General features: G+C 51.5%; 2 protein-coding genes across 2 annotated transcripts in view; one reads left to right on the top strand and one right to left on the bottom strand.

The window, feature by feature from the left end:
- PEX14 (peroxisomal biogenesis factor 14) overlaps positions 1-13,169 on the top strand; it is a 20,441-nt gene extending 7,272 nt beyond the window's left edge. The window contains exons 2-6 of the mRNA XM_084274525.1: positions 1,982-2,067; positions 5,809-5,911; positions 7,152-7,249; positions 10,441-10,532; positions 12,661-13,169. Coding sequence (XP_084130651.1) covers positions 2,029-2,067; positions 5,809-5,911; positions 7,152-7,249; positions 10,441-10,532; positions 12,661-13,126 — 798 coding nt within the window. The 5' untranslated portion in view covers positions 1,982-2,028 and the 3' untranslated portion in view covers positions 13,127-13,169. The remainder of the gene's footprint in view (positions 1-1,981; positions 2,068-5,808; positions 5,912-7,151; positions 7,250-10,440; positions 10,533-12,660) is intronic.
- Positions 13,170-31,471: 18,302 nt separating this feature from the next.
- On the bottom strand, positions 31,472-124,568 carry CASZ1 (castor zinc finger 1; the record flags this gene model as incomplete). The annotated part of the gene is made up of 19 exons (XM_084274800.1): positions 31,472-32,848; positions 36,201-36,494; positions 37,952-38,186; positions 39,996-40,144; positions 42,959-43,130; positions 43,619-43,817; positions 45,505-45,840; positions 47,139-47,261; positions 50,556-50,716; positions 53,439-53,502; positions 54,666-54,807; positions 56,775-57,643; positions 58,379-58,551; positions 61,956-62,120; positions 64,191-64,281; positions 69,504-69,572; positions 72,242-73,082; positions 80,873-81,442; positions 124,520-124,568. The coding sequence occupies 19 exons, from the start codon at positions 124,566-124,568 to the stop codon at positions 31,599-31,601; spliced, it is 5,952 nt and encodes a 1,983-aa protein (XP_084130926.1). The 3' UTR covers positions 31,472-31,598.
- Positions 124,569-142,429: the final 17,861 nt, after the last annotated feature.

Genomic DNA, 142,429 nt, shown 5'->3' with positions numbered 1-142,429 from the left:
ACAGTGTTCCTGTGTGTCAGCCACTGAGCTTAAGACTGAGGAACTTCAAACCCGCTCTCCACCCCATGTTTTAGCTTAGAGTGTTGCAGAGAAAAAGGCAGGTTGAGTGTGGATTTTAGGCAGAGCTGTGACATTCTTCCTAACACTGTAAAGTTGATGTGGTCACTGCAGAACCTTTCCTGCAGCCCTCACTCCCTCTCTCCTCCCCTCCACCCCCCTCAGCTTTTTTTTTGCCACAAGACAGAATTATTTCACACATCTCTAAAACGAGTAAAATGGCATTTCAGCTTCTTGTCTTTATAGACTCTCTGAACTTTAGGAAAGATCATTCTGGTCCCTTTTCATTAATAATGAAAACCAGGGGGCAATAAAATGTTCTTAGCTCAAGCATTCCAGGGATGGAGGGAGAGATGAGTGAGGTGAAAGGGCAAAGCAGAGAGGGTTCTACAGGTGTCTGCTCGGAGGTGACCGCAGCTCGGGGACAGTGAGGGACAGCCAGTCAAGGACTGCCATGGACAGGGCACAGCTGGACCCACAGACCCCCTGAGAGGAATTAACCCTCTACACCAGGCAGCTCAGCCTGCCACTTTCATTCTCATGGAAGGATATTTGTAGTCAGAAGTTCAGCACAGAGAACCGGACAACCAAAAGACTTCTAGATACCAGAACTGACAGCGGGAGCAGAGTAAGGAGGAGGGGAAGGTGGGACGGATGGGGTTTGCAGCAAGATTAGCCAGAGATCATTTTAAATCCTGACATGTACACAGCCAGTTACTGCAGCTTAGCTGACGTGTGTTAACTCATTAAGTTAAAAAGTTATGATAATTTGATCATGTGCCTACGCAACCAAAAATACTGCTGGTGACACCAGCTCCAACAGAGTCGCTTCAATTCGTTCAGATTTCTGGCTGGTGGATAATTTGAGGAGCTGTGTCCTTTATAGAGCAGATAAACAAACTTTATACAACAAAACACATTTTGGAGACATTGTAGGTCACATGTAGATTTGGATCTGTCTGTCTGGAGACTACATCGGCCTCCACCCCATCACTTCTGCCCACATCCTGCTGCTGAACTTTAGGAAATACCACTCTGCATCCTCTTTATTATTAAAGAAAACTGGGGGCAGTACAAGATTTGTTAAGGGAACTGTGAGGGATGTGAAAGGATAAAGCTGGTGGAAAACTCCAGGTGTCTTCAGATTCCGATCGAAGGAGCAAGCATACTGTGGTTTTGCTTTGCTCAGTGGAGTCTCTAAGCTTCTGTGCAGAATTGTGTGTTAAATATCTCAAGCTTTTATCTACTTCTTCACCTCTCTCTGTAGATATTTAACTGCCTATTTTCTCTTTGCTGTTTATTCTTGCTTTCATCCCTTTTTGTAATTCTGGATTGAAAGACACTGGATCCTTCTTGAAATGGTCCATAATTGCTGACACAGTGTTTATAAACCCATTTAGTGTCCTGATTTCTCTTCTTCCCAAAACACATCCTTCCTTTTTTTTTTTTTTCCTTCTCTGTGCTTTTCTGGGTCTACAGCTCTGTCCCAATCTTCAAAAATTACAACAGTGAATAACAATTGGTGTTCAAGTCCTGAGTCAACCTTACAAGCACTAACACTGCAGGCAGCTACCTGGGGAGAGTGGAGTAGGGTTCAGAGAGCCTTCTCCAAGGAAAGAGCAGGGCAAAACAGCTTGATGGAACTATGTTTAATTGCTGCTGTGATTTGTCTTGGTTTGACACCTTGTGCAAGGCCAGTGTCAATGCTGGAGGTCTGGATAGAAGTTTCTGTGTCCTAGGGCCAGAAGCCTGCACAGTGTACCTGAGGCACTACCAGCATCTTCATGCCCCCTGCTCAGTAAATCTGGGCCTGCTAAGAAGCAGCAGAACCAGCATGTTCATTGCTCCTTCCTCTGATAAAATGGGTGTATGGAAATGTCACCTGCAGTTCTGACTCTGATTGTTTCTCCATTCTGGCCTTTAGGTCCACCTGGCTCCAGATGGAGAGATTATGGAGCTTTGGCTATCATAATGGCAGGAATTGCCTTTGGATTCCACCAGCTCTACAAGGTAACATCTCCCTCACTGCTCTTAACACTGTACTGTGAGATAACACTGTTGTGCTGCTTGTGTCCAAATGATCCTGTTGGTTCCAAGTTTGGTGAAGCATCTCTGTTCTCACTGGCACTGACACTGGTGTAGCTGAGAAATGTAGACACTTAATGAGAAAACTGCATGCAAACAAAGCCAGTTTTTAGCAGTGAATCTCAAGCTGCTGGAAACAAGTTCATTTTCATCATGTGTATATAGTTTGGAATTTTTAAGTTGGAGAAACTGAGCACAGTTCAGTAAAGGGATCTTCCCAGCACTGGCCAGCAGACATCACTGCCATGGACCCAGTCTAAGCATTTGCCCACTGGTGATCACAGAATCACAGAACAGCAGGAGTTGGAAGGGACCTAAAAAGCCCATCTAGTCCAACCCCCTGCCAGAGCAGGATCACCCAGACTAAATCCCACAGGAACACAGCCAGGCAGGGTTGAATGTCACCAGAGAAGGAGACTCCCCAACCTCTCTGGGCAGCCTGGCTCCATCACCCTCACAATGAAAAAAGTTTCTCCTGACATTCCCATGGAACCTCCTCTGCTCCAGCTTAGTGACCCTGCACCATGGGTAGGAAAGAATCTTCTCTGACTGATCAGAATGTTGTAAAGGAGGAGCTAATGTCCAGGTCTGCCACACATCCTATAGCTCTACTCCAGTGTGCTTAGACCAACGTAGAGCAAGCGTGTTTCTGCTCTCCAACTTAACGTGTTCTTTCACTCTGGATTTGCTTTCCAGCAATGTGGTAAGTGATATGTGTTTAAAAAAAGGGTAAAATGAGGTACTTAGGGATATGGTTTAGCTTAGGATGGGATTGGTTGGACTTGATGATCTTCAAAAGGTTTTTTCCAACCTTGTGATTCTGGGATTAGATAATGTCTCTGGTAAACAATCGTGTTCTGTGGCTACACAGAAAATCCCAAGTGGTTCAGGTCAACACAGAGTGTAAGGAGTCCAACAGAAGTTGTGTTTTATCTTTTAAAAAAGGGATAGAGATGAAAACTTAACAAAAGGTTGATGGTTTTCATGTTTGTTGCTTCTTTAATTAACTATTAATGCCCTAAGTAAAATCTGGTTATGAATTAACACATTGGCCTACTAGTTTTAAACTACTTTTCTTATCCCATCCTATCATTAATTTTCTGGGTCTCAGGCTAAGAGGGAGGCAAGATTAAGCAACATCTATGCAAACAGAGTGACATGATTTAAGAGAATGGATTTTCATTGAGATCTGTTACTCCTGTGTGTTTCTGTTGAAGTAATGATGCCAGCCTTACTGATCTGCTCATTCAGGGGGACCTCACTGCAGCCTTCCAGCACCTGAAGGGAGCAGAGAAACAGGAGGGGAATCAGCTTGTTAAAAGGGTAGATGATGGCAGGACAAGGGGGATGGAGTGAAGCTGAAGGAAGGAAGGTTTAGATTAGATATTAGGGGGAAGTTCTTTCCAGAGAGAGTGGTGAGGGGCTGGAACAGGCTGCCCAGAGAGGGGGTGGATGCCCCATCCCTGGGGGTGTTCAGGGCCAGGTTGGATGGGGCCCTGGGCAACCTTGTGTAGCTCCAGGCCTGGAGGTTGGTGTCCCTGCCTGTGGCAGGGGGTTGGAGCACTCTGATCCTTGGGGTCCCTTCCAACCCAGCCCAGTCTGGGATTCTGTGATTCTTGCAAAGAACAGTGGGGCTGATAAGGACCCATAGAGGTGGTAAGACAAGAGCTGCTGGGCCCTGCAGATCCAAACACATTGCTTTTACTACATGACACATCTAACACATATTGATGATTTACATAAAATGTGGGGCATAATGTAACTCCTCCTTGTAATAGATCCTACTGGTGTATTCTTTGTTTACAGATCTTGCTCTGCTCTCTCTCCTAACCTCATAGGAGACACCGTGTGCCTAGCAGAGACCCATGTGTTCTTTTATAGGAGTAGGCAATCTTTGGAGATTGATAAATTCCCTCTGCCCTTCATGGAATTTTGAGGGAGTTTGCAATTAGGGATTTTTATGTGAAAAGTAGGATGTGAGGATAAAACATAGGATAAAACTTAGGTGTCCTGTGTGTTCTGTGAAGTTTAAGAAAGAATTCTTTATGAAAGTCACCAGAGGGTATTTGCTTTTCTGAATGTAAACATGTACCCACCTGTGCTTTGTGAGAGTGAGAGCTGTGCAACACTGACATCTCAAACCAGTGCTGCTCAGGGTGAAAGAAGGCTGTCCCACACTTGCCAGTGCAGATCGTTCTGCCTCAGAAACCATCCTGCATGTATGACCTGAAAGTGGGTGTACAGGCATCAAAAGCCAGGATGGAAAAGAACTGACAGGAACTATCAGGGCTGTTTCCACATCCTAGACCATCCTGGTCTTGCATTTTTTCCAGCTGTCATGTTGTACTTGGATGTGCCCCTGTTAAAGTGCATATCCAGATCATAGAATCATGGACTTGCTTAGCTTGGAAGAGAACTTTAAGATCAAACTGTTACCCTGTCACTGTCTAGGCCACCACTAAACCGTGTCCCCAAGCACCACATCTACATGTCTTTTAAATCCCTCAAAGGATGGTGACTCCACCACTCCCTGGGCAGCCTGATCCACTGACTGACAGCCCTTTTGGTGAAGAAATGTTTCCTATTACCAATCTAAACCTCCCCTGGTGCAACTTGAGGCCATTTCCTCCTGTCCTATCACTTGTTACTTGGGAGATGGACACCTGCCTTGCCTGTTTTCAGGTAGTTGTAGAGAGTGATAAGGTCTCCCTGAGACTCCTCCAGCTCCCTTAGTGCTTCTCACAGGACTTGTGCTCTAGACCTTTCAGTAGATTTGTTGCTCTTCTTTGGACATGCTCCAGCACCACGATGTCTTTCTTCTTGTGAGTGGCCCAGTACTCAAGGTGTAGCCTCACCAGTGCCCAGTACAGGGGGTGGTCACTGCCCTGGTCCTGCTGGCCACACCATTGCTGATACCAGCCAGGATGCTGTTGGTCTTTTTGGGCACACTGATGACTCACGTTCACCCAGCTGTGTTGGTAGCAGTGCTGCAGAGGGATCCATGGTAGTTGATGAGAGTTGTGATCTATTAGATCCAGTCCATCCTCTGCAAGGGCAGAGTGAGGTTGATTTCATGGCTGTGGATAGTGTCACTAAACTGCCTCCTGTCCTGTACTAGCTTGATCCTCACTTCTTATATCCCTGGTCCCTTAGTTCTCTTGATGTGCTCCAGATCTCTGCTTTTCCTTTTGTGGCTTGTAACCCTTCCCCCTGCCAAGGTTCAAAAGATTTTTTAACACCTCATTCCCTGGCTTGTGGTTCCTCTGGCCTTCCCTGGGCCTTTCTCCCCTGCTTCCCACTTCTGCATTCCCTGCCTCATGGATGTAGCTCAAATGTTGAGACACAGCGGTGTGTTCACATCTGAAACTGTGCTCAGTATGTGATGGATGTTCCTCTGCACTGAGAGCTGTCCAGTAAACCTTCAGTGGAGTTAGGAACTGCTTTTTAGCACCCCCAAAAAAGTAACCACAGAATTCACACCTTCTTCATTTTAATGCCTCCAGCAGAGGGAATTCCTTTTCTCAGCCAGGTTGTGTGGATAAAGGATCACTGGCTCTGTGATAAAGGCTGAGGGTTGGGTGGAGGGCTTTGAGGATGTTTCAAGTGGATTAGAAAGGCCACTTTGCATATCCCTATTCCCTAAAAAAGTTTCTGTGCTCCATGCAGAAATACCTGCTTCCTCTCATCATGGGAGGCAAAGAAGACAGGAAACAACTTCAGAGGATCGAGTCAAACATTTCTGAGATGAGTGGCAGCGTGACACAGACAGGTAAAGATTAATGACTCCATCAATTCACCCCTCAAAGCCTTTCCCCCTGTATCCTCCATTCTACCAAGACCCCCACCCTTTTCTTTCCCTCCATCTCCACTTTATGTGGTGACTTCATTTATCTGCTCTGAGAATCTGTTCACATTTGCAAATGAAGCCGCCGTCATTTCGGTTTAATTTGAAATTGCTTGTTTACTGTCGGCGCGGCCTCAATTAATTATGTTTTTACGGAAAGGCTCCCAACCTCAGAATATTAATAAGGGGAATAAAATGACAGCCTTTCGGAGGGCTGTAAAGTTCATTTTTAATTTCTGCTTCTCTGATGTTTTCAGGGGCTTTTTTTTTGGTGTTTTCCCTCCACCTTCCATCTGAAAATCCGAGGAGGGGTCAGGAGAGTCTGTAATTACTGTGCCTCCCTGACCTTAGCCACCTTCTCTGTTATTGACTCTATAGGGTGTCTGTTCATTACCCGATGCCCTAATGATGGTCTGGATTAGCTGTTACCTGTCACACCAATAGAGTTTTTAATTTTATTTTATTTTATCGGCTTGTTTACTGCCTGGAAGCTTTGGATAAAGTACCAAAGTAGAACAAGTTATCCTACAGCTGGAGATAGAGCCCAGCAGAAGTTCTTCAGTGTTTGCTGGGGTGTAGGAGAGGAATACAGGCTGTTATCCTGATATAAAAGGGGGAAAGATGAAAAAAAAGTACGATTTTCAGTAATAATCCTGTTGGGGTTGAAGGAGCTGGTGGGCTGAGAGTGGGAGGATGCTAATTACACTTTTTAGTGGGGAGGGGAGAAGAAAAGCATCTTTCATTTCTCATGATACCCTAAGGTCAATCCTGAGACCAGCTTCTTCCCAGATGGGAGCAGCCCCAGTGTTTGGCTGTGTGAGGCCCGAGGTAGATAAATGATACAAACATTGTGTAAGTTCAGGGAGATGTACAAATCATAAACCAATATAATTAGAAGGGAGAGGTTTTGGACGGATATACTGTGGGCTATAGACATCTATACAATGGAAAGATAAACTAGAAATACTGGAGGTTAGATGCAGTGCAGGTAGATTACCCATAGTGCAGATAAATCATATGGATTAAAGTGAGCAGGCGGGCATAGATAAATTAAATATAGGAGGAATAGAGGCATCTTTGTAGCTAGACAGCAGGGAGGACGTGTGTGAGCGCGTACACACGCGTGTGTCCTGGTTTAATACTCTCCCTGCTTCTTTCTTCCCAGTGACTCAGTTACAAACAACTTTAGCAGCTGTCCAGGATCTGCTAATCCAGCAACAACAGAAAATCCAGGAGCTCACCCAAGAACTGGCTGCTTCTAAGGTATCCACTTCCAGCTCTTCAACCTTTAGAACATCCTCATCTTCTTTGAAACACGTGTGGCTTCTTTTCTGGGCACAGGGAAAACACCTTGTTGGAGTCACAGTCCAGCCTTCAGCTTGGTCATATCCCCAGCCAGGTTCTCTGCAGCTGATGTCTCTGTAGGCTGGGTCTTTAAAGCACTGGCTGTTAACTGGGTACTCAGTGAAATACATGGAACTTGTGGGAGGGCTTTGCTCTGGAGCTCTGTGTGCAGGCTGTGTGTCTCAGGTCTCAGGCCTGTTCTCAGCTCTGTGTCTTCTGCATTGTACTCAAGGTTAAATAATTTAATTGTGCTGTTAGACCACTGCTCAGGAGGTGATGGCTAGTTGTGCAGAGGTTTTATTTGTGGGTCACACGTAATTTACATGTTTGTACTTCTCCTGTACCCTTCTACCTTGTCAAAACAATGACTTAATCCTGTTCAGCCAAGTGCACACTTGCAGTACTGTATTTAAGTCACTTGTTTGAATCCAGAGCAGCTAATGGCTGAGCCTGCTTACTATTTGGGTTCTTCTTTCAGTGATTTTGGTCACCTCAGTGTAACAGGGGGCCCTATCACAACCACATTAGTGACACAAGGTGGCCCATTCCCCTTGACTCCTGACCTGGCCTGGCAATAAACCATCAGTTCTGACCAGTTTGTGTTGTGGAACCACAAGTAACCAGTTTTGACCAGAATTGATTTTCTTTCTGGCCATGAGAATGAGTGCTTTTCATCCCCAAAGTACTTCACAGCCTGAGCATTCTGTCAGCCAGCACAGTGTTGGCTGCATGTGAGGTGGGATGGTTTTGAACCAGGCACCTAGAGAGGTGGTCTTCCTTTCGCTCACACACTTGAGGTTACTCAGGGCCTTATGCAGTCACCTCGTGGGATTCTCTGTCCAGGGAGAGATTTTCCTTTTTCCTGGAAAATCCCTTACACAATACTTACAGTTTTCTACCTAGAGCCTGAAGAGTTGTCCTCTTCCCTTGCCCTTTTATCTCACACAAACTCTTTGATGGTGTGTAACTGGTGGGCCAGAGCTGACTCTGTGGTGTGCACACTGTACGGTAGGAATCCCTCAGTAGCACAGCTGTAAACCCAACCATGAAAGCCAGTTTATGGTCACAACACTCCACTTCAATTTTCCTTGGGAACTGTGGCCTGTCAGTGGCCTGGAGCCAGTCCGGAAATTGGAAAACTGTTTTCAGGTCTTAAGTGTTAAGATTAAGACCACATGTTGAGCTTTAAGAAGGAAAAAGGGCATAAGAGTCTTGGTGGTTTAGAGAGCCTTGAAGAAGTTTTTTTCCTCCCCCCTCTCTACCCCCTGTGCTGAAATGGTAGCACACATTGTTATGATATCTAAACCTCATGTGTACAAAGAAAAACTTGGGCAACCCCACAAACCAAAGAATAAAAGCTGTGTTTTCTCAGCTGTAATGTAAGTTTTTATATCTGCTTTTCAAACTCCTACTGGCATGCTGTAAAAAATTAAAAAGAGGGACTTTAAGTAATTAAAAAACCTACATAAAAATTCAGGGCTTGAATTTTCTACAACTGGTTTTTAAAGAGACTGGCTAAAAAGCCCCAGATGTCAGATTTTATTTCTAAATCCCAGGCATCTGGCACCATATGTGTTTTGGAAATTTGAGTCCTTTGCAGGCCAGTGAGTGGAAATCACTCCCTTGTTAATGTGCTGCTGTAGCTTTCAAGGTCTTGGAAAGCCAGAACAGTGGCTCCTGGATTCTTGCTGTCTGAGGGCTGGGAGTGTGAATCCCAAGGGAAAGCATCTGTGTATCTCACAGCGACTACTGACCAAGCCTCTCCCAGCTCCCTGGGTTCACAGGCCAGCACTCTGCCTGAGGAGTGCTGGCTGTGAAGGTGCTCAGGGCTGCTTGGCACTAGCTGAAGCCTGTTTAAAGAATAAGCAGGGACAACCAGGTCTGGCTACATCTAATAGGAACTGCTGAGGAGGAGGTTTGTGTTACTCCAGTCCTGGCTTCCTTTGTCAGGGGATTTATTAGGAGCAGCTCTGGAGTGATGCTCACAAATAGGGTTCATTCCTAATGGCTTTGAGCAGAAATTATTATGGGAGGTGCTAGCCAGGAGTGTTCTTTGCTCCCATACTCAGCCCGTTGCTGCAGGAGTTGCTAGAGTGGTAAGATGGGGTAACCACAATCCATGATCTGCCTTTCAGAATGTCATCCCCCCCCATTTCTCAAGTTCCCAAAAGGATTAAAAGAAAGCTTGCCAAAGTATTATCTGCAGCATGTCCTCCTCAGTTCTTACCCTGCTCTGATTTCTGCCTGATATCCCATAGCAATTCTGATGCAGTGCTGACAGCAGCTGTACCAGGCTTCCATGAGTTACTTATCATCTTTCCCCACCAAATCACATTCATTGCCTTGAAATATCCAAGAGACAGTGCCCAGTCCAGCTGCTCCCTGGAGATCCTGTCTGGTACCTCCAGCAGAGCTGTAATTTGTCAGATCTGGTAGGGAAAATTGTTTGCAACTTTGAAGCATTGATTTATCAGCCCACCTTTAACCAACCACCACAGGGTGCAGATCACTGATTCTTTATTTCATGATTTAGGATGAATGAACAAATGATCTTAAAATAGTTGTTAATATGTAATATTTGAGTCTGTTGCTTCTGCTAATCGCAGTCACAGGAGAGAGTAAAGGATGCAGTGCAATTCCCACTGCCTTTCAGCATCCTCCATCCAGTCTTTTGCTCTAGAAGTCATTTGTTAGGTCAGTGTCAGATGGTTTATACCACTTTGTGTATCGTTCTCTGTCTGATGGTGACCTGGCTTTGTCTAAGCTCTCAGGAGTGCTGGCCCCCTAGTCACAAAGGAAAGGTCCCCTTGAGAGGCTCCAGCAGTGTGTTGGAGACAACATACAAGTCCCAAAATATTTGAATAGTCTTAGCACCTTGAGACAATTATTATTTCTGATCATGGTGAGGACTCACTCAGGTTCTTTATTGTGGACGTTGTTTTGCTGAGATCTGAGGGATTTTAGAGGATGGAGTGTGTGTCCGTTATCCCCAGGGCCCCAGATGCCCAGATGGGAGGAAAGGGAGATGACATGAAAAAAAACAAAGTGCCATTAGTGAACTACCTCCCAGTTCATCCTTTGATCTTTATGTTTTCTTTCTCATGTCCTAGGCCACAACTTCCACCAACTGGATTCTGGAGTCACAGAATATCAATGAATTGAAATCTGAGATCTACTCATTAAAAGGACTTCTCCTGAACAGGTATGGATGGAATATGGGAACAGGTTTCTGTGTCAGGAAGGGGTTGGGTTCAGGGATTCTCTCAGTCATGCAGAGGAGAGTCATTTCCAACAGGAACTAGCTCTGTATCCTGTTATTGCTACTTCAATAATACCACTTTGTGCTCCACTATCACTATGTGTTTGCAGGTCTCAGAATGCTTTTCCAGCTTGCCCTGAATCACAGGGTGCTCTGGGTAAGGAGTAAGATCCTGCTCTGTTCACACCAGAGGAACGTCCTGCCGCTCAGCACGGCCAGGCTGCCTCTGGGCTGGATGGAGCCCTCACTGCACCTGCATTCTGCTGCTGCTGAAGTCACAGTTCAGCTGCCCTCTCCATGGTTAGGGCACACCCAGAGTGCAAAGAATGGCACTTCAGCCCAGCCTGTTGCTCTCCATTAGCTACCTCAGGTATAGACATCATATAATGCAGGAGATGTCTGAAATGAGGTGATATAAACCCCAGCCTGTGGGCCAGTCATAAGAACAGGGATCAGATCTCAGCACTTGATGAAATTCTTTTTTGCCAAGTGCATTACTTAGGAGTTTATCTGGCTTTTCAGCTATTGATCCTTTCCCTCTGATATGACTCCCATGTCTCCTTCTAACGTAACTAAATCTTCTCGAGTCATCTGTTTCCTAAGAGATGGACTTCAAAGATGAGTCTAAGATTGGACTAGACATGTTCTGGATCTCAGCAGCTGGGCTTTTCAGAAGTCTGTAAAGGCTATTGTCCTTAATAGCCTTTTAAATTCTCACTACACTTCCCATCCTTCTCAGGAGTGACAGTAGAAAGCCTTGGAGGATTGAGGACACATATTAAGTTATTGTCTGTTAAGTTGGGCCATACTAGCATCACTGCTGGGGAGGGAGCATTTACTTAATGACACCTCTGTAGCAGTAGGAAAGTTGTAGCTGGGGGCAAAGTGCTTTTTGGGAAAAAAGAAAACTTTGGGGGTTCTTTTTTAACAAAAGGAAAACATTTCTGCAGTGAGGTGGCAGCTGTAACACCAGAGCCAAGAAAGTCTCCAGGTTGAATCTGTTGATTGCATTTATGATACTGGTTGAATAATGCAGACATGAGCATATTGCACCCGTGGGAGGTGGGGGTTAGATCAGCAGAGTTCTTTGATGGCTGGTGGTGACAGCAGGAAAAGGGAGGGGAGAGCAACTACTGTTCATAGTTCAGCCTAAGAAAATGTAATACGCTGTGTTTGAGTGCTCACTGTAGGAGTGTCTTGTCCGTGGCACTACCCAGCTCACCTGAGGGGCATGAGAACCTCCTGCCACACAGCATCCTTCTCAGAGCTTGGGCTCACGCCTCTTCATCCCCCAGCTTTCCACATACCCAAGCACAGCTGCCTGGCAGGACTAGATCAGACACACTCTTGTGCTTTGCTCTTTATGCTGGATGACTTTCTGAAGGCACCAGTGCTCCTCACTGTGAGGATATTTGTCCTGTTTGATACCTGTTAGGGCTGGGTGGTAGCTGACACTGTGAAACCCCTAAAGCCCACCTGGAAAGGGCTCAGGAACAGAGCAGCCAGCGTTCTCAGCTGGGGCAGGCTAGTATGACTCCGAGTCAGAGAAGCTGAACCAGTTTGCAGGAGCCAGGACCTGGCCCAAACTTGTACAGTGCATGCTGGGACTAGGAGATAGGCCCTGGATTGTGTATCACACCGGAGGCAAGAGCCAGGTGGTGAAACTCCTCTGGCTCAGGCACGAGGTCCTGGCGTGTTGGACTTCTTGCTGCAATGGGAATTGCCTTTGGTTTATAAAGGGATGCTGGTGTTTTTCCACAGGCAGCACTCCTGAGTGCTTGCACACTCTGTAACTGGCCAAGCCAGATGGGTTTAGCCCATCAAATGGCCCAGCTGTGATGCTTTCCTTGTGCCCAGGCTCCATGACTGGGTGTTTGTAAAGCACTTTGGGGTTCTGGCTGAAGAGGCGAAGGGACCTTGGTTTTCTTCATTTATGACAAAGGAGACTTGCACTTTCAGTCCTGCTGTATATGGCTTCCCCAGTGCAAATACACCTCTCTAATGATGACCCCTCAATGTTTTAATAAAAGCCCCTTTCTCTCCTTTTCTTCCCCTCCTCCCCTCCCCCAAGGAGGCAGTTCCCTCCCTCCCCTTCAGCTCCTAAGATCCCATCATGGCAGATCCCAGTGAAGCCAAGCTCACCCTCCAACCCTGTGGTTGCCAACCATAATAGCAGCAGTGACATCTCACCTGTCAGCAACGAGTCCACCACCTCATCACCAGTCAAGGAGAACCACAGCCCTGAGGGTTCCAAGGTCAGCTGCCACCTGCTGAGCACGGAGGAGGGCAGCAAGGCGGTGATTGATGTCAAGAGCCAAGTGCGGATGGAGGTGCAGGGTGAGGAGGAGAAAAGGGAAACCAAAAGCAATGAAGAGGAGGAAGAGGACGATGAGGATGATGACGTTAGCCATGTGGATGAGGAGGAATGTCTGGGTGTCCAGACTGAGGACCGGCGAGGAGGGGATGGTCAGATTAATGAGCAAGTGGAAAAGCTACGAAGACCTGAGGGGGCCAGCAATGAGAATGAGATTGACTAAGGCACCCTGGCTTCTGCTGCTGCTGCTGTACATCTTCCCTAGCCTCCTGCACTGTCCCTGGTGCCTCTCCCATTTTGTGGAGAGAAGTGCCACCGTCCCCTCCAGTGATTCTCCCATGATTGACCTTGAGTAGGGTCATGATCGCCCAGTGAACAAGGTGGGCCCTGTTTCACCACAGGGCGTTGCAGTGGCTTCTTTTCCCTCCCAGACCCACCTTCTGCCCATCAGCTGGGGTCACTGCCTGGGCTGGAAGACCAATCGCCTTACCATGCACCACAGCTACAGAATAAGTCCTCTTATAAAAGCACCATTTCTCCTCAGTCAGCCTCTTTGCTGCATCCTAGAGTCCTTCTGCCCAATTTCAGAAACCAGTCTGTCCTGAGCTCTTTGATTTCACAAGCCTTTAATCCCCACGTAAGGCCCAGACCAGTTCTGCTTCCCAAAATAACCCTCTGTTTTCTTTCTCAAACTACTTGATATTCTGTTGCCAAAAAAAGACCGTTTTAACCCCGAATTCCTCACCAGATCTCAGTCTCAGCTCTCCCAAGCCTTACGTCAAGCCTCAAATTCCTTGAAACTACCTAGCATCTGCAAACACTACATTTCTGTGGGGTCCAAAGAACGCCATTACCACCCCACATTGCTTATACTCAGAGAAGTGTCCTCTTGCTAGGGACCAAGCCACATGGCCACAGTAAAATCCCTGAGAACAGGTGGCTTTGTTCCTGATCACTCCCCTGGTAAAACATGGCTTGACCCCACGCATCCCAATTATTACCCTTCCTCCTCCAAAGACAAGGAGCTCCCGTTGGGTTTTGACATCCTCCATATTATTTATAGCTGCCCTGAATGAATGAACGAATGAGGTGATACCAGGTGCAGAAATAGCTGGTTAATTCCAAATCTTTCCAATGGTTCTTAGCCTGGTTTTCTCCCTGAATGAGGAGAAAACCCAATCCTAAATGATCCTCTGAGACCTGCGCCTACCCAGTGAAGAAGAGAGAACAGTCCCAGCTCTGAGGTACACCACTGGCCCTTCTTGCCCAGTCCAGCCTTTCTTTGCCCCGCTGGGGCTGTGCACAAATGAAACCAGTGAATTTTGGAGATTCTCCTTTGCAGCATGGTGTTCTCAGCTGGTACAGTGCTGGTGTCCCATTATCTTACTCGCTGCGTCAGAGCCTCTTAGCAGAGCAATTCTTGTAACAACCGAGTCTCACCGTCCTCACCAAGCAAGTGTGCTCGTCTGTGTGATCATGTATAGATTTCCAATATAAAATACGATTGTATATAATTGTAATAAATATGAGTTACCACTATTTAACACCAGGCTGATACTGGATTGCTGTGGCTCTTATTTTTGGGAGAAATGTGCATGCAGGGTGGGAAGGGGAGGAAAAAGGGGCCACTCCAGGAATTCAGTCTTTCTAAAATGCTTTCTGAAGGACATTTGGGGCCTGCAATACAAGAAAGAGGTGGGACTGGTGGAGAGGGGTCAGAGGAGCCACAAAGATGCTCAGAGGGCTGGAGCAGCTCCCCTATGGAGAGAGGCTGAGGGAGCTGGGCTGGTTCAGCCTGGAGAAGTGAAGGCTGTGGGGGGACCTCATTGCAGCCTCCCAGTCCCTGAAGGGAGCAGAGAAACAGGAGGGGAATCAGCTTGTTAAAGGGCAGAGACTGGCAGGACAAGGGGGATGGAGTGAAGCTGAAGAAAGGAAGGTTTAAATTGGATATTAGGGGAAAGTTTTTTACAGAGAGAGTAGTGAGGGGCTGGAACAGGCTGCCCAGAGAGGGGGTGGATGCCCCATCCCTGGGGTGTTCAAGGCCAGGTTGGATGGGGCCCTGGGCAACCTTGTGTAGCTCCAGGCCTGGAGGTTGGTGTCCCTGCCTGTGGCAGGGGGTTGGAGCTCTGTGATCCTTGGGGTCCCTTCCAACCCAGACCAGTCTTGGATTCTATGATTTATGGTTGGTTTTCTGCCCCAGTACTAGCTTATATCAGCAGGAGGCAGCATAGAGAATGGTGTAAGGTACAAAACCAGTAGCTCCAGCAGCACTGCAATGCCAGGGTGCTTCCGGCGTCGCAGGGGGTGGGATGGATGTCTGTCCAGTGAGTGGAATGCTGCTATTCTGGGTATTTCCTCGCAGCAGGAGGCTCTGCAGGGTGCAGCATGCAGCATCCTGCTCCTTCTCACCCTGGCAGCAGGAGGTGCTGAAGGGAGCCTGTGAGATCCACGGCCCCTGAGGCTTATCTCCCAGCAGGGAATGCCGTGCTGTATCCCATGACTGGTCTAACCCAGCCGTGCCAGTGCAGAGACCAGTTGAAGGAATGGCGTTCAGCAAGTAATCTGTAGCTCCTGCAGTCCCATCTTTGTTCCACAGAAGTATTTGGCTCCCTTCTGAAAAATGAGGGATTTACTTGATTCCTGAGTATTTGGGTGTCTGGTACACAGTGACATTTTCCTGCTCAGGGGGAGCGAAAGGGACCTTCATATTACTGTATTTAGACCTGCTGCTGAATGTGATGATTTCTCATTCCTTAAATGGACGAATATCTTCCCCAGGAGTGAGTGAGTGTGTGTGTGCCTCTCTCCCTCTCAGCCTCTCTCTCCACTGTTTAACGTTCACAAAGAACGTCACGTTTAGCTAAAACAGGGCAAATTTGAAAGGGTTTAAAAGGCAAGGCTTTCCTTCAGAGATGGCACTTCTCATTTCTCCAAGCCAAGAATCCTTGTGAAAAGAAAACACGACTGAATGCGGGGATGTGATGAAAAAGTATTGTCCTGCCTGTGTACATTTTATATACATAGAAGGTTTTGAAAATAGAAAGTGCCTGGACAACAGCAGTTGGTGAAATGTGGAAAATATGTTGCTGAGGTATGTGCCTTGCAGAGTGACTTACGAGGTTTACAGTACAAGCATCCCTGCGGGTTCCTTCTTCCCCCCTTTTCCTCCATGTTGCCAGTGTTCAATGCATTTACCTCCAGATTTCTGGTGCAGAGTAACAGGCAGTTTCCTTCAACTGCCCTTTTCCCTCCTGTAGTTTTTGCTTCTTTACCAATTCAATAGGTCACATTTTCTCCTTTCACCAACCTGATGAATCCCAGAAAACTTCATCAGAGCTGTTGTTGCTCAGAAAAAAATCTAACTCTGGGCCTCTGGCTGCTGATGGGGTGTTTGTGTACTCTGCTGAAGAGATCCAACCGCCCAGCAGAGAATTTGGAAGAAGCCAGCCCTTACCAGCAGGTACTGTCGTCAATCACGAGTTCTACTCCTCTGTCTCGTGCTCCTTGTCGTTCCCAGCGTGGCAGCAGCTGTCGGGCGAGTATTTTGGTCCTTAGGAACTGTGTAGCCTGACTCCTCACTTGGAATATTTTTTTATTATTATTTTTTTGGCTAGAAACAAGCTGCTTAGATGAGCTGCCCTGTGGAAGGTTTCTCCTGCTGGCCAGTTGGCACTGGGAATCGGCTGAAAGATGAGGAGGTAGAGAAGCTTTTTTGTGCAGAACAAGCCAGGCAGCGACAGCAGTTACCCACCGCCCGGCTCGCTCCAGTGCTTGGCTACAGGGTGTCATCAGCCTCTGTTTTGGCACAGGCAGAAGGATGCCAACAGCTCAGGGCGTGAGTTCAGAGGGTTTGCAGTATGGTTTCCATGTGGAAAGCAGGTGAAGGGAGCTTCCCCTGAACCCTGTGTGCCTTTGCTCACGCTCTAGAGGAGACACCACCATGCTGGTGCTTTCCAGGCATCTGAGGATAGAAAAACTCCCTCTTCAGTAGCTGCAAGAGAAATGTGAGGACCTTAAAAATGTGACAAAGCAGGAAAGGGTCAAGAGAGATGTCCCCTGATCATGCTTGTCCAACCTCCTCACTCCCAGATGTGACAAGTAAGTCCTGTGTGCATCTTCATCAGAAGCAGGGAGAATTTTCTTGATTTGCCTTTTGTGTGTCGTGTGCTGTCAGGAGGAAGAGGATGGAATGTAGGATTCCCTGTGATCTTGCCACTCTGCTGCATGATGCTTTGCAGAGTATTGTGAGGACTGGCTGAGGGAACTGTGACTGTTCAGCCTGGAGAAGAGGAGGCTCAGGCCTCATCACTCTCTCCAGCTCCTTGGAAGGAGGTTGTGGTGAGCTGGGCTCAGCCTCTTCTTGCAGATACCCAGCGACAGGATGAGAGGGAACGGCTGTGAGTTGTGCCAGGGGAGGTTCAGGTGAGGAATGAGGAGACATTTATTCTGAGAGAGAGCAGGTGGGCACTGGAACAGGCTGTCCAGGGAGGTGGTGGAGTCACCATCCCTCTGGATGATCAAGGAAAGGTTGGATGAGGGATATGGTTTAGGAAGTGATGTAGGTGGTAGGGGGATGGTTGGGCTGGATGATCCTGGAGGTCTTTTCCAACCTTAAGGATTCTGTGATTGTACTTACGAGTGTGCCTTGGTTTCCCCTCGTGGCAATAAAAAATATTGACAGGTACATACAGAGCCAAGTTGTAGAGACAGACAGCTTTGGGAACCAGGTTCCATGGGAGATCCTGCAGCTCACAGAAAAGCCCCAGCCCCTGTGAAGTGCCGAGCCCCAGAGCCCCACTGCTGCTGCGCTGCGAGAGCAGCGGCGCCTGCGCACAGCACCCAGCAGTGGCCATGGTCCTTGACAGCCTGGTCTGCAGAGCTGCCTGGGGAGCACAGCACCCTGCTGCACCATCCTGCTGGCACCTCAGCCAGCCAGCCCTACCTCATGGGCAGACAGCTGAGATTGAGGGTAGACAATGGCAGGATAAGGGGGATGGAGTGAAGCTAAAGAAGGGAAGGTTTAAATTGGATGTTAGGGGGAAGTTCTTTGCAGAGAGAGTGGTGAGGGGCTGGAACAGGCTGCCCAGAGAGGGGGTGGATGCCCCATTCCTGGGGGTGTTCAAGGCCAGGTTGGATGGGGCCCTGGGCAACCTTGTGTAGCTCCAGGCCTGGAGATTGGTGTCCCTGCCTGTGGCAGGGGGTTGGAGCTCTGTGATCCTTGGGGTCCCTTCCAACCCAGCCCAGTCTGGGATTCTATGATCTGGCCTCTGCGTATTGCAAGGTGGCCTCTTCTAGTGAGTAAGTGCTTTTTAATACCTGTAGTTTCTCTGTATTTAACTTCAGTAGAGTGGGGGATCTGGCTGTGTTTCCAGTGCCTACCTCACCCTGGTCTGAGGTTTGTTAGAAGGGGTTGCCAGAAGATGTGTCCTGGTGGGAGGAAGCTGGGCTGCTGCCTGGGGCAGGGAGTGGACTGTGGGAAAACCCAGGCTGTGCCTACTCCTCTGCTTTCATTTGCAATGCCTGCTGCAGAAAGGGAGGCTGCCTTTGCTTTCCCTTTGGCAAGGCAGTGCTATGCTTGAGAGGCAGCAGGTCTTCTCACTGAAAGGGTTGTTGGGCTGTGGCACAGGCTGCCAGGGAGGTACTGAGTCACCCCCCTGGGTGTGTTTAACAGATGGGGAGATGAGGTGCTCAGGGATCTGGTTTAGCTTAGGATGGGAATGGTTGAACTTGGTGATCTTAAAGGTCTTTTCCAACCCTGTGATCCAGAGTAGCTTTCTCTTGCAAACCTGTTGTGCCAAAGTCAAGGTCTCGGTGCCTGACTGAACCCTCCACGCTCAGCAGGTTGTTGTTCCCCAGAGGCTTTGGCAACGGGAAGCTTCAGAAGGTCCATTCCATGTGGTGGTTTCATGTGGTGGGGACCCTGCACACCAAAACCTGACTTTAAGCTTGAGCTGAGATTCTGCCAGCCTGGGCCTGACCTCTCATACTACATGTGAGTGCAAAGCAAGAGAGAGGCCTGGCCTCCAGGGACTGAAATCATAAACAGAGGTATGCTGGGAGGTGAAACATTGGAAATCATTTACCTAAGGGCACAGGAGAGAGCTTCCAGCTTCCTTCATTTCCCCTTTTATTATCTTCTCCCTGTTGCTTCCTGAGGAGCCAGCCTCTCTAAGCACCTTTGGGGCTGTGTCCACTTCCTATGCTGACAAAAGGCTGGCTTTTCCCACTCTGTGTGCTCTCAAAAAATGAAATAAACCCAATGGAAATGTCCCTAAGGGGAATTTCGGGGTATCAGGGGAAGAGGGAAGATGGAGGGCAGGGCCCAGCTCCTCCACTTGCTGTTCTGCAGAAGCTCTGAGCTGCACACTTGTAGATTTGAGGGGCTGGCATGGTCTCTCCCAGCTCAGGGAAAAAAACAATCCCATCCCCTAAAGGGAGCAAGTACTAACCTAATAAAGGCACCAGCTGGACGAAGGGAAAACCAGCTCTTTGGGAAAAAAAAAACAAAACACAACCTCCTTTCATTAGAAAAATAATATATTTCATCCAAATAAGGTAAAAATATTTGAAATGGGGCAGAAGTGAGCACTAGGCAGCATCTGTCAGGCCCTTTCTGAAAAGGGGAAGATTATTAAACTCAATTACAATTTATTTTTGTAAAGTGTCTTTTCAGTCGAAAAATCTCCCCCGATGCTTTGCAAGGGCTGCTCAGGGGTTACTTACAATATGGAGCATCTTAGAAGAACACCCTGTTTGCCCACCAAGCTCTTCTCCATCTGCAGAAGGATTTAACCCTCCAGGATTTTTCCTTTTTTCTTCTGTATTTGCACAACTCACAGTGTTTCATGACGCTGGCAGCAGGAACATGCCTGGGGAGGAGTATGTACAGGGGGGTACATTGGGTTTTTTGTTTTGGGTAAAATACCTGCTTTTCTTTAGGACTGTGTCTCCTGAGAGAGAAGGTGGTTGGTCAGATGGGGCTGATTCAGAGGACCTAGAAGTACAACTGGTTTATTTGCTGCCTGTTTTGCTTTCTGTGTCTGGCACTCTGCCAGCCAGCTCGTCTGTCTGTCGGTCACTCTGTCTGCTTGGCACGGCTGCTTCGGACACCACCTGTGGGGTTGGCTTTTCAGTCCTCTGCCATGTCTCCTAGTGCTTCCCTTTTTCCTGCAGACACCTGAGGAGCAGACAGTTTCCAGCTCTATCCCTCTGCTCTGTGAGCCAGCCCCAAGGTGTTACCTGTGTCCAGCTGGACTGACACCTCTTTAAAATTAATTTCTTAACTGGTTTCATTAAACCTGAGCAAATTGGTGGGTGGATGTTGGGCCATCTCTTAGAACAGGTTTGCTTTACTCAGGCAGTTTCAGCTGATACCTGTGTGTGCTCAAGGCTGCTGCAGCTCCCCTGCTTCCCACCATCTTACACCACCAGCAGCAGGTTCCATCTCTGCCATTGGCCTGCTTGCTTGGGTGTCTTTGTGTCAGTGTGTTGCTGTACTCTTGTACAACCTTTAAGATCATCTAGTGCCAACCCCCTCCCACGGACAGGGACACCCTCCACTAGTCTAGGTTGCCCAAAGCCCCATCCAACCTGGCCTTGAACCCTGCCAGGGATGCAACTCTGGGCAGCCTTGTACCAGTGTCTCACCTCTCTCATAGTGAAGAAGGTTCCTAATATCTCATCTAAATCTCCCCTCCTGCAGCTGAAGGCCGTTTCCCTGGGCCCGGTCCTCCCTGCCCTGGGCACCAGCCCCTCTCCAGCTCTCCTGGAGCCCCTCAAGGGACAGGAAGGGGCTCGGAGCTCTCCCCAGAAGCAGCCTTCTCTTCTCCAAAATGAACCAGCCCAACTCTCCCAGCCTGGCTACAGAGCAGAGGGGCTCCAGCCCTTGCATCATCTCCATGGCTCCTCTGGACCAGCTCCAACAGCTCCGTGTCTTTGTGTTGGGGGCAACATAATACCAGCACTTTCACTGTAGCAGCCAGCAAGTGTGAGATGGAGCTTGGGGCTCCCTCATGCTTCACAGTCTCTTCTGTTCCCCAGAACCAGCTAGGGGCAGCCAGATGTTTCTACTCAAACTGGACCATCGCTCTGTTGCATCTGTTGCTTGCCCTTCTTCCCTGGCTCTGAAGCAGGCACCCCACTCATCTGTGTGAGACGTGGTGACTGCCCTGGCCGTGGGTGTCCCCTCCATGGCACTGCCAGGGGAATGTGGAGGGGCTGCAGCCAGTTTGGCTGTGAGGAGCCACCTCTGCATGGGGGCTGCGCTGCCAGCCGGTCTGCGGGCCGGGCAGGAAGATGTGGTGCCGCTTCCAGCCACGGGCCAGAGCTGGTTCCCTTCCATCTCGTGGGCACAGCTTGCAGGGTTAGTGCCCAGCAGCTGAGCAGCCCAGCTTGCTTCCCTGGAAAGACTCTTGGCCACAGAACTTTGTCTTATCCTCTCAGTTGCTCTGGGCTGTGGAGCTCTGGCGTTAGCTGGCCTGGCATGGCAGGAGGGTCCTGGGGGCTGCTGGTGCCAGCAAGGGCTCTGAGCAAATGCTGCTGGTAGCTGGCGTGCCATCTGGAGCACACGGCAGCACCCTGCCCTGTGGGAAGGGGAGGGGGCAGGGAAAGGCTCCGTCTGCCTGTCAGATAAATCTTCACATGTTTACTTAAATCCTCAGTGTTTCTTCATTTGTTTGTTTAAGAGTTTCCCTGCCAAAAAAGAGCAAAAGGAAGGAGGGAAGCTGCCTTTGTTGGCCACCCCTCCTCAACCAGGATGGGTCAGGGGCACTTGAGGGGCCAGAGCAGGACGAGGGGTCAGAGCACCCTGCCTGCCCGGGGTAAGGTGAAGGGACCTGGCTCTGGTGGCTGTGCTTTTCTCCTCGGCAAACGCCTGGCCCGGGCAGGGGGAGATGGGTGTTAGGGACTGCTGTGAGCCCCATTCCTGCCCAAGGGCTGGCACAAAGAACCCTTGTCCCTTCTGACACCTGCTGTACCTATACAAGTGCTGTTCAGTGCCTTTCTCCTGCCTTTGCCTTCACTCCTTTGCTAGAGATGGTTGCCTCCAGAGTGAGGTGGTGTCAGCAGACAGGCACTGGTGAAGTTTGTTCAGGACCACAGAGACCCAAAAAGCAGGAGCTGCCTGCCCCAGTGTTGGATTTCCACCTAAGAGTGTCTGCAACAGAGACTGAAAAGCATCTTGCCTTAGATATTAGTAAGGTTGGCTGTTAGGAAGAGGTTCTGAGAGGGGGGCCAGGCACTGGCACAGGCTCCCCAGGGAAGTGGTCACAGCCCCAAGCTGGGCTGAGGGCAAGTGGTGTCTGGACGATGCTCTCAGCCCCATGGTCTGACTGGGCTGGGCCTGTGTGGAACCAGGACTCGATGGTCCTTATGGGTCCCTTCCAGCTCAGGAGACTCTCTGATGGTGTGATTCTGTGACCCTTCCCTTCTTCCAGCTACCCACAAAACACACCAGGAGCAGTAAGCGTCCCACACGCAGCCCCTCCAGTGCTTCTGCCTTAGGAGGCTCCAAGCTATGACCTTCACTTGACCTCTAGAATTCCCTTCACAGTTCTGCACAAGCCCTTTCCAACAGGCGAGGTCCTGCTACGGGCTGTCACCTGCGTGTGTCACAGCTGCAGGCTGCGGTGGCACAGAACTGCTCATGGACCTCCAGTGCCTTTCTGAAGGCGACAGGGAGCCCTTTAAAGGAAGCAGCTCTTGGGGAAGGGAAGGGAAGGGAAGGAAAGGAGTGATAACTAAACATGATATATCCCCCCACCTCCAATCTGCATGCAATCTGCATAGAAGACTCAAGCTTTCAAACATGACAATAAAATCTCCCATCGTCTTCAAGGGGAACATGAACTTCAAAGGCTTCTGACAGCCAACGAGCAGCTCGTACCTATTCCAAACAAAGCTCGTAGGCTGTTGGGAAGGTGTTCACAGAATCCCAGGGGTTGGAAGGGACCCCCAGAGCTCCTGGGGTCCAACCCCCTGCCAAAGCAGCTCCCCAGCTCATATTGCACAGGGCGGCGTCCAGACAGGGCTGGAATCTCTCCAGAGATGGAGACTCCACACCCCCTGGGCAGCCTGTCCCAGGGCTCCCTCACCCTCACTGGGGAAAAGTTCTTCCCCATGTTGGTGCAGAACTTCCTGTGCTCCAACTTGCAGCCATTGCCCCTTGTCCTGTCCCCACAGACACTGAAAAGGGGCTGCCCATTTCCCCCTGCATCCCATCCTTCAGATATTGATAAACATTAATCAGGTCCCCCCTTAGTCTTCTTCTCTCCAGGCTGAACAGCCCCAGCTCACTCAGCCTTTCCTCACAGGGGAGATGCTCCAGACCCTTCATCATCCCCGTAGCCCCTCTGGACTTCTCCAGGAGATCCCTGTCTTTTTTATCCCAGGGAGCCCAGAACTGGACACAACACTCCAGGTGGGGCCTGACCAGGGCAGAGCAGAGGGGGAGGATCCCCTCCTGTGACCTGCTGCCCACACTCCTCTTGATGCCCCCAGGATCCCATTGTCTCTCTCAGCCCCCAGGGCACACTGCTGGCTCATGGCCACCCTGTCATCTACCAGCACCCCCAGGTCCTTCTCCACAGAGCTCCTCTCCAGCAGGTCACCCCCAGCCTGTACTGACTCCAGCAGTTATTCCTTCCCAGGTGCCAGACTCTCCACTTGGTTTTACTGAACCTCATCTGGTTTCTTACTCGAGGAGGTGTCCTCCCAGAGCCAGCCATGCTTTACCACTGCGTGTACTGAGCTGAGCAAGCTGTGAGTAGTACTGTGCTGGGTACCTGCTCCAGCTCTGCCCATGGGATGGTGTGGTTTGGAGATGACCACTGGCTGCCCTACACCCACCACTCTGCATTCTTCTCTTCACAGCTCCCTGGGAGACAGCAGCCAGACTGGAGGGCGTTAAGCTGTTAAGAGCTTGTAAGAAAGATCCCTGCAAATTAAATGAATGCACAGTACAGAAACTGTTCCTTCTGGGTCTGGGACATAAGGAGAGGTGTAACCCAAAGAATTATTTTCCTAGTAATCCCTGAAAATACCCTTGGTAGACTGTCTGTGGGAAGCACGTGGATGAATAGCAAGTCTATCTGAGGCACTGGATGGGTATTACCTTTGTTTTTTAGGCCAACACTGATAATCTTCTGTCTTTATTTCTGTCCTTCTTGACCCTTATGGCTCCAGCAAGGACAGGTCTCCATGAGCTAAGGCTGAACTTAGGCATGTTTGGTTAATGATGCCTAAAACCCAGGATGATTTGGAGCAGCATCAGGACTCCCAGCCTGTGTCCTAGCATACCTTGAAAGCTGCTTGTTTCTCTTTGAGGCAGTTGGACTTTTGCTGCCTCTGTTGCTTTCCAGTCTTGTTTGGGAAGGGGAAAGCAATGCTCCTGCTGTGGGTGCTGCAGAAGCCACCACAGTGCACTGAACAGTGGGTATCTCTTGTCTAGCACAGGCAGCGTGGTTTCACGGCTGTGTAACTCAGAAACCTGCTGCTATAGGGATGTGCCTGGTGGAACCAGTTTAGCAGCAGCAGCAACTGCCTGGTTTGGCCTTGACAGTAGAAGCAGCAGCCTCATGAGGTGTCTGCTGCTCTGCGAGGCCCGTCAGCTGCTGGGGGTGGACACAGAGCTGCAGTGTCACCAGTTGGAGGGCTTGGAATGAATGCAACAGCGAGGCGTTGGTTGGTTCAACCAGCAGCTTCTCCCATGACTTCAGTCATTCTTTTATAAAGTGCAGAGTTCCACAGGGACCAGGCAAGTTCCAGCAAGAGCTTTCAAGCAGCGAGTCGTGTCGCTGGCGTCCCCTGTCCCCCCCCAGAAACGTGGCCATGTAAATATCCCATGTGCTGTGGGCAGAGCTCCAGTGAGAACAAACCTCTGCGCTCCAAGGTCGGATTAGGAGCATGTTCAGATAATGACATCTGAAAACAGGATGGCTGGGAGCTGCAGCAGAGCAACGAGGGGGCTTTGAAAGAGAGAGGAGTCTAATCCTCTCTGCTAATAAGGAGGCAGCTGCTGCCAATGCATCGGGCTTGGCAAGTGCTGCTGTGCTGCTCCTGGCTTCTCTGACGGGTGGCAGAGAGATGCAGAGACCCAGCTGCTTCCAGTCAGCAGGGGAAGAGCCACGCAGGAGGGGTTTTATTTGCATTCTTTGGGTAAAACAAGCTCTTTGGCATTGTTCTGCCCCCAATTCACAAGAGCACTTTGTCAGGACAGGCATCAGAGCAGTGTGTCATGCCAGGCCAGTGCCAAGGAGCAGTTCATCTGGCACTGCAGAGGTGGAGACCGAGGCTGAGAGGACACCCGAGGTGTTGGGTGTACAACCCGTTGCATTTCCAGGGCACTCCCACCTGGCCTTGTATCCAGAAGGCAGCTGGATGCTGGGGGGGGTCTGTGTGCAGTGAGAGCACGCTGGCTGGCGTGGGGGGGCAGGGGGTGTCAACACTGCAGGAGCTCTTACACAGAGTGATGTCTTGGTACATGTACAAAGCTCTGCAAGGATGGGAGGATGTGTGCTTGCAGCGACCTTCCACTGCAGGGTGAGTACCTGGGGCCATGGTGTTACCTGGTGGGGACCACGGGCAGTTTCTTTACAGCAGGTGAAATGCTGAGAACATGCACTTCCCCTCCTCCCTGCCCCCCCCAAGTAACGTGCTTACTCCCCTGTAAAACGGCATCTACTGCTGCCCACCCTCCCCCACCCCCCCCCCCACCCCAAAACCCCCACCTCCTTCAAAGCAGGGATGCTGCTGAAAGCCTGTTCTAGCCATGGGGAAGTACCCAGGCCTGGCATGAGTCTGGGATGGCAGAACTGTGGGGACAAAGGTTTTATCTCATCTGTTGTTCCCTTACAGTCAGCACTCCTGTACCAAGGCAGCCTCGTGTCGTGCTTGGCTGTCAGGACACCCTCTGGCCTGAAAGACCTTCTCATCCCGGTGGCAGTCGCCATCCTTTGCAAGGCCATGGTGTGCGCACAGTTCTGCAGTGAGGAAAAGCTATGGAGAGCTATTCCAGGTAAGGAATGCTTCCTTTCCCATCTCTGGTGTGTAGCAGGGAGCTTTATGTGTACTTGCCCAGTTCTGGCAAAGTGTATGGCTTCAACACAGCACGCCAGTGAAGCTCAGCAGATGTACTAGCCCCATGCAGATGGGATGTTTCATTCACACTCCTTGTCTCTCTCATTTCAGGGCGATGCCCAAACCTCTATGGATTTAGTGAGCTTCCACAGTCATTGGGAAGTTTCAAGTGGGTTATGACAAGTGGACTACAGCAAGCAGAGTTCCACCATGGAGCCCAATCCCCACCCTGAGTTCACAGGCAAAGGTAGGAAGGGAAAGGCAAAATGTGAGCAGCCACATCTGTAATTCCAGGTCCTGGTCCAGCATCCATCACTTCCCCGATGGGCACTGTGACCAACACTGCAGGGTTGCTGAAAAACCTTGAGGCAAGAGTCCCTGTAACGGGAGCTCTGTTCCTATGGCACCAATCACCTTCCTACCAGGGCTGCACCAGTGGCTGTCCAAAGGGGTGCAGGGCCTGAAGGGCTTTGAAAGACCCAAACTGCTCCAAGACTTGTCAGCTCTTAATAAACCAAAACACCTCCTCAATCAAGAAGACAACGTGATCACTTCAAACTTTGGGGTTTTTTTTCCAGTTTTTATTGAGTGAAAATGTCAAACCTTGCATCAGTCATGCAAAAAAAAAATCAAATAAATAAAACACATATATTAAATTTCTAATAGCACTAAATTCAAGTGGAAAAATATTCAGTTCTTAATAACGCAGGTGCTGAAGAGACCAGATTCAAGTAAATCAGAGCACACCGTCCTGTTTAGGGTGTTTTTTTTTCACTTTCTGCATTTTTGTCTCAAAACCTATATATATATCTATATATCTATATATATGTATATACATATAGATATATACACACACACATATATATGTGCATACATATTATTTTTATATTTATATATATACACATACATATTTATAAAACATTAAAAAGAGCATTGGTGGTTCAAGCATTTATTTCCCCCCTCCCCCACGGAAAGAAAAAAAAAAAAAAACCAACAACAAAACAAAAAAAAAATTACACATTTAAAATTCAAAATGAGCTAGCAATGGCTTATAGTCCTAGTGTGCAATATGGATATTACAAAAGGCTAGAATCCTCCCTCTTTGTCTTTTTTTTTTTTCCATTTTTCTTTTTTAAAGTTTTTTTTTTTTGCTACATTGGAAAATTTTTTTTAAATTTTTTTTTTTTCGTTTTTTTTCTTTACAAAATTCCTTCCACGCAGACTTTTAACTTTAATCCAGTTGAGTTTGTGGCTAGAATGAACAATCTAGTCAATAGGGATTTTTTTTTTTAACTTTCTTTTTTTTTTTTTTTCCTTTTTTTTTATTCCTTTTCTTTTTTGCTCTTCAGCAGTGAATGGTAGCAGAATTCAGGAGGGTCCATCTCAAGGTTTATTTTGTTTGGTTTTTATCTTGTTTCGGACAGGACAGTTCCATTTCCTCTCCCCTTTCTCCCTCCCCCTCCCCCCCAGTACAGTCAGTTCAATCTCCCTCTCTGGTCATTCTTTTAAGCACGTATTTTCAACGGGGTTTTATTAACAGTCCTATTGATATGATTGTTTGAAGTGGAAAAACCACCTCGCTGTAATCGGGATCTTTGTGCTGTCGAGGCCTTTGTTCAGAAAAGCACTTAAGCCCGGGCTTAAGCCTTGGGCCCGGTGGAAAGCATCTGCTTAAGAGTTTTGCTGAACTAAAGCCTGAACAGGGCAGAATGAAAAGGTGGGTTTAACTGCCTTGACTTTTTGTTGTTGTTGTTGCGAATAGAGACATAGTTAGAGATTTACAAGACTTGGAGTAAGACGAGCTCGGGGGGGGCAGGGCCTGCTGGGTGGGCCTTGTCTGGAAGGGCAGAGAGGCCGCTGTCCGGCTCAGGTGCCTGACCTTGGGCGGGTCAGGCCCTGCTCCGGTGTGGCGCTCAGCAGCAGCCTGTTGGGAAAGAAATCTCATTCCCCGTGCCGGCTCCCGGAGAAGAGGCGATAGAAATTGGGGAGAAAGGCTGAGATGTTAGGGAGAAGTAGTGCGCCTTGGGGGAGAAAACGGTGTGCATAGATAAACACAGGCCCCGGTGGCACGCCAGGCCCCGCAGGAGGAACAGCCCTGCTCCTGGTGCAGCTGCACAGGCCGCTCCTGCCTCAAGCTGCCTCCTGGGGTGCCGGATTCCATCCACTGCCAGCCAGAGCAGGACGGCGTTAGCAGAGCGACTTGCAGACCTTGTTGCCCCTTTTCTCCACACACTTCTGCTTGCTCCCACTTTTGTGCAGTGATTCCGTCAGCGGAGGCTGCTGAGGTGCGCAGGGGGGGAGGTAAAACGCTACGTGCCAGTGCAGGTTCCCAGCTCCAGGGAGCAGGGAAACAGCCTGTCTGTCCTGCCTGGGGACAAGCGGCCCGCGGCAGCCCCGGTGACTTGTCCCTGACGCCAGGCTCCCTCCTGGCCCTTAGCGCTACCAGTGCGCACAGGCAGGTTTCACCAGACCTTGCAGGATGCTGTATGGAAGGCAGTGAGCTCTGTCCTGCTCCCACACAGTCACCGATACACCATCCTGTTGATTTCAGCGGTACAAAGTCAGCACATCTGTTCTGTGAGCCGTGGCTTGCATTAGATCCAAGGATCCCTCTTGGAGCCCATCACCATACTATATCTAAGTAGTTGAATATGGGAAAAATGTCCAAGTGTAGAACCTGCAGCAATGCCATTAAAGTAAAAAACCTTTTTGATTCTTTTTTTTTTTTGCCCCATCCCATTTCTAGAAATTCCAGGGCCTCTTCCCCTCGCTCTGCCCCAGGAACGTGAGCTTCATTATATTCAAGAATTGGGTTGTGCTAGAAAAACACACAGCTGAGGGCAGGGGATATACCAAACAAAACAAAAACAAACAAACAAAAAAAAACCCCTCTAAAAATAAAAGCCACACAAATAGCTGATAGAGGAAAAAGAACTCCAAAGAATTAAATAAACTACAAACTAGTAATAACAATATTTCATTTGTTTTGTTTTTCATTTGTTTCATCTCTACAAAATTCAAGTTAGAATTCGGAATCGTGCAGCTCCGGTCAGTGCTAGGAGTGTGAAGTCAGCCTCAAACCGTAGCATCAAGGCCCCCCCCTGACCCCCCAGTCCCGTCCCCTGCCACCCCTACAAACAAACACTACATCGAAGGGGAAAAAAAAAAAAAGAGGGGAAAAAAAAAAAGAGGAGAAAAAAAAAAAGGAGAGAAAAAAAAAACAAGAGAAAAAAAAAATTGCACACAATTAACCATATCTAAGGGCTACCCAGAAGGCAGATGACCCCCCTCGTCCCCCTGGCATTGGTGGCTTCTCTTTTGTTCTATATATAGTAATAACCTTTACAGGAAAAATACTGTACAACTTTTTTTTTTTGTTTTTTTTTGCCTTTTTTTTTCCTTTGTCTTTCCCTTTGAAACATTATCTGAACATTCTGTCCCCACATTTACACAGCTGAGCTGCTTGTTTATAAATCAGACCTGATCTGCACCAGTTCCTTAGGGAAATAATTAAAAAAAAAAAAAAAAAAAAAGCAACCTAAACTTCTTGAGGCCTTTATCTGCTGAGGGTGAAAACAAATTACGGGGATCCCTCGGAGCTGAAGTGCTCATGGAGTCGTGGGGGAGGGGGGGGGGGCCTGCATGATGTTAGGAGAAAAATAATTAGCTTTTTATTTGTTTATTTTTAAAGAAGGGACAAACTTCAGACACACGGAACCTTTCGCTAGGCTGGTGTACTTAAACACTGGCATGGAAATAACCAGTGCCAGAATGAATTCATACAGCTAGGCCTTCTGGAGCCCAGGTGTGGATAGACAAGCCCTCTCTCTCTCCGACTCGGGAGTGGATGTGGGGGTCAAACGCCTGTCAAGAGTCCGGGACAGGATCCTGTAGTGTGTGTACCCAGACTGGGCTGGGAAAAGAGAGCAGGGACGAGCCCGAGCGGCTGGAGGTGGCAGGTCCCAGCACGGCGTAGCTGCGGTTCCTGATGCAGCGCCCAAGCCATTTAGCCCTCCTTGTCAGAATTTACCAGCGTGGGCTCAGAAATGTGTTAGTTGTTAGCTGGACTCCATCCTGGCCTCAGCTGGCATCTCCCCCCCCCACCCCGGAGGTCTCTGTGCTGCGTAGGCTGCGGCAGTCTCATGTTCTGTAGCTGCAGGAACCATGACTGGGCCAACAGGTACGTGGGAGCTGCAGAACAGCGTTGTATCCCCTCCCTGCCCCAGTGCTGGAAAAGAGACCTCCCAGCCTGGGCAGGACATCCTCCGGCAGGATCCCCAACGTTTTCCTGCCTTCTCATCCCTCTTCAGGGGTGCCAGAAGGCACCAGAGATCCATATCCGTCCATGCAGAAAGACAGACTTGCCCATCCCCAGTAAAAGGCTGGGGACAAGGGCTTGGGGACTGGGGACATACCTGTCACGGTACGACTGCTCGGGTCAGAGAGCAAGTAGTATTTTCAAGGCTGCTTTAATGGCTGGGACGCTCTTCTGTGAGCACGGCGCTCCTTGTGCTGCACCGTGGGACAGAGTGTCAGCTCACAACCTCCTGAGATGGGGATACTGAAGCACCACAAAAAAACGCCTCACCCTCAAGAGAGAGGAAGCACCTGGGGGGTTGGGATGAGATGGAACTGGATGGGAGATTAACCCCAGTCCTCCAGTGTGACAGACCCTTAAACTTGCCCGCTGTGCTCTTCCCAAGTTACTTCAGCTAAATCCCTACGGGCAGGACCGCAGGGATGAAGAGAGGTGTCCTACAGAGAAAGTGTAGACTGAGAAAAGTTTTACAATATAAATAGCATTCAAAATTATTATCATTAATAGTAAAAAGGATCTGGAAGAACAGAGGAGTGTCCCATTCCCACCCCTGCTCATTCATTAATGCGTCCTCATTTATGTGACAATAAATACCCACTCCCACCCTTGCTGTCTGATGCCATTCGTTTAATGCTGGAGAAAGAAGGGGGGAGGGGTGGAGAGAGAGAGAGAGCACACACCCCTCACCCCCTCCTTCCCACTGGCAAACGCTGAGCTAGTTGTGTCTGTGACACCAATTCCTTGACTGCTCTATATGTGTGTGTGTGTGTGTGTACATTATTTTATATGGAGACACACACACAAATATATCTCTCTAAAATTCATTACCTGTTGCTCCCACCCACCCCCCTCCAAGAAGTGGAGATTATTATTAATATCGTACAACTGAAAACATGGAAAAATAAAACTCAGAAAGAAAAATGGGGGGGATAGAGCCCCACCCATACCAAAGGGTCCCCAGATGGGCACAGGCCCCACGCACCATGCAGGGAGCAAGGAAAAGCAGCTGGTACCCTCAAGGTTCATGTCCGTCTAAGAGAGTATTTCTTGCTGCGTCCTGCCCCTGTGTTCTGTGATCTCCGGGATGAAGCGATGCAGCACCAGTCCTGCTGCCAACCTGTTTCTTTTATGGGGCTTGGGGAGGAGCAGGGGTTTCCTTCCTTCCTCTCTCTCTCTCTCTTGTGTGTGTGGCACGGAGTTTTTCACTTGCCATCCCAATCTTTGTTCTTGCCTCATGTGGGGTCCTCTTAGTAATTCTGTGTTAAGAGCAAAACCAAACCACTGCCGCTGTTGTCTCTTAAGATTAAGGAGAAGCTGCTGGAGCAACAGTAGAGGTTGGGGCAGCAGCTGGAGCTGGAGCAGGAGTTGGGGCTGGAGTAAGAGCTGGTTCGCCCTGTGGCCTGGAAGCATCGCCATGGTCTGTGGAAGAAGCCGCCTCCTCTGGTTCTCCATCTTCTTTAGTGGCCATGCCCTCGGGGTCAGGCAGCGATTCTTCAGAATCTGTGTTCAGGTCTTCCTCCTCATCATCATCCTCATCATCGTCATCATCATCCTCCTCTTCATCATCTTCCTCTTCTTCATTCATCTCCTCCTCATCATCCTCTTCATCCTCTTGGGAAGAGTCATCCTCGTCCTCCACATCACCAGAGCCAGATGCCGCTGCCCCCCTCTCCTGAGGTGCGGTCCCAGCTCTGCTTGGCGATGGACCCTCAGTGGCTTCTGACTGCTTCTTGCTGAGGTCCAGGGAATCATTGAGGCCCACACCAGCCGCGTTCTGCAGGAAGAAGAGGGAGCTGTTGTTGTCAGTGCTGAGGTTGAGGGAACTGTCCAGGTTGATGGAAGAGTTCTGGATGTCATACTCGAGAGTGGAGTGGGCAAGGCCTTCAGGGCCAGGAGAGATGGCAGGAAGCTCCCCTCGCTCCTGCTTCTCGTGTTTGCGCTTGTGCGAGTCCATCTGCGACATGCCCACCACTGTGTGTTTGCAGCCAGGGTAGGTGCAGTGGAAGTGGGAGCACTTGAGTTTGTACTTGCAGTCAGGCACCTCGCAGTCCACGCTGGAGCTGAACTGGCAGAAGCCAGCAGCGCTGATGACGTCCTGCTTGCCGTGGTGCTTACGGTGGGCTGTCACCTTAGTGCTGTCAGTGCAGCGGAAGCCGCAGCGCAGACAGTGGAAGTGTGTGCTATTGCCAGAGAACTGACAGTCTGGGAAGTTGCAGCTCAGTGAAGACTTGAAGCGTTTGAAGTCATCCAAAACCAGGTTGTCAACACGATCGTGATGCTGGGCGTGCTTATACATGTGGGTACGGCCGCAGAACTTGTAGCCGCAGTTCTCCCGCGTGCAGTGGTAGTGGGTAACCTTGAGAGAGAATTGGCAGCTGGAGTCCTTGCAGTCCTCGTAGAGGTCATAGCGCCGAAATCCCTCCAGCATCATCCCTTCATCCAGCATCTTGCGTGAGGATGCCGTCTTGCGGCGCTTGCCAAACGGGGACATGTCCTCAATGATCCAGAAACGCTTTTTGGCCCCCGAGGCAGTTGGCATAGTGATGGTATTCCCTGCAGAGAAAAAGCCAAGAGTGGTGTTGCTGACAGTCAGGCGTCTCTTCATCTCCTGACCATCATGGCAAGCTCTGTGTTCCCCAAGACACAACGCTGCAACTGTTCCCACCCAGCAGCTCATCCCTCAAGCCTCAACTCTGGGATCGTAGGCTGGCTGATGCCTGCTGGATTTGGCATCCCCAGTTTTCAGCACATCCCACCTTGCCTCTAATTGCTGCTCTTACACACTGATGCTGCCCAAATGCTAACTGTTGCTTCTGTGTTTGGCTGTTCTCACAGTTCCTCCTGCTGCTTAGTTGATTTCTAGTTCTGTTTCTCTCAAATGGGACTTTACTACAGAGGAGCTGGCTTGTTCCAAGCCAAGGACTGAGGTGTTTTTACAACACCTGACTGGGGTTGAAGAGGTGAAAGAGGTTAAGCATGCTAAAAACTGGGCTGTGCAGCCTCTTCTCCCCATCCAGACTCCTCCAATACACTAGAATTGCCAAGGACAGGCAGGAAGTGAGGGAAGATCCCATGCGTGATTAAAACTCCAAGGGGGGGGGTGGAATTTATAGAAATAGGATGGACTTTGGCCAGGAGACTGCAACATCCCTCACTGTAATGAGCCTACACATTACGATGAGTGCACTTAGAAAGACAGATGGACAGATGTTCAATGGGGCTAATTCTCATCATCACTAGCCAGTGGACTCTGAGAAAAAAATACCAGTTCTACTGCTTTCCCTTGGGTCTCAAAAATCACATGGTGCCCCTAGTAAATAAAGAGCCCTCATCTATCTTCCACTTTCATTCACAGGGCCAGTGTAGCTGGCTAGTGCTCATGTCCCCTAGGATCCAGCTGACATCAAGGACTCGACCTCATTATATCTATTAACTTTTTTTTCTTCTCTGCTTGCTGTTCCCAGAACCAAACCACACTCTCCAGTATCATCACGCAGCACAGACAAGGGTGGAGGCAGAAACTTCTCACCAGGTGTAGAACTGTGAGTGAAATTTGAAATGATAGCTTGCAACTGCACTCCCCCCCCCCCCCCCAGCCCCTTCACACTGAACCTGCCATCCCCTTCCAAAGAGGCACGAGTTGTGACACAGGGTGCCTGGGGCCTGTGAAGCCAGAGCAGCCTGCAGCCTTGTCTGGGAGACTGAAGGAACAGTCAGCTGTTTGATTGTGGTAGAATTGGGGGTTTTTTTTGGCTGATAAGCAAGTATTAAAAGTGATTAATGCTATTTTTGCCATATCTGGCCCCCTTCACACGACAACCCTTGAAGAGAAGGTGAGAATCACTGAAGGAGGCCTCCAAAAATCAATGGCAACGGTAGCAGCGGCCTAATCTCCACACCCTTCGCATGCCTGGGCTCTACAGCCTGCGCCGTAAGCAGAGAACAAAAGACTTTTCCACCCCCCCTGCGCTTCTGCACAGACCACAAAGAAGACACTAGCTTGGGGCAACCATGGTGAGACCATCTTGCTGACACAGAGCTGGTGGAAACTGCACATTAAGGCTAATTTAACCAGCTACCAGTGAAAGAGTAACTGTCTGTCGCTGTAGATTTTAAATCAGCAAGCTCAGAGCTAGAGCATCTGTGAGGAATTACTCTCTGCTTGCCTCTCCCCACCCCCCAAAAAACATCTGGCTTTGTAAAATCTTGTTCTCTACTTCCAGGCAACCAGGGTAAGTGCAGCCCAAATCAGTGCTATCCACATCAAGTCCTTATTCTGCCTTTTAAAAACGAATTACAGCCCAACCATTGAAGCTTTTATCCTTAGTAGGAATGAATGCCCATCTTGCTGCCTTCGGTGGGGAGTTAGGGGATAAACTGTCGTGGGGGAAAGGCTCTGGATGGGCAAGCTGGGAAGTAAGTAGAATTTCAGTGTTACCAGTTTTAAACTCAAATGCCCATGCCCAGCTTTCACAGCAGTTCACAGAGATGCACTTAGAACTTTAGCCAAAGCAATTTTGTTTTCTCACACAGGCAAAGCTGCAGAGCAAGGGTATGGAAACGAGGTGGTACCATGGTACAGTGTCTTCCTTTAGCCACCAGACAAGGTGTGGTTCTTAGCACCCAACTGAAGATCACAACCCTCAACAGATGTAATCCAAACAGTAAGTGCATGCCATAAGCTTCTCTGTTCAATTACTCCTCATGTAATCAGGCACAAAATTATACAAAGGCAAAAAGAAACACAACTTTAAAATACATCCTTAGGGGAAAGCAGGGAACAAGCAGCTCAAGATGCTACAGGTTGCATGTCAATCAGGGTGGTTGTTATTTTTTAAAAGCAGCAAAAATCTAGTTTCTTGTTAAATTTTGTTCACTGGAGCACACTCCTCTGGACAAGGCAAGGATCCTTCTCCTGCCAGGTGCCACGAGAAAAACCTGTGACCTTCTGAGTGGAGTTGGTCCCCCAGCCAAACATCCAACCATTACTGTGGATTTGTGCATTACTAAAACTGGCAGGAAGATTGACCAGGACATTTGTAGGCTGCTGGAATCCTCTTAGCCATCAACTCTAAGCACATGAATGTCTTTAATTAACTAGAAAAGAGCTGTGAGTTGGGAAAAAGAAGCCAAAACTGAGCCACACCCTAAATACATTCCCAGCTGGAATGAGAATCTCCAGTCTGAGACATCTCTGATCTCAGTCACACATGGGAAACATGGCAGCTTAAAACTAGGAGTCTAGATGTATTTTCTGCAGCTGTTAAGAGCAGATGTAAATAACAGTGAGTGTGAGAAACAGCCTGAGTTGTCTGATGATGTCATCACAGTGACACTGACTGTACTTCACTCGGTTTCTGGTGCTGTGGAAAGCAGCCCTGAAATTTATGGCTTCATATATGAAGTAGGAAGCAGTGAAGCTTACCCTTCCCAAAAATATGGGAAGTGGGTACCCTGTCAGACATTTACCTGCTGAGATGCGTGCAGCAGACTAAGGTAGGCACTGGGTTGGGTGGCCTGGAAGATCTAAAGAAGAATTCCAAGTCCCATTAATGCTACATGAGCAAAAGTTCGCTCAGTGGCCACCCTGCTGCTATCAAGAGGCTGAAAATGCCTTTTAACTAGGAATTTCCTTGGGTATTTCTCAAAGGTTGGAACTGGGGGGAATTGCCCTCGGGTATCCCAGTGTCTCTGAGTGATGTGCTGTGGTTTGGGTCACCCTTCTTAGCTGTGGTTACAGTGCCAACAGACAAAAGGAGGAGGCACAGATGGATAAAGTTCAGTCAGCCACAGAGTGACGTTTGCTTTCGGACTGACCTAAGGTGCAGAGAAATAAAGGTGGCCAGGGTGAGTGGGGAAGGAGATGGGCACAGGACACTTAAGAGAGAAAGCAAAGAAGTGTTACCTGCTGCATCCTGAACTAAGGGAACGTCACTTTTTACTGGAGTTGGAGTGGCAATGATGGGCGAAAACCCAGTGGTGCTGGCGGCAGGCATGACAATGCCTCTGCTGGATCCAAGAGTGGCACTGAGCAGAGAGTATGAGAGACAAGATGGAGAGAAAAGATAGGGGAGGGTGGGAAGGGGAGACCTAAGCAGGGCTTGTGAGAAAGATGGAGGCAGAGATGGTGGTTGAGGTTGTGGTGCATTGTGGATAGCATCATCGGCAGCAGCGGTAGCAGTAGAAGGAACCAGGCAGCCTGGAGAATGTGGAGAGAAAAAAAAAACAACAACAACAACAAAAAAAAAAGAAAAGCAGAAAAAAAAAGGAAAAAATAAACCAAAACAACAAACCAAAAACAAAACAACAAAAAAAAAGAAAAAAAAAAAGAACTGAAATGAGAACCCAAGAGCAGAAGCAATATGATGAAAATGGAAAATACATTCACAAATGTATGAAATAGAACTGTAACAGAGAAGAAACAGAAGGTGAGGAACTGAGGGCATCAGGAAGAGGAAGGTTGTCTCTGCAGAAGGTAAGGTGGCTTTAGTGGCATGCAGGAAGAGCCACAGGCTTTCACCCAGAAATTCCTGCTTGTCTGGTCCTTGCTCCTGTACATGGTGCCAGCTCGCAGCAAGTAATGAGCCTTACAGGTCCCTTCCAACTCAGTGTATTCTGTGACTCTGTAAGGGGGGTCCTACAAGTTGGGAGGGTGGGGTTACTTGCTGCCTGGCTATTCAGGAGTAGGGGGCATTTCCTAAGAAGCATGACTTGGGCCAGACAGCAGAGAGAGCACTAAGAACTTGTGTCCCACCAAACTCTCTGGAGGAGCTTTAATGTCATGGGGCCCTGTCCTGACCCAGCAGTGTTCATACAACCTGTAGTTAGATGTGCTGAGGGACAGCCTTCATCTAACTGGTGTGGGAAAGACAAGTAGGAAAATGCATACAAAATTAAAGCCAGCTCAGTGAGGCAGCCTATCTAGAATGGGAATGCTTCACCCTGGGAAGGACAGCTAAGAGATCCCTGGATTCCCTCTAGATGCTAACAGAACTCATAAAAGATATCTGATGACTGCCAAGATAACCCTGGAATGCTGGGCAGTGAGATGGCAACCTGTCAGCCTGGCACACAGGGAGCAATGGCAGAACATTCATTCCCAAAAGAGGGGACGATGGAGGGTTCCTCTGTTTAACCCTGCACAAAGTGGAACAAGATATTTTTTTGCAGGAGGAAAGCAGCTCAGGGAGCTGCTTTTCTATGTATTCCTGAAGATACAGTAGGGGTTTTCCCCTCTATGTATGTACCATTTGCTGTTGCACAGTCCTTCTGCACCTCAGCGGTACAGGAAAGTGCCTGACTTTGGATGCTGCACAAGGAAATGGAAAGTGGTATCAGGGTTGCTGCCAAGTACAGAACAGGCCCACAGCTTCTTTGTATTTTTTTAAATCAGTTATTAAAATAGATCCAACTCCACGACACAGGATAAAAACCTCTCCTCAGGGGAGGGGAAAAAAAAAAAGATGCACTGTTAGTTCCTGGGTGCTTGAGGTGCACATTTTGATGGATCTCTTCTCACAAATGATGGAGGGAGCTGGGGTTAGTAGGAGGCACTATTGTGAAGCTGGTACAGTTCGTATTTTGGCCTCTCTTGAGTTTATCTCCCAAGACAGCAGGCAACTGCTGATCCATTTCACACACCCCCTTCTCTCTTACCTGCTGATGTACTTTCGTTGCCCACTGGAGTGCTGGAGCAGCTGCGGTCCATATTGGAAGATTCAGAGGAGATACCCCCAGGGCTACAGCCAGTGTAGTCCATATACTCATCTGTTTCAGTGTCCATCATGCTTGGGGGTCCCTGAAAGGAAGCTGGGGTTCCTGATGAGGCTGGGCTGGGTGCCATGCTGCCAACCTGGGGGAGATTTTCATTTCTTGGAGTGTGGCCAATAACCTGCAGCAAGAAAACAGGACAGGGACTTTCACACCAAATGCAAGATGCCAAGACCAAAACCATCTGTCTGCAATGTTTATTTCTCTGCCACAGTTCATGAGGGATAGCTGGAACATGCTTGTGAGTGGAACCCATGACACCCTGGCTAGGAGCGTCAATCCTCTTTCACTGGGAGCTCTAAACTTGGCACACGTATCCTGGTATGTGGATTGTGATGCACTCAGAGGCTGGGAGTGTTAATCTTGGCACCAGTATCCTGGTGTGTGGATTCTGATGCATTCAAAAGCAGGAGGTGTTAATCTTGGCGTTACTACCTGACTGTGTAGGTCCTGCTGCAGTTAGGGACTGGAAATACAACTACTGACATGGCTGTCCAGGAGCCTGTGTGAGATGCTGCAACGGGGACCACTGCCTGCAACCAGTGACCTCTGAGTATGCTCTGTTCACAGGCAGCTCTGGTGGCCTGGCCTGGCCTGGTCTTCTCTGGACAGCTCCATGGATGGGTGTCCAGAAGCAACATATCCCCAAACACACCACTCAGTGCATACTGAGCACTAAGGAATGGGAAAAACTGGAGTTAGGACATGCAGAAAGGCAGCTGCAGGGCAGCAAGCTGGTTAGCTTTGCCACATGCCCTGATTTGTGGGTTCATCCTGGTTGTTTGCTGGACTCCTCCATGGGCTAAGCACAGCAGTAGAGTGAGCTGTGCATTGCCTGCTCCCAGGATTGCTCAGGCCATGACTGCTACTTCTCCGGTGCTGAAGTGAGACAGGGTCACCACTGAAAAGCCATGGAGGTCAAACCCAGCATTTTCTGCTCAGTGTGTACTAAAATCTTTAGGGCCAGGCTCAGCATGTATGAGAAGAGTAGTAAAGACAAATCTGTTTGTTATATCTTTCCTAAGTTTGACCCTGGTACCTAAGCTTTTCCTCTTCAGAACAAAAGCTCCCAGAGCAGCACCACCACCAGTTCCTTGGCACCTGGGAACTCCTTCAATCCAAATGCAGCAGACTTGAAAAATTAACCTAATAACTAATAGGCACCTCACATTCCCACATTGTGGAATGAAAAGGGTTTCCTTCTACAGATGACCCATTTGTTTTTCATACACCAGAAGATGTCCTTAGGCTCAGATCACTCCCAGGCGTTTACATGAAGCTGGTGTGCTTCACCTCCTGAGTCCCCACAAGCAGGAGGTGGCAGGACTGCTGCCATCCCAAGCAGCAGCTCAGCCCTGTAGTTTAAACTCTTCAATTTATTCCTAAACCACACAAACCTAACCTGCCTTTTGCTCCCAGTTACGTGTTAGAAGAGAAGGAACTGCATTGCTTTGGTGTTTCCTGAGCGAGGGCAGGGAGTGCTCCAAACTAACTCCAAATCAATAAGGGAAGTTTGCAGAGTGGCATTTCTCCTGTCCTCAGTGGAAGTAGCAAATAATTCTTTGTGGCTAACAGGAAATGTTTGTTTTAACCAGCATGTTCAATTCTTCCACATCCTGAGCACTTTAATTTTAATAAGCCAATTGGTGTATACAGGGAGAGCAGGAAGGGAGTGTAAATTGTAAATCTGAGTGTTTTAGTGTTATCCTCCTCATTTTTTGTCTGGGTTATTCACAAGGAAAAGCTGTTTACACTAAGTAATGCTCTGATGTCTGTGCTTCATCACCCTTCCTGAGACTGTAGAAGTCCAGCCAGGTAAAGCATATCCCAGCTGCATCCTCAGGTACAAGTGTGTAGGTACTGAAGCAGCAAGCAAGCAAAGGAACCAACACTACATGCAGATCTGCAACTTAAATAACCAGTGAGTCACCTGAGTAGGAACACGATCAAAGTTCTTCCCCAGCATCCTTCTCATGTGCTTTCTGGCGTGGGATGTCATTTGGTGCTTGAGCAGGAAGGAGAACTGGCAGCCCTCTCGAATGCAGTGGAAGTGGCTGTTCACCTGGTTGTATTTGCAGCCTACAGACACAAAACCATGGAGTGTAACACATGAAAGGTACCCACAGAGGGAAAGGGTCTGTAGGAAGATGATCTGGAGGTAGGACAAGGCTGCTGCCTCATGGATTTCTGGTGGATTGAGGATTATCAATGGACATGGGTTCTTCAGGAACAGTCCTGAATGCAAAGACTAAATCACAATCTTTTGTCTGCTGAGCAACTGCAAGAGAGGATTACAGTGTACACAGATGGAAGACGTGAGTCTGACCTGCATACTTGGCCCATCCCACTGCACCTTGTTGTTAATAAAGGATCATGACCATTACATCCAGTAGTGCCTAATGCTCCCAGTCTTAGCTAGTGCCTTTTTCTTTACAAACAAACCCAAGGTATTTAACTGTATCACCTAAGTTACAATCAGAAAGAAACACTTAGGTTAGAAATGAAAAGTTCTTTTGCTCTTTTTTTCCTGTAACTGTGCTCTCAGAAAAACAGTCCCTCAAAAAGCTCTATCTCAGGACAGAGTGTGCTCTCTGGTCAGATAGAAATGAGCCAGGAAACGTTCACTGCCACTCCAAAGTTGTTGTGTAATAGGGGCAGCTACTAAACAACAAGCAATTTATATGGGCTCTGGCTAACAGCACTTGACACATTTTGTTCCTGGTGGATAGTGCCATGTGTGCTGGGAGTCTGTGTATCTCATTAACAGACAGTCCTAAACAGCTACACTCTATAGCTGATAAATAATGGCTGGATGCAGTTAAAGCACAGCTCTCTCAGTGCTCAGGTTCTGCCTGTTCTCCTCCATCCCTCGGCCATGCCCACACACACCGAGGTACAGCCCTACAGAGCGGCTCAGTTTTGCTCATCTACCACCTCAGGGTGATGGGTGTCAACCACCTTTACTTACATACAGCCATATTCTTCACCTCACTCTTCCTCCCCACCTCTCCACGTCTGTACCTGGCTTTACACCCACAAAAACATACATGTCAAGAGATCTATCACATGTGTGTTTCTTCAGAAACAGTCACAGCCCTTTCAGCAGGCCAGCGCCTTCTGCCCCTGATACACACACACAAACACAAGCAGCATAAGCAGCAGAGCTGTACATAGAGGTAGACATGCATTTACATGTTGGTACAACCACAATACACCTACGCAGACACAGCTACACCATCCCATCACGCTGCCTGCACCTGCACAGGCAAACGCAGAGCGCTGGCTAGGTGTATGTTTACTGCATGGCAAGCCCAACCTACAGGCATATATATACATAGTGCTGGATGCCTGTACCCCATCGCTCCCAAAAATTAACACTGCTGACACAAGCACAGCCTGGAGACGCCTCGCTGCCAAACACCTCCTGCATCACCCAGCCCATCTTCAGCTCGCAGATAGCGTTTTATGTCCGTGCCAAGATGATGTTTGTTTAGGTATCGCACTCCCCCACAGCCCCACCTCATCTGCCACCACCCCCCCCCTTCCCCTCGCCCCATCAGGCTGAGCTGTTCTTTGGGATGGAGAACAAACAGTGCTGGCGGGACTGAAACAGTATCAGCAAAGGGCAGGTGAAGGCTCGCCTGTTGCCAGGGCATCCGTTTGGGCTGGGTGTCATATATCACTGTCCTGCTTTGTCTAGCCCCTGCTATCACCTGAAACACCTAAAGTTGAGTAAATAACAGCAACTGCTGAATCCACTGACATGTGTAAATGAGACCTAGGTGAGTACTGGCGGTGGTGTATTGACACTCATTGCCCTGGTTACTGCAAACAAGCCACCATTTGGGGACAAATTCTGTATGTATTCAAAGCTGCAGAGTTTGGGGCTGGTTCTTGTGGCTGCCTCCCTGCCATGTGTGAGGACTGCACCCGCAGTGTCACTGTGAACCCTGCTTTGCTTCAGCCTTTGCTCCAACCAGGAGCAACAGGGAGGACTGGGGCTGTGATACCGACAAGCCAAAACACAAGGGCTACGTGAATCCCAGGCAGCTCAGGATAGATGGGGCTATCCTTAGGGATCCTCCCCTCCCAGTTCAGAGCCCTGGATCTGAGGTCTAGATACCTCCCTGGGAATGCATTCTACTCTCTGTTATGCATTTGTTTTACCAGCTTTACACCAGAGGCACTTAGATTTAATAGAAATGCAGCCCTGCTAGGAGTTTTGGCCAGTGGGCAAGGCCCCAACTGAGGTAGGGCTGTATCCCGGGTGTTTCCCAGGCCACGCTCAGGGGAAGGCTGCCACAACGACACCAAGCTGTATTCCCTGCTGCTCACAAGTGGATGTGGAGAATGGTTTTGGAGAAGGCAGTAGCTGACAACTCTTCTCCATATCCTTTGGCTTTCAATGTGTCACACCAGTGAGAGCTGCCTGGGATCGGGCAAAGCCCCAGCTTCTTCCATACGGGACACTGACACAGGGCACCCATCAGAGCAGGCATTCCCCCTGTGCTGAGAGCACCCTTAAACTCCACCCAAGACAAGCAGTAGGCCCAACCAACTTCAAAGTAAAAAAAAAAAAAACAACCACCAAACAAAAAGGCCTTGAGAACTGGATAAAAAGGAACAGCAAAGGGGGAGCTGTATCTGCAGAGGAATACACGCAATCCTCTGCATTACAGCTCCTATCCATTTAACTCAGGTTGATTTGGGAAGACACGCTTCTCCCTGGGCCGATCAGGGGCTGCTTTCTGCTTTCTTGCATTTCTTGCTTAGTGATTTAATGACCAAACAGATCCTGGGCATAACTCACAGGCTCTAACTGATGGCATTCTTCACCTGGACATGGGACAGCCCACAGGAGAAAGGTGCCAGGGGAATGAGAAGGAAACTCACCTAGTCTGCCACATTCTTCTCGCTTGGTGAAATACTTGAAGCCGTTGGCTGCCCTTCTCTCTGCCTTCTCGTGTTTCTTCACGTGCCAGGGCAGCTTGGTGGTGATGTTTGTCACAAAGTAGCAGCCAGGACGGAGACAGTGGTAATGCCCTCGCATCCTGAATTCACAGTGCTGGAGAGGGGCAAACAGGCAGGTTGCTTTAAGCAGATCGAAAACAAACGCATCCTTGTGTGCCTGCTACTACTGCTGTCCCTCTGGGATGGGACAGCCCTGCACTGATGCTCCAGATCACATCCATTTTATCCTCCACGAGCCAGGATGCAAGCTTGTTCCCTGGATTGCCATGAGGTACTCTGTTCTAGGCTGAAATACCCCAAACTGAACTCATGGCTTTCCCTGGTATTCATCATCGTTTCTTAGGTCATTGGAGTTGCCTTGTCTGCTTCACCCAGGTCAAAGAAACATAAAACCCGTGGGATTTGCCAGTTTGATGGAAACAATTTTGCTAGATGACATAATTAAGCCCCCTCCCTGGTTCTGTAGATAGGCCAGGAACGAAACACTCTGCCTCACTTCCTGCTGGGTAGTCTGCCCGCTCCCTCCCGCTCCTCTCCCACACACCTACTGGGGCTGGAACACCATGTCTGCCCTGCACTTACCTGGTTGGGACAGAGACACTGCAGTGAGTAGTAAGCAAACTGGTCTCGCACATTCACCAGATTATTGTTGGGGTTGATGTGGTCCAGGCAGTGGGATTCTGCTTTGCCAGAGGTTTTGCACACATACTTGCAGTTCCCAAAGAGACAGTGGAAGTGGAATTTGTTGGCGTACTTGCAGTCCGTTGCCAGGCAGGGATCACTGGAACACATCCAAACCCCAATCAGCACCTTCACTCACTTCACACATTTGTTTCTTTGCCAAAACTTAATTCGAGGGGAGCCCAAGCTGAAACCTCTGTTCCAAACGTGGCCTACAGACTTCCCATAGCCACCTTCCTCTTTAGTAAGACTGCTGCTGGCAACGCTACCTACTGCAATTCCACCAAGCTAGTGCACTTTCCTGATGATTACCAGAAGGCAGCAATGCATGGTGGGTTCTGGAGTCTTTGAAAAGCATGCTGAGAGCTCCCTCAAGATCCAGGTAGATGCTGTTTCTCTCCTTCTGCCTTTACACACCCCAATGGATTCAGGTAGTTTTTCCCATCTCAGTTTTGTGTAACTGAAATGAAACTCTTGGCCATGCCCACTGCAAGGCACCAGGACTTCCCCTGATCAGACACAATCAGCTGAACGGTTTGTGCTTTGCCCCCCTATTCCATGGATTTCTGGCTGCATAACCAGAGGTCAGACGGGAGGTAGCTGAACACTCATCTCCTGGATCCCAAGCTCTGTACCCAGTGACACCTACTCAGCTATGTGAAATGGCATTAATAAGCTGCTTTGAAAGTGGAGGAATGACTGCCAGTATACAACCCAGGGACCAATTCTCCAGCAGTGTAACCAAGCTGCAATGCCCAACCTGGTTCTGGACTCCCGTGTCCTCCTACCTAACTTCTGTGCCTCTGCTGTGTAACAGAAACAACACTATCATCACAGCCACACTGGGAAGCTTCTTTAAAGTTTTAAAAGAAGGTTATGTTACCTTCAGCCAGACACCTCCAGTGTGAATTACTCTGCAAGCTAACACTACAAAGCCAGAGGCACAGAAGTTGAGGAGACCTGTTATACAGAAGTTCAGCCAGGCCAGCAGAACATTGACAAATCTGAAGGGAGACAGACTCGCTCCCTTGGGCTGCTGAGACACCCAGTCCTGGTGAGGCAGAGTCCACACACTTGTGTCCCCTCCACTATCTGAGCCCTGGTTTTCTTCACTGGAAAAACCCAAAAAGCAGCTGTATTACAGGGAGCATTCCTCAGAGGGGGCCACAGAGCTTCCTGGAGACAAGGCCAGGAGAGATCCAGCAAGCTCTCCTTTCAACAGTCTGTAAAACCTACTCTCACCTCGGTGTACTTTGGTGTGGCAACACCACTGCTCTGCAGGACTGGGCACTTAGCTGCCTGCTGCTGTTTGCTCAGCTACAGAAACTCACAGCAAGTCTCAGACCTGCAGCAAGATTTGGAGATGGACTAGGCAGGTGTCATGCTGAAAGCTTTGGAGGTGCTATGATTCCTCTGTATGATTCCTCTGTAGCCTTCAGGGTTAAAATGCTGTAACACCACCCACATTTCTGTACACCTCTTAGGAGGCACCAAAAAATGCTTCCATGATATGTTAGCAAGTTTGTTTTGCCTCAAAATTCATACAAAAAGTGCTCCCAGATGTACTAGAAAACCTTTTTTTCCCTAGGATAACTGAAGGTATCTTCTAAACTTTATAGGAGTAGATTTTCTGTGAGATAAAGCCCAGAATGCTTTCTAGACAGGTAGCCTCACAGTGGGCAAATTCAGATGTAGTACTACAGCTCTAACTACTACAGCACTACAGTACAGAGGGGACTGGCAAGGCTGGAGAGGACACAAAGAGGTAGGCAGCATCTACAACTTACTTCTCCTGGAACTGGAGAAATCCGGGTTTGACCTGAGGCTTGGCATTCTCCAGGGAAGTTGTTGCCAAGGGTGAAGTTGCCAGGTTAGGCACTGACGCTGGGATCTGAGGCATCTGGGCTATGGTTGAAGCCAGCTGCTTCCAAGCTAGCAGTGTGGGAGCAGAGGGCACAGTAGCTGGACTTGGAGTGGGCACGTCGAGGGCAGGAGCACTTGCCATGGTGGCAGAAGTAGCAGATGGTGATGAAGGGGCCAGAGAAGCCTTATTCTCAGTAGTAGTTGAGAAGGGAGACTCAGAGTTACTTTTCACAGTTCCACCCTCAGTTCGGAAGTGAAAACTGCAAGAAAGACAGTGGGATTCAGCCAGGAATTCCTGCCCATCACATGTGACTCCATTAAACACAAACAAGAATGCTGCAGGAGCATGCAAACAAATCAGATGAGGTTGAAGCCTGGAAGGGGCTCTGCAGACGTTGTGGTAAGATTTAGGGGGCCTCCTAGGCTGTGAAGAGACATTTGGAGGGGTGCAGACAGAAAAGTGCAGGAGCATGTTGAAGTCAGAGAGGAGGAAGAATCTCTGCAGTCAGTAAGCTCAACCTGCCTGTGAGGGCAGGTCTCCATCGCTGTTATGAGAGGCCAGTAGTTTGTAGTAATGAACCACTGGGAAATCTCCAATGCCAGAAACCAACTGCTAACAGACCTTCCTGTCTTAAAATCTGCAACACCTCCTTCTGGTTAAACCCCCCTGGAATGAGCTGTGCTGAAGCCTTGCTCACTCCTTACTCGGGCAGATCTTCCACTGCCTTTAAAAGGATATTGGTTCTGAACAGCAGATTTTGCCCTGTAGAAATCTGCAACAGGGAATAATTCCAATATCCCACCGTTCCTTTGCTAGACCCCTCACTGGATCAGTGGGAGCATATCTCAAATCCATGCTTCACCCACAAGCTAGTGAGGGTTCTGTAGAGCCTCTGTAATACAGGCTGTTTTATCTAGCCTGCAGGCCTGGCTACCAACCTTTGGGCTGTCTGCTACTTCCCAAAATGATGTGAAATGACCAAGAGTTTCCACTAAAGAGCAGGGGAAGGTGAGGAGGAGGTTGCCTTTAGGTTGGACAGTTTGACTGCTTCATTTCAAGACCCTATTCACATGATGTGAAACTCTTTAAACAAAAACCATCTAAACTAAGTGCTTGGGAAAAACCTGTTAGAAAAGATCTGTCATGACAAGACAACAGAATGGCCTCTACACTGCAGGAACAGGCAGCTGCCTGCTCCACAAAAAGTCTGTATCCTGTGACAGTGTTTGGGTTTACAGGATCCACCTTCTCCCCTATTGTCTTATTTCTTTGTATGGTGTTTGTGTGCTGTGAGAAATATGGGTCTCCTGGACCACACTGCCCAGTAAGCTATGGAAAACCACCAACTTTCAGCTCTCAGCCTTGCCAACACTGTGAGACACACCTCTTGTGTACAAGCTGAGCACACAGTGTTCCACTGCAATTTTAGCTGAGCAGAGGAAGCATGGGGATGCCCAGTTCTCTGCCCTCAGGACTGCCCCTGGTCCTGCTCAGCAGGGTTCCTGTGTGTTGTAGGGTTTTCTCAAGGTTTCCCAAGACTCGCGCTCTCCTACTTACTTGGCGTGCTTGATGGCTCCATCCAGGGTGCTGAAGAGGGCACCACATTCCTCCACCACACAATGGAAATGCACCTTATGGAGAAAGTCGCACTGTGCATCACAGAAATCCTTGGTACCAAACCTGGCCAAAGCAGACAAGCAGGCATCTTATGCAAGGGCCCAGGAGAGAAGCCGTGTTGGAACAGTCACATTTTCTTTAGTTTTCAACTCTACTACCCTTGAGTTTTGTAACATCACTGTCCCTGCTGCACTGCTGCTGGATCACTGCCTGTTACACAGACCTGAGCATGTGGAGCAAGAACCTAATTCCTCTCCAATTGCACTTGGCAGAGAAACTCCCGTTCACCTTAGTGGGACCAAACACAGAACTATTCCAAAATAGAAGATGAAAATCCTTAGTGTTCCTGAGTGCCTGTGTGCCAGAGCCAAGGCTCTGAGGAGGGATCAGAAGGCAGTGAATTAAGGGACAGACCATGAGGACACTGTTGAATCATTACAGGTCCTCTTTTTTCCTCATTTATTTCTGTTTCAACCTCCTGTGAGTAGCAAAAGGAAGGAAACAAACAACAATGGTTCAAGGGATCCAGAATCCACCCGTCCCCCACCTTGAAATAACAGGGTATTACAAAGAGGGGAGAGATGAAGTGTTGCCTGAACAGCAATTACAAGCCAGAAAGCACAGTCCCTGAAGAAACAATGCTGGGCTGCACAAACCAGAGCAAAAACCATCACGTAAGAGACACCTCCCATCAGCCTGGAGTAGGGTAAAACCACCCAGGCAGGGTTTCAGTGCTGAGATTCTCCAGGCTAAATAAGAGCAGCCCAAATACACGTGATTTTAGGGAACTCCAGAATCACAGGGAATCTAGAAATCACGTCAAAACCCACCAGCAGGAAGGATTTGAAACTGAACAGGGGGATCTTGTGTAATTAAGATACAACAAACTACGATTGCTCTGAGGAGTGGAGAAGCAGGAAAAGTCCCAGGAGGGACTTCACGATTTGAGAGTAAAGGGAAAAGACAAAAACTGGTGCTGGAGAAGGCAGGTGGGTGGCTGCAGAACACAATGCAGTCAGTCAGGGCTTCAAGGGAGGAGAGGAAGGAAGATGAAGGTGTAGTAAGAGATAGGAGACCCAGTAACTGGAAGCTAAAGGAGTGGTTTTATCAGGGACAAGAGGTGTTGTGCTTAGAAAGGTGGTGTGATAAAGATGGGAGGCAGTGAGTCAAAAATGTGGGCCTCCTAAAATCTGCTTTGGATGGGGAAAATCAGACAAAGCAGCCAGTCAGGGTTCAAATGAAGCCCTTCTAGAGGAGAGGATAAAGGGGTGGGTTGGAAAATATAAATATGCACAAATCAGCCAGTCTGGATGATGTATGTCCTAAAGCGCAATGGAAATTAACTAACTGATTACATTACTATTTGCTATTTTTTAAGCCATAGTTGGAGGTTCTGGGATATTTGGGGAGGCAAAAAAATTAAAAATATTAGGTACTGATTCTTTCATGGAAAAAAAATCCCCACCAAGTGATCTTTGGCAATTATCATACCACCAGTCTTAACTTCTCCTTCCAGTAAAGTAATGGAACAAATATTAAGAGGGAGGAGAAAATCATTAAACATCTAGAGGATAAAGGAACCATGAGCAATAAACAGCATCAGGATTATAAAGAATAAATCTTGCTAGACAAATTTAATTGCTTTTTTTGATAGAATTACAAAATTAGTGGATGAAGGGCTGCAATATATTTGGATTTTAGGAAAGCATTTTGATACAGTCTCGCATATGCTTAGAATTAATTCAAATTGGCCTGGATGTGAGTGCTACCTCATGGATTGAAAACTGGCTGAAGGACCGTAAACAAAAGCTAATGACAAACAGCAACACATCGAGCTGGGAGGAGGGATCTTGTGAATGCTGTGAGGATGACTTTGGTTAGGTCTGAGCTTATTTAACATCTTCATTAGTAATCTAGGAGAAGGAGTAAACAGTGTGTTAATGAAATTCACGGAAGATACTGAACTGGGAGGAGTTGGCAACACCAGTGCAAGGGAAGAAAAATAGCAGAGAGGCACCGTGTGAGACAAGGGAGAAGGTTCAGGATACAGGAATCCAATCTGGGAACACACAGGGAATACAGCTGGGGGCAGGGGTGTACTTTTATACATCGGGGACTCACGAGAGCACCATTAAAAGCAGCCCTGTGGAACAATGGATGGTGAAACTCCATCCACACACGTTCTGCTGTATAGAGGCAAAGAAGGCAGCACAACTGTGAGCTGCATAGACAGGGGCAGGAAGCTCCTTCTGTCTGGTGGAGTGAGATACAGGAGCAGCAGCCCAGCTCTGCACCCAGCCAGGGAGCAGGGAGAGCAGCAGCACGGCACGGCGGTCGGCAGGCTTGAAGGGACTAATTTACAAAGTCAGATTAAAGGAAATAAATAAGCTTGGTTAAATGGCATGCTAAAAGTCTGTGACTATCTGAAGGGGGTGAACTCCAATTGCAGAGAGGAATTATCTGCTGTGGTTCAAGGGGATATAACCAGGAGAACTGCAACAAAATTACAAAAAGGGAAATTCAGACAGCACACCACCAAACAAACTGTGACAGTGAAACCTATTAGGTGGTGGAATAATGCTCCCAGAGAGGAGCAAACTGCCTCCCTGCTCGGCAGGATTAAAACAGGGCTGGACAAAATGCAAATGGTCTGCAGGGAAGGATCTCATGCTGGCCAGGGCAGAGGGACTAGAAGACTTTCTGGTCTTTTTTATTGAAGTCTGTGATTTACAAAGTGTCCACAGGCATCTATAGGCAACTATCTGTCTCAGCCCCAAGCCCCTGTGTGCCTGCCTGGGTGTATCTGCCTGCTCTCAAAGCCTGTGTCTGCCTGGGCATGTATGTGCGTGTGGCTGTGTGGGTGAGGCTTGTATCTGTTCCATTTTCCTTTCAAGCCTCCTTGTCGACAACAAAACCAGCAGAAACCATCCCAGTTCCCATAGCCCTTCCACTCCTTGCTTTGTGTCAGTGCCCCACTCGATGATCAGGGGAGACGCCACGGGCAGCACTTTAAAGCTGCTGTGGGGTGTGTGTAAGGACCACGGTCTGGCAGAAGGTCAGTGCTGAGAGCAAGCTGCAGTGCATCCCCTGGATATACAGAGAGAAAGGGCAGCCCAAGGTGGAGCCCAGGCTAACAGCTTGGAGCTGGCTTTTGAGATCCTTTAAAGTAATCCTGTGTGGACAGGACACTAAAACCTCCTGCAGCCAGGTGGGACTGAGCACCAAATGCAATCCAGGTGGTGATCAGCATATCACAGAATTAGGCCTTTATATCCACAAGAACTCTGCATTCCAGTGTGAGCTAATGAGCCAGACACTTATTTTCCCTTTCTCTATTCCCAGTTTCATGCTCCTTACCGGCGCAGGTACATCTTCCATGGCTCAGAGAGCTTCTCCTGGACAAGTGCCTTCACTGCCTTGCCCAAGTACTGTGTTGACTCTCCAGCCCCAGCCTGGCTGCCATCTCCTTCTGTCTTAATGTTCAGCAGGTTGCCAAGGCTGCCACTGCTCTTGGACATCTGGAACAAGAACACAGACACTGCATCAAGCCCAGCACGCGGCCGTGGACACTGCCAGGCTGGAAACCCTCAGGATTGTCCCGTGGAAAGCTGGGTCTTCAAAGGTTGGGACAGAAGACAAGAAGTCTGCACAGGCTGCCCCAAACACATCAGCAAAGCTTAACAGCACCTCACTTTTCACTCCCTCCACCCATCCATCACAAAGGACTCGGGTGCCATCGAATATTCATGGCTCTGGTGTAAAGCAATGATGCCTCATGTCTACTTTATACATGGGTGAAGAGAGACATACCTTGAGCATGGAAAAGGTGTGCAGTTTAACATTAATAACCCTACACAGTGTCTACAACATCACAGAATCACAGGGGTTGGAAGGGATCTCGAGAGTTCATTGGGTCCAACCCCCCTGCCAAAACATGCTGGTCTTGTAGTACAGAGCTGGTGCTAGAACAGGTAAGCTCTAGTTTATTTAGCATCATCAAGGATGCCTCCTCCTTTGAAGTGAATTATCAGGTCTGTTTGGGGGTGCAAGGGGTGAAATCTCCTTTTAACTGGGGAAAAATTCCAGCTCTGCCTATTTTCCTGGAAAATTCCAACTCACTTCAATAAAGAAATGATGCCACGTTCTGTGCTAAATGGACATAGCAGGAGTTGGACTCACAACTGGCTTTGTATGAAAGGCTTCAAAGAGATTCTACAGAGAGAAGGTTTAGAGGTCCAGGTGTGTGATGTGCAGGACAGAAAAAAAGAAGTTACTCAAGTGCTTAGAGAGAAAGTTTTATTTCAGAATAAATGCACAATTTCCCAGACCATCTCTTGCTCTGTTGAGCTCTCAGTCACCCTCAGTATAGAATCCCAGACTGGTTTGGGTTGGAAGGGACCTTAAAGATCCTCTACTCCCAACCCCCTGGGCAGGGACACCCTGCAGGAGCCCAGTAACACCAGTGAAATCCACACCATGAATAAACTGCAGGATCGGGCCCAATGCTTGCATTAGAAACTCCACCCACTCGAGGATCTTGAAGCCCTTTATAAATATCAGTTAATTAAGCCTGACAGCCCCCCTAAATAAACTGCAATACGCTACAGGAACCCTGGCTATCTGAGGCTCTCTTAATGCCCCCTGAAGGTAAAGCCCCTGCTGCTGTGTGGAGACTGCAGCTCTTTATGGAGTCAGAAATTCAGGTCGTCTCTTTCCATCGGTGTTTGCTGGGTGTTGGGTTCCTCTCAAAGGTTCTTTTTTTCCAAGACAAATAATGAAGGATTCCTCCACGACCAGGAATTGTGTGCAGCAAGAGGAAGAAGCAAGCATGATGTGTTCCTGAGCACGCTGAGCTTGATGCTGCAACCCTCAGCTGTGGAATAGGCTCCTGCACATCAGAGGCTCTGGTCTCTGCTGGTTTGTGTCACTGGTTAATCCCATTCCTTCTTTAAAAAGGGAACAAACCTGAAGAACTCGTATTTTGTACCTGTGCTGCACTTATTCTGCACAACATAAAGACTCTTAAGCAGGGCTGCACGCAAACAAATGCTTATTTCTAAGCAGATGCTTAAATCTCATATCCTCCCAGAGATTTTCAAGTGAGGTGTCTATTGAAACGGGGTTTTCCCCGAGCTGGGGCCTTCAGAGTGACTTGGGACCTCGGGCAGCAGACTTACTGAAGAGATTTACTCACTAGAGAAAGGGCTGTATCTCTGGAATCACCGAAAGGACAATAGACAGGAATGAATAAGAAATGAAGTTTGAAAGGGTCCATCAGAACCCCACTGTAACAGAGAGCCAAGGGAGGAGGGAAAGCAGCATAAGGATAAACCCAGAAATTAAACAACAGGGAGAAAAAAAAGAGTGATGAAGTAAGAGAGAAAGGAGGCAAGAGATTACTAGGCAAAGTCACTTTGCCCTCTCTTGAGGGTTATATGGCCTTGATGCACATAACGCCCAGAGCCAAGGGGAAGGCAAAGGGTTCCGCCTGCAAAACCTATCACACAGTAGAATATTAAAGCCTGGCTCAAAGGCTGCCCTGAGCTCTACTGCAGTTGTATATACAACAGGCAAATTAATCTCGGTACAGTAGAATTTATCATGTGAAAGGGAAATATATATTTGAGATGATGTATAATTTAAGGAAAAAGTACAGAAAAAGAAACGGTGCATTATCTAAAATAAATATTACAGAGCGTGGTGAGGGGGCTCTGCTGGACACCATTACTCACACCAGAAAGACAGAAATTGATGAATTTTGGCTCAAAAACTTGGAATTTTTTTTTCTTCTCTTTCAAATGATTCTCCTCCCCCCTCTTCCAAGGAACGAAAATGTTTTAAAGTAAATAAACAAAATGAGTGAGTATAAAAAGAGAGGGCAGAGAGAAGTTGCCAGGTTCTGGAAATAACAAAATAAAAATAAAATTAAAAGGAAAAAAAAAAATCATTCAGAGCCCTCCTCTGTCTAGAAAGGATGAAATAAGAAGAAAAAAAAAAGGTGTCAGAGGCTGCAATATATTTCTTCAGCCAGTTCATTAAATTAATTCGTAAGCAGTGGCTCTGAAATTATACCCGATGAAAAATGGTCTCAAAATTTAAATGGTACAAACTCATCTTATTAGAGGCAAAACATTAAAAAACAAACGCAGCTCTTCCCCCCCCCAACACCCCCTCCCCACCATCACAGCTTTAATTTCTCTTGGTGGGGGGAATGAAGGGCGTGTGATGGATGGCTCTTACCTTATTCATAAGCGAGGATAAAAGAGATGAATTTGCAGAGACTGTGTGGCCATTTGATTCATTACTGGAACACACAAACCAACAGGGTTTAGTTAAGATGTGCACAGGGACTGTGAGCGCTGAGATTAATCCTTCTGCCTTCAAACTGCCTCACTCCTCACCTGCTGCATCCGGAGGAAGAGAATGATGCCCACCCTCCCTTGGGGCAGCCCGAACTCTTTGACATGCAATAGTCAGGATGGAGAGAAAGAGGGTCCCCAAGTTTGCAGAATTTACTTCCTTCAGCTACTAACCAGCCCAGACCTCTTCCCACAGTGTCCACACCAGCACACATCTTTTATTAGCTGACTCACAACCCACCCCGGGTTTTAGTCTGTTAGAACTTCCAAAAATAGGTCAGAAAACCAGGGGGATGCTGATGGAGGACTCAGACTGCCAGGGACACAGGCCTCTGGGCAATCAGAGGATAAGGCAAGGCAACAATGCTTATGGCCACAGCTAAGGATGGTGAAAGGCACCCACAGGCACCAGCAATACCAGTGCTGGGGTCCCAGGCTGAGGCTTGTTTAAATAAAGCATGGAAAGGAATGTATACAAAGGTCAAAGTGGAGCAGGGTCTCTTATCCCCAGTATCAGTTCCTCTACAGCTGTTCCTCACAGGACAATCCCCAGACACAGGACAATCCCCTACTCTCAGTAGAGATGTGGAACAAGCGGGACCCACGCTTTGCCATAGTGCATTCACACCTGCATGAGGGCAGAGACATGCACATGCCAGACCCAGCGCAGGGTCAGCCTGACACCCGGCTCTTTTGTGGGTCTAATTTCTCTGGAAGCCTCTTAGACCCAATCCAAGGCCCTGTTACAGCAGTGCAAATGCTCCTGGCAAAAACGTGCTCAAGTGTGGCACTGGAGAAGCCTTTGGGGACAACAGGAGGAAATGTCTCCATGAAAGAAGGATCTTTGCCAGTGGCTTGATTTTCAGAGGTGAGGCTCATGTCAAAGAGTCACTAGGCACTTGTGAGCCTGAAACAAACCACCTGGAGAAGATATTAATGAGGGGGAGTAGAGGGATCTTCCCTGCCTCCAATTTCGGAGCATCCAACTGAACCCCTGGGAAATTGCCTTTCATCACCATGTAATGTCCTCTCATCTTACAGGTACAGAAACTTCTCAGAGCTTGATTCTGGAAAGAGCTAAGTGTGCCTGCCTGGGCACTTCTCTCACCCATGATCCTTGACGCTCAGGTCCAAGCTGTGCTCCTGCAAGGAGTCCTGACCAGTGGCAGATGACACTCCTATGGCCTCCACAGGCTCCTGCTTCACCTGGACTGGATTGAACCGTCCAGGAGCTGCTGGTTGTCCATTCCCTGCTCGAGAAAAGGCACAGAAATTGAATGCAAAAAGTGAATGAAAAAATATAGGTCTAAAATGAGGTTACGGTGGCAAATGGGTAAGTTCAACCACCAGCAATAGCTCAGAGATGGGAAAAGCAGAGGGAAGTGTGGGGGGAGGGAAGTGCTGGGATTGCTGGTCAGCGTTTATTGCCAAGCTGACATGATGGGTTCTGACGTCCACTCCGGCGTGGAAATTCTTCAAGTGATAATTATTGCAAAATTATGTCAAAGTTGTCCAGGCTGTGGGCCCTTTAAAGGAGAAGGGCGGAAGGAGCGTGGGGGAGACCTGATTCCCTCCACCAACTGTCATAACTAATTTGCGGGGCTGCCTCTTAAGCGTTTATTAAAGACTCTGTTAATGCTGAGGCAATGTGGCAGCTTTCGACTGCTAGTCAAGCCCCCTTGCTCGTCCCCAATCCCAGCGTTGCCGTAGCGACAGCGCTGGCCCGCCACTGCGCGTGCCCAGCAGGAGCATCTGCCCCCATCGGGGCTATCGAAGGTGACAGCCAATGGGATCGGTTCAAACCCCGCCACCTCTTGCCACCACCATCCTCTCCCCACAGAAAAAGGGGGGGATCATTCTTCTCTTTTTTTTGGGGGGGGAAGTTTTAGTGCTGAGTTTGTGAATGAAAAATTCCTTTTAAAGGAAGGGGAAAAAATTAAAGGAAAAAGAAAAAGAAAAAGAAGAGGAAAAAGGGAAAGCAAATGAAAGAAAAAAAAATTAGGAAGAACAGGGAAGAAAAAAGGAGGGAAAAAAAGTTGCTGACAGGAACATGTCTGCTGAGCTTTTTTCCACAATCCCCAAGTGACTAAAATATTAATTTACCCTCCGGCAGTACAGCTGACGGCGAGCTGCTTCTCAGACAGCAAGTGGCATTTTATTAAAAAATAAAGGAAAATAGTTCCCTCAATGACCTTTCTCTGCTTTAGGAAACAATTTTTCAAATAATAATTTTAAAAGTATGTGAAAGTTCCCCTCCCTCTTTAATCAGATCACTTCGTCCTACTCCCTCGTTCGCTCTTGAGTAGAAGGGAACGTGGACAGCACGGACGTGGCCATGGGGCCCAGGCTCCCCAGCCTTCCCCCTCCCTAGGGAAGGAGGCTGTGGGGCAGCCCCATTGCCATGGGGTGCTACCAGGCACAGCCTTCCCTCCAGGACCCTCCACTGCTCACCAGGAGCTGCCCACGGAGGTGGTGGAGGTACCCTGTGCTCTGGAGGCAGCCCTGTATCCCTGCAGGCAGGGCTGGGCAGAGGCAGCCTGCCCCAGGTCTAGGTGGGAGCAGGAAGACCTCTGGGCTGCCCAGGGGACTTCTCATTCCCATCTCTCACCCCTCTCGCAGTGCTGCTGCCCCTCGCAGCTCTGGGAGAAGCACAGCTTGCAAGACCAAACAGGAGGAAGGTCCATTTTGTGGCCTGTACCAACACTATCTCCAAACCCCCAGCTGGGACAGCAGAGCTGGAGCACCGAACCAGTTCCTCAGATGAGAAGAACAACTGGCAATGAGCTACAGGACCACCACCACTGGGCCCAGCCAAAGCTCCACACAGTCTGTGGTGGAGGCCTTAGGCTGCTGCGAGGCCTCCAACTATTGGCCAAGCCTTTTCTCAGTATCCATTTTGAGCACAGTGCCTCCATCTTTTCAGCCTACAGCAAGCTAGGTAACACACCTGGCAGCACTCTCCCTCTGGTAGATCTTGCCTACTCCATTCCTCTGGCCTCGTGGGTGAAGCCAGGCTCCACAGGAAGCCACGCAAGACTGCTCTCTTCAAGGGTTAACGGGACTCGACCAAAGTTAGTCTCCCATTTATGTTCCTTTACTACCTCCTCCCCACCTCCAGTCCCATGGCCAACTGGGTGGCTTCTCATCCACTCCTCTCCCAAGTCATCAGGCACCGCTCTTCCTCCCACCATGAGCGCTACTGATGAGGGTGACTCACCTGCTTCAAGAGCTACAGAGGGCTTGAGTGCAGCTGCTGCCAGCCTGGCCATCATAGGAGAGATTAATCCCTTGCTAGCAGAGATCCTTTCCATTATAGATGCCGCTGGAGCTGGAGAAGAAGTAGCTGCTGGCTCACCAGATCCTGAAATGGTCTGGGATGAGGAATCTGTAGTAGCAGATGATGTTGGATTGGTGCCAGAAGAACCAGCAGTCATCAGATTAGCTGAGCTGGCAGGAAGTGGTGTAGAGACCCGACTGGGGATGATGGGGAAGAAGGATCCAGCTGTTCCAGGAAGTGCTGAGTTGGAGAGTGCCAGGGCCAAGGGTATATTGCTGGGAAGAGCCTGGGAGAGCAGGCCAGAGATCTTGGTGGCTGGTGTCATGCTGTTGGCAGATTTGCTGGCCTGTGAGGAAGCAAGCTCAGCACCAGAGGAGGGTGCAGCTGGGACTATGAGAGAAACGGAAGACTGTTGACTGGTGGGGGAGGCACTCAGGCTGGAGTTCTTCGAGCTCATAGCAGAGAAGTCAATAAGGTCATCATTACTGGACTCCTCTTGCTCATTATCCTTGGACCCCAGGAGAGAGGCAGGCAGACCCAGCACTCCTGAGCTCCGGATGTGCCGGCGCTCGTGTTTGCGTTTATGGGAGGTCATCTGGCTGGTGGAGGTGAAGGTGAAGCCACAGCCTGCCCTGATGCAGTGGAAGTGGTTGGTGGCCTTGCTGTAGACACAGCCCTCATACTTGCATTCCTCATACTTGTAGAACTTCTTGAAGCCATCCTTGGCATAGGCATCATCTTTGATGTGGTAGCTCTTGTGCTTCTCAATGTCACACTTGTTCTTGAAGGTGAATGTACACCCGGGTCGCCTGCAAGGGCATTGAGGAGGAGAGGGTTGTTGGCTGTGTGGGCTAGGAACACAACCCAACTGCTGTCACCTGGGATAAGGATCAGGCCCAACATGGGACAATGGCCCTAGCTGTGAAGGGGTTGAGGAGCTTTATGCAGGTTAACCTCTGACACCAAGGCAAGCCAAAATGCTGCCATGTGAGAGAGCTGGGAAGCTCTCTCCACTCTGAGGAACAGCCACAATAACATGGGGATGCAGGCACCCACCATGGCAAGTTCCACCCAAAACAAGAGCTAAAGGGGCCTAAGGTACAGACTGTGCTTTCCTGCTCTCCCTGGGAACAAGAGAAATCAATAGAAGAGCATTTGTGCACAAAAGGCAGAGTCTGACCCTGAAAGGGATGAGCTGGCTGACTGTTGGCTGGAGAGAACTCCAGCATGGAAGCGCTATTAGCAGTATATTAATGGCCTACTTCAGTCCAACTCTGAATAGCCCTGTGATCTCTTCCCCAAATGACTCTAGGATGTATTTTGTAGTGGGTACACCTCCCTAAGATCACCTCAGAGAACCCACTCAGGCCTCCAGAGTGGCCTGTGGAAAGATCCATCTGCCCTGGGGCCTAAGCTCTCTCAGGAGCAGTCCTGAGAAGGTCACAGCAGGGACAATCAAGCCCCTCTGTGTACTCCCCAATTTATCATTCAGCAGAAGGAGGCAAACAGACCACCCAACACTGAGGCAGGATTCCTGCCCTCACCTGCAGTGGAAGTGAGTGGTTTTCTGCCCGTAGAACTGGCATTCCACAGTGCCACAGTCCTCCGTGGCTCGGAACCGCTGAAACCCGTCGTTGATGAGCTGCGTGTTCTTCTTGTGAAAGTTCTCATGGGTCATCACGTCAGAGGTGCTTGTGTAGACCTTGTTACAACCCACCTACCCCAGGCCAAAACAGGGAGTCATCAGCACAGCATTTTAACAGCCTACCATTCTTACCAGCACTAATAAACACATGAGCAGCACACGTACATTTAATAGTTCTATTTGTGTATCTCTCCTAGGAGGATGAAGTCATCACTGTAATTCCTCATCTAAAAACTGATAAGAGCAGTTGTGAAAAAAAAAAATCCAAACCCAAGTTTCTGGGCGTGAAACAGTAAGAAAAGGAGGAGAAAAATGCAGGGGTCTGCTATGACGAGCTACAGAACTGGGGTACCTGCTCATCAGGAGAGAAGAGCACTGACAGATGCCATTGTTTTTTGCTGTCATCACAGAATCCCAGAATCCCAGGGGTTGGAAGGGACCCCCAGAGCTCATGGGGTCCAACCCCCTGCCAAAGCAGCTCCCCAGCTCGTATTGCACAGGGCGGCATCCAGACGGGGCTGGAATCTCTCCAGAGATGGAGACTCCACACCCCCTGGGCAGCCTGTCCCAGGGCTCCCTCACCCTCACTGGGGAAAAGTTCTTCCCCAGGTTGCTGTGGAACTTCCTGTGCTCCAACTTGCAGCCATTGCCCCTTGTCCTGTCCCCACAGACACTGAAAAGGGGCTGCCCATTTCCCCTGCATCCCATCCTTCAGATATTGATAAACATTAATCAGGTCCCCCCTTAGTCTTCTCTTCTCCAGGCTGAACAGCCCCAGCCTTTCCTCACAGGGGAGATGCACCAGGCCCTTCATCATCCCCGTAGCCCCTCTGGACTCTCTGCAGGAGATCCCTGTCTTTTTTATCCCAGGGAGCCCAGAACTGGACACAAAACTGAATGGGAATGAGCTATTTCCCTCTTCTCTGGGAGGTGAGGCAGGGTGGTGCAACATGAGGCCAGTTTTTTGAGCTTGGAACACACGAGTTGGGTTCTAGCAAAGCCCAAACCCTACGTTCAGCCCATTTTAGCAAACCCAGTGACTTCCCCCCCACCCGTCGCTGTTCAAGGCTCCCACTTCAACAATCTGAAACTCAGGCAGCGAATGGGATTGGTGTAAGGAGGAGGGAATGCTGAAAACCTGCCTTCCTCTGGGTAAAGAGGGCAACTTTGCCATATTGAGTAAAAAAACCCTGGAATCTGAAAACGTCCTGAGCCCTGCTGAGGGAGGACTTTTTTTTTTTTCCCTTTTCTCCTCCAGCACAACATGTGCCAATGCCTGCACCATCTCAGAAGTGAAGAGAACGAAAACACCACCTCTTAGTTCAGCCCAGGTTGATTCAAACAGGCAATAACAAAACCCATGACAAATGCCCAGGAAAAAAAAAATGAAAAGGATCTCCAGCTATTTCCAATATAAAAGAGCCTCTCTCTCTCTCTCTGCACTGACACCTTGAAAAAAAACAGACCCTGCACGGCATTAAAAAAAAGAATTAAACAAAAACCTCCTTAGGAATAATTTGCAATGAAGCTCTTGGTGCTAAAGCCTAAAAAAATGTCAGTTTATATAAACAACTAACTGAATTTTATCCACACCAATTATGGACATAAAGAAAAAAAAATCCCTCCATGAGATGGATGGCACAAATTCTGCCATTTAAGCAGTATTTTCTTTAATTGGGAGTTTATATTCAGACACCTTTCCTGTAAGACACTGCTTACATGGGCATTATTTTACTGGAAGACAGTGGGCACAGGCTGGAATTACCCATATATAGTTGTGTAAACGAGGGTCTCTATTCAAACTCAGGGTGACTTAAAGCTGTGAAACATTCCTCCTGCTCTAAACCAGTGTTAAACAAAGCCCATCCTGGTCAATTGAAGAAACCCAGCAATCAATATTATAGAAGCATAACAGAAAATGTCCTCAAGAGAAAGTCACATGAAGTTCCCAATTTAACAAATGCTGTAAGCACATGCTTAAACCAACCCCTATTCAGGACAGTACTTGAGTGCATGCCTAACATTTAAGTATGTGCTTAAGCCCCACTGACTTCAGAAAGCTTACCTGACTCCAAGTTAAACATATGCTGAGGTCTATCCCAGCAAAGCATTTAAGCATGTGATGAGGGCCTTGTGACTTTAACTGGGGTCTTAAAACTGTTGGGGTAGGGCAGGAAGTGAGAACAGAGGTTTCAGAACAGCAAAGCCTTCCCCCAAGGGCTGCAGGACTGTTCTGTTTGCCAGTCCAGGACCTTCTCCTGGCAGTGGTTTAGGCTATGATTGTATTGAAATGAGTACACATCAAACCCTCTAATGTGAAGAGCCATCAGGGTAAGACCCAAACAGTCTGGTGTGTCCTGGCTACGACCAGTAAAAGCATCACAGTTACATCTGTGCAGCTGCATATGCTGCTGTGGAAGCCTGGATGGATCTTCACAAAGCACCCAGCCCACACCACAGCCAAGTAAGTTCCAGTGCCACTGGTGAAGGAGATGGGAGAACCAGGGGTGTTAAGTGCCATTAAAGTTTAATTACTTTAGAAATTGATTATGGAGGAAATTAGCCCAGTGTTAAAGGGCAGATGTGTCACAGACAGGTCTGAGTTCGAGGGAGTGACGGATCAGATTTGGGTAGAGGCAGTGCAGTGGCATTGCAGAGAAGTCCCTGAATCTCAGAGAATGGAACTTATTTGAGAATGTCCAAGACTGTGAGAAAGCCCTGAGCGCTGCTTTGCCTCACTGTGTGCACAAGGCTTCTAAAACCAGAGAATGGTGCTTCCCTTTGCCCTTCCCAACACTTGGCAAGGCAAGTGCAGTAAGGATGGGGAAGAGCCTCCTGTATGAGGAGCGATCAAAGGCTGGGGGTGGTTAAGATCACAGAATCCCAGAATCCCAGGGGTTGGAAGGGACCTGGAGAGCTCATGGGGTCCAACCCCCTGCCAAAGCAGCTCCCCAGCTCATATTGCACAGGGCGGCGTCCAGACGGGGCTGGAATTTCTCTAGAGATGGAGACTCCACACCCCCTGGGCAGCCTGTCCCAGGGCTCCCTCATCCTCACTGGGGAAAAGTTCTTCCCCATGTTGCTGTGGAACTCCCTGTGCTCCAACTTGCAGCCATTGCCCCTTGTCCTGTCCCCACAGACACTGAAAAGGGGCTGCCCATTTCCCCCTGCATCCCATCCTTCAGATATTGATAAACATTAATCAGGTCCCCCCTTAGTCTTCTTTTCTCCAGGCTGAACAGCCCCAGCTCACTCAGCCTTTCCTCACAGGGAAGATGCTCCAGGCCCTTCATCATCTTCATAACCTCCTCTGTCTCTGCTTTACCTCAGAGCAGCCCCTTGCTCTCCAACAAAGACCTGCAGGGCTGCCTGAACTCAAGAATCCTTTCAGTCCCCCCGAAAAAAGGACACAGCTCAAACAACACAGCTCTTCATTTGCCTCCTGTGCCAGCAGCTGTCCCCAGCCCAGCTGTTACCTGCATGCAGTGGTAGTGTGTGCTTTTCCCATTCAGGTGGCAGCCGTGGTAGTACACGCTGCAGTCATCCAGGGGGCTGAAGCGCATGAAGCCGTGCTGGAGGGAGTTATCCCGCTTCTTGTGCATGTTGTAATGCCGAATCACATCCTGTTTACTAGTGAATCTCTGGAGAGACACAGAGACAGACAGTGAGACACACGTGATGGGAGTGGGTGAGGAATCCTGGGGGCAGGAGGGGGGGGTGTTTGTTGTTGTTGTTAATAAACTTATGGTACAGGGAGTTTAAAGCTCAGCAGTAATCACCCCAAGAGAGTGAGATTAAAGAGGAATTGTGTGCATGGATCTTCTTGGTAAAGGGAAAGTATACACACATGAAAAGTTGTTGAGTAAACATGACACTGGGGTGATGTCCAGAATATGCTCCCTGCAGCTTTACGACTGCAATTCTTCTAACATAATTTTAGCTGCTACTATCTGAAGAACTGCTATAGTTAGAAAGCAAACCAGTGAACTAAACAGCCTACAAGAGAGTAATCCAAGCTTCCAAATCACTCACTGTAGTGGTTAGCAAAGACACTGGCTGCCACATTCATGTCAGACTAGAAATTGGGAAAAACACTCTGCTCTTCTGCAGTATCTTCCTCATTGAGAATCTTCTGCCTCCCCTATGAGGTAGGATGGCTGTATCAGAGCAACAGGGACACTGAACTTCTTTCCAGTCACAGAAAAAAGAGCTCAGAGCTGAATCTGTACGACCAGAATATCCTTTTCATCCTCTTACCTGCTTGAAGTAATGAAGGGGTACCCCACTGTCAGAGCAGGCTAAGTGCCTTTAAAATGAGGCTTTTCATTTCTATTTCCCACAGACATCAATATTTAACAGTGAAGGTGGGAAAGTAAATCTAATTTTTTTAAAAAAGAAATCAATAGCCATTTATTTTGAGGAGTAATTGAAAAGGCCTGTATTCTAATGTTTAACAACTTTTCCAGTCTCCTTCATAGGAAACAAATGATCATCGCTCCCACTCTTTCCTCCTATAATATCAATCCTGATCAATCTTGCTGGTATTGGCATGGGAATATATGGATATAGATTTCAACGGGGATCCCTTGGAGGCTGGAGGTATGATTTCCCTGGGTGTACATACAGGATTGCTATTGCCAATCATCGTTAATTTGTGCCCACTTATTACAGAGCGTTACTTATTCTAAAATATATCTCAGCCATAAAATAATTTGCATTTTAAAAAGCAGCCTAAATCCTTATTCCCTGCGAGACCAGACAGCTCCTTTGCAAGCAGCTTCCAGACTCCTTAGGAAATAATCATGAGGCCAATCATCATAATAGGTTTTTCTGTCTTTCCATCCTTTGTGCTTCTCTCTTTCTGGTGCAGAGCTATCCGTGTCACAGTTGGGACAGGCTCATCTCCATTGCCAAAGGCTGGGCTAGGAGGACCACTACAAGCATCCTGGAGGCAAACTCTCCTCTGATCAATAGAAACCCACAGGCAAGCTTGGCAGATCCAGCTCCACTTCCTCTGCTGTGGTCAGGCTCATTCCTTCGAGACCCAAAGGTCTCCTGGGGCAGAGCTGAAGCTGTGTCTGATGCACAAACTCTGGGATTCCACTTAACACACATGCAGCCTGACCACAGAAATGGCAGTGTCAACCTCCCAGCCTGGGGAAGAGGGTAAACAAACACAGCACGTGACTGGGCTGGCTTGACGTCCCTACCCTGGCAGTGCTCCCAGTAATTACAGCATTGCACATGCTCCTGCCCCCACACTTTCCCTGCAAATCCCAGGCTGCTGCTGGTCTTATTGGGTGTTTTGTTGCACATACTGCTGGTACAATGTCACTCAGGCAGCAGGAGGGCCTGAGCCAGACTACCAGCTCGGCATTCCCTACTTTCAGGCACAATTAGTAACACAGCAGCATTTATTCTCTTGGTTTCACTGATGTAAATCTGAAGTAGTTCCCACTGATTTGAGCTGATCTACATTCTGCTCTTTGTTTGAGCGGTCTGGATTTGGTTAAATGGTATTAGATTGGGTTAAATGGGAACAAAATAGGATTCTAGTGGATTCAAAGTATACCCTGGCCTCTTTCAGAGCAGGGAAGTGAAGAACTATGCACATGCGTAGGGCTGAAAGCACCAGAGGACACCCATCTCCCCCAGGCTGCACCCCTTCCCATTGAGGGAGCTGTGCTGGTAAGTTTTTAGCATCCTTTTACCTGGTAGTTGCACTCTGGGTCAAGGCAGTGGTAATGTTCTCGATACTGGTATGCACAGTGTATGTGTCCACAGTGCTGACTGCCAGAGAACCTGCAAACGTGAGAGGACAGAGGAAAGAAGGGGAGAGAATGAAACAGTGCCCTGGCAGCAGTGCCTACCAGCAGTGTACAAATAAAGTAAGTCCCATTCCTGCTTTCATCCCACACATTTATGGCATTAAACCTCAGCTCCCTTCTCCCCTCCAAGGGTGGTGACCCTCCCACCTTCCTTTTTATATCTGTCACTATTTAAAGGTGCTCCTTGAGCAGGATCATCCAGGTCTTGTACTTCCCTAATTTGTCTTGCACTTTGAAATTCATCTCCATTCTCTCAGCTACTTACTTGGGGAAGAGGAAGAAAGGAGGGTTCCTTGAATTAAGTATCACACCATTCTAAAATTCTCATGAGTGAGTTTAGATACCACAGGAGTGAGTTTCAGAAATCTCCCACGCCAGGAGGAGACAAATAAACATGGGTCAAATACAGATTATAAACTTTAGGTGTACACCCACTTAGCAGAACCTCAGAAAAGCTCAGTTATGTCTTAAGACTTTTTTTTAATCACAGCATGGCGTCATACTACAGAGAAGGCTGTAAAGCAGTAGATTAGATGGTAAGCCACACAGATAGAAGATGATCATGGCAAGATTATAAAGGAACTTTCAGTAAGATGGACAGATCAGTGGGAAGATAGGTGAGATGGATCAACAAGAACAGAACGAAGAGGTGCAGGCAGACCACCTCGATCCTGTTTGCACATCCTCTTCCAGGGACAGCAGCCCTGCTAATGGTTATTTTCCACGTGGATCCAGTATTTGCTCACAACACAAACCAGTGCAATGCAGAACAGGGGTTTCAGCCTGCCTTTGAGTGCAATCAGAGGCAGGGCAGAAGCAGCAGCCAACAAAAGAGAATCATAGACTCACAGAATCCCAGGGCTTGGAAGGGACCTGGAGAGCTCATGGGGTCCAACCCCCTGCCAAAGCAGTTCCCCAGCTCATATTGCACAGGGCGGCGTCCAGACGGGGCTGGAATCTCTCCAGAGATGGAGACTCCACACCCCCTGGGCAGCCTGTCCCAGGGCTCCCTCACCCTCACTGGGGAAAAGTTCTTCCCCAGGTTGCTGTGGAACTTCCTCTGCTCCAACTTGCAGCCACTGCCCCTTGTCCTGTCCCCACAGACACTGAGAAGGGGCTGCCCATTTCCCCCTGCATCCCATCCTTCAGATATTGATAAACATTAATCAGGTCCCCCCTTAGTCTTCTTCTCTCCAGGCTGAACAGCCCCAGCTCCCTCAGCCTTTCCTCACAGGGGAGATGGCTCCAGGCCCTTCATCATCTTCATAGCCTCCTCTGGACTCTCCTAATGCACCTAATCTGTTTCTGCAGGCCACCACTGAGCATCCCACACAGCAGATCTGGAAACCCCTGACATCTGCATGGTGGAAACCCCCCAGAAAGGTTGTATGGTATCTAGGTACAAACAGCCAGCACACAGAGTGTATCCACAGACAGACACATGGGTAATGGGCAAAGGGGGACGATCAGGTAACAGGCTCATCAGTGCAATGAACTCTCTGATGTATATTCTAGAGGACCCTGGAAGAGCTTGAAGAGCTTGAAAGGGAAAAGCAGTGGAGAGAAGGGGACTCAGAGGGGAAACATTCGAAGATAAAGCACCATCTGCTCAAAGGTTCCTCAAAGGTTCCTCGCGTCACTTAGTGCTAAACACAGCAGGAGTGTGTATGATAAAGGGCACGGGGAAGAAACAGGGGGGGAGCAATTGGTGAAAAGGAAAAATGAGAGGAGTGAGTGTCCTGGGGCAGTCAAGGAGTGGGGCAGGAGCCGGGAAGATTATGGATGACCATACGCTGAGCTAGCACTAAGCTATAGGATTGAAGAAGTTGGGATGAAAAGCAGTAGTAAATAAGGCATTTGTGAAGCACAGCCAGGAAGAGGAGGTCAACTGTGGAGACAGCAGGGCCTCTAGGAGATGGAGGGGGGACTTAATTGACAGAAAAGATAGACATTGCTAAAAAATTAAATGACTTCTTTGCCTCAGCATTCACAAAGGGAGACAGGGACAGATGCCAGGAGCAGACATGCCTTTCCCTGGGGAAGGAGAAGAAATACTGCAGGAAATCAGGATCACGTCAGAACAGGTGATTGAGAAACTGGAACAAACCTCAGCAGCGGAGAAGAAACAAACCACAAGGCAAACAGCAAGGCTGGCTGCACAAACAAAGGCGGGGAACCGAAAGCAGAGGAAGCAATTCCTGCTCAGTGCCTGGGCAACTGTGAGGCTAGTGCAGGGCACAGCCTGAGTCACCCCAGCCTTCACCAGGCACACAGAGCTGGAGCTGGGCACCAGATCCAACCAACCGGTCCTGCTAGTGCAGGGCTTGGTATCAGCAGCAGGACTGGTGCTTTAGAGGGAAGAAACTGCTCTGTGGAAAGCTTCCTCCCTGTTCCCTGATGAGATGGGGAGAGAGAGGGCAAAGAGCTGGAGAACTGGGGAGCACAGGCCAGGCAGAGGAGAGGAAGATAAAGACTTGCACCAAGTGTACACCCCTTTGAAGCCAAGTGGTCCTAACTATTATGGGAAGTGAGGATGTGATACTGCCAACTGCAGCAAAGGAAGGGTCAGACACCGAAGTGATCTGATGGATGCGAGGAGCTACTCGAAGCCTCCTAACAGGAGTAACCCAGGGGCTCAGCTTCAAAAGCAACAGCTAAACAAGCACTTTACCACTTGAGGCTCCTGCCCTCCCTCCCGGAAAGGTGTGTGTGTGGTGTCTACAGTGCAGGAAGGGAGAGGGAAGTGTGGTACCAAACCTGGTGCTGGGGGAAGGAGGGAAGCAGCAAGCACAGCACAAAGGGGAAACACTGCTCTCACAGCCTGGAAGGTTAGGCTCCTAAAGGGTTATATTCATCCTGTGTTTCTTCTGACACTTGAAACAGTTCAAAGCTATTAATTTTTAAAGCACAGCATCTGTTTAGCTTTCTCCTAACAGGAAAGCTCACACAGCACACACTCCCTTACACGCAGACACACGTGCCCATTTACATGCACATACTCCAAGGTGCATCAACACCCCTCTTCATTTACATCGGCGTACCCACAATTTCCATGCACATGGACCTGAAACAAGTGAACTCACAGACTGTTTAATCAGGCTGACATGCAAATCCAGCCTCCTGAACTGTCCATACAGGCACCCAGACCTGTTTCCACAAGAACAACCCCCTCCCCCTTCCCTTACTTTATGCACTTCACTTTATTTTATTTATTTATTTATTTTGAGCCAGAAAGAACTAGTCTTGATCTGGCAAGAGTTAGAAAGAAAAAAAGCAAGATAAATAAATAATAATAAAAATAATAAATAAAGAAGTTAGCATGCTTAGAGAGTGTTTACAGACTCATTACCCTGTAACGATGATGTGAAAGAAGGAAGAAAAAAAAAACCCCAACACAACAACCCACCCCAATTACAAGGGGGGAGGAAACCCACACAGAAATAAATATTTAAGCAAGTGCTGCCAGAAGCACCATCTGCTGAGGCACTAATAATAATAATAATAATTTTTTCTGTGGTCTTTTTTTTTTTTTTAATTATAAATATACAAAGGGGGGGGGAGAAACAACCCAACCCAAACTAGCTAAGTAAGAGGTTTTATTTTGTTGTGTGAGAGAATGGATTATCCCTGGGCAGCTTTTGGCAGTGGCTTTGGCAAACTCATTAAGCTAATTATGCAGCACAGACATAAGAGTGTCATGTCTCTCTCCCCCACCCCACCCCCCGATTTTAAGGCTTTAAACTGTTTTTAACATCGTGTGTAAATTGAAGGGAAGTGGCTGTGCTGCCAACGGGCGGCTTGTGGAGCTCAGGCAGGATGTGGTGTCCCCTCAGCTATCTCATGAGCCTCCCTCAGTTACCTGCCTGACCCAGGGGAAGGGGCTCGCAGAGTGCTACGCAGAGGGGATGTGGGTGAAGTGTTTGTACTGGTCTCTGCTTGAGAGGGGAACTGGGGGCAGGAGGGGTAGTGTCCCTGCAATCTCAGCAATGAAAGGGTGCTGCTCCTCCTGCCCCGTTGGAAGATGGGCTCAAACCCCTGTCTGTGTTCAGTGCCCCTGGGAGCACCAGAGGCCACGTGTGCTGGGGTCATTGCTGCTTGAGGAGCTGCATGTGGTGGGGCAACTGTCCTCTCTTCCCATGGGGTCCTCTGTCCCACAACAGGGACTTGGGCAAAAGGGGCAGAAGGGAAGTCACCTCTCATTCCCCTCTCCTGCTAGGGAGAGCACTGTTCCCACCCTGCTCCTGTGCCAAGATCTTCCCTTGCACCTTCCCAGCAGGTGACTGCTGTGCAGAGAGGGACTCTGTGGCCTCTGGCAAGATGGGAAAGCCCAGCACACATTCCTCTCCCCTCCTGTTAAGGAGTGCCCAAGCACTGATGGGAACAAACCCTTCAGCTGTATCTCTGGAGAGAAGTGCTTGCTTGCTTCCCTGGCTGGTGTCTTTCCCTACACAAGGAGGATTCACAGGGAGCTTCCTCAGGATCCTTCCTGAGGATTCAACAGGCCAGAGGCAAAGGCTGACAGACCCTTTGCATCTATAAACCAGGCAGGCATTATGCAATAACCTCTGCTGGCTCTCAGGGCGTTACTCACTCTGTCTTACCACAGCAGCCTTGGTACCCTCTCAGCATCACTCACTCCTGACCTAAGCTTGCCCAGAGCTGAGATAAGGTGCCCTAGTTGGCACCTTCTTCAGTGAGGGTTTCTCACATAAATGAGCTGCAGAATATTCTAGGATAAACATCCTGCATTGACACCAAGACCTGCCCAAACTCCAGTCGCTTGTGAATTCCTCCACCCTCTGAGGTGAGAAGGTCTCTGCTTGCCTGCTCCAGGCATGGGACATGGGAAGGGAAAAAGGCTGGAGACAGCACAGCAACAGAGAGAAAGACAGGCAAGAGACAACACTCCCATTTAAATCCCAGGCTTCTGCAGTGGAACATTTTTCCACTATTTGTCACAAAGTCCAACAGCTCTGGGGAGCTGAGCATGCTCCTGGCATGCCTGCACACCTCTCCCAGCTACTGCTCTCCCAAGCAGGGGAACAGAGCAAGCACAGAGGCCAGAGGGAGATGGAAGCAGCAATGACTGGTTCAAACCCTTGATCCAGATGGACAAGCCCTCACTTCTCTCTCCCCCCACCGCTCCACCCTCTTACTTCCAGCCCTCTCCCCAAGGAAGTCCCCAGCTTTGCCTACCTGGCAATATACTTCTGGTAAATATTTACGTCTTCGCTGACAGCTGGTTTGTCAGTGGGTAATCCATTCCTGGGGAGAAACACACAGGGCAGAGCTGGTTAGCAGGCAGGACAGGCCATGGCCCGAGCTCCTCTTCCCTCTCACACACCACTGACACTTCAGGAGAGAGGGACATGGAAGGGTACCCAGCAAAGACACCCATGGGTGTCCTTGCTCCTCAAATCCTGTTCCTGCTTTTCCCAGGGAACCACACAGCCTGCCTACCACCCCTTCTGCTTGTTCCCTCTTTGCAGGACTCAGTTCAGTTTATAGGAGAAGACTTACCATGAAACCCTGTCTTTCCACAGGAAAAAATACCCACACACAACCCAGTGATGGCCACAGGAGAACAAACACCACCCTGGAGCACCTTGTGACATGGCCCTTAGGCACGGAAGGGCCTTTGAGGCACCTCTGCTGTAGGGTCACCTGTGGGAGAAGAGTCTCTGGACTTCACCCACACTATGAGCTGCTGCACATTTTGGATGGACAGCACAGTGCTCTCCTACCTGGTGCTGGTAACGTGGCTACAGCCCCTACATGGGGCTTCAACGGCCTCTTTTCTTCACACGACACCCCAACTCCAACAGGGAGGTGAGACAGCAAAGGTTGAGAGTGACAGTGAGAAAACCAACCCAACTGCACCCCTCCCACAAGGAGGGGTCACTTAACATTATTAGTTAGCAAAGAAAAATTACATCCTCAGTGAGTTCAGCAAGAAGAGAAGAGACACAGGGCCAGAGTCCAGCCTAGGAGACAGGGACACACCAACACAAGCCCGGGCAGGCTGTACCTGGTCTTCCTTCTCTGCTCTGCCCCCAGCCAACCTCCACCCCTGTGACAGCTCTGGAGCCTGGTTTAAGCAAGGACACGTTCACACTGAGTTCACTTTAAGTAGGTAGCTTAGTGCAGGGCAGGTTAATAGCATTAGATGGCAGAGAATTTAAACCCATTGCTACACGTGGGAGAGGAAGGGGTAACTCTTCTGCCAGGTTATTTGGTCCCAGTGGGGACCCTGGAGGGAAAGGCAGGTCCCAGATGCCACAGCCAGCACTTCCTCCACCAGCACAACTCCTGGGCTGCTCTCTCTGATCATGAAAGCCTGGATCTAGTAAGCAGCCTGGTCACCTCCATTCCTGTTGCAGCCCCACGGTGATGCCCCAGTTGAGGAAGTCCTGTGGCTACAGCAGGGATCACCATGGTGCTGCAAACCCACATTTACAAGCGGCAGGAAATGAGCAAGAGAGAGGAAATCAAACTGGGATCCCAGTGTAAGACCAAAGCAGATAAGAAGAGGCTCACAGCCCCCCAAGCACGGCTCTAGGACGGCTGGTGAACTCCAAGCAGCTCAGTGTTCTGCAGACTCTTCAGGCACAGAGTCCCTGGCCAAGTCACCCATCACAACAAGGCACTGTGCCTACAGGAATATTTACAACACAGTGTTTTTTAGTACTAGGAATCCCTGGCTGCCATCTGGAGCACACGCAGGGCTCATCCTGAGCGAGGGCCAGATGCAAATGTTAATAATCCTCTGCCCTTTCCCATAGACATTAACCACAGAGCTCCCAGATCTGTCTGCAGGCACTTGGGAAACAACTGCTTCACACAGAAGACAGGTATCGTTAGCTCTGCCCTCCCCGTGGGGAAGCATGGGAAGGGAGAATGCTGACTTGCCCAAGACTGCAAAGAGTCTTTGAGTGAGGATTCAGCCCAAGGCTGAAATCCAAATATTAGGTCCAAATATTAAACACAAACCAGTCTTCCTCCTTACCAGAGGCAAAGTAGTAGGGGGGGTGTGATGGCATCTGCCACTGAAGTGCTGGCCAGAGTTCCCAGACTTAGAACAGATGACCCCATGGTCACGACAGCTCACAACAGCCCCAGGTCCAGAGAAACAAGTGAAACCAAACCATGACAAGAAAGCAAAGTCGTCCTTCCCCTCCTCACTGTTTGCAGCCTCACATACTTCTGTAGCTTTTCTGCAGCCACCACCTCTGGGAGCCAGGCTGAAACGTGACCCAAGGTTTGGCAAGGCCTTCAGATATCTCCATTCAGTCAATGGCATCACTGCAGAGATTGCCAGCAACGTGTAGGAGGTTATTAGTGGTAATTGGGCTAATGAGTTTGCCCAGTCCGAGGGGTAATTGAATCACCTCTATTTGTGTAAGGAACAAGCACATTGAGAAGACACAGGCCTGGCCCCACAGCAGTATGTGTGTGCCTAGGAAAACTGGCAGGGATCAGGCACCAAAATGTCTTCTGAGTTCTGGGACAAGCAGAAAGCCCCATCTCACTACCAGCAACACTGGCAGAGTTGTGCCATTGAATTAACTGGAAGGGAGAATCAGATTCTCCTATAGACACAGCTGGATGCCTGGAGAACCAGAAGAAGAAGAAAGTAAAGTAGTCAAACCCCTGACCTTAGGCTGCTGACAGCACCACGTTCCTCATCTTTCATTTTAACATACGAACCCAGGAGCTAGTGGGCTGGAGATCAGTGGCTGGGACTGCTGATGGCAGGCCACATATTTAGTGCTAATAAGATTAATAGAGATGGAAGGTGCAACAGAGGAGCAGACACTCCTACAGAGAGCAAAAAGAGACATCACACCAACTCTAGTTGTCCACTGAGCCCCACACAGACTTTAGGTATGATCCCCCCACTAATACCAAGGTAAGAGAAGTGGGAGGACACTTACTTTACTGTAGAGACTGTTCCAGTTGTGATGGAGTCTGTCTTGGAGAAAGTTGATTTCAGGTACTCAGGAGTGTTGAACGGCAATGAGACGGACTGCTCTGGCCCAGCCACGGGAGTGCTGCTGGGGGTACTGGCGAGGGGAGCAGGGGCCAGGCTGGGTGCTGGAGCTTTTACTGGAGTAAGCTTCTGAATGTTCCTCACATCATACTTGGATGGCCGGCCTACCTTGCCTGTCTTGAAGGCGATGGCTCCTCCCATATCTGGGCTTCCTTCTCCAGGCTTGAAAAGGTGCAAGTACTTGACATTTTCTAGGTCATACTTGGAGGCCTTCTTGTAAGTGTTGCCGTTTTGTGGCCTGATGCTCTCACCCGTCTTCAGCTTTTGAATGAAGAAGTCGTATTTGGAGGCCCGTGACATCAGGCCCTGCATCTGGGAACTGCTGGGAGAGGGCAGCGGCAGGATGGTGGCTTTGGTCTCCGTCAGCATGGAGGCATCTGGACCTGGCACACGAATGGGCTGTGCCAGCACTGAGGAAGTTTCTTTGCCCAGCTTGGAGCTCAACTCCTCAGATTTGGCCAAGTGCATGGGCCAAGAGAGCTGCTCTCCAGCTTTCAGTTTGCGGATGTACTCCTCGTACTTGGAGAAGCGGGCTCGTTTGCTCATGGCATCCTCGCCAGGGAGAGAGGCAGCAGTTGCAGTGGCCTCTGAGGTAGCAGCGTTCAGCTTGTCAAAGCTGATCTTGCGGGCCAGCTCATCCCGCATGTTCTGATCGTCGTAGCCGAACATGCCCAGGAACTCGTTCATGGTGGTGGCGGCGTAATCTCGCAGCGATGACGCTTCCCCTACAGAGAACCAGGCAGGACAAGGGGGATGGGTTAAAACTAAAGGAAGGAAGGGTTAAATTAGATATTAGGGGGAGGTTCTTTGTATAGAGAGTGGGGAGATGCTGGAACAGGCTGCCCAGAGAGGGGGTGGGTGCCCCATCCCTGGGGGTGTTCAAGGCCAGGTTGGATGGGGCCCTGGGCAACCTTGGGTAGCTCCAGGCCTGGAGGTTGGTGTCCCTGCCTGTGGCAGGGGGGTTGGAGCTCTGTGATCCTTGGGGTCCCTTCCAACCCAGCCCAGGCTGGGATTCTATGATTCTATGAACCAAAGCCAGAGAGTCACTCAAGGCCTTGATTCGCCTTCTCCTCCCATACCAGCACTAGTAGCAGGGAGGGGGAGCAAGGGGAGAGGGGAACATGATCTACTGACGTTTGGCTCACTTGTTAGGTTTTACGACTCTTAAATTAATTTGTTTTAAAAAAAAAGTAATTAATACTGGGGTAAAATAAAAAGAGTTCATCAATGCCAGGAAAATCAATTTCCTAAATGTTCTAGCCGATGGCTTTTCAGTACATTAAACAAAGTTTCATAAATGTCTCTGCACTCTTGCCTTGGCCTAATATGAAGAAAAAGTCATTTTACTGGAAGTGAGACCAACGCTGCTGTGCTGAGGTCTGTACAGGTCTGTCCTTGCGTGTTCGTACGGGGAAGGAGGTGTGCAGAGGACAGACGTGTGTGTCTGAGTGTATATTGGGGGGAGAAAACACGTGTGTGCTGGTGAGCAGTGGGGCTGGAGGAGGCAGGACAGCCTGGTGTGAAGAGGGAAGGGAGATGGGTGAGCCAAGGTGTGGGGTGGAGCAGGAGGAGAGCAGAATGGAGAAGCTCAGAGTAGAGAAGGAAAGCAGAAGAGGTGGAGATGAACTGAGGTAGGGCTCTGTGCATGAGAAGCCTGGCAGTGAGGAGTGGGGGGAAGGCAAGGAGAAGACAAGGCAAAGAGAGGGTAGTTCCCCATGGCTGTCACAGTCCTTCCATTCTCTACCCATGTTCTGAGATTTCTTTTCACCCAACTTGCTCCCTTCCCTCCCAGTCCCAGGCTGCAGAGCTGCTCTCTCTGTGACAAGGGGCCACAGCTGAGCGGAGGCTGTGGAAACCCACAGGCAGCCTCCTGAGCAGCCAGGAACAGCCTCCAGTAAGACCAGGAAAGGGAAAAGCCCATGCAGGTGCAAACTGGGTAAAGAAGAGCCTTCCCTTCATCATGATTTGGAGTGAGGACAGGAGGAGCTGTTGTCTGGATGTGGGCTCCAGAGATGGGGATGACACCTACTCTCTGGAGCACAGGTTAGGGAAGGGGCAGGATGGGCTTAGTCTATCAGGGCCTGATCACAGGGAGGAAAAAAGAGCAAAAGCTGTCCTTCCTTGGGTCTCTCCCTCCCTTCCTCCCGCCCCTGCTCCCTCAGGCAGTTTCACAGGCCACCAGGAGGGGAAGAACACACATCTGGAGGTCACCCAATATCAGTGTAAAGGAGGAAATAAAGATTGCTCTGACGTGCCAGCTTGGACTCATTTAGGCTTCAGTCTGACACAGCGCTCCTCCTCTCCCTCTTGCTTTCTCCTGCAGAGTAAAGATTTACTGTGTGCAGGAGTCCTTCAAACCTCCCTCGTCATCTTTTCCAATCACTCACTCCAGCTCTCCCAGACAAGCACTCCCCTTCCCAGGGAGCCAGCACGGGCAGCTTCCCTGGCAGCACAACGCAGGTTCTGGGCACCAGGTCCAGCTCAAACCAAATCAACACTGCCTTGAAACACAGTGGAAGAGGAAGGCACCAAGACACAGCCACAGAACGAGTCAGCAGATCCCTGGGAGTTGGGGAATCTGACAGACAAGGTGCCAAGCACATGACATGCACCCACACAAGAGCGTTTCTGCGTGCACAGAACTTGGTCAGGGAGCGCAGTCCAGGTTCCATGGCCATCTGCTTCCACAAAGCACTTTCTACAGACCTATACAGAGGAAGATCCTGCCTGCCATGGGTGCTAAAACGTGCTGTGAGGACTGTGGGGGTCATACTCCTGTCTCAACACTTCCTGGTGTAGCCATGTCCATGCAGTGCTGCTACAGGTATATGTGGTACGTGAGAAGGACAACGTAGAGAATACACCTGAAGCCTGCATGGAGAGGGACAGACACATCCACTATGTGCTGGGATCTGATTTAGCCCAAAATGACTTCCCAGTTCTGGGAGACTTGGTCCAGTATCCTGCATGGGATTCTGGGATGCCTGGCTTCAGAACAAACACCCTGTGAGCTGCAGGATGGGTGGCAATGCCCCTGCAGTGCCTGGCTTGGGTTGTGGCTTTTTGTCCTCATGGGTCAGTATTAACCTTAAAGGCTGCTGAACACAGAATCCTGCCCCACAGTGTCCCATAACAAGACCTGTCAGAAGGAAACCACAAGGAAAGGCTGTATTACTCCATCCTCATCTCTAGGATCATCATCCTCACCTGTAGGATCATCCCCCCTTGGCCCTGTCCTGTGGCTCCTCCAACACCTTACCACAGCCATCAGCTTTATCTTTCACACACAGACATATTAAATAATTGCATCTTGCTTTCCAGGAGCTCTCCTTTTTACCTATTTTTCTCATTTCTCCACCTCTACTTCAGCATAACCCCATGACCCACCAGAAGTGATTAAATCCATGAAATCCCTACTGGGTCTAACACTTCCCTCCTGTTAAACCTGCTTTCCCTGTTCTGCTCTTCCTCACTATCAGGACCCACAAAACAATGCCCCAGCCCCCTTCACAATGCCCTGACTTCCAAGCACTGCACAGGAAAACTCTACCCAGCCTGTGCCAAACTGCAAGGGGATAAAGAATACCACAGAAAAGATCTGGTAGGAAATTAAACTACTGAAGTGTGATTTTTTTTACTACCTTTAACAGCTTCCCTCTTTGTCCTAACCTGCAGCACATGAAGAAAGTGGAGACCCTCTTTTTCAGTCCCACACATCAAATCTCATCTTGGTTCAGGCCTTACAGACATTACAAATCCAGAGAGGAGATTCAAGGAAACCTAGTATCTTCTTTTAACACTGGGGAAGATTAAGTATTGCAGGAAACCAACTCCTTTTTAAACCTCTCATCTGCGTACCTGGTCTTGAAAAGCATCTTTGTTATCCCTGTGGCTAGACCTCAACTGATGCAAACAATGAGATGCAGGACCTGAGACCACAGGAAAGGGAAAGTTTTCAGACCTTCTTCTGAGCTTTGCAAAGTCTGAACTTGAGTTCAGGTTTCACTATGTTGGGTTTAATCCCCTTATCCCCCCCAAGCACCTTGCATTCTGCTTTTCTTTTGCTCAGATTTGGTTCCAGGTGACTGCAGTACCCTCCCCAGCCCACAGCTCTGCCAGTGCTGCTCAGTCTTTCCCCATCCACACCTGAGAGGAAGCCCTGCCCTGTTTCTCCTGCTCACCACCTAGCAAGTGTGCCTTCACTCATCCCAGCATGAGCCCACCACCACATCCCCTCAAGCCCAGACCCCCTTCCCCTCCTCTCACAAGCCCCTAACCACAAGGCCAGAAGCTCTTCAAGTGGAAGCAGCTCATGAAGAGAACTCTCTCTCTGCAAAGAACCTATGAGACCCAGCCCAACTCCTTTAAATACATGCTCAAAACAACAGTGAAGAGCTAATTACTGCTACCTAATCAAGAGAAAACCCTCCCTGTACCCACACACAGACCAAAGTGAAGCAGGACAGCAGTTGGGAACCAAATCCCTGTGGAAGGTACACAGCCCTGGGAGGCACAGGAAGCATTGTCCCCGGGTCTCCTTCCCCTGCACCACATTTTTCTCTTTTCTCTTTTCTTTTTTTTCTTTTCCCATGTGATAATAAAAGGGCTCCCTCTCCCCTTGCCACTGCTCTCCATTTGTGGGCATTGCCAAAGAGCAGAGATCTGTGTGTCTCAGAGCAGCTATCGTATCACAAAGGATCCGAAGCTAGCAAAAAAGGGGCTAAAAATAGCCTGCAGCAGCACACTATATATGGAAGGAAAAGCAAAACAGCCCAAATGGAGTGCAAGGTCTGGATACTGGGGGATGGGACATCCCAGCCAGGGCTCTGTCCTTTATTCTGCTCAGGAGAGAAAACACATAGACTTGGGGGCTACAGGATAACGAATCAGAAACTGGTGCTCATCATGGACGTTCTCCCAAGTGGAGTCTCCCCAGGAAATTAGGAAGAGAAAACCTCATCTGTTAAAAAGGTCCAATACCCCCTTTCTAAGAGCTTTAGCCAACTGGCTGAGGAAAGGAAGGAGAGCTTTGAAAGCCTACTCAGCTCCTGGTGACTACTTTAGCCCACCATGTCAGTGACAGGCAAGTAAAGAACATGGGACTGTGTAGGAAAATCTCCCTGGGTGTGTGTGCGTCAGTGAGAGATTGTGGCCAGGGACGTCTGTCAGAGGCTGTACTGGGAAATCTAAATGCTATATATAAATGTGTGTAGAGAGGCATCGGTCAGCCTGTGTGCTGGGGAGGGTGCACAGATGAATGAAGGAACATATCTGCATGTCCCAACCAGCTTCTGACACCCATCTCCTGCCAGGCGCCAGCTCTGTGACTCCTGAGCCTGCTGCTGAGCTGTACCAGAGAGGGAGGCACACAAGGCAAGACTGAGCCCCGACTCATTAGCCCCCTGTTCCCAAGCCTTCCAAGAAAACTGAATAGCAGGGACCAAGCCTCTGCCAACTCCTACCTGATGCACAAGCAGCCTCACTGCCTGATGCTGGAAGGAGACAAAGGTGGCAGGGCTTTGGCATTAGGAGCTAGTGGAAAACACAGCTCAAGTCCCATTAAAGCAGGCTGTGTGTGTACACACTGGGACTCCCAAGAACCAGGAGCCACTTGCAGCCTCATATAATTGGGATCACTTTCCACACTGATAAGAAAGCCCAGCCAGATTTAGGGTCTGTCCTTCTGTGTGGTTCCAGCTTTTTATACAAGTTTCTAGCTGATGAAAGAAGTATGTACTCAGTTTTAAATGCTGCTGAGCACTGCCAGCTCTGTATCCTCTGTGTGCTCAGAGGGAGCAATGGGTGCTCAGAACCTTCACAATTGGGTTCCTGTCATGATTCCCCCGAGGAGCTGTATTCCTCTCCTTTGACCTGACTGCTTCCTGCTGCCCCCCAACTCACGGGAACAAACACCTCTTTTTTTTTTGGTATAGGCAGTTCCAGATGTCACTGGAATAAACTTAAGGTGCACCCAGTACCATCAGGTCTGAGAGGACTCAGTGATGAACAGCTTACAGCCCACTGTCTGGAATATTCACAGAGTACTTTGGGTGGGAAGCGACCTCAAAGATCATCTGGTCCCAAACCCCTGCAGCCCAGGGTACCCAAAGCCCCATCCAGCCTGGCCTTGAGCCCTGCCAGGGATCCAGGGGTTTCCACAGTCTCTCTGGGCAGCCTGTAGCAGGGCCTCCCCACCCTCAGAGTGCAGAATTCCTTCCTAACATCTAACCCAACCCTGCCCTCATTCAGCTTGAAGCCATCACCCCATGTCCTGTCCCTGCACTCCCTGGTGACCAGCCCCTCTCCCACGTTCCTGCAGGACCCCATCAGTAGTTATAGGATGTATAAGAATGGTTTACATCACACAGGAAGAGGGAAAGAACTTTGTCCTTCCCAAAGCAAGGGATGTTTCAGTTTGTACTTTCCAGGGAAGCATTACAAACCACCCTTACAGCAGGGCTTGTGCAACAGAGACGCTCAGGACCTGGCAGCACGTCTGTTTGCAAGTCAAATCCCCTGTGGCTCTGTATGTAAACCGGACCCCGTGTGTGCCATTACCTGCCTTAAACAGAAACGAGCCTCCAGCCCCCTCAAACGTGTATGCATTTTTGCATAATCCTTCCACAATGAAGCCCTACAAAGGCATTTCACTGAGGACTCCCACCCCAGTGAGAAACCTCGCTTCCTTTCCATTTCCCCCAGTTTGGGAACAGATTTTTTTACCTTTAAGTTCCCCCTCTTTTTAATTTTTCTAGCAAATAAAAGCTGCAAAGGGGATGTGGGGGGAGGAGGGGTAGGAAATTAAAACAAACTAAAAACGGAGTCCAGGCACAATCACCTTGTGTCTGGGAACGACAAGGGCTTTCCTATCAAAGGAAACTGAAGGTCACACTTTTCCTCATTGATCTTGCAATGTTTGTTAATTACTCTGTCACTGATGTGGCGAAGGATAATTAAACAGCTCTGTTTATATCTTATATGCATAATTATGTGCGCTGCCACTGAACTCGTGAAGACTAGAGAATGTGCTTCTCCAGAAGGGGAACGGACAGACGGGAGATGAGTTTCGGCTGCATTATTAACAGGAGGAGGAAAACATGCAGGCACACAAAAGGAGGAAAGTTTGATGGATTCACAAAGTGCTGAGATCAGGGGAGGGGTGCGTGCAGGTGGAGCAGACTGGGGGAGCTCTTTCAATTACAGATCTAACCCAGCTGAGTGACAAATTGGGGGAGGGAGCTGCTCTGCCCTAATGGAGAGAATTCAATTTACCCCAAGCTTTTACTAAGGTTTAGCACTCGTATGACCCCCAAAAATCAGTCTGGAGGGAACCTGGATATGAGAGAAAGAAATTCAGCTGGGACTTTGCCCAACATCTCTTGCTGAATCCAGCTTCTGAATGACCCACAAAAATGAGGTAGGAGCTACCTGGAAATAAGAAAGTGACAGAGGGTGGCAGAGCCCTGGGACAGGCTGCCCAGGGGGTGTGGAGTCTCCATCTCTGGAGAGATTCCAGCCCCGTCTGGACGCCGCCCTGTGCAATATGAGCTGGGGAGCTGCTTTGGCAGGGGGTTGGACCCCAGGAGCTCTCCAGGTCCCTTACGACCCCTGGGATTCTGTGAGTCTATGGAATGCCCACAGAGCCGGGGGAAAACACCCTGAAGCCGCACGCCGGTCGGCAACCCGAGCCCAGCGCTGGGGGAAGCGGCCCTGGCAGCCCCTGCGGTAACCCAGGGGACGGCAGCGGGCCGGGGCGCGGCCTGGCCCTGGCACAGCTCGGCCTCCCCCCGCAGGGCTCTCCGGGAAAAGCCACCGCCTCCCACCTGCCCCCGGCCCGGCAGGTGCGTCCCCTTCCCGGAGCCGCCCGCGGGACCCCGGGACCCCTCAAGCTGCGGCGGCCGCGCCGGCCCGGCCCGTGAGAAGCCGGGGAGGGGGCGGCCCGGCAGCTCGGCGGTGCGGGCTGGAGCATGGGCCGGGCTGAGGGGGCGCAGCGAGTTCCCGGCTGTGTCCCCTCAGCCCCGGGCTCCGGTGAGCAGGGCCCATCTCAGGGCTCATTCCCGTGGTGGAAGGTGCAACATGGGGCTGGACGGCTGGTCTGTGTGTGAACATGCCACGGAATCCTCCTGGGATCCCACACTAGGGCACTCCTGGCTCCTCAGGGAAATGTGTGACCAGGAAACCAGTGCACGCCACCTCTATGGCCACCTGAATGGTGGGAAAGAGTCTGTCTGTACTGGAGATGGACTCTTCCATGGGATCTGTGTGCTAGAAGGAGTCGTCCAGCCACGTCCATCCTAACAAACACCTCTCCTGAGAAGCGGGGCCAAAGCAGAGGCACTCTCAGCACGGGCCAAATGTCTGGCTCTGCAAGAGAATGGGTGCTTTCGCCCTGCTCCTTGGCTGCCAGATGCAGACAACAGCTGGCACAGACACACCAGCAACAGCTTTGCCTGTCCCACAGAAAACACAACTGAACCTGCCCTGCGCAGGGAGGTGGACGGAGCAGAGAGCTTACCTGAGGTGGTTCCTCCCCCCAGCTTGGAGCCCGTCTCGCCACTGGAGGACCGGTAGGCATCGTCCTTCAAGGCTGGCCCATCTGAATCCCTGTCATCCAAGAAGTTGCCATCTTGTGAGCCCCTCAGAGCGTCTGCTTCATCCCCGTTGTCTTCCTCGTCACTGCAGCCCTTGGGCTGCACCATGTAAACCCCTTCGGGGGGCACCTCCGCACTCTCAGCGCCCTTACATTCCTTGCCTTCTCCTCGCCCCAGCAAGGGCTCCTCGTTGTATTCCCCATTCACCCACTTCTCAATCACCTCCCTCCTTTTGTCCTCCTCAATCTTCTGCACGCGGCTGAGTCCATCCGAGAACTCTGTCCCCAGCTCCTTGGTCCCGGGCTGAGGCAGGTCCTTGTTGCTGCTCTCCCGCTGCGGCCCCTTGTCCGCTCGCGCCTGTTCGGCTCCCCCGTGGTCGAAGACGACCTGGCGGCTCAGCTTGGCACAGATTGCATTTAGCTTCAGGCCGCCTTTGCGCTTGGCAGCCATTGTGGGTTTTCCTGAGGTTGCGTCAGTGCATATAGTTCTTTCAGCTGGAAAGAGAGAGGGGAAAGAAGCGAGGAGGGGGTGTTAGTGGGATCAGACAACTTGAACCCAAACAGCAAATGGCTGGTCCCAACGCAACAGGCCTTCAGGCACACCAGCCTGAACGTGGTGGGACTGCCATCTGTTTCCTCAGCCTGGTGAGAGGCACGCTCTGAACCCACCAGTACCACGGGATGCCTCTGGCCTCAAGAGAGAGGCACCTACTTATTCTGGGACTGAATTCAGCTCAGAGGTCCTGAACATCTCAGGCAGGTGAATATAGTATGGACCAGCCTCAGCTCCTGGCTCAGGCTGGATGGGAAGCCTGTTAAAGCCTGACTCGCTCTCTCCTTCAGACTGCAGCACCACCAGCTCCATCCTAGATGTCTTGGCTGCCAAGCACCACCACCCACTAACTGCCCCCAAGCACCAAGAGCAGGGAGGAAAACTTCCCAAGCCTAACCCAAGGGACAGCAAGGTATTCACTTCATGGGGTTTACACATAATCTCAGAGAAGGAAACCAGTGTGGACCAGAAAGAACCAGTTTGGAGGACAGGAGCCCTGGCAAGTGTGTGCACTAGAGCAGCAGACTGGTGCATGGCTGTCGTATGGGAGAAAATTGCCTTGGGTTGGTATCAGTTGATCAGGCCCCTTTGCCTGCTCGCTCACTCTCACACACACAGGAAATTCTGCTCTCACACTTCCCAGCACAATCAGCTAATTAGTGTGGGTTTGTTATTTTAATGTAGTTTATTCATATGTGACAGCTAGTAAAGGAGGGGCAAGAGAAAGTGGGGGGAGAAAGGAAGAAGGTAAGGTCTTAATTTCAAGGTCACAGAGAATCTTGAACTAAATGGTCCCTATCACAGAGTCACTTGCATAATTACTGCACCAACAATTAACAGGATTCAATCACAAATAAAAGCAAAAACTGATTCTAAAGCAGCTGCATTGTCTCATTTCCCTCTTTATTTATGGTATCTGAGAGAGACATCCAGACTAAGGGTTAAAGGTCCCAAGGCAAGAAACACACAGCCCGGCTTTCCCCGGCTTTCCCCACAGTACGCGGTGCCGAGGCAGATCCTGTTCCCTGTCCCACAGCTCGGGAACAGCACCTGAGAAAATGCCTGCCTGGGACACATGCTGCTGGAGTTACTGCAGGGACATTGCTGGAGGTCTCTTGGACTGGAGGTCATGCTCCAAGAGAGGCCCATCACCGAGAGATAACAGAAACCATCTCCAAACCTCAAATGGTGAGAATGGGTTCCTCCACTGCACAGGAGTCCCTTGCAGCAGCTCAGCCTACACCTCCCTGTCACCAGCACAGAGGTGCTGCTCCACAGAAGCACAGTGAGATTAATCAGACCCCCTACAATGCATCCAGAAGCCATCGTGACAGCCCCTAATCCCATAACATGACAGCCCAATACAAACAGACTGAAACTTTAGACCTGCTGTCCAAGAGCCAGAGAGTGGCTGCTTAGCGTAAACTCCTGACAGCTTCAGACACGCTCCCCTGTCAAGGACTGCAAGAAGAATGCCCCCCGACAGATATATCAGCCCCCCACACAAAGGGAGGCAAAACGTGCTCCTCCACTTCCCCAAACGTGTGCACACACCCCCTCCCCAGCACTAACACCTACGTGCAAATCACGCTTTCCTGAAGGGAAGGCACACATTGCCCCCAAACACATCCCTCCCCACCGAGAGCTTGTAGCTATGGGAGAGCTGTGTGTGTGTGCTGGCACATCCCCTACGTGTCGTCATACACACATGGGTTAAGAAGTCCCATCTCCCCAAAATACACCCCCGTTCGCTCCCCCCGCGCGCTTCCCTTTCGCACGTTCCCCCGGCACACGCACACAGCCCTCACGCATACAGATGGGCACAGGCAGACGCCCGGGAAGCTGCAGAAGTCTCTGTGTGCTGGCACCTTCCCTTCCCATCACATTCCCACTCTATTTAGGGCAGAAAGCGAAGGCCGATTCTATGCACAACTGGCACCACAGAGGGGATCTTGGGAGGCTGCTGTGAGCTCCAACTGGAGCCTGGCCAGGACACCTACAGCTCCCGCCTGTGTGCTCGGGCGAAGGGCCAGCGGAGCCTCCATGGCTGCAGGTGGGTAGGACGGTGCCTCCCGCCCGGTGCGGTGCCTGTCCGGGGCTGGGGCACTGGGTCAGCGCTGAATCACCAGTGCTGCTCTCCCCAGCGCTGCCTGGTGATTCCCCATCCACATTCTCATGACACCCAGCCCTGCTTAACTGGTGAGATCAGCACCGCTCGCAGCTGGAGGTAACTGGGAGGCAGACACGCGGCAGCCCAAATCCCCGCTGCCCCCCCGCATCCCCCCCCCCCCCTTTGTGCAACAAGGGCAGGTCCCATTATTCTGGTCTGGAGGTGAGCAGCCAAGTGCGTGCACCAGCCGGCAAATGAATATATAAATATTTATTCAAAGGAAGAGAGGAACAGACGTTCCTGAGGCTGCACTTGTGGCATAGGCAGCAACTCCAGGGAGCCTGCAACTTGTCTTCCATCCCTATTCTAGCCTCCTCCCATCTCACACACCCTGGCTTTGCCCCTCTGCCTCCCCAGCTGCTGTCCCTTCAGCTCCTGCCTTTCCCCTCCGCATCATTCCTGTCCCTTCTCCCTGTGTTTGGGATTTGCTTTGAGCACAGCAATGATGCTCTTCAACGTAATGCACGTTCTGAAAAGGTACCTTTCCCCCGATCTATAAAATTCACCCTAGCAGAGCCCCTCCTGAGCTGGGCTCTGCCCTGCAGTGCCAGGCCTCCTACGTATCTCCATTCCACCCACGCATGTACGGCCACAGGAAATCAGAACTCCCAGGTTCTTCTCTCAACCTTGCAACCAACTCTCTACAAGCCTGGATGCATCAGTTTATCTTCCCATTGCCTTAGTTCCTTGTCTGTGGCACAGGAGGGATATCACCTACATGGACATTCCTATTCCCCTCTTGCAGCCTGCCAGTTTCAGAAGTGGGAGGGAAACGCTTCTCACCACTGGATGCTGAAGATGCCCATCAAGCCGGAGGGGACCAGAGCATCTCTGTTTCCTTCACTCAGGCAGCAGGAGAGGAATTGAGCTGCTGAATGAGGGACCCTCGTATCTGCCCAAGGTCAGGTCTGCCAGGCAGGGAGGGACCCCTGAAGCCAGGCAGAGGCTCCCTCTCCCCAGACTGAGCTCCCCACCTCAAATCACCCTTGCGTCTCCATCACACTGTTTAAAGATTCCAGGCTAAGTAAACATCCCCCTTCATTTTCTTCATCTAAATAGAAATGTTTTGATTTCACATCAATCTGAGGAAGCCGTTTATAACCTGAGCCTGTCACACGGACTTTTCATCTCTGCCCAGGACAAACTCTCCCACATGCTCTATTTACACTGAGCACTTCCTCTGAAAACAATGCCACCGGGAGTTTACTCCGCTTACCCCCTTCCCCACACCCTGTGAGGAGACACCCGCTCCCTCTGCTCTGCACCCAGTCCTGTGCTGTCCTGAGCACAGACATCCCCCCGCAGACAAGGCACGGCTGGCTGCAGCCAGGCCTGGCAAGGCCAAAGCCCACCTTGCTCTTTCGCTACCTCATCACCCCTTGAACCTGCTGCTGACAAGCCCAGGCTGTCCCCTTTCCCCCCCACCCTGTGCAGCCCCCAAAGCAGCGCCTTCTCACCTGTGACCTCCCCAGTGGGTGCTGCCGAGGGGCCACGGCTGAGCTCTGTGCCTCTCTGTAAGGGAGAAGAGGGGCTATGGGGGGGAACATGCCATGTGCAAGAACGAAGGGCTCTGCAGGGGGACAGAAATAGGGGTCCCAGCCGGGGGGCAAGCTGCACTGCAAAGACAGAGTCTGGCTTTGCAGGGAAGGGCAAAGAGAGACCAAATCTGGCCTTGGCCTGGGCCAGGGAAGAAACGCACCCCAGTAGAGAGGAGGAAGGGACCCGGCCATGGAGAAGGGCAGTGTGGGACCTGGATGAACCAGCTGGCACGGGTGGAGGAGAAAGGGTCCAGGCTGCATGGGACGAGCTGGGACACCCCCCAACCCACTGCTCCAAGATGGGGCAGGGGCTGAGGAGGGGCAGGAGAGGAGGGGCAGGATGGCCCGTGCTGCGGGGAGCGGGGTGCTGGCTGGGGAGGGGCGGTGTGCTGTCACTTCAGAGGGCCGGGTACATCGAACAGATGGAGCTTTCATATTCCTATTGAAGAGTTTTAAGCCCAGCTGAGCAGCTCCGTTCAAGAGGGAGGTCCCAGTGCCAGCTTTCCAGGAGCTGCAAGCTCTCATTCGATTAATTATTAACGGCATTATTTGGGGCGGGGAGGGGGAGGGAAGGAAGGCCAACATGCTGCACAGTCCTTTTCTTATTTAACCACTGTGGTGCAAGCTTGAGTGGAGAGACTCCACTATGCCCAGGGGCCCCAAACAGGGAGGGCAGCATGGCTTGTTTGGGGTGGGGTGCAAGGATGCTGCACTCTGAAGCACCTTCACACTTGAGCTGCAGTCCCTAGGACGGAGCCAAACCTTCACAGCAGAAGGCTGCTGGGGCGTTGGGAACATGCTTCCCCAGAGCAATGCCCTGGCAGTGCCCAGCCACACGCCGGGAGGAGGACGGGAAGGCAGCCAAACGCTCAGCCCCTTCCAGAAAACATTTCCCCTCCAGCACGAAGAGTCGTGCATTATCCCAGGCAGGGCCAGGGCGAAGGCAGCAACAGCCCGGGCATGGCCCACAACGTGTGAGAGTGGATTTAGTGTGTATATTTTCCCCTCTTCAGTTTATCAATAAAACATTTTATTGCTTTTAGCCCAGGAAATGACCTTGGATTAGTGGATGCTGTCTCTTCTGGCTGACCTTGGGGAGTTCACAAAGGCTCTTTAACAACCTCCTCTGCCCTGCAAGCATGGATCCCGCCTGTGCGCGTCTGCGTGAAGCCGGGGAAAGCCCTCGGTGCCAAAGTCGGACCTGACAGGCTCCGGCTCAGCACCAGCCAGGGAGGAGAAGGAAAATCAAAGCTGTGGGAGGAGAAATGAAGTGAGCAGCCAGGGCATCCTTACTGAAGCGCTGCCAGCTACGCTCCCTGCTTTCCCACAGCCGTGAGGGCTCTCCCCACGTACCCCAGCCATAAACCACAGAGGAGAGGCTAGGGACTCTCATCCCCGTGACCTACACCTGTCAAAGTGGGGTCTGCCTGACCCAGCACCGCTTGACCTTCTCCTGCCTACCACACTGGCAACTCCAGCTGCACAAAAGGCTACTTTTCTCCCCGTTTCCACTCCCAGAGCCTGGTTAAACCCTGGCCCAAAGGGGCAGAACCCAGCACCAGTTCCCTTCAGTGAGCCTGTCCTGCTTCCCTTTGCTCAGCCTTCTCGGCTGCAGAGTTAAGCTGTAATTTTCTGGTGACAGCGAGGGACAGCGTACTGACTCCAGCACCAGACAGTGAAGGACAGGAGACATCCTGAGAGGACGGGGGAATGAGGAGAGGCTGCTGCCTCTGTTTCCCACCCAGCCAGCTGGCTGCTCTGGTGCTGCTGCCCAGGCTTCTCCAGAACAGCTCAGGACCACAGGGACCCCGCTCTCTTTCCCTGAACAGAAACCAGCCCCATCATCTCTGAAAGGCAGGCATTTTCACTGCAGAAGTGGAATTACGGAGGGACGGAACGGGACAGGGGAAACCGAGAGGAATTCTTCTCCTCAGGGGAACAGAAACTCCACACAGGGAGGGCTGATGCTGAGTCCTGGCACAGCACAGGGCAAAGCCTCCCCGGGTGCTGCAGCAAACAGCCCATCCCACCAGGCAATCCCTCTTGCTGCCCTCCCCAAGCTAGCACAGCCCTCCTTTTCCAGCCACAGCCTCTCCCAGTGTCCCTTAGTACTGGGCACAGTGCGTTCCCAGCCCCTCCTGCAGACACCCCAACTCTTCCCATAGTGCAGGCAGAGGTGACCCCTCCCAGCATCACCACCACAGGGGCTTTGCCCAGGAGTGAGAGCCCCCTCCCAGCACACACCCCCCACCCCTCTGCCCGTCTTCTCCAGCCGCGTCCTGCTGAAGAGCGAGCCCTAAAGTGTTAACGGCGATTGGTGAAATGGCACAGCAGATTGCTACAATAAATAATTTACTGATATTTATAAATATTCAAATCAGCAGGCTTCAGAAATTGAAAGGGGGGGGCTGAGCTGAAGGGGAGGAGGGGTGTTTGTGATGGGGGGGGCTGACATTAATTCCCAAGCTCTCCAAATTCATTTGAGAACTGTTTCTCATTTCAAACAAATATTAAATCTTTTGGTGTCAAGTCTCCAAAATAAAATAGCAAATAGAAAGTCACCACCCTCTTGGTGGCCAATGCCTTGTCTGCCATGATGCTGGGCACCTCCAGCCCTGTCCCCTCGGACAAGCAGCTGCTGGCACAACGAGGGCAGCAATGGTGAGGTGTCTGCACCAGAGCAGAAACTCACCCAATCACACCTGTAACACAGCCCACCACACGACCAACCACCAACCAAGACAGGAATTCCCATTACTACCACCCACAAGGCCCTTGCCTTCATCTTCCAGCAGATTTTCTACATCCCGTTGGGAAGAAAGGGCTGAAGGTGGGAGCAATGGAGGTGGAGCCAGGAGTCCCAACTCCACCCTTGCAGCAGAAATGGAGCAGGGGGTCTGGGCTCCCAGCTTCCACTCCTTGCTCTGGAAAGGGATTTGGTTTGAGTGATTTAAGATGGGGTTTAAAAGCCAGGAGTGCTGGCTTCCAGCCTGGTATCCCATCATGGTGTAACCGTCAATAACCCCAGCTTTCTGTGCCTCAGTTTCCCCATGCATGAGGGATGAGGATGATTACCTACCCAGCAGGCTGAACCCAGTGTGTTTACTCGGGGCTTTGAGATCTCCGTATCAACACTGTCCCTGTGCTGGATTGTTACTAACTGAGTCTTTTCCACCTCTGAGCATCCCACTGACCCCTTAGATGGCTGAGGGAGATGATCCTCTGCCCTCCCCTGGACCACCCCACTGGTAACGCGAGGCTCCAGCATGGGGTGAATTTCCCCTGGATGAGTAATGGCTTTTCTAATGCACGGGCAGGCTGTCAGCTTCCCTACTCCCAGTGTTTTATGGGTTTAACTGAACGGCTCTGAACTCCCTAGTAAGAAATAAAGTTATCCCTCAGCGTCCCTTCTAAACATTTCACTCAGTGCAAACGGTGTTTAAGAAAAATGAGGACATATTTCTTCTTAAGGATGCAGTATCCCCCTTCAGAGGCCTAATTTATGCCATATATCACTGGCCAGGGAGAGAAAGGCAGCACAGACCTCACACTAGGAGTGAGCTGGCCCTAGCACAGCCCAGGCACCGCCGCTCCCGCTGCAATGGTGCAATGGGCTGCAACTCCAAGTCCTCCGCAGAGTCCCCGCTGGAGAGCAGCGCCCGCCTGGCAGGCAGCAGAGCAGGACGGACACCTGCTAACGCTCAGCACTGCGCTGCCGCAGCCCCCGCCGCAGGGACCTCCTCACCTGCGCCGCCCCAGCCTGAGCAGACCCCGTCCTCCTCACCCTGCCCCAGCTCAGCCCCATTCAGGGCTCTTCTCCCCCCCCTACACGGCTGATGTGTGAGAAGCCTCTGGCGCCGGCCCCGCTCCCTTGGCCTGCGGTGGCCTCCTCTGCGCCGCTGCCTTCTCACCTGCCGCTGACCTGCTCTGCTGCCGCTCGACCAGCTCTTCACAGGCATTTGGCACAGCTGGTGGGGAAAGTGGTTCAAGCGCGAGCAAGGACAGGACTAATCCTTCTTCACAGCTCTTTAGTAACGCACGTCTGAACCCTTTCCTGAGCAGATCTCAAAAATGATCCGAAATGTGCTTTGATCTCGTCTAGCCCCAGCCTCCTTACTCCCAGAGCTGCTAAGGCCCTGCCTCTCCCCCCATCCCCAAGTGCCAGGGCAAAGCTCCTTGCCTCTGCCCTTCCCTTCACCCTGCTCTGCACTCACATACCCCGAAGCTCTGGAGGATGAGGAATAAACCCCTCTTTCTGCATAGGAGTAACGCAGGGAACCTCCAGAATTAACCAAAGTGGGAAGAGGGAAAAGAGTGACTAAGAGGAGTGAGGAACTGTGGTTCTGCTCCCTGCTCTGCTACTGACCTCCTCCTTCTCTTGGGGCCAACATCATCACATGGGCTCCCCTTCTGCCCTTGACCCACTGGGTCTCTTCAGATGGTTGGCCATCTGGGCAAAGATCTCTTGCCCAGATTGGTGGGCCCAGTGTCCTGTTTGCCATTTCAGGTGCTACTGCAATTCAAGCAACTCCAGAGGAAAAGCACTAACTCAGAACAAGCTGAAGCTCAAAAGTCTCTTGTGTCCTGCAGCCAACTTTCTCGTTCATGTGTCAATGCAGGACCTTTGATGAGACATTTCCAGAGTTTCCTCCTCTCAGTCCCATGAAAACCTGCTCCTGGCGCTGCAGCCCAATGCAGCGAGCAGGGTCTCTCACTGCTCCCAGAGCTGAGAGGCTGCTCCCTGGGCGCCTTCTGTCTTCAGTCTTTCTTTCAGATAACAGAAAGCCAAGAGGATCAGCTTTTCTGATCCAGTTTATCCTCCTCGCCCTATTTATTTATTTATTATTAATTTTTTAGTCCAGTTAAAAGGTTTACTATCCAGACGAGCCTAAGTGGCCTCACTCAGCCTAAGTAACTCTATAAATCAAGGGGAACTGCTAACATCTACATCACGATCCCACCATCAATCTCCCCACAGGTTGTGAAGAAAACCAAGGGGAAAGACGCAAAATGGAGAGTGAGGAGTATTAGCTCATCACCATCAGGTCCCTGCAGACTGGCTGTGGCCCTTGGAAAACTCTATATGATGCCAGATATGTTGTCAGGGCAACTAAATGCAAACACGGTGCCTAACCTCACCTCTCCATAGACACATATACACAATCCAGGTGCTGTGCCAGGAGGACACGGTGGGCACAAAGAGAAGGAGGGAAGGGCTGGTGGAGAGCAAGGAGGGCTGGGAAAGCCTCCAGAGCAGGGCCAGCCAGCCTGTGTGGGAGCCAGCTCCCAAGGAATGGAAGAAGCAGCCAAGGCATGAGCCTCTTGAAAGGCTGCACAGACTCTGTAAATGCTGAGCGAGATGGGGCATGGGGAGCAGTGAAACATAGAGCGGGTAGAGAGGGAACCAGCCTTGGCTGCAAGTACCTGATGCTAGGGGAATAAAAAAGATCAGGTCTCTCACAGGATGCAGATTCATAAGGGAATTGCTCAAAGTTTCATCACTCCCTCTTGGTGAGTGGTTTTGGGACGTTACTTTGCGCAGCCTCCAAACCCACCACGACCCAAGTCAGTGGAGGGCAGCTCCCCAGCTTTAGGCCAGGCTCAGTCATCAAGGGCAAGGGTTAAGTGAACCTCTCCTCAAAAGGTGTCCCTCCAAACCCAGCTGGTTGTTGGTAGGCAGCTTAAGAGCAATTTGCAATCCCTTTCAGCACTATTAAGCTCAGACCCAACAAAGAATGCAGACTCCTAATTAATTGCAGTGGGAAGTCAGGAGCTAAATGGGAGCTGGGAGCCTGAATGCTTGTTGCATCACTAAGAAACACAGGGCCAGAAAAAGTTCATTATTGTGGTCTTTCAAGGTCCTGCAAAGTAAATCTGTGTGTTAGCCCACATGAGGTAAAGGAGACCTCAGCAAGAGCTGCATGACAGAGCAAAGGAGAGTGTCTTGGCCTTCCAGCTTGGGTTACATCCTCCCCATGCCCCGAGCTGCTGCCTGCGCATATGTATGTGGTCAGGTCAGTGCTCTGGGCTTGACATATATAGAGGCCACTCGGATCCCTTATGGGGTTCTATAACCCCTGAGTGGGGCTAGGGGTCTTCTGTGACCCCGCAGAGCAGCGCCCATCACACCCAGCATTGGGGGTCCAGGCACTCTTTGATTCCCTAGCACCTGCAAAACTGTGCAGCACGGTTAGGAGCAGCGCCCATCCATCCTGCCTGTGTGCAAAAGGCTGGCAGCCTGGCCAGAGGAGAACTCTGGTGCCAGAGCTGCAGCTCATCCCTGAGCTTATTAACTGGGCAGTCCTGCCCGAGCACGGTGGGAGAGAAGCCCCAGCAGTGGGGCTGTGGACACTCTCTCCACGCTCAGCGCTCACACCCACACTAATTCTCTGCCTGGCCTTTCGCTGCTCTCTCTTCTGGTCATTAGGGCTCATCTTCTTATCTCCTGTCCTGAGCCCAGCCATGTGCTGGTGCTGCCGCTAACTGCCAGCACCCATGGGTGGGAACACACACGTGGCCGTGCAGGTGCACCATCACATGTGGGAGCACACGCGACCCAGCACACAAACACAGGCAGTGGCGTGCCCCTTCGTGTGGTCATGAACGTGTGCACACAGACCACACGCTAACACACGCCAAGGGCCGGGCACCGGGCGAGGGTGACACCCGCACACCGCGACACACGGCAGATACGCAGCCTATACACCTCCCCGGAGACACGCACCCGCACGCACCGAGCTCTGCTCAGCCCCGCACACACCGGGAGCACCCACGCACACCCAGCCCGCACCGGCAGCCGCACACACGCAGTCACACACAGGCAGCCACCCGCGTGAGGGCAGAGCACCCTGCACACACACACACACACACACACACACACACTTCCAGCACAAGCCTGCGTGCCAGCAGCCGTTTATTCTGCAGCCTGGGGTGAGAAGACAGTGGGCTCCCAGCCGGAGCCCGCAGACACTCGTCAGCAGGGACAGCCACACTCCCCATCCCACCAGAGAGCCCCTCTTTACCCCCAGCCCATCTGCACCTCACACCTTAAGGCAAACAGAGCATCGGTGAGTGTCTCACTGGCGCTGGCGTCCCAGCGGAGTGTGTGCCGGGCAGGGGATCTCTCCCTCTCCCTCTCTCTCTTCCACTCGCATCTTTTCATGAACTCTATTTCTCTTTCCTTTCTGAAAACAACTGAGCTGTAAATACTGTTTAACCTTCTTCCCCCCTTCCCCCCTCCCCTCCGCACTATAAAAACACAAATATGCCATAACTCAGCTGGCTCAGCCGCCGCGCCTCCAACATGCCCTGCTCCAGGCCTCTCAGGAAGGTCATAACAAACGACTTTCCGATTCAGTGCTCCTGAAATAATTTTGTGTATTAAAACCTGAATCTGCACTTTCTGGACCGAAAGCCTCTCTTAATTATGGCAAGCGTCCTTGGGATGGACAGTGATCCTTCACTACAGCACCGCTAACCAACCGGAGAAGCAGCCGGCTCCGGCTCCCCACCACCACCTCCTCCCGCTGCCCCCTCCCACCACCACCCAACCCACGGCCCCCCTTGCTCCCTCGCCCCCCCGCCTTCCCTTTGCCCAATCTGTTTTCAAAGTGTGTCTGTCCTTTATTAAATTGTTTTCTTTTCCACATTATCAGTTGCCATGGAGACCTCATCTCTCGGATTATTTGAATTTCATTATATCTATTGATTTGGGAGCATTTCATCTTTTTTATTGTTTTTCTGTCAATTTTCAAAACGAATAACCATCTAATTTGCGTCAGTGCTGATTATGTTTGTCCCTCAATAGAGGTCGGCAGCTGCGTCGGGGAAACAAATCAATGGGAAACCATCATAAACCTCCCCAGTACAATCTCCAGGATATGTGGGTGACATTCCACGCCTGCGAGAAACACTCATCATATCCAAACTTCTTTCTTTCTTTTCTTTTTTCTTCTCCCCTCTTTTTTTTTTTTTCTCTTCTTTTTTTTTTCCCTCTTTTTTATTCCCCCTCACAGCGAGCTCGGCTGCCCAGCGGCGGGTCACATTTAAAATCCTATTTGTTTTACACACTTCCCTGTACAATTTTGGCCACATCACATTTTCAGACAGGGAGGGGATGAGGGTGAGAAGAGGGAGAAGGAATTTTTCTGGGCTTCACGTTTTTTTTGGGGGGGGGAAGAAAGAAGGGAAGAAAGGGATGATGAGGGGAAAGAAGAAAAGAGAAAAAGTGGATCGGGATTGCAAATTGCTTACTATGTTTTTTTTTTAAATAATTTATGCAATTTTAAGCATTTATGTATAAATTTTTTAATAAGCCACCCTGGAGCAAAATAGCCATTAACATCCCGACGTCCTTCTGTCCAATGGGCTCGTGCGCAGGATCAATTTCCGAGAGTACTCTCCTTTCTTTTTTTTTACGACATGATAAAATGCTTTTAAAGCAACTTACACAAATATGGAAATTTTTTTTTCCCCTCCTCTTTTTTTTTTTCCCTCTTTTTTTTTTTTTTTTTCCCTAACAGCCTCCACTTACTCACCGGGGAACCGACCGGGAGCGTGCAAGTGTGAGTGTGTGTGTGTGAGTGTGTGTGTGTGCGCTGGGGAGGGCAGTTGGCAGAAGGATAGACCCAGCCCTAACTGGAACGGACCTGCCTGTCCTTCTAACAAGGGCATAAACTTTCATTAGCGATGCACACAGTCAAAGGCAATTTAGGGAAACGCGCTGTACAGAAAAGGAAAACCTCAGCGGTTTTTATACAGCGGCTCCTTGGCTCCGTCCAGGGGGCTCTATCCTTGAGCTCCCGCTCTCCAACCAAAGTGACCCCACTGGCCGTGGGGGGAGGTAGGAGTTGGGCTTGAGGGGGTGAAGGGGAAGAGGTTGGGGCTGCTCTCAGGGATGCTGGTGCCCGGGCAGGGCCAGCCTCGGCCCCGCCACCAGCCTGCACTCCCTGCAGCTGGTCCGCAGAAGCCAGTGGATATTAACATCTTGCTGGAACCCACGGGTCCTACAAGAAGCCCAGAGGTATCTGCTGCTCTGCCCGCTGCAGAGCATTGCCCCTCCAACAGACCAGCCCCCCCCCAAGTCTCTATTTTGAGTTTCTGCACGCTGACGAGTAGCTCGCGGCCGCTCGATGCCCCTCTGGGGCATTAGTGACAAGCTGGTTCTGCCCAGACCGGACAGATGTGTCGCTGCTGCTGCTTCCATAGGGTGCACAGGCTAGTTATTTTTGCAGCTGGGACATGTTCTGCCTCACACAGGAACCTGGAAAATGCCATTCCTCAAGGGACGGCTCCTGCCACTGGCCCCACGAGCAGGCACAGCTCTGCGGAGGAGCGACCCGAGCACACGGGGCTGGAGTGAGAGCAGCCCCACATGAGGGGCTCAGCGGTGTCTCAAAGTCACATCCACACACTGGAAATGACACAGAACTCTTTCTCCAGCTAGCAGCTCCCCTGGCCCTGTGTCTTTGGGGCTGATGCTTACGGACAGACAGACAGACATGCCCAAGCGTGGGAAGCCCAGTCCGTATTCCTTTTATTTGCTTCGACACGAACCCCTCCTGACCCTGGTTTTTCTACTAGAGCAGATTTTCTTCACCTTTTTGTATGACACACTTCCAGAGATAACACAGACCAATGAATTAATCCCAGTGACAGCAGGCTGGCATGTTACTGGTACCTTACCCAGAGCCCTGCACACTCCCAACCATCCCAGCCCAGCCCAGTCACGCTCAGCCCAGCCAGGCACTGCTGCCCAGCCCAGGGCTGTGCACACACCCAGCCCTGGGCATAGTGTATGTGGGGATTGCCACTAAAGCAGGGGTAAAAAAAACCCCAACCCAAACTACAATAAAAAATTCAAGGGGCAGCCAATGCTCAGCTGGAAAAACACAAAGTGCCGAGAACAGCAAACCCAATCAATAACAATCACAACCCAGCAGCGGGTGAGGAAAGCGTGAACCGTTTTGGCCTGCTCCCTGCATGCTCACCCACTGGGGAAAACACAGTCCCCAGAGGCCCCTGATTTCAGCCCCTCTTGCTCCACCCTACATTCACCCTCACCAAAAAGCTTTACAGAGTGCGAGTCCCCCAGGCTCCTGTTTTGATCAGAAACTCAGCACAGAGGAGTGAGGATCTCTGCACAGAGGAACAGGACCCCTGGCAATGAGCTGGCACCTCAGGATGGTTCTTGATGCTATGAAAGGCTCTGCCTCCAGCAAAGCGCTCCTTACAGCCCGTATCCCCCTGGCTGCCCCTCCAAAGTTTTGCCCTTTGTGTGCCCCTTCCCCTTCCAGGTGCCTCAGCGTGCTCTTCCTCTCCCCTCTTTCCTCAGCTTCCCAACACCATCCAGCTTCCTCCTGCCCAGCATCTGCCAAACCTGCTGCGCCCCAGTCCGCACGTCCGTAACCCTTTCCTCACCTCTTCCCTCAGCCCCCACGGTCTGACTGCCCATGGCTGGTGGGGACAGCCATGCTGCCACGGACCAGTGACCAGCCTGAAGAGGAGCAAAGATGAGACCTGCCAGGGAGAAGGTGAGAGCTCTCCCTTCTCTTGGTCTTGCATCATTCCTCACCCAGACTGTAGAGATTTGGGGGATTTCACTGTACCAGCAGAGAGGTCAGCAAGAGTTGAAGGGTTTCAGATCACATATATCACTCTATATGGTCTTATCTGTAGTGAACACTAAATATAGCCAAGCCAGACCTGGAGGTGACTTCAGTGCCACAACGCAGAGACACTGGCCACTGCACAGGCACCTTCTGCTACCTCAACACAACACAGATGTCAACAGTCACAATCCCAAATTGAGGATGCCTGTGAATTCTCTGTCTCCCACTGCCAAAACTACGAGCCAGCTCCTCTCTCCCTTTTGCTCTCTCAGGTGCCCATAATGGCTCCTCCTTTCGAGTGCTGACCAGCAAAATAAGGCAGCTCAAAGGTCCATTTTTCCATGGGATGTGGACCCTCTTATCTATGGCATGCCAGCATCTGTTCCAGCATAGCTACTTAAATCTTAACAGTGGAAGAAGCTCTGTATAGAAGGGGAAAGTCTCTTGTGTGGGTCAGAATAATTAGGCTGAGCTCAAATTGGCTTTAGGCATCTGCTGCTGCCTCTGAGCGACATCAAGCCATGCTGCTTCCATCAGCATCTCTCTGCTGTTAGCCTCACCCCGTACAACAGAGGGGACCACATACTGCCTCACGTAGGGCATCTCTGGGAACAAGACTTGCTTCAACAGAAGCCATAAAGCCTCCTTATCCAGCGATCATTAAAGCCAGGAGAAAAGAGGCCAGACAGCGAGATTGAGATGAGCCATTTCCCCAACAAACTTGCTTCCCTTTTTCATTCGCTCCTTTCTTTCCCCCCCCCCCCCCTTTAACTGTCATTAAAATAACAAGTTTCTGTTACAGTCTAAACATTCCCACATTGTATAAAGGGTTATGTTACACCAGAGTCACTGCCGGGCCCAGTGTTTGCACAGAAACCTCACTGCAGGTCCCCCCTCCTGACGAAGTGACTTATTAAAGTTTAAACAGTAATTAACAGAACAATAAAAATAAAGGGATGTTTGGGGAGTCGTAGTGCACACAGGGTTTTTGGCAGTGCCAGCACTTTTCAGTGCCCTGCGCTGGCAGAAAGAAAAAATACAGTGGGAGAGATGGTGTGCTGGAAGCCATGACAGGCGAGGCCTGAGGTGCGATCCAGGCCCGGGCCGAGGGTGCGGAGAGCAGCGGGCAGCAGGATGAGAGGGAAGGGTCCAGGGGGAATGGGGAAAGGATGCCAAAGGGTCACTCAGCAGGAGGCTGAGTCGGGTTTGGTACTCGCTGCCAGCCCAGCACTCAGTCTGTGTGAGTACGGACAGCGCCGAGGGCCCGCGCTGCCTGCTTCCAATTCTGCCGAGAAGGCCTAGGCAAGCCCCCAAAACCTGAGTTTGGGGAACTGTGTCTCTGAAACAAGCCCTGGGCTTTGGGGAAGTAGCTTTTTGCTTTAAAAGAGAGCGGCAGAGGTGAAACAGCAACCAGAAAGCAAGCCCCTGAAAAATATCTTGCGACAGGGACAGCTTTTACAAGAGACCCCAAGAGCAGCCCCCTTGCTTGGGAGCTTTAAAACTGGGGAGAAGAAGGTATTTTGTAGGGACCGATCCTCCTCTGGACTCATGCAGGTGTGGGGAGCTCTGAGCTGCAGATCTACCAGTGTATTAGCAATGACATGGACATTCCCTCCTGGAATGCAATCTGAGCCAGGACCACAGGGCCAAGCACTAAGTGAGCCTAACTTGATGTGAAGGACCACAAGCCCATCTCTCCCACCAGAGCAGAGCTTTTCCAATCCATGCAGGACTGGCTAATCCAGGCTCCCTTACAGGAACAAAACTGTTTTTCCTCTGTTTTGTTCCCATCTCAGTTCCCTGCCTTGCCCAGGATGAGCTCCAGAGCATGTGGGGTAGAGTTTAAGCTTAGGTTGTCAGCCTCCCCTGTTACCCAACATGCAGCAATGCAGAAAGATCTCATATGAAGATATTTTTGGTGCCTATTGTAACTATTCTCAAATGTTTGCCTCAGTAGCTCACAGTGCTAGTTGGCTCTAGCCCTGATGTGTGACTCAGTACACGCAGCATTGTGCAGTCCCATGTTTGCTAAATCTCTTCCAGTACAACCACTCAGTTTGCAAATAAAAAGACAGCTCCGTAAGGGTGCATCGCCCCAGCAGAGCCAACTCGGGGAGTGCTGCCTTGAGCCCCCTCCCACAGAGCCCTCCCCAAGTCTGGGGCTTCGCATCCCATGCTGGCCAGCCCAGCTGGGGAGCAGTGTGGTTCTCATCTGGGTTGGGGACCTGTCCCACTCCCCCAAGGACCCATGTGGAGACTGTCCAGCACCAATTGCTCCCAGCCTGCCCACAACCTCCCTTCACTCCTCTGCTGGGGTGTAGGAGGAGGAAAAATTTCCCAGACTCCACTGCTGGTGGAGCCCATGGCAGCTTCGTAAATAACCATGGGATGCCACCAGAAGTCCCAGTATCACACCAGTACAAGTCACCCAAGTGAGGACAGTGGGACCCAGCATGCCTGCTGATACCTCCAGGACACTAAACCTCCCAGCTCAGAGTCACACACCAGGCCTGCAAATCTATTCTGCAATAAAACACATTCCAAAGGCCGCAGCCTTGGCGTTAGAGCCTTGGTGTTAGAGCCTGGCCTTAGAGCCATCCCTGAAGCTGATTCCTCCTCTTCAGTTCCCTCGATTAGTAAGAAGGACTCTGTCTTCTGCTTTCTCAATGTGAACTACCCAGCTTGTTTCTGCAGCTGTTACACTGGCACTGCAGGGCAGAGACACGTTTCCAGCTTCTCAAAGTCAGCAGGTCTCATTCTACTTCCAGCAGCTCACTGGTACCCAGTTCAGCACTATCACTCACTGACAAATACCCACCAACTGGAAAAAGCCACAAATATTGATGAGGGATCCTGGCTACTCTGCTGCTCCTACCCTCCCACTGCAAACACTGCTGGGTCTCTGTGGGGACACCCAGCCACACTTGCTGAGCAACCCAGCTTCCAGCCTCTGCTCCCTCCATCTGCTTTCCCACCAGGCCTGGGAGGAGAAGCCACCTCCAGACACTACAGAGGAGTGGGATCTGCAGACACCGAAAGCGGTTGAGAGTCCCTGCAGACACTGTGGCTGGTGGCTCCCTGGGGATGGGGAATCACTGTCTTTGAATGGCTAATCCTGAACCTCATGCAGATCTCCTTCTCCCCAAAGACAACAGTGACTGGGACCCACTAGCTTTCCCGAGGGCTGACTGAGGAACATTTATGAGTCCTTTGTAGTCTGGAGTAAATAGCAGGGATGGCCATGATTTGCTCTGTGGTCTGGGAGAGGAGGGAGATCAGCTCTCAAGAACCGAAGGAAAAGTGTTAAAAATGTGACTTCCCAGGCAATTACCAATGGTGATTTTTAATAAGCTGTTTTCTAGGCACTGGGGGAGCAAGGGACATGGGGGAATCAGCTGCTGTGAATCTGAATTCAGCCCAGGTTTCAAAGGTGCTGGTTTAATAAGCTGTGAGGCGAGCCTGCACTAGCAGCAACAGCCCGGCGAACGAGTGCCAGAGCGGGGGGCTGGCATATCAGGGTTCAGAATTAATGAAACCAAGACCTTGGCAACCCCAGTGATTTGACTGCATTCTGGTGTAAATTGATAAACTTGCGTGGTGCTCCAGGGAGGATGTGAGATGGGAGGAAGGGGGAAGGGAGAGGGTGAGTGGGAGACATCCTGACGCCCCTTTCCCCCTCACACTGGTGTGACACATGGCTTGGCCATGCCTCCCCTGCTGCCCTGTGCCCTGTTCAGCACCTTGCTTCATCGCTGGGGACTTCTGTCTTCACAAAAACCTGCCCTGAATCCTCGTGAGGTCCTCAGGTCCCACTGCCATGGAGGTAAATGGGATGAGGGGCACATCATCAAACACAGCCTTGTCTGGCCAGCAACACTGGCCCCCTCCCCTCAGCCCCCAACCTGCCTTTTTATTTGCTCGGTGGCTTTTCTGGCTCCATGGGAAATTAAGAGTGACTGACTTGCTGAGACTTGCCCTTGGAGACAGTTTCTACAGAAAGCCCCAAAATCCACTGCAAGTCAGGCAGGGCAACCTCCTCCTGAAACCCCCAACCAGCTGAGCCGCTGGCTCCAGCTTTTCCTCTCCTTGCTGCCCCGAGCCAGCTGGATGCTCAGGAGGTGCAGCCAGAATTCAGCACTGGAGCAAGATGCTGCCTGAGTCAGCAGCTCCCCAGCCTGAGCTGCTTCTCCAGGACAGGCAGACACAGGTCTCTGCCACATCTCACTCCTGGAGATCTCTCTCCTCTTTGCACACTCCCAAGGTTTCTCTGACCTGATGTGAGCTGCCCTCTGAAGGAATCTCCTGTCCAATAGACTCAAATTAATGCCCAGAGAGGTGGTGGAGTCACCACCCCCCAGGGTGTTCAAGGAAAGGTTGGATGAGGTACTTAGGGACATGGCTTAGTGAGTAATAGAGGTGGTAGGGGGATGGTTGGACTGGATGATCTTGGAGGTACAAGTACTTGGTGACATGGTCTAGTGTTGGACCTAGTAGGGCTGGATAGATGGTTGGACTCAGTGATCTTGAAGGTCTTTTCCAACCAAAACCATTCTGTAATTCTGTGATTCTATGGGGTCTTTTCCAACCTTAATGATTTTATGATTCTATGATCTCCAGTCCTAGGCACAATCAAGCAAAATCAGCACATCAGACATTGTAGGCACTCTCAGCCCAGTGCCTCAGCTCTCCCGCTCCAGACCTGCTAGGCTCGATCCCTCTCTGGCTGCTCTTATGCTAATGTCACTCTGCTGAGCTCAGGAGAATGATTTTCCCAGCTGACACCACATCAGTGACAGAAGAACTGAGCTTATGGCTTCCCACTGCCACTCACATCAAACTGAGACAAGCAGACACCACCCAAATCTGAACTTTTCATCCCACTCCCCCAACTACAGGGTGCCTTCCCGCTCCTGGCTGTGCTGGAGTCAGGGTCTCCAGACTCATCTCTAGTGAGAGTGGCAGTGCTTGAGAGGGGAGATGTGTTGAACAAGGTACAAGTAGGTGCAAACAGAACAACAGAAGGTGCCCCCAGGTCAGCACTCACATGCATTTTCCTCGGCCATGTCTGAGGAGACTTGGAGTCAGCACAGAGCACAGCTTTGCATGGGGATCTCAAACATCTCCACAATGCAGAAAGGCTGTCCTGTGCACTTCCTTTTCCAACACGTCGTTCAGGATGCCTCTACAGCAATGCCAGTCACTGCCTGTAGGGAATGTATGTTAGAGAATTACCTAATGCACTCTTAACCACCCAGCCTTGCAATCTACAGAAGGAAAGAGGAACCGCCAGCGCAGTATCACCCTTCTTCCAGACACCGCTGACTTTAGATACCATGAGCAGTGGTAGCCTGGTCCACGTCCCAGAACTCAAGCTCTCTTTCAGTTAACAGGCCATGAAATTATGGAGACTCTTCTTGCTATTACACTCTGTTCTATTCGTAATTAACACCAAAGATCAGCAGCGCCGCATCCTGCAGCCCCCATATGTCACTGGACACGGAGGAGACGACGGGCTCAGGAGCACTGAAGTCTTCACCTAACCCTGCTTCTGCTTGGCTTCTGAGAAGCGAACGCCTCACAGCAGAGCTGCTGCAGGAGGAACGGGCCTGATGTTGCCAGAGAGTTTAATCCAGGTGTATTTGAAGCATGGTATGGGGGCTGGCACTCTAAAATTGGGTCTTACCTCCTGGTTTTGGAAAGGACTTCTAAAGAAAAGAAAACAGATCTGCCAGCATACAGAGCATTCGGTGCTATCTTCAATCAGGGGAGCCTAATTATACCCATTATACTGATGAGGAAGCACTGGCACAAAGCTATGCATCCACATGGCTACAGATACAAAGCAAATCAATGCCAAAGCTGGAAATAAACCCAGAATTCATGGTGATGAGCTCATCATCCACCTCAGCACAGCCACGCGTGGCTGGTCATGGACAAGACCATGTCCTCTCCATCTCCAGCAGGTTACAGAGCTTGTGAAGTGCCCTCCACACATCTACTTAATAGGGTAAAAGTTTCAGCTGCAGTGCTGAGATGGCTTGGGGTGCTCCGAGACACTCAGGGCACTGGTGGCATGAGCTCACCCAGAAACACCAGTCACTCAGCAAACTGTATGGGAGACAGACTGGCGTGCTGCAGGCACCCACCAGCCAGAGCACCGGGTCTGAGCTACCAAGACACCCCACAACCACACAAACCATGGCAGGGATGAATCATCTGCTCCTCCTTTTGAGGCAGCTTAATCATCTGCCCTGCATGTGGATCCTCACGGCAAGGTCCAGCCTGATCTGTCTACATATTCCTGATCCCCTAGCACGTAATGCCCAGAGATTTTCCTCATCACCAGGGCTGGGCACTGGCCCTGCACTCTCCCTGCCAGGTGCTGGGTACTCGGGTCTAAGAAAGGCTGCAGAATCCCTTGGGATTGAGAGTCATTACATAAACAATACAATAGGATCAGGGCTGTAAGAGTGCCTGAGGTCTTGGCACTGAGTTCTGCCTCAGCAAAGGCCACTAAATGGAGACCCAAACAAAAGCCCCAACTCTGTCAGCACTTAATGAACAATAATAAATAATAAATAATAAATAATAACCCTCAGAGCCAAGCTAGCAAGACAGATATGAGGCACTAGAGCAGCTCTGACCCTACAGCCACTGCCCTCCCTCCCCAGTTTCCAGCACGCTGAGCTCAGGTCACTGGGTGCTGGCAGGATTAGGCCCAGAGCAGAGACCCTGGGTCTCTGTCAAGAGTGTGCACCCCTCTGAGATGTCCAAGAGCTGAAGCCTTGGTACATCCCCGGATCAGGACCTTCACCTGCTAAGTGAGCACACGCATACACCAAGGCATGCCTAGCTCATTTTTCCTGCAAGATCTCAAAAAGCAGCAGGCAGAGCTGGGCAAGGGAACCCAGATAGGTGTGAGGCTGGTGAAGCCTCTCCCCAGCATCATTACAGCCTTGACTCTGGGTCCCCAACCTGTGCCAGGCGAGCGGAGCTCCCGACAGGACACCAGGAGAGCCCTTGGGCAGGGACAGGGGCTGAAACAAAGGGCCTGATTTGGGTATTTTTCTAACTCGGCACTTTGTGACAGCGCGTTTAGCAGTCACCAGCCATCTGGAATAAAGAATTACAGCCACCTCCCCTAATCCTATATTGCCTAAACTCTAAAGCTGGTTATGGTGCAAGGATGAGGCAGCAGGTTGGGAGGAGGCAGCGATGGGCAGGCAGGGGCAGAGAAGGGACCACAGGAAAATTCTCAAACTTATTTCTTTTTCCTGTGAGGTGCTGGGTGGTCCCAGTGTGTGTCAGAAGTATTTCTGCTAGGAAAGATGGGATGAAGAAAAACAGGGTTGGGGGGGAGAAGGGAGACAAGGAGTCCTCCGTGACCACACAGTCACATACACCACACACACACACACACACACACACGCACACAGAGGCTTACTGGTCCGCGCAGGGCTGTCAGGTAAATTAGATCTGAAAGCTGACAATTTCTGACCATATTTCCTTGATTATTTCAAACAAATGCACACCAGCCGCTGTAAGGAGATTAAAGTGACATAAACGTCCCGAGTGGGAGGAGGGAGGGCAGAGAATTCAGGTCACCCCCATCCGTCCCCCATTTGACAGCCGCTATATCGCTATCCAATCCAATAAAAAAATCCCCCCCTTTTGCTTTAATTAATTTTACAGCTAGCTTGCTTAATTACTTTCAATCAAAATCCTCCTGCCATCGCAAAATTAGAGATGGTTGAGCTCCATTAGCCTAAATTCTTCATTTCCATATAGAAAGAGGCTCCCTCGGCAAAGCCAACAGGGTTCCCTCCTATTCAAGCCGCCATCGGACAGATGCCTGTCTCTCTGTCTGTCTCCAGTTCCTTGGGAGAAGTGGGGGGAGAAGGATACAGTCTTGTTCCCACCAAGCCCTCTGATAAAGCATCTCCTGGAGAGCCCTGGACATGGGATGAGGCCTCTCTGCTCACAGCAAAGAGGTGAGAAGGACAGACTGCCCTCCCAGCCTGCCTACGGCCGCGCTGCAACCAGCATTTCCATGGCTGCACAAGGGAGCTGGGATGGCAGACTGACTCCTTTCTGCTGGGCTTTCTGCTGTGCCTGCCAGCACCAGGGATGGGATCTGGAAGTGACACTTCTGCTAGGGCTGGACCAAGCGCTCCCACTGCTGTCCCACACTGGCGTGCAGACATCAGTAACTCGCTGCTGGACACATGGAAAGGACATCAAGGGGACACTGGAGCAGATCATCTTACATCTGCCTGCTGTGGGGTTTGGTACCTCCCTTCAGAGCATCTGACACTAGCCACCGTCAGAAACACGACACTGTGGACCATGGAGCTGCCACATTCCTGTAGCTCCTGTAAGCATCATCAGCACTTCTCTCCTGCAAGCACAAATCATGAACTGTCCCGTTTGGGGCTGATCTGAGAGCAGCCCCAACTGGTCTCGGGTCCACGAAACCTCCTCAGAAGTGCTGGGAGTGGTGGCAATAAAGCCAGACAGAGCTGGAAAGGAAACAAGAACCCCAAGCAGGTGGAGAGGACAGGAAACCCTGGAAGGAGCTGGACATGCTGGGAGTGGAGGAGAACTAGCTCCCCTGGAAGGACTGCAGTTCTGCTCCAGTGGATCACACTGCAGGATGCTTCCCTCCCATTTTCTGTGGTCTCCTCCTTCCTCATCTCCCCAGACTCCTCACAGAGCAATGGTCTCAGTAGGATTTTACATATGTCAGTACTGAGACCTGGGAACCATCCCAGTCCTTTAACCTGGCCAGTGGAGCTTGGCTCCTGCCCCCTCCCCTCACCACCACACGCTAACCTGGAGCTGCAGGAAGGTCAGGCCAACACCCTGGTCTGCACACCTTCCCACCCTTTGGAAAGCTCAAGGGGCTTCATAAGCACAAGGAGCACAACTTCCCTCCCCCCAGCTGTGGGTCAAACCCTCGCTTCTTCAGGACAAAAGGAAGAGACAAACACAGACCTATTTTGTTTATAAGCTTAAAACCGAATCCAATGGCGCATCTACCTGGGGATTTTAGATTAAATGGTTTAAGAAACTCAAATAGGCTTTTTAATCCGGTCAAATAAAAAGAGCCCCAAAGAAGCAAAGAATTCACCCTGCCAAGCCTCATGCCTGTGAAGACAGCCGGGCAAAAACGGCTTTCTTACTCGCTGCAACTCCTCCCCAGCCTGGCATGGGACAGAGTGTATTTGCCAAAATCTGGCAGCTTAGGATACACCCTGTTCAGGACCCGTGCAGACTTCACTTTCCCATGGACAACCCACTTCTATCACACTACAGAGCACTTTCCTCATCCTTCCTGTGTTCTCTTACGCTGTTCACCTGGGCCCTTCCCCTCAATACCTGGCAGGCTGTGTGTGCAGGGTGCCAGCCCGGGTTACATCACCAGTGCCAGCCAAAAGCAACCCCCAAGAAGGCACTGAAACCCCTGATCCCCCTCTTCAGCCCACATGTTTCTGTGCTGTCTTTTGTGCAGACTCCCTCCCTGATGCTCTGCAAGAGATGGGCAAGGAGAGGAGGGGCTGAGCAGCTGTATGCTCATGAGAAGTGGAAGGGAGACCAGTGGGGTCTGCCAAGGGAAGCTCCTGTGAAGAGCGGCGGGTGGACAGACAGCGAAGGTCTGATGATGGAGACCAATGCTACATGGACTTGGGGAGGTGGATGAACATCTGGAGCTGAATCCTGACAAAGAGCAGGAGGCAAAGGGTGGGTCACTGCTGGATGACTGCTGCTCCAAGACTTCCAGCCTCCTATCTCCTCCCAGTATCACAGCTCACCAGCTTTCCAACAGAAACTGTCCCCTGTCCCCCACCGCTGCTGTTCCAGCTCCGGAAACGCTCAGAACCAGCCTTTCCCTGCACATGCTCTGCATAAAATTCCCGACTTGTGTCTCGCCTGCTCCAATGCTCAGAGCAGCTGGGACAATAGAACAGAGAGGCCCTAAATCCACCAGACTCACCCTAAATAGCAATGGCCCATAATTTCGCCTGACATTCAGGAGCTTGTTATTCTTTCCCCTCGTCGCCTGGCTGGAGCTGTTCAGACCCATCAGTGTTATTCTATGCATTAAACGGGAAAAAAAACAACTCAACAACAACCCAGAGAGTTTTTGAGCCAGCCCAGTGAGGGCTGGGAGGGCAGCATCCCTCACTGTGGTGGTGATGGAGAACAGGAAGAATCAAGGCCTCAAACCCAGACCCGTCCCCTCTGTGGGGGAACAGCAGCAAGCGGGTCCTGCTGAGACCCCCCAGCAGAAACACACACTTACCCTCTTCCCTGCTTCCATCCCTAGCAAAGGAGCTGCAATCTCTCCCAGCCCTTCCAGCCTGGCACGGAGGAAAGCTGCTGCACACTCCTCCCCACCAGGCAGGAGTGGGGAGCTTTAACCACAACAGTTTGGGGTTTGGGTTTTTGTTTTTTTTCCAGGCTGGTTCCAGCTGATTAAGGACCTGCAACAGGATGTAGGGATTACAGCAAAACCTGGCTCCAGATCAGCTGGGGCACAGAGCCAAGCGAGAGAGCGAGGATTGCCCCCAGCCTGGCTGCCAAACCGGCACTCGTCCTGTTGGTAGGCTGAGGGCTGGAGCTCTCTGCTGGAACAAGGCCCCTGCCCTCGCTGGCTCTGCTGGGGAATGGCCTGAAGCCCACACTGACAAACGTGCCCACATGAAGGGCAGGGTTGTGAGGACGAGGGATCTGTGGCTTACAGGGCTTACTAGAGAGAGGAAAATCCCTTACGGCCTCGCTCCTCACGCCTTCAGCCCGGGCAGAACAGAGACAGGAGGGGGCTGGCGCATCCCTACCTCCCTTCTGGAGCAGCAGGAGCAGCCCCAGTTGGTGATGCCCTGTGATTCCCCCACCCCTCTGCCAGGCCCTGCACCACGTGGAGCTTCGAGCGGGTATCCCGGAATAACACATGGCAAAACACTCCGTGCTGAGTTTTTAATCCAGGGAGAAGTGATGAGGGAAGGCAATAATCCCAGCTGGCACACACAGCACAGCAGGGTCTTGCTTCTGGGGAGGCATCAAGAGCTGAATTAGCTTCAAGGAGACTTGGGGGCTTTTGTATTTTTTTCCTTCTGCTAACACTGATCCCTGCCTGCACCAGCAGCAGCCCCCAGCATCTTTCTAAAGTGCCTGTCACTGCAATGTCCAACTGCTGTCATCCCTTAGGGGACATTCTCCCCCATGCTCAGGTTTTCCATGTCCCTCTTGGACCAGAGCAGAGGGACAGCAGCAGAGAGGGCAGCCCTCCTGCGCTGACCTGAAGCTCTTACCCCCAAGTCCTGTTTTAATCAGGTCTGGCAGAGCCGCTGCCTTGTCTCCCAGCCTGCCACCTCAGAAGGATAATTTGCCAGCACCTCCTTGGAGAGCTCTGTGGAAGCACTTTGCAGAGCTTGAATATGCCTCTCCTTCACATCCAAATCCTATGAGCTTCACACTGGCACGTCTCCCTCTCCTAGTGACCCCGGGGCTCTGTCTGAGGAGAGGAGATCACGACCATGCCAGGATTTGGTCCTCTTTTCCAAGTGCTCTCTGGCAAGACCTGGCAGTAAGAGGGGGAAGCTGCTCAGAGCAGCAGGAGGGGGTGGAAATCTGTCTGGCAGCAGCAGCGCAGAGACTTCTTAGTGCTGCCCACCAGACTCATTGTAGCAGAGAAACTCTGGAGTCAGCTCGTGCCGGCCTGGGGCTGCGGGGGGAAGGCAGGAGTTGATATTACAGGCAGAGGCCACTGGGATACCATTGAAAGCTGCTAAATATGACCAGGTTAGCACTTTAGTCTTTAATGGCAGGTCACCATTAATAAACCCAGGGCCCCAGGGTGCAGTACAGAGCCTCCCTCCCCCCCCCTCCCCGAAATACTCATTTCATTAACTTCACTGTGCGCGGCGCTCGGCACCTGTCAGAGGTTCAGCAGCCAGGAGGGCTGGCAAGGGTTAAGGACACCTCACAACAGAGCTCACCACGCTCCCCTGACACGACAAGGTGGGGGGAAGCTGCCTACACAGCACCCCTCTCCTCCCTACTGCTCCCCTGTCTCCAGTTCCTCCAGTTCATGCTGCAGACCAGCCCACAGCGTTTGGACCCGCATGGACAGGGCACTCTGGGAAGCCTCATGAGTGGGGAAGGAGCCCTGCCCCAAGCCTGTGGCCAAGGGGCTGAACGCTGGCAAAGGACAACCAGAAACACAGCCCCTAACGCCCACTCCAGCACTGACTCCCTCCCTGGCCTTCACAAAGTCACTTCACATCCCTGTGCCTTGCTTTCCCCATCTGTGGAATGGTGACTGAAGCACTGATGGGGGCAGCAGGGAGGAAGGGCAGAGGGGATTCACTTTGGATCCAGGCAGGGGAGAAACCCTGATTGAATAGAAAGACCATCCAAACAGTAATGGCCAAATCCTGCTCTCGGGGACACTGGGATGACCCATGGAATCCCCTCAGTATACAAAGGGTGAGCTTGGCCATTGCAAAGGGTACGTGGAAGAGAGGGGCTGGTGGAGTCCGCGCAGGAGAAGGGACCACTCAGCTCTGTGTCTGCCACACGCTCCCTGCAGCCTCACACACACTCCCACAGAGGCCTCTGGTCCCGGGGGCTGCAGCACAGAGGACATGGGAGGACAAGGTGAAAGGGAAGCCTAAGGATGGGGCTCTGCTCCACCTGCTTTCACTGTGATGCTGGCTGTTTCCTGGAGGGATAGCGGGAGGGGAGGAGGGACAAATGGACGTCCCAGCTGCCAAAAAATCCCATACCAAGTCTCTATCGATCTGCCCTACTTGGCAACTCAAGCTGCAGCCACCGTCTGTGGTACTGGATCAATAAGACCTGGGCGGCCAGGGAGGGAGAGGCACTTTTATGGGAAGGTGGGGTCTTTAGGGGGAAGTATTTTGATTTTTAGAGCGCCTGCAGAGTCAAGGAAGAGAAAATACCAGGACTGAAGCCTGCAGTTTAGTTTGGATTCGTTTCAAATACCTGCTGAGCCCTTTACACTGGGGCCCCAGTGACCTCTGGCACATGGGAGCTGCCCCAGCCTCTCTCCTCACTGTCCACCCACAAGAGCCTCTCGCCTGCGCCGGGACACCCTCAGCACTCAAGTGCAGCAGCGGGCTAGGGAGCCACCGACACGCAGCACTGACAGCGTGTGCACGGGAATTCTCCAGGAGCTCCCTACAGATCCTCCCCAGGGACACAGGGAGAGGCACAGACTCCTGCAGCCACATGAGAAGGAATCGCTGTGCAACTCAAAGAGCCTCTGGAGATGCCTCAAGTCCCCAGGCGGCACTTCACCATGGCTTATTGCAGTGTGACTGTCACTGGGGCCAGCCAGGTGGGGAGGATTCAGGCCCTGGTGCTGACAGCCAGGCTGATTGGGCAGAGAAGACAGGCTCTGAGAAGTCAGCCCATGCAATTCCCATCCTGCCGGGTGGAAGGCATCATGCATTGCCCCCTGGCCTCTCCACGAAGGAGACCACAGCCTGGTAAGCCACAGTGGGCCAGGCGAGTCACGCTCTGGGAAGCAGATGACCACCACCAAACCCTTCTATCTTTGTGTGCCTGGAGAGGACTTTAGTATGTTCAGACCATGTAGCCAGGCTGTTACTACCAACCTGCTGATATGGAGGAGAGCTCTGTGTCCAAATCCTCCAGTCACCCTGGCACTTTGCTCATTTTGAGCCCAGGACCCCATCATGAACAGGCAGCAGAGCAAAGGCTTCTCATGCAGAGGGCTGGGCCAGCTCCAGCAGCAGGAGTGCCCTCTTCCTAAAGCCAAGAGCCAGCGGCAGCCCGTCGGCTCCAATTAGAGCTGGCTGCAAGGGGGACGGTGCATTGGGTGTCACCTCCAAATGCCCTTTGGATAGATATGGAGAGATGGGGGGGGGGGGAACGGAATCTGCAGTTGTTCCAACGTTTCTTGCTCAGCAGAACAACTGTTGCAGTCCTTTTAGCACAAACCCAGCAACTGTTCCCAAAAGCTCAGCCTCCTCAGCTCCTGTCCTTAAAAAAAATACCCCCACCAACCGATCTCCAAAACGCCGGCTTCTGAGTCAGGGCAAAAATGTTATTAACAAAAACATCACTCAGGGGTGGGACACCTGCTCCCTGACAAGCAACTGGCCTGGCTGCCCATGGTTAGCGTATTACATCAGGCCCCAAAAAGAGCCAGGGAAGGGAGGGAGAAGGGGAGAGAGTGGAAAAGAACAGAGAGAGGGAGGGTGACAGCAGAAGGGAGTAACAAAGACAAAGAAGAGCAGGAGAAGGGGAAGCAGGGGAAGAAAAGAGCAAGTGCGAGCGCATGTGAGAGACGGCGCAGGAGCGAGAGCGCGTGGGGGAGAGCGGGGAAGTGTGCGGGAAGCGGCGGTGTGCGTGCAACCCAGTGTGGGAGTGAGGATGTGTGAGAGAGGCTGCGAGCCTGCGTGCAGATGGCAGGGACCGGAGCTAAGGGGAGGAAGAGAGGAGTAAGGGAAGGGGGGAATGACGCCACGGAGAGCAAAAAGGCTGGGGGAAAGTGGAACAAGAAAATAGGGAGGAAGAGAGGAACAAAGGAAAAAGTGAAGGCCACCGACCAAATCCGTCTGGTAAAGCGAGGGAGCGAAGATAAGCACAGGGAGGGAGGAGTGGGAAGGCGAGGTTGGGGGACACTTGGGACCAGGGTGAGGGTCAGCAAGAGAGAGGAGAGGGAAAGGGACAGAAAAGAAGAATAAAAGAAATAAACAGGGGGGAGGGAGAGAAAGATGTCTATTAAAAACCTCAGTGCATAACACAAAATGTCAGGGTTTATAGCTTCATTCTTGGCATTGCTGGTACTGAGAACCCCACACAGAAATGTCACTGCTTGTCATGTTTAATCACCTGCTATTTGTTAACACCTTCGCTGCAAGGAGTCTGCCCCTCACCCCTTCCAGGCTTTCCTTTTGGAGAAGAAACTGCGAAAACATGCCTCTGCCTTGCAGCTCCCTTTGTACAGCCTGAGCTGGACCTGCAGCCAGGGAGGAGAGGCCGGGCAGGGCAGGCACACAGGGTGTGCATGGCTGGCTGTGCTTCCCAGACGGGGCTCTCGGCACGGGGAGGGCTCCTGCACACTGCGGGGTCCCTGGCCGTGGAGGTCAGCGACGGGCACCATCGCTGGGGCGGTGGAGGGTGGTTGTACATGGGAATGGGACAGAGGATGCTCCTGGAAGCGCAGGACAATGCTAGAAGCAGCGGGAAGCAGGAGAGTGAGGGGAGTTTGGGTAAAGAACGACTTTGGGGCAGAGAGACAGGAGCTAGAGGGGAAGGCTCTGCCCTGGAACGAACACGCACGGGTAAACCAAGGCACACAGGGTAGTGAGCACGAGGGCAGGGAGGAGCAGGGGAGCGGGACCTTCCTGCAGCATAGCCCCCCTGCATCCCCATCCTGCTCACATCCTGTGCAGATCACATATAAATAAAACCCCTGAAATCCATGCAAGGCTGGAATTCTCCAATCTGTTTGCTTGAACAGCAACTGTCACATAAAAGCAAACATCCAAAGCTATTAAACGTGCAGTTACAGTTCCTTGCCCTGGCATCTGCACTGGTGACTTTGCTCTAGTTCCTCCAAAAGCTTTGGACTAATGCTTTTTTTTTTTTAATTTATGCTGGTTTTCCCCCCTGTCAGGCACTTGTGCCCCCACTGTCTGCACTTCCCACCCAGCTGCTTAGGGTCTGACATCACGTTGCACCGCCATGGAAATTATTCTAAGGTTATCACAAGACTTTTCCCCACTATTTCACACACTCCCACTGGGAAAAAAAAATCCCCCCCCCAAAAAAAGCTCTTCATACAGTAGGGCTTTCCCATGTAGGCAGTGAAAATTAATTCTACAGCTCTCCTGCTTATGGAAAGAAATAAAATCATCCCCTCACCTAAAGGAAGAGAGATTTAAAGATGTGTATGTGAGGATCATTAGTGCAGCGATTTTGCTTTAACCAAAGAATGGCAATCAGCACTGTTTCACCATAACCAAGGGCTCAGCATGGTCCTTGCTCCACGCTCTGAAATGCTTATGTCAGTAGGCAGCGTTTCTGAAGTGCTGATGCCAGGAGAGTCTGACTTCCTCTGCAGAAGACGGAGAGAATTTGGGGAGCCAAAGGAAGGACGATACATGAAAGCGTCTTAAATGCATCCAAACTTCTTTTCATGCATTCAAACAATGAAAAATCTCACAGGAGCTGCCCAGAGCTCAGCGCCAGGGTTTCTACTCCAGCCCCTGATGAGAGCTGAGTGCCGGCTCTGTGGGTGCCTGGATCCCTCCCCAGCTCAGGGGAATGGGCAGCAGAGCGCTGACGGCTGCAGCTGCAGGGCTGAGGGGCTTCCCGGAGCTGGTGTCATCAAGATACCAAGGACACGCTAGAGGAACATCCTCTACAGAAAAACCTGCAGAAACTCAGGGCTCACCTCTCTCCAGTCCTCATAAAACACATTCAAAATCCATCTGACATCATCCAGGACTGGATGTGGGCCTGAAGTTAAAACCTTCAAGGCTAAACCAGGCAGTTCTGGAAACCCAAACTCCAGAGTGCACTTGGACTTTACACCTGGGGCTCTAGTAGTGATGGCAGTGTGTTTCTACCTGGATTTTCTGACGCATTTTCCTTGTAACAGCATTTTCATGGTCTTTTCTGACTGAGATCCTTGCTAGTTCCCAGAAGCAAATATCTACCTCTTGGTCTCCCACACTGGAGGGACCCTGTGTATGGTGGGGAAACCTATACAGCTGCTCCTTCCTGCCCCAGCACTGAGGACAAGGGCTTCTTCTCTGTCCAGCAACCTTCCCAGACACACACAGCCCCCACAAAACCCACAACTACATTCAGGCCCGGTTTTCCAACCCAAGGACAACTGGTCTGTGACACGTGAATCCAGCTGGCAGTGGCTGTCCCCAGCGTGGGGAGCGCAGCCAGAGCCTCGGCCCAGAACTCGGGGCCGGCGGTTTCTACCCCTGCCCCGAAGGGCCGGCACGAGGCCCAGGAGCCACCCCAAGTCCTATTCTGGGAACGGGAACAGTACACAGCAAGGCCTCCCGCTGGCCTTTCGCCAGGGATAAAATTCACCCTTCTGAACACAGGCCAAGATGATCTAAAGTGACTACTGACTTTTGTTGCCCAACTTGAGTCACCTTAAATGGGCCTATTTTTCAAAGTGTCAGTGCTCAGCACAGCTGAGAATTGGGCCTCTCCAAGACACTGGACACCACACGTCCCATCACCGCTGTAACAAGGAAAGTCCAGTATTTCTCTCCTGTGTGACTTCCTCCAGCCTTTTCTCTATTTTTCCCCTCTCCCCTCCCTTCTCCTTGTTCTCTTCTTTTTCAGCTTTTTATGAATTTCTCTCAGCTTTCCTCCCTCTCCCCCCCTTCAAGGTCACGCGGCTCATTTCCACGTTGAATATTTACTCAGCCAGCCAGGTCCTTTCACAGGCGCTCACCACAAATATGCTTTCTGATAAAGTCCAGAGAAAAAGAAACTATAAAACCCAAAACAATGTCAGAAAAAATTTTTTTTTAAAATCCCAACAGGGCAAAACAGGGCTGTAACAGGGTGGAATATCTCCCCAGAGAAAGCCAGCAGGTAAAGCACCCTTGGAGCTAGTTTACTCCATTTCCCTGCCTTTCTGTGATGGTTTTCTTGCTCTCCTGTCTTGTTTGCTTTACTGAGGATTTTTGTTCTGCAGTTAGGGCTGTGCCACCCAGATGAGGGAGACTGCTATAGTTAACCTCTTCATCCACACTGAAACTCATCTTCGTTCAAAGGCCAGAACCCTTCCAGCCTGTAGGCACCTGCTCCTTTACACTTTACTCAGCAGCTCAAACTCATCCAGAGCAAGGGGTTGTTCAGCTTTTTTTGCTAGTTTTTCCTTAAGGCATTACTTGTACACAGTGTGCATAAAGCATCAGGGTTTGTACCTACCCTGGGTACCACACAGTCTGAGATCATACAAAGAAAGGTCAAACCCCGCTCCCCACTCTCAGGAAGGGATGGGGCCCTGCCCATAGATACAGCAAGAGGGAATGGGTCCTGGGGAATTGTTGTCATGCTTAATTACCAAGGCAGCTCACAGACCAATCCTGCAGAATGTCTAAAATGAAGAGCTGCTTCAGAAAGTCTGTATCCTCCCTCCCAGGGCAGGTGTCCAGAGAGCCCACCCATCCTCGCTGCTCTGAGATGGGGCAATTTTGATAAACCTCCAACTCCAAAGATACAAAACTTGGCCAACACAGCGTGACTTGGAGACTCCAAGTCTCACCCTTGCAGTGTCCAAACAAGTTTTAAAATATTTCTTTGTGACATCATTTTAATCTCCATTTGACCACCTGGGACAGATACTGGTTCTCACGTGAAAGGCAGGTATTGAGAACATCAATTCACTCTCCTAACACCTCTTCATCCCAGATCCAATGCTGCTCAGCCTCCATGGCCACTGGGAAATGATAAGGAAAAGTAACTCCGCTGGCTTTTGTAGTCAGGTCATAGGTTTATGCTCACTTTTAAGTTGTCAATAAGGTGGACAGACCATAATCTCCTTGCTGACAAATTCAGGTTTGGGGTAACAAGCATACAGCAACAAAAGGCTCCCACCTACCAAGCCACCTGAGGAACACTGCCTGGAGGAAAGCAAGCTGCTCCAAAAGCGTCCCCCCTTTTCACACAGCAGGGCTCTTTGCCTTCTCCCTGCTTTAGAGGAGTTGCTTCCTGCTGCTACTTTCCTTTTATAAGCCCACAATGGACAAGCAGAAATCTGGGGATTCCTTCTAGCAGGAGAGTGGTCACTCACAGCCATGCTGCTTCCCTTCACAGCTCCCCCCTGATTTCTAGCTATGGCCATCAGATATCGCCCACCACTCCCCACCTCACAGACACCTGTGAGCAGCCCCCATGCTGCTACAGAGTGGAAACCTAGTTATCCTGCTTCCATGGAGCCTGACCTTCTCCCAGAGGTTGCAGGAATATGCCCTTCCACAGATACTTTTTCTACCCAGGAAAGCTTCAAACCACTGTCGTGATCCTCCAGGGTGTGTTGGTTTAGGTAGCTCACTGTAAATACACTGGTGTAGTATTTACAACAGTTAGTAGTACTTGAGGAGCTGCACAGAAGCCTAATTCTGCAGAGCCACGCTCCTCAGGGTATGGGCACAGCTGCCACAGGAGGGGCAGCTACCCTGACAAGTACCATGGTGGAGCTCTTACTGTGGGAGCACCAGCAGCACAGGAACTGAACAGAAACAGCAAGTTATGAGTTCTGCCAACCAACCACAGCCCCTGATACAAAACACAGGTGCAAAACTACTCTGATTTCAGGTGCTTTTGGGCACTGTGCAGCTCTGCGTTAGCAGCACAGCGAGGGTGAGAGCGGCACGCTGACAGCGGCGATGCTGTCCTGGGTGGCAGGGCACTCAAGGGAGTGAGGCAGGATGCTGGAGGATGCTGTGCTGGCATCAGGACCCCGCCGAGGCTGGGCAGGGAGCCGGGTGTCACCACCGCTGCGCACAGGCTCCCCGCGACCCTTCTGTCTCCCTGGCACGGCCCGTCTCGTCTCAGTGAGTGCTGCTCACCCTCCCTCCCTCCCTCCCAGTGCGCACATGGCTTTAATGTTTTTATTACCTGTTTGACTCGCTGCCTTATTGCTTCTCCTCTTAATGGGGCTGTAACCGTGGAAACGAGGAATAAACGGCCACCAGAAAATGAGATGATTAAACAGGTCACCCTGGCAAAACAAACTCCCATGTTCACACAGCCCGGGCTGCATATGCAGTTTCTGTCCAGGGAAACGTGGGGCTGGGAGGGGAGGGCAGGAGGGTTGTGCCAGGCTCCTGGAAGGAGCACACCACTGAGACGTGCCTCCTCGGAGAAGAGTGGCCTCTGTCCAAGAGGGATGATGCTGTGTGTGCCTCCCAGGGCAGACACCAGAAAAACAGCAAGGTTTGCTCAGGGAAGATGGAAAGCAGCGAGAACAAGACACATCCATGTAACTGGGGAAAAAATAGCAACTATGATGAATATAAATAGGCTGGGCTGAAAACGAAACATAAGTCTGAGACAAGTTGATGTCCTCTGTTGTCCCCATCTCCTGGCATGGCTCACGCCTGCCTTGTGGGAGCAAACAAAGGGCGTGTAGAGACCCTTCTGCTCACACTGCTCCAGGACCCCAGCACACACCGCTCTCCTCAGCCCTGCTGATGGGCTAACAGCCGAGCCATGCAGGTGCTGGAGCACACACCTGGCTCAGGCTTCTCTGAAGCCATGCAGCAGGGCAGGGGGGGACAGCAGACCCTCGGGGGGGTCCTGCCTGGCTCGGGGCCTCACCTCCAGCACACACCTATTCTAATTCGCTTCTCAGGATGCTGCAGACATGGCCCTTGCCTGGCTGGGAACAGCGACATGAGCTGGACTCCCAGCCTCGGCGGTGAGCCGGGCTGCTGTACTAAAATCAGCCCTGACTGATCAGTTTGGAACGAGGGCTCAGCTCAGCCCTGGCACGCACAGGGCCTTACCGTGCGAGCCGGGAAGGTACGACCGCAGCCCCGGGCTGGCATCCAGGCCTGAGCAGGACACCTCTGCCACAGCCCTCCTCAGAGCTGGGAGAGGGTTGGTCCGCACCAGCAAGACCAGGAGAAGGGCCAGGGTGTCCGTGTGTGTCTGCACCCTGCTGGGTGCTAACAGCTGAATATGAGATCCCTCTCAGTCAAGCGGAGAGGTAATGAGTTTCAGAGCCAAATTAACCCCCCCAAATAAGCACGCCGCAATCAAAAAGGCACAATCACAACCCATCATTCAAAGGAGTGAGGATTCTGCCAGAATCACCGTCCTGTTCCAACCTGTCCAAGCCCAGACTCATTGGGTGCTGGCAGTCTCAGAGGAGCAGACTTACTCCACCAAGAGCAACAAATACGGAAGGAGAAATTGGAACAGCAAAGCCTGGCGAGGTGGAGATGAGAGACAACTGCTTGAAGCACGCAGGCGAGTGAGTGGTTGTGCTCTCTTTCAAAAAACCCCAGCAGGTGGTTTATGAAAAGGGCCCCATTCTTCAGAGTAATTTGAGCCATATTTCATTGTTTGATAGAAAAATCCTAATATTCATGACCTCCTTTAACTGGAAGAAGTTTGCTCATGTGAATATCAGCCCACAGACAAATGGGAAAATGAAAAATAAAGAGAGTAAGATAATGGAAGGGAGGTGGAGGGCAGGGAAAGAGAAAAGAAAGAAAAAAGGAAAGGAAAACCAAGACAGAATCAAAGGCAGAATGGGAAGTCCAGGAGGGTGACAAAGAGCGACAGGACTGTGGGAATAAGGAAAGGAAGGAGGACATAAAGGAAAGCTATTTAGCAAGAGAAGTTAAATAGTGCCGCACAGAAAAAGTCTGAGAAAAGCAGGAGTGGATGGACAGCGTGAGTGAGCAAAGGAACGTGCTCTGAAAGTTTCCAAGTGTGTGGATCAACACTGCAAACCTGATTCCTGACCTACAGAGCTTCTGTTAAAAACATTCGTAAGCAACCAAGAAGAAAAATCAGACCCTCTCTCAGCCTCTGTTCCCTCACCCTCTTCCAACCCGGTCCTCCTCTGCTAACATCTGCTGCCTGCCTCCAGGACATGCAGATGGTAATTACTCCAGGAGCAGCTTCTTGTCCTTTCCCTGCTTGCAGAGGGCCACTTGGAAGGGAGCTTGGAGCCATGGAAAGATACCACAGACACCTCCATACCACATGGCAGGGGGAAGGGATGTGGGAGCCAGGGCTGTGCCTGGAGAACTCGATAGCACAGGGGGTGGAAGGTGGGTGAAAAGATGAAGACGTTTGTCTACAAAACATGCCAACCAAACATAGCCCTGGCCCGAAGAAGGGAAGCCTGGGGAGAAGTTGGCTTGACGTGTGGAACTGCTTGTACTCCTCCAGATAGGGGAAGGGGTGCTGGAGGAGAGGTGTGCTGGAGGAGAGGTGTGCTGGGGAAGCGCAGGCAGCAAGGAGGAGGAGGAGGGCTGCCCTGGGCGGGCCGGCTCGGGGAGTGGATTCATACAGGCATGGTGCTGGCAAACACCATGTGGAGAGGTGGAGCTGCTTTAATGAGAAGATGCTTCTATGACTCAGGCCTCAAAGGGATTGGGACTTTATTATTTTATTTTTCCATAATAAATTATGCCCTGTGATGCCAGGTCTCGCCGGGTTTTTCTGGAAATACCAGACAAAAGCTGGTGTTGCTACCTGGTGTTTGACAGTTTCCCATGTATGGAAGCTCAGAGTTCCTGGTTCTTCCTCTGAGCTGCACTGCCCCAGCCAGTCTTGGGACAGGGGCTGCCACCACAGCACCATTACAACAGAACAGCCCATCTGGAGCTCAGCACCTCCCTGCCCGGGTCCCGGAGAGCCCTCCTTGTGGGTCCACACCAGACCACCCTGCACCCACGGGTGCTTGCAGCCTGGGTTGCTGCAGCTGCTGGGAGGTCCAGGGTGCCACGGGTCAGGTGGGCGCAGGAACTGCAGAGAAGCTCTCCCACACCCCATCCACCACACCCTGGCTGGAGGGAGGAGCGCTCCTGCCCGACCCCCGCACCCATCCATGGACAGCAGCCAGGCCTCATTCACTTATCTCCATCACTGAAGCGCCCAGCCCTGGCTCTGGGCTGCACAGGGGAGTATGATTATGCCCACTTTATAGATTAGGAGTTATTCATCCCACACCAAATCCTCAGACTCTGCCATGTCTCCCAGACCTGTTCTGGAGCTCTCTTTGTTAGAATCAGGCTGAACTTGGCCCTCATTCAGCTCCGAAACTCGCGTTACAGAAATCCCCTGTACAGCTGCCTGCCTGCCTGCGGCTGTGGCCCCAACCTCCCTGACAGCCAGGATGGTGGGAGCAGTGGGGGGAGCACGGGGACACCTCACACACGGGGCACAGACCCCACGGATCTTTTCTGGCTGCCAAGAAAGATCCACTCGTCATCACCATGATGCAAGCGCAGGGACCGGGAGAGCAAAGGAAGGTGATGTCTTGAGCCAGCAGCTCACAGAACACAAAGTTCAGCCCAACACAGGGCACGTGAGTGTCCAGGAGCGTGGAGGTGGGCAAGTGTCTGGGGCAGATGTGCATGTGCAGGACAGGGTGCTGGGGACGTGGGCGTTGGGTGTGGGGAACACCTCCAGAAACGCTCCGGCAGAGCTCGGCGTTATTCCTGATTTCACAAGAGGCTCTGCTAAAATGTCACCTCTCCGAAGGAAAACATGTGCATGGAGGTGAATCATCATTTCACACCCCAAAACCAGGAATGGGTGGCAAAATTCTCTAGTGAGGCACCGAATCCTCAGGGGATTGCCATAAAGCGCACTCAGTGACTTCAGCCTTCCCGTCCTTTTTCCTTGTATCTCCTTCTCTCCACCCCTTGCTCTCTCTTGCCAACCTACACGGGTTGTTCAGCTTTTATTCTGAGCATGAAACTGCCTTAGGACTGGAAGCTTTAAGCAGTTTCCCAGCCTCCAGAAATTTTCAGGTTGTGTTTCTCCATGGCAGAGCAAACAATTGCTGTGGTACCTGGCCACCACACCTAACTCCCAACGCAGCGAGAGCAGAATTCTTCAGGAAATTTAAACAAGAACATATTTTACATGACTGAAGTGCATGGCTTTGGTTCACTGTAACTATTTGTTCTCAAAAAGGCTTGACAAACTGTTTTACTTTCTGGAATGACCACGTGAAGAAAGAAAGATGGGAAGTCTCTTAAGAGAGAGGAGATGAGGCTGATGCCCAGTTAAGGCACTGGGAAGAGAAGTTAACAGCTGGACTCAGCCTCCAAGAGCCCTATGGATGGGGTGTCCAGTTGAGGGGCAAGGGGAACATCATCCCTCTCCAAAACATTCTCCCCTCTACTGAAGAAGCCTGTGCTTACGTGGAGCAGCAGCCCAGCCCTGCACCTGCTATTGATGTTACTGCCCACTGACCAGCCAGCTCCTGCCAGATACCCCGAGTCCACCAGCAAAAGCTGCACACAGGAGAGGGGGAAGCCCCAGCACACCGATCCCAGCCGCTGGCCCTGCTGTGTCCCATGGCAATCCACAGACAGTCCCATCTGGAGTAGCTCTGTGCTGCCCTTTCCATACCCACCTGCAGCCAGAGTTCGGGCTTTGCCCATCACCCTGCCAGGTCCACCCTACTGTAACACCATCATGACCTAGCCTGGCCCTCAACCCACCCAAGCCCCTCCAGCTAAGCCCTGAGCCACCCCCTCAACATCCTCATCCAGGCTGCAGTCACTCAGGGCACCTCCCCAGCCCCAGACAGAGTTTCAGCCTCCAAGATCACTGGTCAAGCTGGAACAGGGATTAGAAACTAGCAACTTTTTCTTTTGCTACTGATGTCTGCCTCTGCCTTCCCTCAGGGACCTGGGAGAAGAAACAGGGAGCAACAAGGTCCTGGTCCAAGGGGCTCTCAATCCTCAAAATGGATTCTACCTGTCTCTGAAAGCTGCCTCCATCTCTCACCCCCCCATTGCCTTCTCCCTAGGGAAATCAGTCTAAAAGGGGCTAATGGAACGATGTCCCTCTCTCTCTCTCTCTCTCTCCCCCTTCTCATTTTCTCTCTCTTTTTTTTTTTTATTAGCATTTGTGGAATTTATTCCCAAACTCTCCTAATCTTTCGTACACAACCATTTGATTTGCATAACCCAGCCCCCTCTCATAAAAACTGGCTGCTAGTTTAATTAAAAAATGTAAATTTGCTGTCATCTCGGGGCCTGGTGAATTAGGACGACATCGGCATTTTTTATTGCTGAAGACGTCCAAATTGATCCAGTCCGCACTGAACCGGAGGGGAGGAGACGGTGCCGCGTGGGACTTTTGGCTGTAGCTTCTGCCCCTCCCCTGCTTCCAGCCAAGCCTCCTCTGCCCCCTCTTTGCTTTGCAAAGTGCAGCTGAGGACGAGGGCATTGGTTCTCCCAAACCCCAGCTGGATCGGCCAGCGCGGCCCCTGCGATGTCAGCACTTCTAGGAGCTGAGCCCTGGGTGGCACCTGAGCTCTCCAAACCTTGGGAACGGCTGCATCTTCAAACCCTGGGAGGGAGGGAAGGAGCCCAGGTGGAGGTGGGTGATGTAGCACAGGTGATGGTTGTCTTCGCCTCCCACCACACTTTTCATCACTTTCCAGATACTTTCAACCAACTTTTCAGAGGGAAACCTAAACCATAGACTACACAGCAGCCCAGGGGGTTGATTTGATGTCAGAAGGAGAGTCAAGGTGGCCACAAAGGCTCTTGGTATGAGGGCAGCTGAGTGCTCTGGCAGCATGAGAAGTGGGACAGGCCAGGCTGCACAGGCAAGAGTCTTGAAATAAATTCCAAGCTCAGCTAGTCCTTTCTGGCAGCAGCAAGAAGGACTCAGGATGGAAGCACAAACAGTCAGGAAAACAGAAAGAGAAAACAGTGATACAGAAACTGCGTATTAAATGTTTGATCCCTTCCCACTGAGGTATCTGGATCATTCACAGCCTGTTTGAGCACGTCACCTCTCCCCAGCTCAGACATGGCAGGCACAGCAGAACGATGCCAGTACCTCCACACATCAGCAGACCCACTCTGGCAGTAGGAGAGCTGCTTTAGGAGGAGTAAGTCCCAGCAGAGTTTCTGTTCTTTCTGTGAATTATGGCTCTGTAAGGCCAAACCAGTAGAAAGACTCCTATGGACTTCAACTGGCTTTGCAGCACACTTCAGCTAATAGCTGGGTTCTACATTCCACCCAACAAGCATCTCATGGGACTATTAGAAAGTGACCCAAACAAACTGCCTGTGAACCTTCTGCAGATCATGAGCTAGGACAGGAATGATACAAATCTTGGCTGAGCCCATGTCTCTCCAAAAACCTGTATTGTCAAAAAGTTGGCACGAGCCCAGAGGTGTTCCTATCCACTTTCAAACAGCAGCAAAACAAAGTCACAAAATGACCCTCTGAGGGAAAAATTAGGTGTTTCTCCAGCTATTTACTATAGACTTTTTGGTCTCCTTTCTGAGATCAGTTCCTGTAATCTCATAGCAAGGATAATTAGGCTGCGGAACAGTTTCCCAAAGGAAGTGACAGGTGCCCAGTCACTCAAGATATTTACAACCAGACTTGCAGAAAGTCACATGTCGGGAACATCTTGCCATGATCCTGGGCGGATGGACTCAGTCCATGAATCCTTTCCAGCCCTTAACCACTACGAATGGCCCTAGAAGGTCCATGTGAGAATCGACTGAGCGGAGAAAGCCCTGGGCAAGAGCAGGCTGTCAGACCCCACATAGCGAGTCCCTCTGGGAAAGAAACCCCTCTGGACTTGCCTCTGCCAGCTGGCAGCTCGTGTGAGCAGCCCTCGGGCACTGCCTCAGGGGAGCCACAGCCAGAGGGCTTGGAGAGAACTCAAGAGGCAGCAACTGAGGGAGATAAGCGGGCCCAAGAAGATAAGGGTTAGAGGTGGTGATTATGGGGCAGGTCTTTGCCCCGAGATCATGACAAGACGGGTTCACCCACACACAGCCCGTAATGCTGACTTAAACAGATCTCCCAGATCCTCATTTCCATGGCTTACTGCGGCCCGGGGTTCCCATACCCACGCGTCACCTGGGCGCAGCAGCAGGAAGCGCCCACGACGCTGCCAAGCAGAAGGAGGGTCCCTTGGTGGAGGGGGAGGCGCGGGCTGGGCGGCCCCTTTGTGGGGCAGCAGGGCCGAGCGGCCATTGGCCAGCGGGCAGGGCTCCAGCCGGCAGAGGGCACTGCTTTCCCGGGCAGGGGCGCGGCCTGCCCGCCTCAGGGCCAAGCCGGGCCCCGAAACACCCGGGCAGCTGCCTGCAGATCCCATCGCTGCGCTGCCACAGCGCCTGGAGATGGAGATCAGGGGTAAATCACTGTTTATTACTCTTTAAAGCATTTGCCCTCCTGCAGTTTCACCACATCCTTCACTCCCGGGCTGCCCACGCAGCTTCCCAGCTCCTTGATCTAGAGAAGGGAGGCAGCTGCATGCCCACGGCTGGACCCAACGGGAGCCGGAGCATCGCGCTGGCGACGGGAAGCGGCTCCCAAGCCGCTCGGTTCCATGGCAGAAATAAATAAATAAATGGAATAAACGATGGCAAAATTATCCTCTCCATCAAAATATCAGAGTACATAGTTCAGGCCCAGTCAATCATCAACCAGTTTATTACCATCTTACTCCTTATTAAAAAGAAACCACACACACACACACACACACACACGTACACATACGCTCTGGCAGTAATTACCTGGGCCGTGGCAGACCACCAGCACAGGCCTGTTCGGCCCATCGCTGCCATGTAGGTTTGTAATGGGAGAGAATGGTTTAGCCCATTGTGGAGGAGCAGGTACGGCTGTGTCCTGTGTCAGCAGGTACGATGCCAAAGTGGCAGGAGAGGGTCCCAAAGAGGGAGGCAACATGGCCCAAGGGGTTCCTACCAAACTCTGAATTTGCCCACTCTGTGAAATCTAAACGGGCCCTGCTCCATATTGGCCCAGGGCTGGAAAACCCACTGGTACACTGAGCTCCAGAGCCCCCGGCTGCAATCACACCCCAGCCTAATGGAGTCCCGGCCGCCACTACACCCAGCTGAGCCCACGCACCAGTCCAGCCCACGGCCAGGCCAGACCCTGCTCCCCATCCCCATCCCTCACCAAAAACCAATCGACGCGCCACAAAAAGCTACAACCAAAAACACACCCAGCCCAAATACTGGGGCCTGTAATCTAAAACCAAAACATTGCCCCAGTCTGGCCACCGTCCCTCCTCCCTGCGAGATGTGAAGGGGTGGGGGAGGTCTCATACACCTCACATGGAAGGACAAAAACAAACCCATCCCAGATATGCCCAGCTTGGAAAAAAAAAAATACTCATTAAATGTAATAAGCAGCCTCTTCATCTGACACTGCCTTGTCCCAAATAAATTAAATTCCTTTTCATTTAGACAGCACAGGAACCTGACAAGCAACCTTTACCAACAAGACGCCAGAGCTCAGAAGGGGAAAGAAATGAAAGAGAAAACAACCCACACAACTTACAACAAATATAAACGCAGAATCATTTCAAAACCCCCATAAACTTCCCCTCCGCATCCTCTCCCGGCCAGCCCGCGCCTCGCCCCGCCGCCCGCCCGCCCGCCCCGGCCCGGCCCGCGGGGGCCGCCGCGCTGCCGGGAAGCACCCGGCGGAGACCGGCTCACCTCGCCGTCCGCCTCCGCGGGGCCGGGGAGAGCGGGGCCGGAGCGGCGGCAGGAGAGGAAGCCAACTTCCGTAAAACAAGTGAAAGAAAAGTGAAAGAGGCAGCGAGCCCCCGGCAGCACCTGGTGCCGCCCCCGCGCCCCGCTCGGCCCGGCCCGGGAGCCCCTTGCACCGCCCCGCACCCGCGCAACCCGCCTCGGCGCCGGGAAAAGTTTCGGCGCGGCGGCGGCCCCGGGTACCGGGGAAACTGCCCGCAGCGCCCGGCCCCGCGGCGGCGGAGGGGACGAGACGCGCGGCGGGGCGGCCGGGGCAGGGAGCGCGGGGAGCGCATCGCTCCGCAACCGCTGGGCGCGGGGGGGGGGACGACGGGACACACCGGCACCGGCAGCCGCACCGACCGGGGACTCCGCCGAGCAGCGGGCGAGGGGGCAGGGGGCAGGAAAAGGACAATTGTGCTGTACTTACCATAGTCGGAGAGACGAAAGCCGAATTCACTTAAATAATCAACTTTCATAATACTTAATTAATACCTAATTGCAGCTGATTGCTCCCGAATAACAAGTTGTTTAAAGCACTGATGTCATTGCCGTGCCGGTCCTCCCCGAGTCACTTTGGCAGCGGGGCCGGGGGCGGGCACCGGCCGCCGCGGGGGGCGGTGACTGGCAGCCGGCGGACACGCCTCCGCGCCGGGCCCGCCGCCGGGGGCAGGTGCGGGACCGGGACCGCAGCGGCCCGGCCCGGGGTGCGGCGGCGGCGGCGGGGTCACCTCGGGCAGACCTGGCGCCCGGCCCGGCCCGGCCCCATAGCGCGGACCCAGCGGGCCGGCCGGGAAAACGCTCCGCACTCGGGGCGCGCTGGCGCGCAGGGCCGCGGGCTGCCCGCCGGGACCGGCCGGCCCGAAGCGGCCGCGGTGTCCCGCTCCCATCGCCGCCGGCAGCCGCGGGACGCCGGGCGGGCGGCGCTGGCTCCGCCGGCGGGGAGCGGGGGACGCGGAGCAGGAGGGGATGGAGCTGCCGGCGCGGGGCAAACCGCGGGGGGCTGCGGGGCGGGCGGGCCGGTGCCCAGAGGTACAGAAGCAGGGACAGGGCGGGCTGCCCGGGGCACAGCGTGTCCGGGCTCGGCCGGGAGGCACCGGGCACGGCCCCGAGGAGGGCCGGAGCCCCTCGGGTTCCCGGCGCTGGAGGCGGCCGGGAAGCGCTGGGCGCTGCTGTCACAATCCTGGACGTTAAGCATCTTGCCCAATGCCCCACAGGAAGCCAGCGCGGCTCCTCCGCGGAGCGCAGGGCCCACAGGAGGGGTGGGTTTGCTTTTGCAGCGAATTTCCTCATTTTTTGTTGCTTTATTTTTCTAAGTAGCAAAGAATGCGAGGGAGGTTCTAAGAGGCGTGTTGGGTAAACACAGATATAAGCCTCTTTCTTTAAAACAAACGAGCAGATTATTTACCTGATTAAATAGGTATTTTGAGCAGGTTGTAGGCTGTTTTTCTGAACACACCACGCTTGGCTCGGTGGATTTTGGCAGAGCAGGGCTCCTCACCAGGGCTGGGGACCAATCTATGAACTCAGCAGCTCTTAAATCCTTTTTATAAGCAGAACTTAATGTGCTTTTCAAAGGAGGCCAGCATCATTACCCCACTGCATGGATGGGGAAACTGAGGCACTAGCGAGGGAAGTGACTCGCCAAAAGTGGCTGGACAGGTTCGTCACAGGGCTGGAAACAGCCCATTTGGCTCCACGCACCGGGACACGCTGCACCCAGATAGTGTCCTGAGCCCAGAGACCCAACACTGCAACCGCAACTCATCTGTCCTGGGACCCAGTGAGGGCTGCATTTGCATCCCTAAAAACCTATGGGCAGCACACCGGGCCAGAGGGCAGGGAGAAGGAAGAGGAGAAGGGGAGTCATTTGTGAAAACCACAAGTATTCTGGCTTCTCCCAGAAAAAAAAAAATCTAAACAAAGTCTAGTCAAAGGGAGCCACCCGGGGACCCCCCAGGCTAGGAAGCAGGGTGGGGACAGCAGTGTCAGGCAGAAGGCAAGCGTGCCCTGCCTGGGGGCTGCCCAGGCAGTGGGAGCCCAGCCAAGCAGCACTCCTTGCTCACCTTCCCACCTGGTGCAGGCAGGGTACTGCCTGAAGAGAGGTGGGCGAAACATCAGCAGCATCACCCCGACCTCCCTGGCTGGTTTCTCACCACGCCATCGGCTCCAACCAGAGCTGTCACCTGGTGCTGCCTTTAAAATCCTGCCTGCCTGCACTTCCCTGGGCCCCAACACAGACACCAGCCCAGCCAACATCACCTACAATCCCTGTCAGAGCCTGCTCTGGTCCAGAGAATACTCTGGACAGCGCCAGAAACATCTGTGTGGGTTCATCTCTGGCTTTGCAATAGCTGAGTGTGGACCAACCACTTTGTGATGTGAGGTTGCTGATGGGTCCCCTAAGTTCACTGCACCTCGTGTCACCTAAATTTCTCCATTTTCACTTCTCCTATGAACTTAATATTAAAGCAGTGGGAGTTCAGCTCACTGCTGCTGTTCCCTAAGAGACCGGCTCGGCTGTATCTCCGACTCCTCAGGAGGGGGAACACACTGTAACACAGATATGTCACTGCACATACGCAGCCACACAGACCCTCTAAACCGACCTGTTCTTCTACATGCACTGAGCTGAGCACGTTCACACATCAGTATACAAATGTTCCCCACCCCTCCCACCCCAGCACACACACGCAACATGCATATGCACTCCAGCAAAGCAAATGATACTCTGTGCTCACTCTCACATTCAAATACACACATCTCCATACACCATGACACACATGAACCCACACACACACAACCTAAACACACCCAGAGGATCCCCTCCACAGACTTCCCACTGTCCTTCCCACTCCTCCTTGCAGGAACAACTTGCCAAGGTGTTTTTTCAGGTGAAGTCCACGCCCTGCAGCTGACGCAACGTCAAGGCCTGATTTCCTATCTCAGCGATCTCCAGTCACAGGATCAGGTTTTATTTCCCCATCCTCCCTCCTTTGCCTCTTACCCAAGAAAAGTTTGTTCTTTCCTTTTTCAGAGGCTGTGGAGCTTTCTGCTCCTCTGGGGACCCCTGTGCCCCCTGTTAGGGCAGCATCTTCCTGTCTTCCTCCATCCCTCCAGGGTAGGGATCTTCTCTGAGGAAAAGCTGCCTCCAACCATGCCCTGGCAACACCTTGGTTCCTGACCCCCCCACCCCAGTCCCCAGGAGCACTTGAGGGAAGGCAACACCCCTCATCCTGCTCCAAACTGCGCTGCCATGTCATGGTGAGAGCCACCCCATCCTCTCCAGCCGTGGCTGCCCTTTTGCAGCAGGTGAAGAGATCTCTCCTTGTCCCTTCCTACCCTCCCAGGGGCGTCGGGAGCTCCAGTAATTAATGTTTGCCAGGTGCTCAGAGATCCTCAGATGAAAAGTGCAATGGGAGGGGGAAGGATGATTAATTTATTATTATTATTACAGTTTAATGCTTTCCCCGCAGACAGTGTGCCAGGGCTGAGCAGGGGGTGAGTCACGCTGATATGTGGGACATCCCCCTTTGTGTGTCTCTTCTACCTTTGTTTTTTATGCTCAGCCCATTTTCTTGGCAGTTTCTCCCTCCTTAGCTGGAGCTGACCCCGGGGGCTTGGGGCCGTGCTCTGGATTCATGTGGGCTCAGGGCGCTGGCTCGCAGATTGCAGGTTGGAGATCTGGCAGCGCTGTGCTCCTCCTCCTGCTCCTGCTTGGGGAGTCTATTAGGCAAATGCTCTTGCCCTATTTCTGTAATTTTGTTTGATTTCTGTTTCGTCAAGGGAGGCGCCCGGAGGCCTCGGGGCCTGGGCGGCAGGAGCAGACAATCCGTGCTTTCTTTCCCTTTCCTCCTCTTTCGCTCCTTCCTTCTCAATTCAGTTTCAATCACATTATTGGCACATGGCGCCCAGAAAGCCTTGCCAAAGCGGCTGTGCCGAGCCTCAGTGTGCCGGGGTGGGGCTCTGCCGGGATCGCTCCTGCCATTTACTCTTCCTTGGCGTTCCTCAAAACAGCTTGACACCAGCTCCCCACCATGTGGCTGCTGCTCTTCCAGACACTACACAGCTTCCAGCAGCTGCTGGAAGCCAAATGCTGCTCATCTCTTGACCATTGCCCAGAGGGAATGACTGCACCAGGAGCGGGTCATACAGCAGTGAACATAACACTGCACATCCTCGTGCTCCACAGGGGCCCAGAAGACTTAGAGGGAAGGAGTGGCAGGGGTTTGAATGCACTTACAATTAGTTACAATTTACTACAGCGATTAAAAGTGCAGCCTGGGGATTTCAGGGCGAGGAGGCAAGGGGATAGTCCTACCCAAGCATCGCATCCAACAGGGAAGGTACCTGGCACCGAAGAGTAGGTGCTTTGCCTGCAAAACCAGCAAACGCCACCCCAAGCCAGCCCAGAGCTGCCCCCACAAAGGCCCCAAGCCCCAGTTCAGAGCACTTGGCACTGGGATGGCCTCTGGAGGTACCGGGAAACTGCTGCCCCGTGGGGAGGTCCCAAGCTGGCAAGACCCATTCCTGCAGAGCACGGGGCAAACACAGAACACAAAGGTGACGTCTGTCTGGAGGAGCTGCAAGCCTGCCTGTGTCCCTACAACGATGTGCTGCCTGGCTGGGCACCCAGGACAGGGCTGGACTGTGTCATGGATGTTCTAGCAGAGACTGTCCTGCTCTGGACATACATGGAAGTCCTAATGCCATTGAGATGGCTCTGGGTAGAGAGGAGCTGGTACCCTACTTAGTCCCCAGGGACTCAGTGCCCCAGCAACTATGTCCTGAAATGGGCTGGGTCACACCAGTGATGGGGAAAGGCTTTCTACATACAGCCCAGTGAGCAAGAGACGGGACAGGCAGACACATGGATTTTACAGGCCTCTGATGCTGTGGAGCAGAGGTGGTATCCATAAATTCCCTCTGGATTTGGCTGGGCTTGGGCAGAAAGAAGCAGCAGAAAGGAGGGAAGGCAGAGGGAGCCTGGCACGGTACCCACTGTGTTCTGCCTGCCCCATCGCAGGTAGGGGCTCTGTCAGCCCTGCTTCCATGCAGGGCACCAAGGCAGGCACAGGGGGATGTTGGGGACTGTCTCTGATGGAGCAGGCAGGAAAGTGAGGGGAGATGATGGAGGAGGAAAGAAACAGGAAGGAAGAGCAGAGACAGGAGACCCCAGAGTGCAAACAGTGGGGACTGACTGTAACCCCTCCTCAGCGACGTGACCACAGCATCCCCAGCACAGTGACAGGGAGGGCAGGCAAAACATCCCCTCGCACGTGAGACGTGGTGACAAGTACACGCAGAGAGATGCCCAGGATGCAGCACGTGTGCATCCGCATGGGGCTGGCCCTGCTTGTGCAACGAGGCTGCCGGAGCATCGCCGGTGCTGACACAGGAGATAGGTGAGCACACACACACACACACACACACACACACACACACACACACACACACACACACACACACAAGGGACTCCGAGCCAGCCCAGGTACACGCCAACACCACACATGCACACACACCAGCACAGCACCAGCAGGGATGCGTGTGCTGTGCACGAGGATACACCTGCAGTCACTAAATCACAGAATCCCAGGGGTTGGAAGGGACCTGGAGAGCTCATGGGGTCCAACCCCCTGCCAAAGCATCTCCCCAGCTCATACTGCACAGGTTGGTGTCCAGATGGGTCTGGAATATCTCCAGAGGTGGAAACTCCACAACCTCCCTGGGCAGCCTGTAAGTCAAGCAGCACACGGACACCACTATGGAAAGACAGCAAAGACCCTGGTGAAAGCGTGGCCGTGGCCCCTGGGGAGCCCTGGCAGAGGGCCGGAGGGGGTGCGGGGAGCAGCGGCGGGCGGTAAGTGTGAGGCAGACGCAGCGATTGCATTACTGAAGGAGCCCGGGCTGGCAGTGCCGAGCTATCGTCCCTGTAATCCTGTTAGCCAGCAATCTCCATTCCGAAAGAGCTTCATTTCTTTGTGAATATTTGTAAACTAGATATCTAATGGAAAATTATAGGAAAATTATAGTGAAATTCATGACGAAGAAATCCGATTAGCCCTAATTCAATTATGCCATCTTAGCCCACACAGCACATTTCCCATTTTTTTCCCATAAATACCAATGCCAGGGGTCCGGGTAATCAAATAAAATTGAAAATCATCTTCCCATTAAATTCAATTAGCTGCAATTTCTAAAGCCTATCAGAGATTTTAATTACTAAATTATAAAATTCTCCAATGCTAAATTGAAACTAAAAAAATTGCACATCCTTGTATTTCAGAAGAAAAAAACCTAGCAGAAACCTTGAAAAATACCCTTCTCCTCCCATCAGCACCCACGTGAGCAGGGTCTGGGCAGGCTTCGCCAGAGAAGTGGTTGTGGAGGGACATGAACCAGGCCCAGGGAAGAAGGTGGCTGCCTCTGAGGGAAAGAGCTCGGACATCAACTGAGATTAAAACCTAAAATCCAGCCCTAATTACAACTTGCCTGGGTTGAAAGAGGGAAGAGGGGAGGCTCGTGATCTCAACAGCGTCTTTGCTCGCTTTTCTCAGGCAAGGTCCCCAGTTCTAGCTGGTTCTCTGCGCCTCTGCGCTGCTCTGCCAGCATCTAGGGACCAGCCACCACGCTCCTGCATTCACCATAAGAGCCCAGGCTCTCTAGGAGCTGGAACGAGTTTTGCCTGCAGATGGGCTCCGTGAGGCAGTCCCTCGAGTGTCTGTGTGCCAAAGCCAGGGCAGGAGAGCTGGTGATGCCCAGAGGGAAGCAGGAGGGCAGATGCTAGCTTTGTGCTCCTGATAAAGCTTCTTGAATAATAGCCATGCAAGCCCAGTCCTGACACTGAATTAAGGGAAGCTGGAGCCCTCAGCAAACTGTTTTTGCTTGAAGCACTACTTCAGCGAACACGTGGGATGTTCCAGAGGATGGGGACGTGATCACCCTTCCCTGATAGCACCAGGAACTCTCGGAGTTCACAGAGGCACCAGGCAGGCCAGCCCAGCCCAAACTGTTCTTTATTCAACAACCAAACCCAGCAGGCAAGTGGGGAACCAACAAAGCCTGTGCCTACAGATGCTCCCTTCCAGCCCGGCTTCTCCGGGGACCAACACGGCACAGCAACGTGTCGAGGGGCAATTAACAGTGTGAACAAGGGGTGGGAGGAGAAGTGAAGCTCAGCTCTCCAGCAACAATACCTGACCCTCCACCAGGCAGTGAGTGAGGGTGTTCTGATGCCACTTTTATGCTGGAGAGCACTTCTGCCTGGGACCCTAAAGAGTTTATTCACAGGCTAACGTAAAGGAAACCAGTTTCTAACACATTTCACAGCTTTAACTAAGTGCTGGGGCTGCCCCGGACCAGGCCGATACTCGGTTTAATTTACTGGGTGCCCGAAAGTTGCCAGCAGGGAGTTGCCCGCAAACAGAACAACAACAAAAAAGTTAATGATCTGGGCTTTTTCTTTAATAAATAGGCAAACTGGCTGAGCCGGATTGTTGGCTGGGATTCGTCTCCCCTTTATCACCCTGGAGCTTCTGTGACACATTCTCCAAATCATCAGCATTTTGCAATTTGAGGTCGTTACCAAATACTATTTTTTTGCCAAGGAAGGGAGAAAAATAAATTAATAATTAAGAAGCCCAAGCAGGGAGAGGCTGTGGGCTGGATGGCGCTGCCACCTCCGCGGAGATTGCTCAGGCACCTGGCAGCCCGCCTAGCGCGCACCTCGGTCGCCGGCTCACCCTGGAATGTGGTGCTGGCACCCAAGTGCTACTTGGTTTTACTATGAATTAATCAAAGTCTCTCCAGCAAATGGCTAACACCAAATCACCACCGTGCTTCAACTGCAATTCTCCTGTTCCAGGGATTCGGCATGAGGTTACCAGCTCCAGGTGAAAAGCTGAAGAGGGTTTCCTCTCTGCGCATCTCCTGGTACCCCCAAGGCATCAGCCTCTCCCAGCTGGAAGGAGAATAGATTTCCTGCAACTCTTCTCCCACTCACAGCAGGTAACCACACAGACGTTCCAGATATGCTGGGATAAATCTGTCTGTGCTGCCTGACTGGAGTGTACTTAAACCAGAGAGGAATCTGACTTGACTGCGAGCTGATGCAGGCAGCAGAGAGGACTGCGTTCGCAGCGCGCGTGTGCCTGCGCCCCTCACCTTCACATGGCTGTGGGTGCATCTGCACACATGAGGACACGCAGAGCTGTGACCCTGGGAGATCCTGCGTGGGTAGGGCTGCCTTGCACGTCTGTGCACACGTATGTGCCCAGGCTCGTGGCACTGTGCAGGCACGCGGCCACCCATGTGTGCAGGGCTGTGCAGTCAGACGCTGCGTGGCTGTCCGCAGCCAGAGGTACAGAGACTTTCTCTGCAGGCGTTCTTGCCATGTCAATGTCTGCATGCCTCATTTGTCACCGAACTTGCAGTGCTGAGCACCCTCCCCGTCCTGGCTGGCCCCCCCCAGAAGGCGGCGTGCTGTGGCTGGTGCTCAGGACACACCAGCACACGTCCCCGCACCGCTCCAGAGACACCGCAGTGCCCTGAGCCATGGGCGAGCTGTATTCCCCTCTCCACACTTCGCCTGTCTCAGAGCCCTCTCGTATTTTCAGTGCTCACCAGACCGTGAATTCACCTTCATACCAGTTACAGGGTTATTTAGCTTCTCCTGACGCTGATAACCACCAAACTTTCCCTAGCAGCTCGGCTTTCTCCCAGGAGACATGAAAGGCTCCTTCTCACCTGCCCATGCACACCCACCCAAGCGTGGGGGACAGATCCCCGAGCAGGACACGGTGCCTAGGGACACTGCTCACCCTCCAGAGAGACTCTTATCCCCACCCACATCTACACGGTGAGAAAGAGCAGCAGAGCAGAAGAGTTAAAACTGGATGGGGAGAGGGAAACAGAGGGAGACACAGCGAGAGAGACAAGAAAAAAAGTGATGAAGCAAAAATGGTAAAACCAGGAGGAAACCCCCCAGGACAACAGAGAATGGAGCAGGGAGGGAGGCAGGAAGAGCATGGGGCCATACTGTGGTGCTTTGCCCCTGCACACCCCATAAAACAACACTCTACAGCTCTCCCTGCAATCTTAGGGATCAACTAGGCAGCTCCTGTGAGCAGCTGGACTAGCTGTGCGTGGGCTGGGACACTGCTGGGTAGTGACCAGGACAGTCTGCCCAGATAGGAAACTCGGTGCTCCCCACTGGGCTGCCCGAGGGCTGTGGGAGTGCAGAAACCCCCAGTGAGAGGGTGAAACTTCTGTGCAGGGCCATGCACAAGGTCAGCAGGATGCCCTGTCGTGAGGAAACCCTCTCTGCTCTCCTCCACCGACCCTGAGCTACCCCTGCCACTCACCCTCCCGCTGCCATGGAGCCATCTATGCCTGTTGCCCTGTGCAGGCCTGTAAGGCACCTTCCTGCCAGCTTTCCCCTCTGAAGCCATAGCACCCGTCTCTAGGCACCATGTCTTTGGCCCAAGGCCTTGCTGTGTGCCCTGGCTGTGTGGGCTTGCACCCCAGCCTCCTGGGCTTTTGCATCCTGACAGAACATTTCCCAGCTAAAGCAAGTGTGGCAGTGACATTTCACTGGGAAACGGGGCATGTGCTGACAGCGAGTGGCATCCCCAGGAGCTCCAGCCTGGCCCCGGGGCTGTGCATGGCCAGACACAGCTGGCACTGCACAACTTATGGTGCCTCTGCCCATCCATGCTGCTCCCCAGGGGCTGGCCCAAGCTATTCCTGCAGCAGGTCCCCCTTCCCACCCGTCCCAACATGGTTGTCCCCACCTCCTGTCCCACAAAGCCCCTTGGAGCAGCTTGGCCCCCAATCCCAAGGGACAAAATCCCCCATCTCTTGGCACTGGGATTTCCTCTCTCTGCTGCTGTAGTAGAGAGCTCAAAGTGGACGCTTTGTTGTTGCCCCATAGCTGTGGGCCTGGGATAAAACTCAAACATGATTCCCCTTCCACAGAGCACACAGTATGTTCCCACAATCCAGAGTGTACGCAGGCACGTTAAACAGAACAGCACAGACCTGGGAAGGGAGTTGGGGGCAACAGTGCTGCTCTTCTCAGCTGTAGCTGTCCTCACCTCACACCAGAGACCGCAATACAGAAGGGACTGACTGCAAGAACGAACCGAGAGGGACAAGAGCAGGGAGGAACAGAGCCGTGGCACAAGCTCACGGCAGCCAAACACCTTCTCCCTATCCCCAAGCTGCCTTGGGACGGGTCCCACCGCCAGAGTTTCAGCCCTGCCAAGGCAGCCCTGGGGAAACACAGCACAGACACCCCTCTGCCTCACCTGCCCCGGGGAGACACCCCAGCCTTCTGCTCCCCCCATATCACCAGTTAAAAAAAAAAACCCCTCTGTGCAAACAATAGATCAATAGAGCCCCCGCCTCTTCGGAAGGAAAACAAACACCCGGATCACCGCAAATTAGAGAATGTTTCGCTTCACTTCATCCAAACAGGCTGACAATTTTTTTGGGTTGTTGCCACGGCGACAGAATAACACAGCGTTCAGCCTGTTGCAGAACAATCAATTAAGTTAATGCCTCGGAGTGCCTGTTTACTCTTCCATTTAGGAGGTGCTGCTCTCACTTGCTCTTTCTCTCTTGCTCGTTTTGAATTTCCCATCCTTCGCTTCCTGCTCTTCTTCCTTCTCTATTTAACCTTAAAATAAAGTACCTCCCCTCAACTACCTCCTGCCTTGGAAGGAGTCTCCCACTATTCAGCATAACCACCTGGAATAAAGTTTCTGTCTTTTCCTCTTTCTGACTCCTGTCATTTCTCCTTTCTTCCTGGAAACACAAGGAGAGACCGAGGAGCTGCTTCTCCTGACACAGCCGGGTCCCTTCCTCCTGGTGTGCTCAGGAACCTGCAAAGTTTCTAGCTGCCAGCTCTGACGGTCCCCAGGGCAGAGTGGGCCGCTCTGCTTTTAACAGCATGATGTAACTCTTGAGCTAAAGCCCTCTGAAGTGTTCTGAAACCCTTCCACTGTGGCTGGTTTTTGCACTGTGAGCTGTACCCATAAACTAAGACTCATCTTGTGCTAAAAGCTGTTTAAAAAGGAGAACTATAAAAGCACTTCACAAGGCTCTAGGTCTCATCCTACAGTCAGTGGCGAATGAAACTTGTAAATATGTGCTTAAATGACTCTGACTGAAGCAAAACTCTGCCTGGTGCTCAACACATCGTGCTGAACTGAAGCCCACGCTGGGATGCTTTAAAGGGGACACCACCGCCAGGAGACGGGACCCCATCGCTGCAGCCCATTAAGAGAAAAGAACCCCAAAGCATCCCTCAGCTCTGGCCCCGGCCACCAGCAGGACGGCCAGGCCTTCAGCAGGCTCACATGCTCTTGTCACTGATCTTGTGGGTTTATTTCCTGCCTCACAGGCAGCGTGAGCAGTGACACTTGGCTGCGTAGCTTCACTGCCTGTCTGCAGCCGCCCTCCCATCCTTGCCCAGTGAGTAGGTAACAGCCCTGGGTCTCCCAGCAGCTCTTCTGCAGACTCTGCCACTCCTTACCAGGTGCTGAAATCACAGCTCCACCATCCTGGGGGTGAGGGTGGGTGTGTGTGGATAGGTACTAGGGGCTGAAAGGGTTTATACAAGGCCAAATGTGAGACACTATTTCTGCCTCCTGCTCTCTCTACATTCTGGTGCTGTCTTCCTCATGGGCACAGTATTCCTACACCTTTACCTCAAACCCCAGGGAAAGCAGCCACCTCCCTCATCCTCATACACCGAAATTAAAGGGAAGGCAAAGACAAACACGATGGGGAAACACACAGCATCCATGATACTGTCTTCTCATCCTGCCACTAGCAACAAGTGCCTGAATGCAAACCCTACCTTAATTGAGTCCTGAACAGATAGAACGAAACTGCAGACAGAGCTGTGGGGGGGGGAGCTCAGGCACAAGGAATAATTACAGGAATAGGGGAAGATAAAACATTCCCCCTCCTCTGCTTCCCAAGGCAGATCCTTTTCAAAGGGCTGTGCTCTTAACGCTGCCAGCCCGGGTCTGTGCGGGCTGCGGGCCGGGCAGCCCCACCAGCGCGCTCCCTCTCCCCTCCCCGGGAAGAAGTTGTCAGCAGAACCTGTTGGAGCAGGGGCTCGTTGACTGCTCCCTGTCCATTACAGCCCAGATTATAAGCATATTGCACAGTGCTCTCTGCACGGTGCTGGGGAAATCCAATACGCTGAAAGGTTAATGCAATCAATTAGGGTGACGAGGAAGTAGAGTAAAGCCTTCCGAGTAGATGAAAGGGAGAGAGATGGAGACAGAGAAAAGCAAAGAGAAATGGGGAGGGAGGGGGGAAGGAGCAAAGAAAGATGTGTGGGAGGAAAAGGAAGATGATATATAAAGGGCTTGTGCTGTGGGCTGCAGGGCACTGGTGTGGCCACGCTCTCCTGCCCCAGCATGGCCAGGGGGTGTGAACCCCTGGGGCAGGGCAGCCCATGGATCCCCCCAGGGGGACCAGGACTGCCCCTTCTTGGCTTCTGTCCTCTCCTGCAGCCCTGCTCAAGCCACAGCTGCCCAGGGTGTCCTGCCACCAGCCTGCTCCCTAATACTGTTCACCTGAGGAAGGGCAAAACTTTCCCTGTGCCTTTTCTGCTCAGCTACACAGATGGGATGGGAGCCACTGCTTGGGTTTAGAGTTGCCATGCAAGGCAAAGGATCTCAGCAAGCCATGGAGAAGCATAAGGAGAGAAGAAAGAGGGAACAGGAAGGACAGCAAGAACTTCCTCTGGCTATTCATACACTCTGTGCACAGAGAAAGGTGAGGATGAACACACAGCCTCTCTCTGCAAAGCTCTTAGCTGGACACTGGTCACCACCACGGGCCACTTGCCAGCACCTATCTCCTGGTGTCATGAGGAAGTTTTCTTTTGGTCTGGCTGAGTAGGAGCTCAGCCCTACCGTCCCTGGGAGCACCTGTAAGAGAGGTGAGATCTCTCCTCTCTTACTCTTTTGCCAACCTGAGCTGTCCTGCAAGGCCAGAGGAAAAACCTTTGCCAAACCCCAGCTGCAGCAGGTTCTCCTCTGCCTGCAGAGCCAGTCCCAAGAGGCCGCAGTGGCACTCAGCCCACCAGCACAGCATGGAGATCCTGGTGTCACACTGTGTGCATCCTGCTGCTGTCCTGCGGGGCACAGGCCCTTCCCTGGGGCATTCAGCTCAGGGACAGCCCTGTCCTTCCCCTCCAGCCCCCTGAGCCGCAGGCGGGCTGAGCTCCTGCTCTCTGACCCCCCAAGCAGCACAGCACTTCATTAACCTGGGCTGACAGGTCAGCGAGCGCAGCCCCTTCCTAGCACGGCTCCTGCTCGCGCACAGCTCGGCCTGGGAGAACGTGACACCAGCTCATTAGGACAAATTATTACTCTATAACCCCTGCTGCAATGTCCCTTAATATGCCTATTTAGCAAGAGACAAGTCCTGGTGGGCTCCTCGGCATTAAAACAACCTCACAAATCACCAGAGGCACAAGCACCGTGATCTCCGCTTCCGGGGACAGAGGACGGGGCAGCTGTACCCCGGCTGGGTGCTGGAGGGGTGCAGAGTCCTGCAGTGTTCTGCCCTGGGCAGCATGAAACCCTTGGTGCTGCTGGGGGGATGTTCTGCAGGCAAGGAGCTGCCAGCTGACTGCGGCACAAAGAAGGGATGTGCCCCGGCTGAGATCCAGCGCGAAAGAATTCTGGGGTGCCCGTTCAATCTGCTGGGTCTTCCCACTTGCCTGAGGCCTGAGCACCTCTGCCCCAGCACGGCCATCAGCACTGTACTCCATGAGACCTACAAGGCCTCACAGGTTTCCTCTGCTCCCTGCGCTCCACATGCAGCCCGTGCCGGGCCACACAAACCCATCAGCGGTACTACCCCCAGTTTGCTCCTCACAGATTAACCAGCAAAGCCAGAGATGGAGTCTGGAAGCCCTCAGTGCTGGCAGCACCGTGCAGAACACCGTGCCAAACTCCAAGGAGTAAGCCTGTTGCACATGCAAGAGGTCGGCTTGAGCCTCGCGGGGAGAACAGGGGTGTGGGATGGCCGGGGCTAACCCAGAGATTTGGGAACCACTGCAGCTCAGGGCACGGTGAGTGGGATATCATAGGGGAGGACAGAACGTGGGCACAGGTCAGAGGGAAGGCTGCTACTGAAGAGGAACGGGGAGCGCAAGGAAATCAACCTCTAGCCTGACCTGAGGGAGAAAGAAACCAGGGATTCATGTAACAGGGCCCAAGGAAGGGATGGAGAGAAGGGGCAAGTGGTGCTGGACCGGGCAGGAGGGAGTGAGGGAGAAAAGTAACAGAAAGAAGAAAGGGGAGCGTGAAACGGGCGTGATGCTGGGCACAGAGGAGAGCAGGATGGGAGCGAACGGCCACAGGAACGAGGGACCTGAGAGAAAGGGAGGGAGGGAGGGCGGGAGGAACAGGAGGAGAAAAGAGCAAGAATAGCCACGCAGCGAGGAGCACGCGGGCGAGGCAGAGCGCTGTAACCAGGGTTGTGAAGCATGAAAAGGGAAGAATCTGCCTGTTCCTTTCAGCACTCGGAGCATGGCGCTCGGTGCTGACCTACACTGTGCCCGGCTGTGATCACGTTTTCAGGGCCACTGCCTGCCGATCCCAAACAATGATGGGGAGCCTTTGAAGTCAGAGAAAGAAGCCGCAATGTGAACTGGGGACTTTCTTTTTTTTTATTATTTTCCTTCCCCCCCCCACCCCCCATTTTTTTAAGGGCGGGTGGGGGGTGGAGGGGAGGGGGCAGCAAAAGGAGGGAGGAAAAGGAAAGGCTGAAGTGGTTGGGGGGAAGGCTTGGGGGAGAGGTTGCAAGGACAAAACAGAGAGTTGCTCTCGGCAGGGTGCCCCAAAACGAGAGAGACAAAAAGAAAACAAACAGTTTATGAGTAGGGCACATGCTGCCTCTGTCTGCATGCCCCGCGCTGCCGGCCCCCCGTGCTCCCAGGGAGGCTTCTGTTCCCCAGCAATGATGGATGGAGGCGTAGGGCCATTCAGGCCTGCCATGTTACAGCAGCGGTATTTACATAACACTGGCCTTCCACCGGTCACCTCTGACACTGCCCGGCCCGGCTTGGGGCCCCCTCCCACCCCAGCCAGCCCAAGCCCCTCTGATACCGCTCAGACCCAGCCTGTGAGCTCCTCGATGCCGGGGCTCAGGGGTCCCTGCTGCTGCAAGGATGCTCTGAGCGCAGATGCCGCAGCCGGTGCTCCTGGCACCTCTGAGGGGACGTCCCACGGGGCAGAGCACTGCCCACTCTCCCTGCCACTGCCACTCCTGCCCTGGCCTGGGCTCAGACTTCACTGGTCTGGGGAGGTAGAGGAGCAATGGGAGAGGCTGACATGGCGGTGCTGCAGAGGGGACAGCATGGAGAGTGGGGAAGAGAGCCGCAACCCTCTGGGTGACACATGGGAGCCCGTGGTCCCCCTGGGGTCCTGAGGAAGAGGCAAGGACAGCAGGAACTGCCTTGGCATGGCAGGGACTTCTCAGTCACCACCACCCGAGGTGGCACTGGGAGTGTCTTACCCAACACGCAGGGACAAGGCTAAGAGAGGCAATCAATCACCTCTCTGGGCTCTAGGCCTCTAACTCTTACCAGGCACAGACTAAGTGACCATCCAACTCTAGGACACTGTGATGTTGGGTGTTTTTTTTCAGTAACACAGACCATGAGGAGAGTCTAAGTAAAGTGAAAACCTGGAAAAATTAGGCTTCTGCTGGAGACACAGAGCTGCTTCCATCCTACCAGCATGGTGCTGCAGTCTGAATAGATAGAAACGTGCCAGAGGAGGAGGAGAGCATGCACATCACCATCTTAAATTATGTGAACTGAGCTCAGCAAAACTTCGCAGTAGATGGAGACTGCATCCCGTTCAGTGAAAGGACTTTATCCATCTCCCACCAGCCCACATGGACAAAGACAAAGTGGTACCCTCCTCCCCAAAGCCCTTCCATACTTTTTTATCTGTAAAGACAGAGGCAGTAGAGAAGATACTGAGGAAAACCCACAGTGACAAAACCAGGTGCTCAGAGCAACTGGTGGACAAAGACAAAGACAGGATTAGGATACACACAGGTCATGTCTGCATTAGAGCTTCTTCTGTTTCCCTTGCTCTTTCTAACCAACATCAGTCCAACCCCTGAAGTTCTAGTGCAGACACAGCCACGGTGAGCAGGCCATGAGGTGTGAGAGACACGCAGAGGAAAAGAGAACCCAGGAGGGCGTAGTGACATACCCATTGCAGTCTGAAGTCTCTCCTACCTTTCAGAGATTTCAAGGCCTGGTTTCTTGCCTCGTTTTTAGCTCTAAATTCACTTCATCCTGGGAAGGGAAGAGAAAGGATCCAGTTAATATATAGGCTACACCTGCCCAAGAGCTGAGGCACAGACACCCACAACAGCTGGGTGAGATCTCAGCTGTGAGCGGGGCCAGCACAGGGCATTCAGAGGGAACAAAGTGCTTCCCTGCTTCTGAGGTGCCACACACACCACCCAGTGCTCCTGCATGGGACTCCTAACACAGGCTGGGAGTAGTTTAGCACAGAGACAGCAGCTACTGCTGGCCTGACTCCTGCTTCCCAGGTACCACAGACAGGCCTCGCGCTGCTCAGCACCGGACTTTGCCCACACATCCAAAGGTGCCTTCTGCTCCATGCCAAATTATTCCCTTTCCCATCTTCCCACTCGTTCTGCTGTCCCTTCTTTCCCAGATGTTCTCCAGGGTGCTAATGCCAAGGCCTCCCTTGCACACCAGCGGGACACAAGGCGAGGGGTGCAGGACCAGGTCCCAAGGCACTGAACCCCCATATCCCCCCATCTGTGCTCCTTCCTTCCTGGAGAATGTGGAGAGCCAGGAGGAGAGAGAAGAGGGACAGGGGAAAGAAGTCACAGCGAAACACATGAAAAGTAAATTGAATTATTTAAAACCATATGTTCCAAAAATGTGACAGAGCATAAAAGCCCGTGCTGTGAGACTTCCGGAGGGGGTTATCCTGCACACACAGGGTGGGAGGAGAGCTCGCAGGAGCGGGAGGACTGCTCCACAGCCAGCCAGGGGCTTCCCTCTCTCACAGCCAGAAGGTGGCAGGGAGGATGGTGTGGCTTCACTCACAATGGCAAGGGTGCTTGGCCCGGTCCTGCATGCAGCCTCTGTTTTGCAACCCTGCCAGAACAGCGATCACAACTGCCTGAGACATGGCAGTGAAATGAAAAACTGGCCCAAGGTCATGTGCAGCGAGTGTGTGGTTGGATCCAGGAGCCCCAACCACAGGCACCAAGCACCAGCTCGCAGCATGCCTCCCTCTCCAGGGCGCAGCAGTGTGTGGCACAACTCAGGGACCCCACTTTTAGCCCCTTGGAGAGTGACAGGGAGAGGGACTTGGCTCTGGGGTGGCTGTGTTGCTGCCATGGCTCGCCCCGCTCCAAGCGTGCGGACGGCCTCCTCCCATCACTTGCACTCCACCACTGCCTGCACGCAGCGCCAAAGATAGATGCCTGGCCTTGGCTGGGACCCAGAGCGGGAAGGAGCCGGTGAGGTATCCCAGATGGACGGACGGACGTGGGGCGCAGGGAGCCCGGCGGGTGAGGAAGACGCGTGACTAGCCTGGCTCCTGCCTTTCCCTCTCAAATCCTGGTGCTGACACCGCTGTGGGCACAGCTGGAGTAACAGCTCCCCCGCCCGAGCTCCTTCTCCCACCCCAGTGCCTTCTGTCCTGCTGGCTCTCTCATCCCCTCTCTCACCTTTTCCTTCCCTTTGTTCTCCCTTTCTTCCTTGCTCTTCCCATCGCTTTCTCTGCCACTCTGTCACGCTCTTTTTTCTCTCCCCCCCCCACCCCCCTTTTGTTCTCTCCCCCTTTCCCGAGCGCTCTGCCTGGAACTCTCCCTGCCTTCCCAGCTTCCCTCCCTCTCCCCTCTGCACGGTCAATTCTTGGATTTGAGTTTTTAATTGTTGGGGTTTTTTTTTTTTCCCCTCCCCTTCTTTCGGCCGCAGCTTATCAATGATGCAAGAGGAATAACGCCAATTTACTTAGAATGTGTAATCCCCAAATCAGATTGGGGGATTGTATGAGGCAATATGACCTTGCATATGTCTCCATTAAAGCCAGCCAGGCCTCCTCTTGTATTCTGTGTTCCCAGTACATATTTAGACAGATAACGCTAATTGTACTTGACATGTCCTCTTAAGGATGGACTCTTCCCTCCCCCAGCTCTGCCTGTTTCCCTGCCTGACAATGCGCCGGAGCAGAGCCCGCTCGCTCGCAGCCCAGCACGGCACCTGCGGGGCTGGCCGGCCGGGTGGGCGTGCGGAGCAGCCCGC

The sequence above is a fragment of the Gallinula chloropus genome (assembly GCF_964237585.1).
Source record: "Gallinula chloropus genome assembly, chromosome: 23".
NCBI classification, from domain to species: Eukaryota; Metazoa; Chordata; class Aves; order Gruiformes; family Rallidae; genus Gallinula; species Gallinula chloropus.
The sequence above is the reverse complement of the archived record's forward strand: the minus strand, read 5'-3'. Positions and strand labels throughout refer to the sequence as shown.